At 50.1% G+C, this 140,771-nt stretch overlaps 3 protein-coding genes, 1 long non-coding RNA gene and 4 other non-coding genes across 11 annotated transcripts in view; 5 read left to right on the top strand and 3 right to left on the bottom strand.

The window, feature by feature from the left end:
- Positions 1-11,814, top strand: part of DKC1 (dyskerin pseudouridine synthase 1) — a 15,747-nt gene extending 3,933 nt beyond the window's left edge. Inside the window, exons 5-15 of one of the 2 annotated variants that reach the window (XM_067548546.1) lie at positions 479-663; positions 1,205-1,269; positions 2,089-2,215; positions 2,944-3,074; positions 3,986-4,129; positions 4,554-4,674; positions 6,451-6,569; positions 7,657-7,760; positions 8,395-8,452; positions 9,240-9,401; positions 10,468-11,814. In XM_067548546.1, the coding sequence (XP_067404647.1) occupies positions 479-663; positions 1,205-1,269; positions 2,089-2,215; positions 2,944-3,074; positions 3,986-4,129; positions 4,554-4,674; positions 6,451-6,569; positions 7,657-7,760; positions 8,395-8,452; positions 9,240-9,401; positions 10,468-10,533 (1,282 nt within the window). In that variant the 3' untranslated portion in view covers positions 10,534-11,814. Of the gene's footprint in view, positions 1-478; positions 664-1,204; positions 1,270-2,088; positions 2,216-2,943; positions 3,075-3,985; positions 4,130-4,553; positions 4,675-6,450; positions 6,570-7,656; positions 7,765-8,394; positions 8,453-9,239; positions 9,402-10,467 lie in introns of those variants that run through there. The other variant, XM_067548547.1, reaches the window with a different exon arrangement.
- Positions 3,129-3,266, top strand: LOC137154262 (small nucleolar RNA SNORA36 family). Its single transcript, XR_010920182.1, has one exon. It is a non-coding gene; the product is annotated as a small nucleolar RNA SNORA36 family (small nucleolar RNA).
- Positions 5,514-5,764, top strand: LOC137154265 (small nucleolar RNA SNORD17). Its single transcript, XR_010920185.1, has one exon. It is a non-coding gene; the product is annotated as a small nucleolar RNA SNORD17 (small nucleolar RNA).
- On the top strand, positions 6,986-7,061 carry LOC137154257 (small nucleolar RNA SNORD83). Its single transcript, XR_010920177.1, has one exon. It is a non-coding gene; the product is annotated as a small nucleolar RNA SNORD83 (small nucleolar RNA).
- Positions 8,062-8,194, top strand: LOC137154264 (small nucleolar RNA SNORA56). The gene has a single exon (XR_010920184.1). It is a non-coding gene; the product is annotated as a small nucleolar RNA SNORA56 (small nucleolar RNA).
- A 536-nt stretch (positions 11,815-12,350) lies between the features above and the next one.
- On the bottom strand, positions 12,351-45,202 carry MPP1 (MAGUK p55 scaffold protein 1). Of its 2 annotated transcripts, XM_067548549.1 has the most exons (12): positions 44,849-45,202; positions 31,768-31,911; positions 31,263-31,341; positions 29,589-29,674; positions 28,416-28,484; positions 23,296-23,492; positions 22,713-22,819; positions 20,350-20,430; positions 19,474-19,554; positions 17,705-17,907; positions 16,663-16,737; positions 12,351-13,623 (listed from the first exon to the last, which is right to left on the bottom strand). In XM_067548549.1, exons 1-12 carry the CDS (start codon positions 44,948-44,950, stop codon positions 13,447-13,449), a joined length of 1,401 nt encoding a protein of 466 aa, XP_067404650.1. In that variant the 5' UTR covers positions 44,951-45,202; the 3' UTR covers positions 12,351-13,446. The 2 variants fall into 2 exon arrangements, with proteins under 2 accessions (XP_067404650.1, XP_067404651.1); XM_067548550.1 differs by lacking the exons at positions 12,351-13,623; positions 16,663-16,737; positions 17,705-17,907; positions 19,474-19,554; positions 20,350-20,430 and adding an exon at positions 21,217-22,265.
- A 4,828-nt stretch (positions 45,203-50,030) lies between these two features.
- Positions 50,031-54,329, bottom strand: LOC137153340 (uncharacterized). Its single transcript, XR_010919762.1, has 3 exons — positions 53,868-54,329; positions 51,742-51,871; positions 50,031-50,822 (listed from the first exon to the last, which is right to left on the bottom strand). It is a non-coding gene; the product is annotated as an uncharacterized lncRNA (long non-coding RNA).
- A 7,338-nt stretch (positions 54,330-61,667) lies between these two features.
- Positions 61,668-130,110, bottom strand: F8 (coagulation factor VIII). 2 transcript variants are annotated; one of them, XR_010919761.1, is made up of 27 exons: positions 129,893-130,110; positions 121,270-121,394; positions 113,923-114,045; positions 107,648-107,860; positions 105,417-105,488; positions 103,374-103,469; positions 102,183-102,404; positions 100,939-101,206; positions 98,411-98,585; positions 96,904-96,997; positions 93,501-93,712; positions 90,915-91,065; positions 89,279-89,488; positions 82,005-85,410; positions 80,696-80,861; positions 78,950-79,162; positions 77,489-77,717; positions 77,067-77,249; positions 76,411-76,527; positions 74,440-74,511; positions 73,340-73,425; positions 69,546-69,701; positions 68,878-69,022; positions 68,395-68,543; positions 67,175-67,351; positions 64,875-65,141; positions 61,668-64,174 (listed from the first exon to the last, which is right to left on the bottom strand). XR_010919761.1 is itself a non-coding variant. In XM_067548544.1 (26 exons), exons 1-26 carry the CDS (start codon positions 130,051-130,053, stop codon positions 64,986-64,988), a joined length of 7,377 nt encoding a protein of 2,458 aa, XP_067404645.1. In that variant the 5' UTR covers positions 130,054-130,110; the 3' UTR covers positions 61,668-64,985. The 2 variants fall into 2 exon arrangements, 1 of the variants encoding a protein (XP_067404645.1); XM_067548544.1 differs by having other exon boundaries at positions 61,668-65,141.
- Positions 130,111-140,771: the final 10,661 nt, after the last annotated feature.

The following is a 140,771-nucleotide window of genomic DNA, read 5'->3' as shown; positions in this document are numbered from 1 at the left end:
CTGAAAGCTATATAACTTGCCCTTTCCAGCTTGATTCACATCCTGTCATTATATAGTGGGTTTTGCTAAAGACACACACAGTAAATGTACATCCAATGTGAAGGCTTTAGTGCCAGACTTGGGGGAATTTTCTCTTGTAGTATTTAATGTGGTCAGTCATGACTAGTGATTAACAGTTTGGTGCAGTAAGGCCAAGATTTTCAAAAACAGGAGTTTAAAGGTAGGCTGCTAAATAAAAGTCCTGTTTTTCAAAAGTGCTGAGCACCTAGCAGCTCCTGTTGACCTCCGTTGGTTGCTCAGCACTTTTGAAAATGCTCCATGTAATTGGAAGCTCCTGTTTTTAGAAATCTTGGAGGAAGTTTTTATTGGCTGCAAAACATCTCTCTTTAGAAACCAGATGTCCTTGGTAAAATAATACAACCAGAATATCAGATTACATTGAAGGTTCTAATCATCTGTGTGCCCTGTTCCACTGTAGAACAGGCTTCATTAACCTCGACAAGCCGTCCAACCCTTCTTCCCATGAGGTGGTTGCGTGGATCCGGCGCATTCTCCGGGTTGAAAAGACAGGGCACAGTGGGACGCTCGATCCCAAGGTGACAGGATGTCTGATTGTGTGCATCGAACGAGCAACCCGGCTGGTCAAGTCTCAGCAGAGTGCAGGCATGTCATTTACTGCATTGGGGAAGTTTACTCTCTTTTTTTAGTTGGTCAGGTGAAAGACTGACTGCATTTTAATGATGAGCAGAAGACTCCAGTTCCAGGCCTCTAAAGCCTGCCTATTTCTAACTAAGGTTGCTGTCTATTATGGCAGAATACAGAGTTGGGATGAATTGGAGGCCTAAGATCCTGCTTTGGGCTAGTGCCTGTAAGCAAAATACTGTTTTTCCTGAGCTTTGTGCTGTCACCATTTTTAGCTGATCAGGTCTCAGAACAGCAAATTTTAATGTACACACAAGATGTACACCTTTGCTTTTATTCAGAGTTGTGCTGTGCTGCCGTACAAAATACATCTTTCTCCATAAATAAACCTAGAACTTGGATTTCTTTTGATAGATTAAAGGGGTTAGAACTGTTCGTACTTGAGTCTTTTAGAAAAGGAGGTTAAGCAGACTATAAGTGTTTGAATTGTAATAACACCTACATGGTGGTGAACAGTAAAATGTAAGTGGCCACTCCTGATACTCTTCTGTCGTTCTTTCAGGCAAAGAGTATGTGGGAATCGTTCGGCTGCACAATGCTATTGAAAATGAGATTCAGCTTTCCAGGGTAAGTCTGTGCACGCCTGAGCTCATGTTAGCATCTTGCTGTGTTAGCTCATCAGTGTATGTTGGAGCTATGGGGAGGAGTGCCAGAGAACATTCCTTTAAGAGCCACTGGGAACATTTTGTTAAAGTAGAGGTTATAGAGTAACGAGCCCCTAATAAAATCACAATTGTGCTCCATGACTTCATGTTACTTAATCAGGGGCTTCATTAGCAGTGGTTCTCTGTATATTTGCTGTCAGTGTTTAGTAGGATTGTCCATATCAATTGCAGTTCTCCCTAGAAAATATGGGCCTACATTGAAAAAACATCCTGCTGTTTCACATGGGCTGTGATTGTGCATTTAAAAAAAAAAACACCTTAAGTTACTCCCTAGCAAGCATTCTCTGTGTGATGTGATGATGAATGCCCTCCCTGCAGCCCTCAGAGTCTTGTTCCAGGGTCTCCGTGCTATGTAGCCCCCAGATACCACCCAGCCTTTCAGTATTATACTGGGAGTGGCTGGTGTCTCTGGCCAGCTGTGTGCAGGAGCTAGGCAGAGCTGGAGCCCCTCTCCATGGGGGTTCTGTCTCAGCCAAGACCAGTGATGCTGTCTGATCAGATGCTGCTGCTACTGGTAGCTCGGGTACTAAGAACTATCTAGGGGGTACATAAATGACTCAGATGGGTGTGCTTTAATGGAGTCCGATCAGATGACAACATGGGATATACAATATGGAAGTGATTTTATTGCCTAAATAGCAGCAGGCTCTTGTTAGATGTGCTGATGGGATGGTGTGGGCTGTGTAAAGGTGAAGGCTGTCAGTTCTGCTTCTCCCCCTAGGCAATAGAAACTCTGACGGGTGCCCTGTTTCAGCGACCTCCCCTCATTGCGGCTGTCAAGAGGCAGCTGAGAGTCCGAACCATCTACGAGAGCAAACTGATAGAATACGACCCTGAGAGGAGATTAGGTAAAACACCTCATCAGTTCTCTGGTAGCTCTTCAAAGCATGAAAGTGCTTTTGTATACTCTCTCTCTGAGGCTTTTGTGAACATCCCACTCAAGGGGATTTGCTGATACTCTCTCTGTGAGGCTTTTGTGAACATCCCACTCAAGGGGATTTGCTGATACTCTATCAGGTGGAGTGATGTGCTGACACTTGATGGTCCCATTTTAAAATCCAGGCCTTTACTTGTTAATTGAAACTGGTTTAAAAGGGAGGTCTATGTTCCAGGCTGAATTCCAAAAGGAATGCATAACTACAGCCATCTAAGGAAAGGAAAAGTGCAGAAATGTGACGAATGCCTCATTATGGTGACTTCTGCTGACGAGTGACAGAATCACCAGTTCAGCTACTTCCCTGTGGGATGAGCATCTTCCCTGTCCAGAGAGATGTCCTGAGACTGCCAATCTCCACCCTCAGCAAGGGCTAAAATTTTTTCCCCTATGATAAAAGTTGCTGAGCTCTTGTTCCATGAAGAACCAAGTGAGGAAAAAGAGATGACATTAGATGACATGACTGTGCAAAGATGACTTACATCTATCACCCGATACTGATGGCTCATTGGAGGTGCTGAACATGGATCGTCTCTATATTCCAATCCCAGGGCTTGCTTTAATTCCTACAGGCAAGCGTGTTAAATTATGGAACCCCTGGATAGCTCAAAACTCTTCCCCCTTCCCAATCTTGCATTCCAGGTATCTTCTGGGTGAGTTGTGAAGCTGGCACCTACATCCGGACGCTGTGTGTCCACCTGGGCCTGCTGCTGGGAGTTGGAGGCCAGATGCAAGAGCTCCGGCGAGTGCGCTCGGGGATCATGGGAGAGAAGGTAGGATGGTATGGCTGGCTTTCTTTTTAAAGTCCCTTGCTATAAGTTATCTTTACCCAGAGTGTTGAGTTCAGTTCAGGGCTGCAGTCCCTGTTCTGGTAATTAAACTTTGGGACAGTGAGTGGCTGGGAGACATGTCAAGATGGATGGGAAGCTTTGCTTTCTGCCGCTTCCATCACTCAGCCCACAAAACCTCCATGTACTCTAAGGGCTCAGCTGCTTGCTTGTCAGTCTCTGGCTTTGGGCAGCTGCAGGTATCTAATGTAGGTAACATACTTGGATTAAAATGGGCACCTCTTTGTGAGGTGTTTGGATGCTGCTGTGCCGGGGTGTTGTAAAAGCCCAGGTAGACTTTCCAGCATGGGCACCAAGTTCTTGGAGTTTGGATAAACACTTCATTTCTGGAACAAGTTCTCTGCTGCCTTCATAGCAGGGATCTCTTGATGCAGGCACTTTCCCTAAGAGCCTGTAATTTTAGTCCCTGTTGTACTGCCTCCTGAATACTGAGGTTTCTGAGAGAGTGCTTAACGCCACTGCTAGATAGCTCAGCCTTTCATGTGCTGCTGATTCTCGTCTGGGAAACTAGGTTCCTGTGTGGGTCGGGTCCCAAATGAGTTTTAGTGGTAAACATTACATACAAACTTGGCACAGTTGACAGTCTGGTCAGGAAGGTCCCAGGACCATAGCAGCAGAGGGGTGCTAGCAGAGTTATGTGGCAGCTGTTTGTATAATGCTTATCTGCCTTGTTCATGGCTTTTGCCAATTCTGTCCTCAACCCCTTTTGGGAACCCCAGAATTCATCACTGCTTTTCCTTCAGGATACTTCTCACAATTGTGTTAGCCACATTTTTTCTTCGTTTTGAGTGGATGGCTGGGACAAGGACTAATATAATGGGCATGTCTGTTTGCAGGACTACATGGTGACAATGCATGATGTATTGGATGCTCAGTGGCAGTATGACAACAACAAGGATGAGAATTACCTCAGGAGGGTTATCTTCCCCTTGGAGAAGCTGCTGACTTCACACAAACGGCTGGTTATGAAGGACAGTGCGGTGAGTTCACGGGCCTCAGCCAGAAGAATGACTTTGCAAAATGTCACCAGGTGGTGGTACAGTGGGGTGACACTAATGCATTTCACTTTTAACTTCACCTCTAGCTTGGATAACAACTAAAAAATAACTTGGTGGTGGTGATCCAGATCCTCATAACAACCACCAACATCTCTTTCCAGGAGGCAGTGTGCATGTCTGAATAGCAGAGGATGCTGCAAATCCGCATTGAGGAGCAATGGCCCAAGCCTGGAGTGATGGGCGAGATGCTCTTAAGTCACATATGAAAAAATATCGTTTTATCACTGGGGAAGCACCAATTGATATTTAAGTGGCTGGATAAATTTGCAGAGTCAATGTTATACATTGGTTAAGACCATGTAAGTTTCTCAACCAGATTTTTTAGCCCTCTTCTCCCACCTTTCAGGTTAATGCCATCTGCTATGGTGCCAAGATCATGCTTCCTGGTGTTCTGAGGTATGAAGATGGCATTGAGATTAATCAGGAGATTGTTGTCATCACCACTAAAGGGGAGGCCATCTGCATGGGTAAGGTCAATGTTCTTCCTCCAGCCATCAAGCTAACTGCTTTGCAATAAAACCAGAGGGTAAAACAGCATCTTCAGAAGTTTGTAACAAACATGGGGCATGAGCATTTCGGGGCGAGGGGCTGTCGCCATAGCCGGAATCTTTCAGCCATGTTTCCTGGTGGGAAATGCTGCCACTGAGAGAACTCACTTGCTACCTTTAAATGTGAAAACAATTCAGAAAGCCCAGTGATACCAGCTGAGAAATAATGGCTTAGTTTTAACTCTGGGATCTGTACAGTAACAGATTTTATTGCTCTGTAACGTACAGCAGAAGTATTTATGGTCCCATTATTTTAGAATTGCTTGGTTATTTGAGCTGTATCTAGGCTTGGCAGAATTTAGTGTTTATCTTTTTATAATTTTGACACACTATATTTTTAAGCATTTTTCTGTTTTCACAATTTTCACAGTTGTGGGAAATTGAGAATGCAGACATTTAATGACAATAGATGTTGAGATTAAAACAGTTAAAGCATTCTAACTGTTAAAACATAGTGTCAATATTACATGTCAAAATATACAAAATAAATATCCTTAAAAAAAACTCTTAAGTTCTTAGGCAAAGAAAGAATTAAAAATGTTGCTTATCTGTAAATTTTAGTTATCAATGGAAATATTTTTTCGTCAGTGTGCATATAGTGACATTGACATTTATCATCATTTAGCAGTCAAAATCTAATCCTTCCAAGCCTCGCTATATCCCTCCAGTTAAATAAAACATCTGGGAACATACGAGTGTCTTCACTTGGCTTTCATTCACCCCATTCCCATGTCCTGGGCTCTCGGGCGCAACTGTGTGTGAAGTGATGATGAAGTTTATCCATTCTCTGAGTGCTGCTGCTCTGCCCTCCCTGCAGCACCTAGATTCCTGTGCTAGGGTCTCTGTGCTGGGCAGCCTCCAAAGGTCCTCCAGCCTTTCAGTGTTCTACTGGGGGCTGTTGGCATATGGCTGGCTGGCTGTGTGCAGGAGTAGAGCAGAGCCAGCAGGGCAGGAGCCCCTCTTCATGGGGGCTCTGCCTGAACCAAGACGAGTGATTCTGTCTGATCACATACTGCTGCCTGTGAACCCTCTCTCCTAAAAAATCTAGTAGAAAGAAACGATGTGTCTCAGATGGCTGCTGAATGGGTGTGTACTGTTAATTTTGCATTAATATCTTGTCATTTCCAGATACTTACAGCAAAGCATTGCGTAGGTACTGAGCAGCCATCCTGACTGGACACACACATGGCACTCAGAAGTGCTGTGTGTGTTTCTGTTGTGCTTATACCATGTGTCCAGTACAGGACACCACTAATCAGCGTAACAATTCACTTCTGCTGCCTAGTCTGAACCTGCACCCAGTGTTCTGGTAGAGGCTGTGCCACATAGTGATTTCTGAGCCTGCTACAACCTTTGCTCCAAGATGAGTCTCTTAGCTCTGGCAGGAGATGCTTATGCTTTTAGTTCTAGAGGTTCAAGGTTTGTACTTCCCCAATGATGAACCAGATAAGGAGTGTGTTGCAAGTGGAATCCTGTATGTGGTTTGAGCTGGATGAACCTCTCAGTAATTTCTGTAGGGGTCTGATGAAAATTGCATCCCTTTGGGTGTCGGTTTTGGGAGTATCATCTTTGTAGATCATCTTTCTACACCACTGTAATGTTGAGGCAGAGGAAACTGAATCCAGGAGCTGGCTAGGCTAGTATTGCTCTTTTGTGCCTCAGTGTTCATTAACTTTTCATTATCCACTAATGCAGCCATTGCTTTGATGACCACCGCTGTGATTTCTACCTGTGACCATGGTATAGTGGCAAAGATCAAGAGGGTGATCATGGAAAGAGACACTTATCCCCGCAAATGGGGTCTTGGTCCTAAGGTGAGACAGGGTGGGAGGTTGTGTGGTGTTGGAAATAGTCTCTCTGAGTTGACATTCAGCTATTGAGAAACTGGGTTTGAAGCAGCCTCATGCAAAGCTGCAGGTTTGTCACCTCCATTTCCAAAACGCTTTGTTTTGGAGCCAAGAAGATGGTACTTCCCAGTGCTTCAGCATTTGCTTATGCCAGGTGGGCACTTGGTATTGGTACCTTGAAAAGGCTTGGTCAGCTTTGCTTCTGCTGTGAGATTGTTGGGTTCTTTGGGCTATAGCTACACAACTATAACCATCTCAGAGAACTGGGTTGTCCCTTGCCTGGTTAAAAGCATGGTTCCAGTTGATGGTGTAGACTGGATCTAGACCAGGGGAAGCCAGGATCAGACTGATTTTAGTATGTGCTGTGAACCCTTCCAGGAAGAGCCAAATGATGTAAAGTAGATGGCATTAGCACTATGTGCAAAGATGACTTACATCTATCACCCAAAACTGATGGCTAATGGAAGGATTAGGAGATGCTCCATGCCCCACTCCTGAGAGGCTGAAGTAGTATCTGTAAGAATGCTCCAAGTGCACTAATGAAAGGTGCCATCAAAATTCAAATTAGCAGTAGAAAGACAGTGTATCATGACCATGTTGGCAGAAAGAGGCTCCAGGAGCAGCAGAACTACCATTTCTGTGTCTCTTCCATGAGTCAGCTTCCCCTCTTGCCTTATGCACATAAATGCTAATGATACGTATAGCTGGGTCTGTAACAGTAGAAGACTTACTCCAGTTCGCTTGCAGTTCCACCATATGCAGTGACACCCTTCAAAGCAAAGTGAGAAGGTAAAATAATCTTTTCTGGAATACTGCTACTTTAATTAACCAGTACTGCAAACAAAAGAGTGACATCAGCCAAGGAATAAGCAACAAATATAATTTGCCATGAGCTATTAGAAGCTTCTTGAGGACACATTTGTGTGTCTCTTACCTGGTAAAGGTTTCACCATAACTTGGTTCTCTCCCAGAATGTCTCGTCTCGTGCCAAGTGATTTCTTTAAATTTCTCTGAAGTTGGAATGTGACCTTTTCTCTCTGCGTTTTCACATCAGGCGAGTCAAAAGAAGATGATGATCAAGCAGGGGCTGTTGAACAAGCATGGAAAGCCCAACGAGAGCACACCGGATTCCTGGAAGAAGGAGTATGTGGACTATAGGTAATGCACAGCGCTCCAGAGATGTGTGTAAGGGGCAGGACAGAGGGGTGAAATTGTGTGCATTCAGTCTCTGCTCTGCTATCTTAGGATGCCGCTTTCATGGGGCATGTTGTTGACTTCTATTGGAAGATGTCAGTTTGGGATACAAAAGGTCACTAGGGCTGAATGTAGCATGTTAAAAATACTGTCAGGCACTATAATACCTTTCCAAAGTACCTTAATTGCAATGGGGTTACTTTCCATCCCTAGGGAGCGCTGCCTTGGGGGAACAGCAGGGGGTGCTATTCCAGGTAAACCCAGTGAGCAGACAGTTATCCCTTTCTAGCTTGATATTGTGGCTCTAGAGGGAGTCAGTCTGCTAAATTAAACAGATGGCTTTGCCTTTGTCCAGCACAGTTAGGCACTGATGCAGGCTGCAGGCTTTCCGTACACTACTGAGCGCTCTGAATGTCCTATAACACAATGATCAGAAAAAGGAGCTGTCTTGTGTAGTCTTCACCTGTGTAGCAGCAGGAGGCTGAGGGATGTGGTTTGGTTTGCCACAAGCGTCTAGGAGGAAGGACAATAAATCTGAGCATACGGGATTACAGGCAGTGTACACACATCTGACTCCGAGGTGATTTCCTCCTTTCAGCGTTGCTGTAAAGAAAGAGGCAGAAGCCCCAGCAGCAGTGGCCGAGAGGATACCAAAAGTGAGTAACAGGCTTGTTTCGTATGAGAGCTGTTTTGGACCTCTGTATTGTCAGATGGACATCTTTGCCTTGGTAGATTGATCCTGTGACTTATGCTTCATGCTATGTTACTGCTTTAGGGGAGGGATTTAGGCTCTCAGGCAGAAGTTAGTTGGTGTCTCCTTATATTTGTCTATCAGAGTGGGCTTTTACATATAATCCATATTTGCCTGTGTGGTTAGTGTTACATTGCCAGGGTTTGAATACACTGAAGGACAAGGTCTTCAGGATTCTTGTTCCCTGAGGGCTCAAGACAGTGTCCCAGAATCCATGGGTACCAGCCCCCATGCTGATCTGTGCATTTCATCCCAGTTGAAAAAAGCCCGACGTGTGAGTGACAGACAGACACCAATGGAGGCATCTTATCCCTGGACCTGATTTTTGGGTTCTGTCACTTGCTGTACAGATGACACAGCAGAGATGGGAAGAAAGTGGAGCCCTGAGTTGTAGCTGGGATGATCTCATGGGAAGAACATGAGGGATGGGGTTTGGATTCTCGCAAAGAGCATAGGTGGGTGCCAGAGGATCAACAATCTCCCTCTTTACACAAGCAGTGATGAACTTGACATTACCCACAATAGGGCTTGCCCATACCATGCTGCTGAGGGTGCAGAGGGCTAGGATGGGAAGGCAAATTGAGGACTATGTTGGGTCCATGACGTCTGTACTCTGAGGGAGGTGAGCCTCTTTTTGTCATGGTTTGGGCTCAGCTGGGAGTGAGCTGATCTGATGTCTTACTCTTAAACAGAGGAAGCGAGAGACGGAGAGTGAAAGCGAAGAGGCAGCCATGGCACCGCCCTCCCCAGCCGTGCTGCAGCCAGAGGAGCTGAGCAAGAAGGAGAAGAAAAAGAAGAAGAAAGAGAAGAAGGCCAAAGAAGCTGCCGAGAGTGGAGGGGAGCTAATGGACGCGGTAGGTACCTGGACAGTGTCACTGTGCAGCAGACTGGGGTGGGTGCATGACTTTGTGCAACCATCCTGGTGATACTTACAAAAAACCAAGACACCTATTCAGTTTGTCCAGCTAAGACTCCGCTCTCCCCCTGTCGGTGTACAAGTGTCTTTAATGTAGGCTCCTAGGCTGAGCAGCTTTTGGTGGGCTCTGTAAGATTCTGTCTGTGGGTAAGGCCATGTGTATATGTACAGCAGTGTGGCTGTACTGATGCAGCTGTGCCAACAGGAGAAGTTCTCCCATCGATATAGCGCTGTGCACACCGGCGCGTCTCACTCAGGGGTGGAATAGTCATTCCTGAGCGACATACATTTTGCCAGTGTATGTTGTAGTGTAGACATAGCCTAATTATATGGATAAGGAGGTTAGCCCATGGGGCATGGTGTGGGAAGTGCATTCCAGAGCTGGCTGTTATGTTCACACCGCCCTTGTTTAATGCGTTAGGAATAATCTGCCCTGGGGTAGCTTTCTCTCAATTGTCTGGCAGAGATTTTTACACCTTTCTCTGGCGCCTTTGGAACAGGGCACAGTTGTAGAGAAGACACTGCCCTAAATGCCCATTGCTCTGATGTGGTGTGCAGTTGCTTTTCCAGTCTACGTGCTCCTGGACTCGGGTGCATTGTGTGTTGGTAGCAACCCTGCCATGCAGATTTCGGTTTGGGGAGCCTTGGATGGGGGAAGAGGGCAACACAGTATGTCATATTTCCCTCGTGGAGTGAGGCCTCCTGTGGCTGGGATGGGAAGAAGGAGGTAGTTAAATTGCATCCTTCAATAAATACCTCATTAGTCTCCTTAATTTGTGTCCTGGCTGCAGAGCTGTCCCTAGGGTACAGTGAATCAGGGTGATCGCCCAGACCCCACGCTTTGTGCCACGACCAGCCTGGGGTTGTGCACTGAGACCTGTTGGGAGGCGGGCAGCTTCACAACGGGCCCCACATCCCCCCCAGGGACGGCCCTGCCTGGCTGAAAGGTGTACCACAAATCACCTTCCCAGCCACCCTTCCTGAGATCCCAATTCTCTCCGCAGGCCAGTGACACCAACACCAAGAAGAAAAAGAAGAAACAAAAGGAAGCTGAAGAGAGTTTGGAGTAAGCCGCTAGATCCCTCCCAGCCAGACCAGGCCGCCTGCTCTGGGTGGAAGTTGGAGAGCCTTAACAAAAGAAAAAGCAGCTATTCCCCAGCAGTGCAGAAACACTGGCTGTGCAGCGGAGGAGCGAGCAGGGTGATGAAGCTCCTGATCCACTGCTTACAGAAACAGAAGCATGTCTGCAACAGGGCTCACCGTGAGTCCCTCCTCATCCTGTTCTAAGGGTGGCTGGAGGGCGGGAGTGCAAAACGTACCCACCGTATTGGACTGCTCTGTACAAAGCTGGTTGCCTCAATGCATATAAAACTGTCCTCAGGGAACCAGCAGCTCCTGCTACCAGTGGGCCCTCTTAATCTTCAGTGTTTCCAGTTCTCTCCACAAATGGAGATCATGCCCCCTCCCTCCTGCCTTTCCTTATGTTCATAGGGCTGGGAGCCATTACCTGACAGTTGCAGAATGTTCTACGGTGGCGGTCGGGGTCTGGATGATCACATCAGCTATCTTAAGTGCTTTGGTTTTAAACTTGCAGTGCTTGGCTCGAGTCTTGGCTAGCCAGGTCCCCATGTCCCCCCTTTGGCAACAGGTATTTTAGGTAAATTTTTTCCGTTTATTGTACAGGCTTAGAATTTGCGCTTGTTTCTCCCGTTTTGTTTCAAGGGCAGGCACCTGCCTCCGTCCTGGGTCACTGTTCACTGAACCCCCATTTCCATGTTATGACTGTAGCATCTACCACAGCCTCAGCCCTCCTTCCTACCTAGTTGATCCTGGAGGTGGGAAAGGAGACCCAGAAGAGGTCACTGGGGCAAAAGGTGTCAGCTGGCCATACTCTTATAGGCACCAATTTTTATTTATCTATTTAGGGGATCATGGGGCAAGAGAGGGGGACATGTGACTGGTCATATGTATCACAGTGGACCCATGGATTTGGTGTCTGAAGCTGAATTTGCAAAGGGCAGCTGATGGTCTCTCTTTTGAACAAAACATCCCAGGCTCTCTTCCTGGGATGTCTCACTGGCAGTAGGAAGCGAGTCTGGTGCTAGTGGGTGACAGGACTCAGCCCTGTGCCTGTTTTAATCGCTTGAGGGAGATGTTTGCTGAGTGCAGACTACCATTTAAAGTCAAGGCTTAAAGCTGCCCAACATCCTGTGTTGCTTTTTTACTCCTGTCCATGGCAAGGGAGACGCAGGGAGCGGTGACCACAGCTGGGGCTGTCAGATTTAAGGGTAAAAGAATAAATTGTGATTTTTATTTACTTTTTATAAAAAATAAAATTATTTTTTAAGTGGTGACTGTTGCTTTTCAAGCTGGGAAGGAGGGCAGCCTCCCCTGTGAATTCAAGGGCTCTCCACAGCACAGGGAAGCAGGCAGGACACTCCATCCTGTCCTGTGCCTTTTTTTTGCCTGGAGCTACCCAGAGCCCTGCCCTGCCCCGCCCCACCCAGTGCTAAGGGGAGGGGGGGAAGGGGAAGCTGTCCTAGAATGTACAGGGGGCATTGCCCTCCCTTCCTTCACCGTGAGGCTATGAAGAAACCTGCTCCTGAGTGACTAGGGGGAGCAATTCCTGCTGCTGGTGGGGCCTGTGTGGGTGAGTAACCTGAACAGGGACTCTGTGGCCCTTGGTGGCCAGCCTGCAGGGACTCCCTGTTCTTGAAGAGCAAAGGGGCTTGTGTAGTCCTGACAGGATCATTCCTCCCCCAGCCATTGGGAGTGTCCCAAGGGCTAGGAAAGCCTGGCTGCAGCCTCCTGGCTTTCAATGGGAGGAGCTCACTGGATGGAGTTGGCCATGTCCTGCTGAGCTCAGCACAAACCGTCAAACCACAGCAACATTTCAACACACTTTTATTGCTACGTGGTGTTTCCCTGCAGTGGACTAGAACAACGGTCCCTATTGCACATCAGTTTTTTTTTTTTGGCATCCTTAAAAATTGTACAGGCTTTCAGCCCTGTTCACCCCCTTTCCTGCTCTGCTCCTTGCCTGTAAAACACACAAAGTCCTTTTAGTGAGAGATGGATTAGGGGTTGAACCACTGCTGCATGGGGGCTCCTAGCACTATCATGGGTATGAGACCAGACATAAACTCGGTGTAATATTTTATTGTGGCACCAGAGGGGGGCCCTTGGCCAGCTACCTGCATAAAGACCAAGGCAGCAGATACCCCATGGGGTTTGGGGTGTGTGCATGGAGGGGCTGCGCTGCCTTGGACTTTGCAGAACAGCCCTGGGTCCTCCCTGTACACATTGTTCCTGCTGCATGCAATGGGAGATGAAAAGGGTCCAGCCAGTCTGATTTACTGACTCAATTCCAGCCCTGTGTTGTCCCTGGGGTTATTTTTAACTTGCTGAGTCTCTCAGGTCATTCAGCAACAACATGCAGCTGCCTTCTCAGGGTTTGAGGATGGTAGGAGGTGTAAAGTGACAACTGCATGGGATAAGTCAGGAACTCCAAGCTGCCCCCTCAGCTCAAGGTGACTAGGGCCAGGGTTTCCACATGCTGCATGTTCACAGCTGCTGCTGATAACCAGCTGTGCAGAGGGTCAAATACAGTTCAGAGGTCTTGACCCTAGCTGTGCCTCCATCCTAGCTTATCTTCCCCTCTGGGGTGCAGCACACTGCAAAATCACTACTGCACCAGGCCCCTATTTGCCTTTCTGTGTGCGCAGTAGACACCCTGCTCAGGCGAGGGGTATGCTGTGGCCCGTACTAGGGTGGAGACTCAAACATAAAACAATTCATAACCCCTCCCCCTCTAAGAGTCACCCCCAGGGCAAAGGTGAGGCAGTACAGTAGTACTGATGCAGGGGGACCAGAACATGAAGATCCCTGTGTGTAAGAGGCCCAGTGAGACTGTCCATGGATGGGTAAGAGGAAGGGGGCCTGGTGGAGGGGGTAACAGGAAGCTGCCCCAGCTGACCAAGAGCTCAATAAACCCAGGAGACAGGCACCCACTGGGGTGAGCTGCAGGCCTGCTCGAAGGCTTCCTGCAGCAGCTTGAGGCTCTCTTCCACGCCGTTGTTGACTAGTGCCAGGTCAAAGTAGTGTGCGTAGCGGCTACGGATGCTCTCCGACTCCTTGCGTAGCTGCTGCAAGGCCTCCAACTGCAACAGAAGAGCACACCAATGAGCTGGGACTGGGGGGATGGGTGGGGGGAAGGCAGTGTCTCTGGGCACCCCCACACCTGGGAGGCTGAGGTGCCCTTCTTGGGTTGGGAAGTAGAGAATGCATCCATGCAGGTTGGAGGAGGGCCTATGGCACAGCTGGGCCGTTGCATCCATCTCTCAGCAGTGGCTTGCACAGAGGAGGGGGCCCAATAACAGTGCTCTCTCACACCTACCGTGTTGCCCTAATGGCCCTCGGGCAGGGCTGCTGCATTTTGCCCTAGGTTCCACGACTGTGCAGACAAACCTCATCTCTATCTCCCTCCTTGAGAAATCTAGCTCTGGCCTGTGTTTCTGACCCACCATGGGCTCTGGCTGCCTCCGCATAGTGCACAGAAGCCAGCTCCCTGGGCCAGCCTGCAGCACCCCAATAAAAGGTAGAGCTGGATGCAGAGGGTGAGCACCACTGCTCAGACCCAGGGCACAAAGAACACATGGGCCCCGCCACCCTTGGGGCACTAGAACCAGGGAGGAGGGGAGAGCTACACCCACCCACTTTTTAGCATGAGCGTAGCAGCCGTGAAGCACAGCTCCTGCTAACGGTGACAGCCTCTGCCTCGTGGGGGGTTGAGGTCGGCCTAGCCCCCTCTTCTCCCTGAGGCCCCGCCTCTTCCTACTCTTCCCACCCTCTGCCACCACTAGAAGCTGGAACTGGGCTATGGTACGATGTGGGGAGCCTGGACCCTCCCCTGTCCTGGGAAGTGGGGACATGGGTCAAGGGCTGCTCTCAGGCACCCCTGAAATATCCGAAGGTATTTCAGGCTCCCAGCCACCTGCTCCAGCATCCAATTGACATTGTAAATAGGAACTCGCATACAACTTCCTTCCTGGTTTGAACACACTGGTTCTTCGTCTCTGTCCCTAGGGACACTTGAAATTAATATGGCACTTCTGTTTACCAGCACCATGAGCTCAGGTCCAGCCACCTGAGAATTGCTGCAGCCGGAGCCCCTGGCTTTGCTGCGTGGCGCTCGGCAGCCAGAACGGATTCAGAAAGGAAAAAGACCCCTGCTGTCTGCCAGCAGAGCCACTGGAGTCCAGTTGTGGCTCTGAGTTCTCCCCTCGCGGTACTAAGCGTTACCTGAACTGCAAAAGCAGGCTAAATAGAGCGCATGCCCCTGCAGCAGGAGGCAGTTTGTGGCAGTACTGGCTCAGCAAGCCCCGCGCCATGGAGGCAGCTGGGCCCACCATTTCCGGTGCTCACACTCAATGGACGCAGGTCACAAACAGCGTAATCAGCTCATCACAGGTGCCACTTCATTCAAAGGCTGCATAAACCCTCTGGCTGTTCCAATCTTCTGTTTGCAGCCTCATCTTAGCAAACCCCCACCCACAGGTCGATCGACTGAGCCAGCTCTGTCCCAGAGCAGCAGGCCTGGCCAAGCCTGAGTTCAGGCAGGGCTTGTTTATGCTTCCCCAGTGTTTTCAGTGTCCAGCTGTGTGTAACGTCTCAGCTCTGCCCTGCCAGTCGCAGCATTAGCTTAGCTGTCTGTGCTCGCTCAGCTACTAGGAACCCAGAGGGTTAGAAAGACAGCGCACTGCACTTTCTAAGCAGATAGCGGCATAAACACCACTTTCTTCTTCATTCTTAAAGGGCTAGCAGCTCCGTTAGCTAAACAAGCCAGAGAACATCGGCTGGTCCTGTGTGCTATTTGCATAAGTGAGATATTCAATGGCCAGACAAAGGGACCCATCCAGTGGCACACGCTGGCCAGTCTCTAGTACACCTGTCCTTTCACTGCTTCACGGCCCCAGAGACTGCACCTTTCAACACCCGTGAGGATGGGGAGGGGGAGCTGATCATCTCCGGGTGTTCGGGCTGGCTGCAGTCCTATCAGTGTGACCCTCCCTGACATCAGGAAGGTCACTGCAGCTGGGAACTGCCCCGCCGTGTCAAAGAGGCCTTTGGTGCTGGAAGCCCAGCGAGCCAGGCACGGAGGGCCCTGGGTGGTGCAGAGTAAGAATCCCTGAGTGCGGTGACCCTTGGGGAATCATTTGGTGGATGGTTTGTGTCCTTGCCTATTGGAAAGTCAGCATAAGTGACCAGGGAGAGCCTGTTGGGGAGAAGCTGTACCCAGTGTACAGCTCCGAGACTCCACAGCTCTGCTGGAGGAGGAATGAAGCAGCAGGGGCACGGGAAGCTGCCCCAGCCCGAGCTGAACTGATGTCTGGGGTGTGAAGGTCTTGTTCCTAGAGGGTTGGGGCAGACACGGGCTGGATGGTGTCACTCTCTCCAGTCCACAGGATCCCTCCAGAGCTGTGGAGAAGTGCAGGGGAAGCAGCCCCGGGGGGTGTGGAGGGAGCAGGCTTGGCTAAGGGATTCCTTTGGACAGAAGGCAAGCAGTGCATAGCAGGGAGAGGGGGGCACAGGGCAATGGTGCTGGTGACTGCTGGACTCAGGCTATGGGGGAAGACGCTGTGCCCAAGTCCCTGGTTCAAGTACAGGCAGTGCCAGCCTGAATGGGGAATTAGCACCCAGCGTCCTGCCCCCTCAACTAGCCGCCGTGCCCCCCAGCTTGGAGAGCAAGGGGCAGCGCACGCAGGCTCACAGCTTTGGCATCCCCTGCCCTGCACGCCCTGGTGCTTTGCATTTTATCTCAGGGAGGTTTCATGCTGGGGGATTTCAGATGAACCCCACTCCGCTGGGGACCCCCACAGGGAAGGGGCAAGAGCCTTTCTCTGAGCAGGGCACAGGAGAACAAGGCCCAGGGGGCCCGAAGAACTGAACTTGGGGTGAGATTCCCCAAGGTATTTAGTTGCCTAACTCGCACTGATGTCACCGGGACCAAGGCACCTAGAGAGCTCTGTGAATCCCACCCCCGGGAGGAAAGGTCTCTTCATCCCCCTTGCTGCACCCCCATGGTCGCTGAGGCTTGCAAAGAGGCGAGTGTGTGTGCTGGACGTGAGCAGTGGAGGGCGTCCGGGCCGGACGCAGCTGGCCAGCATCCCGCCTGCCCCCCGCCGCACCTCGCTGCCCACCTGGTTGGCCTGGTCTGTCGGCGCGATGAAGACAATGAATGGGGACAGGTCTGCAGTGTGAACAATCTTCAGGGTCTGCAGATGGGGAGGGGGAGAGAAAGAGAGAAGCCAATTAGCAAACGAAGTGCAACTGCTCGGATGGGCACGGCAAAAGTGCCTGGCCACCCCATTCTGCCTTCCAGAACGCTGCCAGCTGCTGCCGTCTGCTGGGGCCCGGCTGGTTCTGCCCCACGAGCAGCTGCTGTTCTGCTAGCTAGGTAGGCAGGTGCCAATCTGAAATAGTGACACCTTATGACAGGGCAGAGCTGGTGCGAGCTGCCTCTGGAGCCGCCATTATCTTCTGTCATCCCAGGAAAGTTCTCAGGGAACCACAGAACAGCAGCTGTCATCATCAAGGGCTGGGACGGCAGCTCTGACTGTGTCCTCTCTCACCCCCCCTTGCATTAGCTGAAGGCAGTAAGTTACCGAGCTGAGGCATGGACTCTCCTGCCTTTTCCATGGTGCCAATCCTGTGGCCTCTCTGCCATCTGCCTTTATGTTCCCCTTCTAAGGGGCAGGTGCTCCCTGGAATATCAGTGCAGCAGGAAAGGGTGGGGGCCATGGGGGCGGCCGCACCTCAAGGCACCTGCCTAGCCCGGGGACAGTAGGTGCAGCTGACCAGTTGGTTTTATCTCTGGTTATTTTCCTCCCTCCATGCCCTTCCCACCTGGCTCCTGGCAGGTGCTTAACTGACTCCATCCCAGGAGCCTCAGACGGCACCCCACTCTCCTAGCCAAGCAATCTGCTCTTTCACTGCCTGGCCTTTTCCCCCAGCCCCTTCCTGGGGTACGCTTTAAAGGCTACATTTTTCACCCAGCTGCTAATATCAAGCCCACAAGTGCCAGGCACCAGCGTTCTGCCTGCCCGACTGGTGGGGATGGCTGGGAAGAGAGACGGGTCAAATCCTCCTTTGCACCTCCAAATAATTGCACACACAATTAAATGTTGCAGTTCTCTTTCAGACTCTGACCCCTAATAAGCCACCCCCGTCTCCCCCCATTACCTGGGGCTCAATGTCTAGGATGGCGATTTTATCCTGCTGGTGGATTTTGTGCACGGTTTCAAATTTGGTGCCAAACATGTTCCCCTGGTAGCTCCCGAACTCCAGGAATTCATTGGCAGAGATGTCCCTGGTCATCTCCTCAGTGGAGATGAAGTGATAGTCCTTTCCGTTCACCTCGTTCTTCTTCTGGGGGCGCGTGGTGTCTGGAGGGGCAGGAGAGCTGGTGACTGAGCTGTGCCACCCCAAAAGTTCACAGAACCGAACGTTCCCGCCAGTTCGCACCAAGGTGACCATTGAGCAGGAAGGATGGGGAGAGGGGTGGTCGCTGTGCTACTCTGCACCATGGGAAGCTTCTGCTTCGGAGAGCAACCGTGAGTCGTGTGTTCCCAAGCAGATCCCAGGAGGTGGGAGCCAGAGGTGAGCTTGCGGTGAAGAGAAGAGGGGCCTCCACCAGGTTTTACCCTTTGCTGCTTTGAACAAGGCTGGGCAGAGCAGGGATTTGCTGCCTGCAGATGCCTTGACTTTTGCTCAGGTGAGGGGATCTGGAGCACTGGGCAGCCCTGCTTCTCGACCTCCTTGCCTGTGGCATGGCTCCCAGCCCTGCCCTAGCGATTAGACCCACAAAGCTGGGCTTACTCCTTGGCCAGCTGAGGTCACTGCAAGCCCCATCAGTGGGGAACAAGGGCCAGAGCCCGGCGGGGCAGTTCCCTGTTCAGACAGCTAAAGGCCCATCACTCACATAGAAATCAGGCCAGGCATCAGCTGGTGGCCCAGAAGCTAGTTGTGAGGCGTGCTTTGAAACTGACTAGCTTCCATGCCGATGGCATCCCTTTAACGCCCAGGGAAATCACTGGTTTATTAGCTCTGAAGCCAGGCTCCTGGCGCCTCCCCTTCTGTTTCTGCCCTGCTGGCAGGAGGCTCCGAAAAGCCAAGAATAACCCAATAAACACAAGCTCCACCAGCTATCATGTGCAAAGCCAGCCCATTCCCCAGCGTGGCCCAGCTGGACATGCGCCTCTCCAGCTGACCTAGCCACGTTTCCCCTCACTGCACTGCTCAGGGGTTGTGGCAGGAACAAACACAGGGCTAAGCTGAGCCCAACCAGTTTCCACAATGGGAAGGGAAGATGCCACCCTGGCCCGCCCCCAGGGACAGACAAGCTTCCGACTCACTGGAAAGCCCCGGCATGCTGGAGGCGCTGCTAACGGAGTTAGCAAAACAGCGAAACAGAGCAGAAGACTGAGATGGCCAGTGGCAGGGGCTCAGCTCTGATTTCAAAGCCGATTGCTCTGAGACTGTGGTCTCCTGTGTTTAGGAACACATGGGGCTGTGGCATTCTCTGCCGGAGTTTGGAGGGCCCCATTACACACAGGAATCACTCCAACAGAGCACCACTCACCGCACCCCACTGTCTGTCCTGACTGCACGGTGTACGATGCAGAAAATCTATTTTAGAAATGGCTTAGAGCTTCACTTCCTCACCCCCCCCCCCCTTATAGGGACTATTTTTGGTATCCCTCCACCAGTAAAGCCCACTGGCTCAGAGACCAGGAGCCCAAACTGTGCAGGGCTAAGAGGGAGCTGGAGGAATCTCTAAACATTCCCAAAACCAGGTTTTCTGCACCGAAGAACTCCACCTCTAGACAGGCCGCTAGCTCAGGCCCTTGGCAAGCTCTCCTTGCTAGGGGTTTACAATGGCTCGTTCTGGGCATACTAGGGAGGCACTGGGGGAGGGCAGAGCCTGACCCCACCCACGGGTGACTACTTACATGGAGCCGGATACCCAAACTTTTCCGGATTCTTGCTGAGCAGAGCATTCTTAATGTGGCTGCGACCGACCCCGCTTGCACCTGGGCAAGAGGACAAGAGAGGGGCAGGATGTCAGTGCCCGCCGAGAGAGGCATTCCCTGTGCGGGACAGGGCAGAGGGTGAGGAACCCAACATCCATGTGGGAGGAGTAAGAGAAGGACCCAATTCGGAGGGAGGAGCTCTGGGAGAAAGCACATAGGGATGGAATGGGATAACGGCAGCCCAGCTGAGCCCCTTAGCGCCTTTTGGAGCGGACCAGATTCTGCAAAAGGGGAGATCCCGTTATTTTCAATAAGGCAAGCAGGGCAAAGCACTTCCAGTCCCACACCCACCCAGCTGCTTCACTGTGGAATGTGCAACCCACAGCTAGGGGCACTCACGAGTTCGGTGCAGATCCTCCTCAAGGGATTCAGGTGCCTAATGCCCAGTGGAATCAATAGGAGTTAGGCACCTAAATACTTTTCTAGGTCGTGACTGTAGGGCTTTGCTACACAGGGGCACTCAGCAAAATTAATCCAAATTACCTACAGGTAAGAATTTAGAGTGAATTACTTAAACGATGTCAAATACTTGTGTGAACTCTCATTCAGAATTAGAGTGCTCTTAATTAGGTTTTGTTTAAAGTGAATTAAGATAAAGCAAATACTCCCACTCACTGGGGATCTGACCCATGTTAAAGGAGTACATTGCCTTAACCCTCAGCCAGCAGGGCTCCCCATCGGAAACACTCTACCAGCTCCCATTGAAAAGGAATCCCGTTCCGCCCAGGCCACTAGCAGGTGGACAGGGACAATGGCCAGAACAGCCCAGTGAGTAGAGGAGGGGCAGGGCCATACCTATCAGCACCAAGGTCTTCCTCTTGAAGGCTGGCAGCCTCACCACCTCCTCATATGAAATCACATCCAACTGGTCAAAAACTGGTGGGGAGAGAGAGGAAATGGAAACAAGAGCATCACAACCCATGCAGACGCAAGAACAAGCAGGTGCCTGCGCAGAGCCGCGGGACACATGGGCATTGATATACGACAATACCACCACCACCTGACTCTCCTGTTGTGCTTTTCATCAGTAGAGCTCAAACCATGTTACACAGGTCAGTATCATTCGCCCCATTTTAAATGTGGGGAAACTGAGGCACAGAGAGTGACTTGCATTTTGGAGGGCTCCAAAAGTGTTTCCAAATTTGGTGAAGAATCTGGGTGGAAAAAATGGAGATTTTATAAAGTCAAAATGAAATGCTTTGACTTTTCCTTTCAAAAAGGCTGATTTTTTTAAAACAAAAAAAAAGAGAATGAAAAGCAATAAACGCAGAGTGAAGCCTTGTTTTTTCCACAATATCAATAAACCCCAAATGATTTTTTTTTCATTTATGTTTTGGCTAGGAAAAACACATCATTAGGTTTGGTTCAAACCAATCTGATTTTTTTTTTTTTCCAGGTTGGCTCCTTGTACCAAAAACACCCTTTATGAATCCAGCTCTGCCCCTAGGTCAAACTGCCCCCTTTCAAACTCAGAGCAGACAAAAATCAGCAAGTGGCAACTGTTACTTTAGGGATTCATATGGAAAAACTGTTGCAACAAGATGTGAAATATACAGCTGGTCATCTTCCCTCCCCATTCAGTTCTGCCCCAGAGTCTGGGTCCTAGGGCAGCCAGACTGGAAGCTGCAAAACTAACTCTTAGCTGAAGGAATTATAGTGATCTTAGTGTATTCTCCCGAGGGAGCTGTGGGGATCTTTATTTATCCCCTTAATTTACTGCCCCGTTTGTCAATGTCGCCCAGACTACAGGCCTGGCCAGGCGCCAGTGTGTCTGCAGGCTCTGGTTGCTGGGGCATAGCTGGCACTGGCTCATTACAGGTCAGTTTCAGGTCCTGGGGCATTAAAATATCACTAGTACAAGCAGGTCACCATTTAACCAGCAGGGTTTGCTTGGCTGGGCTCTGGATGAAGGGGATGAATAGGGAGGCTTCTCTCTGGCTGAGGGAAGAGATTTTTGATCTGTTACAACGTTTTAAGAACAGAGGAAGGGAAAAGCTTTGACCTGCCAGGACTGAGGTCAGGGGTTTGTTTTTGTCCTGCTGCAGCTGATGGGGAGAGCCATAATTAGCTCACATTTCCAGGGATGCAGCTCCCATGGGGAGGCGCTTCAACACACACTCCAGCACCAAAACAAGGGGCAGGATTTTAAAGGAGCTCAGCACCGGTCAGGCACGCACTCTGCCGATCTCTGGCCCGGGTTGTGGGTGCTGTGCTCTTCTGCAAATTCAAACCACAGAGCTGGTTCCCTCCTGCCTTGCGCTGTCATGTGCGGAAGGGATGTAAAGGATCAGAGGGCACGACGGCAACGCTCAGCTGTCACTGCACAGGTGTAAATGACAACACACGGTGCAGAGGGGAACTGAGTCCATCATTCCTCCTGGGAGAGCAAAATCCCCGGGGTGAGTGAGCAAGGTGGGCAGAGACCAGGTGGGGGAGCCAGCAGGAGGGCCTGGGACAGCTCATTAAAGACAGAGATCTCACTCTTAAAAAGCTGATCGCCTGGCTCCATCTGCCAGCAGAGCCGTTCCTATGTGGCTCTTTCCTGCCAGTCAGGCTGGGCTGGGAACATGCATGTTTAAAACAAGATGACATCCCCTCCCCACCCTGCGCACGCTCCGAGTCAGTGTCTGTTGTAACGCCACAGCAGGGATGCACACAAAGCCAGCAGGTCCAGACTCCTCGCTGGCTGCTTTGCAAGCAGGAAGAGATCCCTCAGGGGAAAATAATGGAGAGTCATTTACCAGGTGACTCAGGGTCACTTGACCGATTTGCACCCGAGGGGGCTCTTCCCGGGAAGCCAATACCAGGTGCTGGGCATGTTGGCTTTCCTCATGCTGCCCTGGGGGAGGTGCAGTAGCTCCAACAAGAAGAAAGCTACTCTGCCATGCTGGGCAGCTTGCACTGTACTGTTCCCAGTAGGGGAGGTTCAGAGACCCCTGAGAAGGCAGTTTGCACGTACCCGGGGGGCCTATTGCAGACGATGTGTGTGGATCACAGGCCCTTCACCAGGCAGGGGTACCCTGCGTATGCTGTCCAACCTGTGTGACAAGCCTGCAGAGCCCACTGTAACCACCAGAGTCCTGAACGCCCAGCCTGCCCGGGTCCTGAGTAGCAGCGGACGGACAGGGGGCTTGTGACAAGGAGTGGGGGCCACTTACTTGAGCTGTGCTTGGCCAGGTATTTGTCTTTGTACTTCTTCTTTTTCCCAAAGGGGCTGCAGCTCTGGGCCTCGCTCTGACTGGGCTGGGTCATACTAGCCACACGCCTGCAAGGGGGAACCACACAGGAGACGGAGCGGGTCAGATCAGGTCAGGTTCTGGTCCAAACCTAGCGACACCAGAAGCATCAGGACTTCCCCCACACACAAGAGCAAGGAAAGGGTAGCCAGGGCTCACGCCAAGGGGGTCAGAGGACACCTCCTTGCCTGACTTAGAGTGTCCTCATCCAGGTGATTGGGGCAGCACTGGGCTAGACCCATAGGTCACATTGCCAAGGCTGAGGGCACCAACGGCCCATCCCAAAAGACACCATTTACCTAGCTCCCTGCACTGAGCAACTGGGCACGGCTTCTTCAAGGCCCCTGCTCTGAAGCATGTTCCACGTGGAGGCGGGCAGGGATTCTGAGCTGCCAACCCCATGGCAGCTCCTGTACTGGAGATACGGCACTTGGGGCTGTGCGGAGCCTGAAGCTGGGAGTCCCCCGGCCCCCCAGCTGCTGTCCCCAGCAGCTCTGGAACGTACCATTCTTGCAATTCAGGGGAGGGGATCAGCCCTGCTGACTCCGTGGAGGACCCTTCTACCCGGCCCTGCCACCAGTTGCTGTCATCTTTGTTGATGACCTGGATGATGTCTCCTGTCTTGAACTTCAGCCCTGCCTCCTTGCAGGGGATCAGGCTGTCCTTCCGGGGATCATAGTCAAACTGGGCCCTCATATACATCTGGAAAGAAGGCCAAAGGTCAGCTGGCCAATGCCTGGTGGTTTCAGCTCTGCGACTCCTGCTCTGTGGCTCCCGTGTCATCCCCCAGCAGCGACTGTACAAGATGGGATAGGAGATGAACCAGCCCAAACTGAGGTGCAAGTGTAGGGCACATCCCCCTCTGTTCTCCCCTGTCCCTGACCCCCTTTCCAGTTCTTATCTGCAGACTGGATGGGCTAGAAGAGATGCCACAGCCTAAATCCTAAGGGGCCCAGGCTGGGTGATTTAGAAATACCAAGACACTAGCTAGTTAGATTACATACACACTCCCCCAAGCTCATTGACCAAGCCAATGGTCAGTCTACGTGGCTTTAATTCTACATGAAGAACTGCCCAAAAACTAACTCCACGCCCTCTCCTGACCATCCCAGCAAACCATGTGTTCCTGCAGCTGGAAACCACCAGGGGAAGAGGAAGGGCATCGTCCTAAGAGTCATCCTAGACTTCGTGTACAGCCCACAAGTGTGAGGCAAGCGCTGTCGGAGGGTAGGGCGCAAGCAGGAAAAGACCCCATCTCCTGTGCGGTGAGCAGGGAGTTAGAGGTGGGATGAGCGGGCCAGAGGGAAGAGAGAGCCTTGAACTGAACATTAACCACTATAGCCACTGCTTCAAAACAGGAGCAAATTCTCCTTCCCATCTCTGTCCAGTTGTCTCAAGTTCTCACCCTGCCCCTGGAAAGTGCAGTAACCCAACAGGTGGCAGACACAGGCCCCAGCAGGAGCAGCAGAACGCCCATCTATCCCAAACATACACAGCTCTCCAGCAGGCACAGGGAGGTAGCAGTTCTGGGCGGTGCGTGACAGCGAGGGCAGGTGGCAGCCCTGATATCATCGCAAAGGAGGCAGGTGCCAGAAGCCACAGCACGCAGAGGGGAATGTCTTTGAGCACAAGGGTCTTTTCATGAGCATCAGTTTGGGGGGCCAGGAGGCTGGGGTGGAGAAGTTTCCAGGGGAGGGAACATCTCGATCCCTTCTGAACAAGCATCTTCTCCTGTCCAGCCTCAAGGCAGCAGAGACTCTGCCCATGGCATCAGCTCTCAGAGGCTGGGTTTTTCTGGTCTACCCCTCCCCAGGAGCAGTGGTTTGCCCAGGCTGTGATTGATCTGATTTACCTTTGCTGAGTAAAGCTCTCCAGCTGCTCCCTACCCACACCTAGGGAACTTGCTGCCTAAGCTTTCCAAGTACATCCCTCAGACCGGCTCTAATGGGCAGGCCAACACAGGGGGTGCAGTTACGGGTGCGGTATGAACCTGTACTGCTGCCCAGACCTGCCCCCTGCATCTCTTCTGTGGCCTGTCTGCAGCGGGTACTGGCAAACATAAGGGTGTTGCTGTGAGCATTGCAGAGCCCAGAGCAACTGCAGAAGAGAAAGCTCATCATCAGCCATGCCATTGGCTAAGCTCCAGCCACGGGGGCTGTTAGAGGAAGCTGAGTGTAGCTGGGATTTTGCAGACGAGGGTCAGCTTTGCAGCGTTGGAGGGATGGTGGTAGCTAAATCCACAGCCCACGGAAGACCTGAGGTGTGCGATCAGCATAGCCCCCAGATCACAGCCTGTGTGTAGAGATGCTCATTGCTAAGCGGCAAAACCACAAGCAGGACAGCTCTACCTTCCAAGGGAGGCCCCTCGTTTGAGACCACATTTACCTTCATTCCACACATAAACATTACTCTGTGTTGGAATGTTGGACTATCTATGAGTTTATACTGTCCAGGTGTCCCCTGATCAGGATAAGACGCGCATTTCTGAGGAACCAAAGCTGGGACTGGGGGTTTGCGGGTGTCACCCTGTATTTATTCATGGATGGCCAGGAGATCATTCATGTAGATATCGGGGAGTGATTTTATATGCTAGTGGCTGTGCATGAGCAGGTCAGGAGTGGCTGTTCTGACAGTAAAGCAGTGTAAAAGGCACCCCAGGCTAGAGAGTTAAAGGGACACAGAAGTTCAGCAGTCCACATTGTACTCTGGGGAATATCACATGGGACTGAAGCTCCCAGCTCTCAGATCCCTGGGTGTCCAGGGGTGGGGGGAAGTCTAGAGATATTTCATTTTGCTTTAGAAATAACCCCCTTTGCAAAGTGGGCCCAAATCAGAACACTGGATCTGAACACCCCAAACATTACCTGGGGCCTAGTTCAAACAGGAATTGTTTCAGAGAAGTTCTCTGGCCTGCACTATGGAGGAGGTCAGAGTAGGTGATTCATGGTCTCTTCTGGCCTTGGGATCGATTAATGGAAATCCAGATTTGAACTGCTCATTGGACTTGTTTTCCTCAAGGGTGTAACCCACATCACTGGCTCCGAGCCCCCCAACCTCTGTGGAGTTTGAAATCTAGCCCTACCCTGCACGTCACAGCTTGCCTCTAGCTCTGATTAGGAGGTTACAACAGGTGGGATGTGTTTGCTCTGATCCTCCCATTCCAATAATTCATGCTGGTTTAGTACAGAATGGAGCCACCCAGGCAATCTCTAAACAGCAATCTGATTGGCGCAAACTAACTGCTCTGTCTGTGATTGGCTGGTTATAAGATGGGGAGGAGGAGCTTGGGCAGAGCCTGGGAAGGGATGGTCTCATCAGACAATGCAGAGGAATTTGCTTCATTCTGTGAAGTGACAGCAACCGTGAGGGACAGAGAGACTGATCATGATGAGCAGTCATTGAAGTCATTAGGCTTCCCAGCACTGAAATGTCACAAGGAAAGGCAGCAAGAGCATCTGTGCACTGCAGTTTATTGGCACAGACAGCTCCATAAGCCCCCCTCCCCCCCAAAAAAAATGATATATGGGAGAAATGAGAGAGACAAGGGAGCAGAGGGAATATCTTTTACTGGACCAACTTCTGTTGGTGAGAGAGACAAGCTTTTAAACTCACACAGAGGGAAGAAAATGACATCCTCTGGGGAACATGTCTCAGTGAAAAGGGTTTGTTGTCCTTGACACCAGCCAACATTTGCAAGATACTGCTATGATGTCCCCTCTCATCAGAAGTGCCTGCACATATCTGTTATTAAGTCAGCGTCACTGCAGCTGGTTTTGACAGCATCAATTAGGGTAAGTCTAAAGCTGGTGAAGGGAAAAGAGGACAGAGTTTAATGAATAAGCAGGGATCAGAACTCATTCTGGCAGGAACAGGGAGGAAGAGGAGGAGATATCCATCTTTCACTTCATTGCTTAGAGACACTGACTCCAATGGGAGATATGTGACAAAGAAAGAATAAAGATGAGACAGAGAAAAGGGGTGGGGGAAGAATGGCCCCAGAGTCACATTAAAAAAATAATCCCACCCAATCATCCTTTTTAAGAAGAATTTCTCTGAGCAGAATATTTGGCTCTGGACAAATGGTGGCAAAGAATCAGATCAGGGTGTTTAATGTTTACTGGGCTAACTTGAGATCAAAGAGAAAGAAAACGTTATATTAACTCCTGCAATTTAAATGTATGGGACATGAAAAAGATCATATCACCGGAGAGACAGTCGCCACCTCGCAAAGCAGTTTTCGCATGGAATAACTCGCACTCTGTTGGGATGAATTTAGTTCAAACTCATTGCATGGAAGGGATGCACTGTTGCCATCTGTAACTAGATTGATAGCATAGCTGGTATCACACATGTCTGACGGGGATCATGCACTAGGGATACTGGGGGGCGATGAGGAAATAAACTAGCTGCTACTAGATTAAGCTACAATAAAAGCTCAAGCAGCTCTAAGTAGTGAGGAAACTCCATCCTCTTGGAATCAGTTGTGATCCATCGGTCCTGGCCAGCCACTCCTCTCTCCTCTGGTCTCGTTCATCTCCAGAAGCTAAATGAGTGAGACGAATGGGCCAGCATTGGCTGCTGAGATACGAGCCTCGAAACAACATGCACTTCTGTTGCTATGGCAATGGCAATGTGGCTGCACAGCCAGGCACTGGGGTGTTTTGCTCTGCTTTCCCGCCACTCCCGTTTCCTTCCACCCCTCTGCTGCTAATGACAACTGTGGCATCAGTGCTCCTGCAGCAGTAGGACAGTCTCAACCCTGCCTGATTGCAGGGTGGCAGCATTTCACCAAGGAGGCTGCAGCAACCCGATCTAGGGTAGAGGTTTGTCACTCTCTCCTCCAGCTCAGGAATCACAATGCAACAGACATCCTAGGAGCCGGCAGGTCCACACTGCAGGCTCAGGACCCCAGGTGTGCAAAGGGTCTTTGCCATCTAACATCACCACCAGCACTGCCGAGGCCAATGGGAATCGCGTGACACGTAACGGAGAGTGGAGCCCAGCCCTCAGCACCCACCACGCCCCCTTTCAAAGCTCCGAACACCGGCAGTAAGTATCGCTGTCCCCTTTTTACAGATAGGGAAACTGAGGCATAGCGAGGCGCCATGCTTGGTAGCATTATACAGGGTCTGTCTACACTGCAAGCAAAGGTTTGATTGTAGCAAGGGTTGGCATAGCTACTGTGGGTAATAATAGGGCTGGGATGGTGGCACGGGATTCAGTACGGGCTAGCAGCCCAGGATGAACCAGGGTCCCCGACAGTCTTGACCTCAGGTTATGGGGCTCAAGCCTGTCACCACATCCACACTGCTATTGTTACCTGCCCTGGCTAGAGTCAAGCTCGCACAGGCACGCCCCAGTGCTACATCACATCTTCACGTGCGGGGCAGACAAACCCTCAAACCGCCTAAATCCTGCTCTCCTTTGCCCCCGTGGAAATATAGAGGGGAAGTAGAGCTGCTCTGCGGGGTTTACACCAGCGTAGCAGGGCAGCCCGGTGAGCCCTCATGACTCCACGCAGCCCTCCAGCCTGTTTGGAACGGGACAGCCCGACACCCCGTGACTTGCCACGAGCTCAAAGGTAAGTGACCCTGAGGGCCGCTGAGAGGACACAGCTGCACCTACCTGGAGCACAGGGAGGCGGCTTTGCTGGTTAGGGATGACTTTTATTGAGACTGTCCCCTTGGCTTCTCTCTATTGGACAAAGGAAGGGGAAGAGAGAAGAGTTGGAGAACGTGGCTTCTAGATCAACCCAGAGACTAGCCCAAGGCCCCAGTGCGTCACTAACCTGAGGGTGCACAGGCATTCCCCGTTGGCTCCGGGAACCCTGCAGAGCGCTAGGAACCCGGAGCCATGGTGGCAATCAGAGAGCTGTGCTATTCACTGAGCGCAGGGCGGATGGAGCTCAGCGGAGTCAGAATCACTGTCGCTAAAGGCTTTTGTGCTAACTCGCCATTGGTCCTAGTGCTGCCCCCGGGGGTCACACAGAGCAGGGTTTTGATCCCAACGTAGCTTTAAGGGCTCCCCAGAATGAGCTAGGAGAGAGAACTAAATTCACCCCATCTCTCCATCCACAGAGAGGGGTTATGGCTCTGGGGCAGTGACTGACCAGCCTGGGGAGAGGAGGGCAATTTCAACAAGCACCAGGAACTAATTCTTCTCCCATTCCTTGAGAACCACCCACCCTTCGCATTGCTCAGGAGAGCCTGGGGTGGAGGGGGGAGGTGAGGGGAGCTCAGCAAGATCAGCGGCTGAGATTGGTTAGAATAATCCACAAACTCCTTCCACTAGCAGGATCAGCGACTCACTGGCACCTCTAACAGGTGTAACAGGCTGGAGTTTTAACCATGGACAAGGGGAGCTCTCAGGGCAAACAGCCTCTGCAGGGTGCCCCGACAAAGGCCCTTCTCTGAAGCTGGGCGGCCCTCTAGTGAATGGTACCAGAGGACCAGCGTGGCCCCAGCAGTGGGAAATCAGAGCCTGACTGAGCTCCCATGGGTGGGGTCTGGTCTGACTGCATGGGGGCAATTGGAAATTGCCCGAGCCCCGATGTGGGCCCTGCACACCCAGCGCTCAGTGAAGAAATGGCCTGCACTGGAGACGTGGTCCAGCCTTCGATGATGCTGACCAGCGTCTGCTCCAGCCAAAAGAACAACAGCCCCTCCTAGCGCAGGAGGTTTTGCAACATCTGCTGTGATTTGCATATTAAGAACAAAACCCATCAAATCAAATCAGGCAACTGGCGTGGTACGTGGCCAAGTGGGTCACTCTTCAGCGGCTGCCCCTCAAAATACCTACCAGCATCTTCTGCAGCTGGTCAACAGAGCGGTTGCTCACACTTTGCCCATTGATGTCTATGATCTCATCACCCACCTGAAGGAAGCCTGCCAGTGATGGAGAAATGAACCCATGAAATGCACATGCAGGCAAAACACAGCCCCAAAGATCCTGGATCGCAACCCCCCAGCCCGTTTGCAGACCTCTAAGAGAACTCCACCCGCATGGCTTCTGCATTCCCAATGCACGGGCATCACTGCTCTGGAGGTTGCAAGCCTCTCTTACCATTTTACATCTGGATTGGCTCACTCAGCATGTTTCTACGTGCGTGTGTCGCACACGCATGCATATAAGCATATGAAATACATACATATGGGGAACACAGCTTCATTCCCTCCACACACACACCTTTTTTTCTATTTGTTTAAATTTATCAAAACCAAAATCCAGACATACCAGCCTTTGATCTTGCATCATTCTGTAGTTTAGCTTGCAGAAAAAGCATTCTCTTTTAGAATCATAGAATCATAGAATATTAGAGTTGGAAGGGACCTCAGGAGGTCATCTAGTCCAACCCCCTGCTCAAAGCAGGACTAACCTCAGCTATATCATCCCAGCCAGGGCTTTGTCAAGCCTCAGCTTAAAAACCTCTAAGGATGGAGATTCCACCACCTCCCTAGGTAACCCATTCCAGTGCTTCACCACCCTCCTAGTGAAAAACTTTTTCCTAATGTCCAACCTAGACCTCCCGCCCTGCAACTTGAGACCATTGCTCCTTGTTCTATCATCTGCCACCACCGAGAACAGCCTAGCCCCATCCTCCCTGGAACCCCCTTTCAGGTAGTTAAAGGCCGCTTTTAGCGGTATTCACAATGCTAAACATTGCAGAGCCAAGGATATAAACATTCTCTACCTTACGTGCTCTCATTTTAGCTGTCCAGGCAGATAACAAAGGCTGGATACTGATCTCAGATACTCTGGTAGAATCAGTGCTCCAATGACATCACTGGAGTTGCTCTTGACTTATTCTCATGTGAGATCAGGATCAACCTCGTTTTCTACGCGGACCAATAAAATGAATGGAAGGGCTTTCCTTCTGTATGTACAGGACACCTATTTTGCATGCAGCCACATGCACCATTTGCAGATGTCAGAATAAAAAACCAAAATGATGCAAGTTCATTTACTTTGGCAACTTCTTTTTGCTTGCAGGACATTGGCACAGAAATCCTGCCTTGTTTTTGCATTTTAGCAATGGGAAAAGAGCTTCCTTCAAAATCTGTGGGATCTGATCCACATGGAGTTATAAAGAACCAATCCACGAGATGAATACAATTGGTTTCTGGTTCTGTTTATAGATGTGAGCTTAGTGACTGTTTCTGCCCCGATCTCCTCTCCCTCTTTGGAGAATGTCCTGAAACCTCCAATACATTAATGCAGCAGCCACATGTAAAGAGCAGAGGGAGGAGATGTAAGAGGCGGAGGAAGGGTCCTGATGACATACGCCAAAGGGAAAATTGACCAGTGCCAGGGAGCTGTTTAATTCCTTTGCACCGAAACAGCCCAACTCCAGAGAGAAACTGACGTGCCACGCCCAGCAAGAGGGTGGAAGGAAAGGGCTAAAGTCTCTGACTACACAGAAGCCGTGTGTGTTTAGGTCAATGATGGCTTCAGATTCCTATCATTTGCTGTTACCTTGCCTATGGATCATGCCTCCGTGGAGAATCCTGGCCACCATGCAGCTCTGCTTCTCATTCAACTTCAGCGTGATTCCCTGGAAAACAGGAAAATTGGTGACTGTATTACACATCTAAGGTGAGACACCCACTTCTACGGGTAAAGTTCTCTCCTGGACAGCATCCCAGATGGTCTGTCTCACTTCTCAGAGTCCTCTTCTGGCTCAGTTCCAGCCTGGTTCATTTCCTCTTGGCAGACTAAATAAACAGCTGACGCCGCTTCCTCATGGTCCCACTACACTCTGTGCTCCCAGTGGGGTAGACAGTGGCCAAAGCAGCATCTTGGTCCCAGTGGAAAAGGCAATGGTCTGGCTGAAGTGTGCACAATTCAAGATCCCCCCTCACCCCATTCACAGACCTGGGAGCCGGACTGGACTGTCCCTCCCATTGGGCATGCGAATGCAACAGTGGGACTCACCCTGGCCCCTGGGGTCTTAAAGGTTAACAAACCCTTGCCAGCTCACCATGGGTTCTTCCGTGACCTTCTCGAACTGGACCAGCCGGATCTTCCGCACCTCCCGGCCATTCATGGGCACCGGGCTGCCCAGCGCGGCTGAGCCATTGGTGTAGATGTCCTTGGTCAGAGCATTCGATGAGTAAGTGACGGCCTGTCAGAGCAAAGCACAGACCAGGATTTAGGAACAGTGCCAGAGGCTCGGTAACATGACCTTCTGTCTGGGAGAGGAGCCCAGCTGGGACTCCCTAGTCCATCCATGACGCATGCTCAGCGCAGCCCTGGTGGCCACTGCCGTGTTCTGCTGAGCCCATCCTCCTCAAGGTGCATGTTCTGCCCATGCTACTGATGCCCATCCTGTGAGCAGAGCTGAGCGTGGAGCTACCACCACGCTGGAGAGCTAGGAGTGGGTGGCCATCTCGCCCCTGGAGAAGGAAAGGTCTAGCAGTGCTGGGAAGGCAGCACACCCATTTGTGGGGGAGGAAGCTGAGGCTTGTGTGACTCCATAGTGATCCCTACTGGCCAGCTCAGGAGTAACACTCGCAGAGCTCGTTCTGGCCCAGATAGCCCGTGGGGCCTGTGTCCGAGAGAAAAGCGAGAGTAAACAGAAAGAAACAGCCCTGGAGGCCTGGCAACATTTGAGAAATGGGAGCCAAAGGGTTCCCTTCCCAGGAGCCATGTCCTGCTGCATTGAGTTCCAAAGCTTAATTAGGTGGCACAGCAGAAGTTTACAAACCTGGAGCCAAATGCTACTTTTCCTCACATGAGAGTCAATCCAGAGTAACTTCACTAAAGTAAATGGAGTTACTCTGGATCCACACAAATGTAACTAGGAGCAGAACTTGGACTCTGGTTTCCACTGGATTGAACCTACTCTCACCTCTGGTCCAAGCAACGCAGCCGTCTGCAGGTTAAGCTCCTCATGGTGCCCCATTCTCCCCAGCACCCCCGAGGTTTTCAGCACTAAATTGGATGGACCATTGACACAAATCATAGCTGTCTCTCCACCCATGTACGCAGCAACTCCAGCTAGGAACCAACAAGCCAAGAGCAAGCCTCCCAAAACTCAGGGCACCAAAAGGTTTCTAAGGAACAAGTGCACCCAGAGCTGTTCACACACGTACGAAGTCCTAGAACTCGCCTGTAACTCCTGCAGTACCCACCTATGACAGCCTGTCCAGCAGGGACGTCTGTACAGCCTCTCATATGGTCACAAGTTAACAGGCCTAGATGGAGGTACTTTTCAGGCAGCACATGCATGGTTAAAGAACGGATCCCTGGGTCACTGGGGAACATGGGAACAGCCTGAACTAATCCCCGCAAGGCCAGCTTTTGTAAACGTACCCACAGCACAAACTGAACATCTCCCCGCCTGCCGCCTGGGTCCTGCTTTGTGAAAGGACCGGGCTTGCCGAAGCTCAAGGCTTTTGGGGTGCTTTTCAGGCTCCCTGCTGGTCTCCAGCAGCTTCAGGGCTCTTGGGCCATCCTGGTCATGACCCACTGACGCCACAGTTGCAGTGCTGAAAGCTCTGAGCAGGACATTGGCTAGGACAGAGACGGATCCGGTCAGGCAGTGCAGCAGAGGGGGTTCAAGCCCCACCACCAGCCAGAAACACTTGAATTCCCCACCAGTGACAAGCATGTTGGCTGTCAGATGGCGAAGAGAAGGGAGCAAGGAGAGGAGGACCCCAGGGGGAAGGAGACAGCTGATAAGAATCTCTCCATCTTTCCAATTTCCTGCTGCAGGCAGGCCCTGCTGTGGGGCGGGAGGAGCAAGCTCAGCACCCATGTGCTCTGCACAGCAGCAGTGAATAATGTGAAACGAGCAGCCCTCTTTTCCCGACTTAAGAAAAGATGCACCACAAGAGCCGCTTGCTCATTGCAGCTCGATTCCAGACAATCCCTCCATTGCTTGGATGCCAAAAGCAAACCCACAATCGGCCTGCCCAGCCAGAGACACCTCCCGACAGCATTCTGCCTCCCCGTGGCCCACCTGGGCCCAGGAGAGTGCAGCTTTCTGCGGGCCGGTAAGCAGATGCAAAGAGGAACTATCACAAAGCCAGGCCGCAGATCACATGCACAAAGCTCTGGAGACTTAGTAATCCTTGGGATGGAGGATGTCACACAAAGCATCAGCAGAAATCGGTTAACAGCGCGCAAAGGGCCAGATTCATCCTGGGACAAAGTAGGCCCCACAACACTGAAGTCAAGGCAATGACACCACTTGGGCCCTTGGCTGGCCTGGCGCGGCACACTGGGAAAGAACCTCGGCGCGCAGGTTTCTCTCAGAGTGCATGCTACAAGCGCCAGCCATTCCTCATTTCAGCCCTGCAGCCTCCTCTACGATTCCAGTCCTGAGCCAAACACCTGAATCCTGACCAGCAGCTGACCTGCAACGTCCCCACAGTCCATAACCCTGCAATGAGCCCTGCCCGTGCAGCTCCCTGCCTGTGCTCAGCCAGCTCCCAGCACCCCCCAGAAGGCAAACACTCCCAGCTGTTCCTCATTAGATATTAGTCCACTGATTTTCCTGCTTCCTTAACAGAGAGCAGCCCTGGCCAGGACCAAGCCCACTAACCTCTTCTGGTGCTGAGGCGGCAAGATGCTTTCATAGTTAATACGTAGGGAACCCTGCCTCTTTGCAGCAGGGGCTAGAGGAAAGGCAGGTGTGAGAAGCCCCCCAGGTCACGTTTCCCCTCCTACAGGAGCTCAGATCAGGAGTGCTGGCCAGCTCACAAAAGGAAATGATCATGGCTCTTGTCAGCTTTACTCCTGCTGCAGTGATTTTGCACATGGTATCATCTCACGTGGCGTGGCCTGCCCCCGCCATGCCTGCAGTCTCTAGCACCCTCACAGGTTCTGCTCTCCCACCAGGCCCTGGGGAGTCGGCACCACTGTCCACTAAACTAATAGCCCAAACCAGCCATCTTGGATCCTTCCCACCTGCTGTGCCCAACTCCTGACTCCCAGGCTGGCATAGCTCCAGCCAGTCCCCCGACGGGACACCCTCTGCAAGAAGCTTTGATGCAGGGATTTTCTCCTTGCCCAGGAAGAGTCCAAGATGGCGGCCAGCTACACAGACCATGCGCCGCACTTTGCTTGTGTCCCAGGATGTGAGATCTCACAGGACCCCCACAAATTACACAGGATTTTTAAAAGAGATGGCACAACATAATCTTTTCAAGAAGCCAGCAGGCTTCTATTAATCACGCAAGTATAACTGACCTTGCTTGGGCTATGAGTAGGATTTGAACTTGAGACCTTCAGTGCTAAAAGCATAAGCCTCTACCACTTGAATTACTAGAATAACTCCCCTAGACTATAGCAGTAGCAGACTCTTTATCTTCCTCTGCGGGTTAGCCACTGGGGAGGACAAAGACACAAACTGTGCTAGTGTGTGATACAGAACCTCTCCAGCTCCAACACATGATCTGGGACAAATCTAGGAGACAGAGATCACCCTGTGCCTTGCTCTTACATCTATTTGTCTTAGGACATTTCTGCTCTGAACTCAAAAGTTCTCTTCCACCAGCTGATTCTTCCACCAACGCCGCTCTGTTCCACACCACCCATGCTCAATCCCAGTTGCAAAACACATTCAGAAACATAGGTTCAGACTCTGGGGCGAAATTGTTTTTCTCTAGTTCCCTTGATATTTGGTTCTTTGTTTTTAAACTGACTTTGGATTCCTCCACAGCTTAATTGACACCTTGCTTGCACCCTTCCCTCATTTCACCTTAGGGGTAAACAATAAGGACATATCTACACTGGGAAAAGTGTGTTGATATAGCATAAATGCAGCTGATACCAGCATCAAAGTGCCATTGCTGGTATCATTTATGGTTTGGTGAATGAAATAAGCAATACCAACAAAAGCATTTTTTTATCCTGTCTACGCGCTAGGGCTTTTGCCAGATAGAAGCATCACAAATCACATTCCAACGAGCATTGCTATATGGACAACAGCTTCTAGTGTGGACCGGGCCTGTTTTGGAACCAGCCTTGCACACAGAGAGTGCAGAGTCAGCTGGGTGTAGCTTCCTTCCTGTCTTCAAGCGTGCATGCGTAGGGGCGTAGCAATGAGCCCCTCACCCACACACACACACTCACTTCACATTCATGTGCACCACAAAACCACACTGCAACTGAGCACGCGCTAGCAGACGCTGCACAAGAAGGACTGGGACTGCAATAGCAAACGGGGCGTGGGGGCAAACTCCAGGACTGAGGTACACACTGGCAGAGCTGTGTGGGGAGCCCAGGGCTCAAACAGGAGCTGTTAGTGGAGCTGTGTTGGGTGCCAGGACTGGAATGGGGCAGAGGAAGAGAATGGCCGTGGGTCAGGTTTGAGGTGCATTGCAACGTTACCAACTCTGTTGGTTTTATCTCAAGTCTGGCCATATTGGATGTCTTGGTCAGAAGCCCCAGCTTCTGGAGTCCCGTGCTTAGAGGAGAATCTGAGCTAGGACTGAGCTGCAGCAGCAGAGACATGCGGAGCCCCGCCTGGAAGCAAGGGGGGCGTTTAGAGGCTTTGCTGGCAGAACTGGGGGCAGAGGCTGGTGCTGGAAATCGGAACTCTGGGGCACTGGCAGAGCTGTGCAGATGCCAGGACTGGATTCCCAGGGGAGCTGTCGGGCATCGGCAGAGAGGGGAGGGCACCAGATCTATTTTTAAAGAAGCTGCCTTTGAAAAGCCCCAAAAATCTTCTCCTAGAAATTAAAAAGAGCCCAGCGGCTTGCTCCTGCCAACTTTGTTAAATACGTTTAGGCCACGGATCCTGCAGCCCAGCCCCAGGTCGCGCGTGGCCGAGCTACAGACCCAGCAAAGCCCTGCTCAGGGTGGAAGGGAGAACAGCCGATGGGGGCTGGGTCTGCAATCCAGGTGGAGGAGGCAGAGAGACAACCAGATGCTCCTGGATTCAGGGAGCAGAGACGACGGGAGATCAGGAAAGACGCCCGGAGAAATTGCCCTGGGTCTGCTGGACACACAGGAGCAGGAAGGGAGGGGGTCTGAGGCGGGGAGCCAACATGCTGCTCCCTGTTTGCATTCTCCAGCAGAGCTGGCGGTGACCTTTGGGAAGCTGGAGGAAGTCTCACTGTGGCCCCAGTCTGAGTTCAAAGTGCCTGCCAGGGCAGCCGAGTCAGCAGGGCTTCCCCTTATCGCTCCTTGGCTTCCATGACGCAGCACGTCAGCAGCCCTCAAACGCCAGGCTCAGCAAAGCAGCACATTCCAGTCAGCAGCGCTCAGGAAACAAAGGAACACAGGGCAAAACGCCCTGGCCAGAAGGTGACGGGTGCTGAACCCCTGCTCAGTGCAAGAGAACCAGCCCCCTCACAGTGCAGTGGGCTCCGCTGACAGTCATGTCACCCAGACAGTCCAGCAAACTGCCCAGGGCACAAGTAAACAATATGCATTTTAATACAGCTCAAAGTAAAGGTCTGCACCTAGGAACAAAGAACGCAGGCCACGCTTACAGGCGGGGGACACAGGCCTGGAAAGCATCGACTCTATCCCCCACGGCCCTGAATCTTTTTTAATCAGCTCCCAATGGGACACTACAACCAAAAGGCCTGATGCTGGCCGGAGAGATAACCAGGGGAATCTCCAGCAGGAGTGGAGAAGTGATTTTACCTCTGTATTTGGCACTGGTGCAACCACTGCTGGAATCCTCGATCCAGTTCCGGTGCCCACAATTCAAGAAGGATGTTGATCAATTGAAGAGGGGTCAGATAAGCACCATGAGACTGAATAAAGGATAAGAAATCAAGCCATACAGTGACTCAGGGAACTCAATCTATTCAGCTTAAAGAGAAGGTGAAGGGGTGACTTGATCCCAGTATGTAAGTACTAACATGGGAAACAAATATTTAATCCTGGGCTCTTCAGTCTAGCAAAGAAAAGTCTAACCAGAAGTTGAGGCTAGACAAATTCAGGCTGGAAATAAAGGATACATTTTTAACAATGAGAGTAATTAACCACTGGAACAATTTACTGCGGGTTGTGGGGGATTCTCCATCACTGGCAATTTTAAAATCAAAACTGGATATTTTTCTAAAAGATCTGCTCTAGAAATTATTTTGAGGAAGTTCTCTGGCCCATACTATACAGGAGGTCAGACTAGATGATCACAGTGATCCCTTCTAACCTTGCAATCTACGAAATGTTATGAACTCTCAAATATACTGGATCACTTCACCTCCCACTGAAATGCAGCCATCTCTGGGGTGGAGCACAGCAGCTGTTTCACAGAGCATAGCAATACCGCACAACAGTTTAGGTCAGGAAGTGAAGAACAACATCAGCGGATTCTACGGGAGGAGCTTTAGTGCAAAAGAAAGTGCACACTTGTATTATGGCCAGGACAAGGGAGCACCCCACTCCTACTCCCAGCTCCCATTGGCCCACTAGTGACAACTGAGACTGAGACCAGGGAGTCAGGAGAGACTGCAGGTCCTGCACAGCTGGTGCACAGAAGCATCGTGGGAGAGTTGGGTCTCATCTCAGAGGGATTAAGCTGCTGCTTGCACATTCCCTGCTGCTGACTGACCCACAGACTGGCCTTGGCAGAGGGGGGTTTAGGCGAGGGTGGAAAAAGAGGGTTTTGGCTGAATCTAAAAGGAGACAGAGAGGTGGTGAGGCAGAGGGACACAGGGAGGCTGAGCTGGACCAAGGGGAGGGCAGAGGAGACAGGCATACTAACTGCTTTACCACTGGCACAATGAGGCTAATACAACCCCAGATACATCCTCTTTGAAGTGCCATCATCAACACTCCAAGGGGCTACCACAGCCAGGACCAGCCAGGCAGGAGTTAAAGAGGAGCTCTAACCCTTGTAGGTCATCTTTTTTCTACCTTATGCACTTGAAATGAAGGAGGTTCCCCAGGGCTGACGTCCAGGCATCAGGAGAGGAGAAAAGCAATTGGAGCTATGGGTTAAGAAAGAGACCTGTCATGCAAAGCAGGCGCTGTGTTGACAAGTCTCATGAGGCTTGCAATATTCGGTGCGTTTCTCAAAGCCCCAGCTGCTGGAGTCTCGTAAGCATGGGAGAAACTCAGCTAAGTACATTGCTAGCCCTGGTGGTCCCTAAGAAAGCTTCGAAAAGGTAACCTCGTAAAGACTTAAAAACCAAGCCAAATATAAAGACCCGAAAGGTGTTATTCGTATTAAATCGCGTTATTGGGAAGCCAATCTCCTCGTTTTTCAAGGCCTGACCCACGTATTGGGGTGCCCTAGGGTGGACTGAAACAAAAGCCCTAAGGGATCGTGTCTAAGGACTGGCTCAGGCTGATGCAACCCTATACAGGGACCGTGCCCCAGTCTGTTCCGTGTAAACCTCCTGCCTAGCACGCACATGCAGCCTTGTTGTTCTGCTGCTTTGGCTTCGTTTGCCCTATGACCTCTCGACCCTTTCAGAGTCAGGACGACGATCTGGCAGAGCCAGCTGCTTACGCTCGGCTCTCAAATCCCTGAGAGGGAGAGGAAACATCTGCAGCAGGGCTCAGAGTTCAGAGAGCACAGCGAGGAGCCAGCTGAAGTGAAAATACAGACTGAACACCAGCTCAGCAGAATCCAGGCAGAGATAACAAGGGTTACTGCAGTATCTCGCTGGAAAATGGGATCCAGGCCAGGTCAGAGCCCAGGTTCACCTTGTGCCACATGGGAGATCCAGGCTCCAGTCCTCTGGGATGACAGAGGTCAGTGGAATAGCCATGTAGTGGGTGGCAGAGGTGGGAGCACCAGGAGTTGCTACTATGTAGAAAGTGGCTTTGATGGTGCTTTGCAGATGGGCCAGGCAGCATCGGGCGTGCCGGTGGAAAAGTGCCCTGCTAGGGCCACTTGGCTGAGGTTCCACGTTCCAAGGGATAGGAGAAGCAATGCATCACTCAGCCACCGAGTGTACCAACCCCGCCCTGGGCATCCCACCGAGAGCAACACAGGCCAACTGGAAGGTCAAACCCCTGGATCTGGACACCAAGCTCCAGAGTGTCTAAGACCCAGATCTGAATTTTGCAGGGGACCCCTATTTCTAAAAGGGGCTGAACCAGACCCCAGGCTGGCTCCTCCAGCCAAATGCCACCATCACCACTGCTGCAGCCTGGCCCAGCTGCAGAAGGCAGGGAACACACGGGCAGGCAATCAGACATCAACTGCACAGGAATTAGATCATTGGAAAAGCCTCGTCCTTGTCCGAAGATCAAGCCTGAGCCGTTTTGCTCCTTGGCCCGCTTTGCTAATCCCCTGCCCCCTGAAAGAGGCTGGGGGCCATCTGCCTCCACTACCTGCTTCACTCTTGGTTGCTTCTTCAGGTCACCTTGCGCTGAAAGACCAGGACTCCTGTAGGAAACCCTGGCTGACAAGGGCAGATATAAAATCACTCGGGGCAATGCTGGCTCAGTGCTGCACAGGGAGCCAAGGGCACAGCTGTGCGGAGACAAACGAGATCAAAGAGGCCTAGGTCTCTCTAGGGTGCCCCTCCAGGCAAGGATCACTGCTCAGCCAGCTGCAGACATGAGCAGGCTACAATGCACAAGCCAAATGCAAACATCCAGCCTGCTCCCCTCATAGCCCCCTCCCCACTGCCTCACTGCCTCAGGCCATGGCCCAGCACGACACCGCAGCTGTCAGCCAAGAGCCCTAGTAGACACATGCAGGGGAAGGGGATGGCTAAATGGACATAGAGCTCTTCGCATTGAGGTCCCCACTTCAAACCCAGGCCAGGCCAGCAGTGACTGGAAGCTCCTGCCTTGGGTGTTTGGTGGATCCCAGCCCAAGACCACCGGACCAAGCAGCCTACAAGCCATCACCACCATTGGCACATGAGAACGGCCATACAGGGTCAGACCAATGGTCCATCCAGCCCAGGGTCCTGTCTTCCGACAGCGGCCGATGCCAGGTGCTTCAGAGGGAATGAACAGAACAGGCCATCAGCGAGTGATCCAGCCCCTCGTCCACACTTGGCTTCTGGCAGGCAGAGGCTAGGGACCCCCAGAGCACAAGCTGCATCTCTGCCCATCCTGGCTAGTAGCCATCGCGCAGCCTCTCCTTTTCACAGGCTCCCCTTCACAGCAGCCCCAGCAGAGGCCAAAGAACAAACAGGCAATGGAGACCGAACTCCCCTGGGGCAGCTCGCCAGAGCCGCCAGCTCAAGGCTGAGGCCGGCTGGCAGGGCAAGCTTTGGCGCCGTGCTTACCCTAGCTCTGCCTCCAGGGGCCTCCATTCGCCTTCTGCCGGATGCAAATACCCTCTTGGGCAGCCACTCAGATCCCGGGACGGAGGGTCCCCCGGGCAGCCAACCTGGCACCTTTCTCCATCGCTGCCCTGCACGCTTCAGCAAGAGACACAGCAACGGCCACACGTCCCAGAACCCTGGCCTCCACCTGGGACAACGCCAACCTCCCATAGTGCCATGGGGCCAGCCAAGCCCGCACGAGCCAAGTGTGTCAAGGGCACAGGCACAAGCACAATAGCACAACCCAGCCAGTCTCCTCTGCCCCTCACCCCCCTCCCCTGGGGACCCACTAACTGAGCACAAAGGCAGCAGAAACCTCCCCCACACCTTCCCCGCCATCTGGCCACTGGGTGGAGGGCAGATAACAAGGGTTTATCTGGAGGCAACAACAGGGACCTTTCCAAAGAGCCAGCCCTTCGCAATCATCTCCTCTGTCTGCACGTGACTGCAGCAGGAGTGGTGTGGTGGACGGGGACAGGGCTCCCTGGTTTAACGGGTCGAGAGGTGGGAAGAGCACTGGGCTGAGAAGAGGCAGCAGCACAAAGCCAACAGAAGCCATGGAAACCAAACCAACATGCCCATGGCAGTAAGTGCAGGTGAAAGGGTTAAGAATCAGGGCAAAAGGGGCCAGGGACCATGTCCCTTCACCGCTCCCACCCAGCACTGGAATCCAGCAAGGGGCCCACGGGGACCGAACTATTATTGACAGCACTTTTAATCCTAAAAGCTAGGTCTTGGTGACAAGACAAAGTTTGATTTGTGGGCTGGGAAATACAAAACCCCCTCCAGGAGCCCCTGCGAAGGCCCGTCCCAGATGTCCTGACACACGTCAGGAGACCTTTAAGAAAAAAACCAAACAGCCCTCTGCCATCCCAGCTCACCATCAGCCCTGCTGTTTATGCCTTTCACCCTCCAGCCCCACAGGGATTTCACAACAATTGCACGTCCCTTGCATCACCCTAGCTCTGGCTCCTAAAGGGACATGCCGATCCAGAACAGGGCATAGAAAGGAGAGTGGGAATAAACGGTCAGAACTCCACTGAGGTCCATGAAGCCACAACAATATACACCCACTGCAGAGCTGGCTGTGGGTTCCCAGTGTGGTGGAAATGTGACAGTTTCTTTGGTTTGACTTAAATACCAAATCCCACCTTCCACACAAGATAATTCAGCTTTCATCCCGATGCCAGATTTCAGCCACCAAAGAGAGAGAGACTCCAGAGTGCAAGGTTGATGTGTCAGCTCAGACTTTGGAGGGGTGGCTGTGTTCCTTTCTATTGGTTTATTGCACAACAGGGTCGGTTAAGGATAAAGTTTCCATCTGGTCTCCAATTTCCTCCCTGCGTCTGTGGGTTTAAAAAGAGAAGCAGCCACTGCTCAACTGTGCAGCTCTGCAGCCTGGAAGCTGTACCCCTCCTTTCTAAAACCCTGACAGTGCTGAGATTTCTGGATGCTTCTGGGGGAAAAGGGCCAGATCCTCAGCTGATGTAAATTGCCATAGCCTCATTGACTGTACGGGAGCTACCCCAATTTACAGCAGCTGATGATATGGTGCTGAAGCTGGGGAGACACTGCAGATGTTTTCTCAACCAATTCCCCTGCCATTCAGCCAGTGCTGTCATGCGTGAAGCCTGCGGCACAACGACACTGTCTCAGGAGCAGGAATTAGGTAAGAGGCACGTGCAAGATTGGCCTGCCCCGGTTTCCCACGGCTAAAACCGATTGCCACATTTAGCCACATCTCCTCCAGCCTGAGGCGGGGACCTGCCTGCCAGAGGTTGCTCCACCGCTGAATCAGCTCATGTGACAGGCAGTTCCAGTTCAGACCAGCTACAACTTTGCAGCAAAAACAAGAGCAAGCCTCAGCCTCTTGTGAGCCTGGAGCTGAAGCTTTACTCCTCCCACCCGGCAGCTACCGGACCCAACCCAGGGTCAAATCATCTTCACAGGCCCCCACCTCCCAGCTCCTAACCACCCTGAGAGGAGAGCCACCCATGAGGTGCTGCAGCCTGATGGCAACAGGGAACCAGAGCAGGCGGTTAGTGAGATTCAGGTACAGCTGTCAGGCCCTCAGCTCCCTGCCAGCCCCAGGCAGAGATCTAAGGACACTGACTATCACCTCCTTCCCAAATTAGGTTTTCCTCACTGTCTCTTTGGCTGTGGGCCCCATAACGGATCAATGCTGCCCCCATGTCAGCCGGGGAGGCAGCTTCAGAGTAACACCGAGTACAGTCCCCGCTGCTCAGGGATCTTCAGCTGCAGCACCCCCAGCTCTAACCCCCCATCCCACTCACACCACCCGTTTCACACAGCTCTAACGCCGCTATCTTCAACAGAGTCACTTCCGATTCACAGCAGAGCAAGCAAGAGTAGGGTTAGGACGGTGGTCTCTGCCAGCCCAGCGGGAGGGGTTGGGATGGGAGGTGAGTGAACTGTTGTTCTAACTGCACGGTGTTATCAAGAGTAGCTGTGAACCCCACCCGCTGCTGAAGCCAGTCTCGCCTTCGGTGACATCACCGAAAAGGTGAAACATGCGGCATAACTCTCCGAGGGCCAGAGAGCTGGAGGGAACAAGAAACGAGAGACTCTGCAATAATACAGCACACCAGGAGAGGGATCGTTATCCCCATTCTGCAGATGGCGCATACAGAGGTTCAGACATGCCAAATTCACGCTGGGAGATCCCGGAAAGACCCCAGGCCTAGCTCCCAGTGCCATGCGCCAGCCATTATTTGCCCCTGCTTTGCCAGCAGTAGGGAGGGAAGTGGAATGTGATTGGTGCTGTACCACAATGTACACCAAACTGCTTGGTCACATCAATTTTACCCCAGCAAAGTTAGTAGCTAGTGCACCTTCCCCACGCCTCATTCAGAGCACGTAGCTAAGGACCGGATGCCCTCTGCTGTGGGGTGATTTGGCCTGGCACTGTAATAAATACATCTGCATTTATTGGAAGCACCAGCTGGGTTAACAAGAACTGACTAAACATGCCCCGCTAGGGAGCTGTTCGCGTCTTTACTTGGTGATGCGTTCTCACCGCAGGGACTGCCTGCCTCTGCTGTCTCCAGGACCTTTGCCGAAGAAGAACGGAAGAGCCCAGAGTGCAAAGCTCAGGAGAGCCCCTGTTCGCAGAGGCTGTGGAAAGTGGAGCTGGTTGCATTTGTTCTGTCACAGCTGTTTGCTTTCCCTCCTGCACTTCTGACTGGTGCTGCCCAGGGCACATGCTCTGCGGTGTGTCTGAAGTGCCTCCACTGCGCATCCGCTGCTGGGACGCAGCTGCCTCCGGCCAGCCGCTTTGGCATCTCAGATGCTGCACTGGTCACTCAGATTGAGTCAGACAGGGTGCGAGGGCTGGCACAAAACCCTCTCTCGAAAAGGCACTGCAGGACCTTCGGCCCATCTCCCCTCCATGTTAAATAACTGCCCTGGCCCTGGCTGCTATGAAATGGGGGAAATGAATGGGGCCATCGTCTGGATGTGCTCAGCCCTTGTCAGGCACCCCCAGAGCAGACCAAGCTTAGATCCAGAACTAGCATTTTCATTGCATCTTTCCCGAACAGGGGTTTGAACCCTGGAGGGCGGGGGATTGTGGCGACTTCTCCTCCACCTTCCCTAAGGTCTTGGGAGAAGGGGCACAGATCCTGTGACAGCCCAGCGCTTTATATGCCGCCCCTCGCCTGCTCTGGGGGAGGGAAGCCCGAGCCCCCCAACGGAAAGCGTCCCGGCCCTGGGCCGGCGGTTTCTCCACCGCCCCCCGGCCCAATCCCACCAGTGTGGTCGGTGCCTGGCTGCTAACGGCCCGCCACAGGCTCTGCAGGCCCGGCCCCCACCCCGCGCCGCCCCGCCCCGCCCGTGCGGTACCTCGGGCTTGGGCCGGTTCTGCAGCAGGTGCTCCAGGTAGAGGTCGGAGAGCGCAGTCCGCATGCTGCTCTCGCGCTCGCCCCGGCTCGACTTGAGGGTCATGCCGGGCTCCGCGCAGCGCCGCACCTCGTTCGCCCCAGCAGCCACTTGGCCGGAGCGGAGAGGAGCTGCCCGGCCCCGCGCGGCTCCCCGCAGCAGCAGTGGCTCCCTCCGGACCTGCGCAGGCCCCTGGGTGCAGCCGCCGCAGCTCAGCGCAGCGTAGCGCTCCCGCCCCTTAGCACCGGCACCGGGGCATGAATTCAGCCGAGCCGGCCGGTGCCTGCAGAGCTGCGGCTGCCGGGCTCGGGCTCGGGCGCGTGCGGAGGGAAAAGGAAGGACCCGAAGCCAGCCGGGCTGCAAGGAGGGAGGCTGGACGGAGCCGGGGGGCGGCACGGAAACGCCCCCGCCCCGCCCCGCCGGAGGAGTGTCCGGGGAGGGCGGGCGGAGAGGCCGAGCCCCGGCCGGGAAGGAAGGAAGGAAGGAAGGAAGGAGGAATCCGGAGGGAGAGCGCCGGGCCGGGCCGGGCCGGGCCAGCTGGCAGGCTCACTCTGCGCTGCGCTGCCCCGCCCCGGAGGGGGGGCGCACCCGCTCGACCCCGGCAAGACTCCCGCCCTTCGTTATCGCACTAGCGGGAAGGGAAACCAACCCGCAGCTGCCCCGCCCCCAGAACATGCCCGCACCCCCAAGTCCCCACCCACGAAACCCACCGCTCCTGCTACTGCCTCCTAAGACCAGACATCCATGCCCCTCTCCCACCCACGTTCCCCCTTCCAACAAAATGCACCGATTCTAGGCTGCATTCTCTGCAGGGATCCCGGCATAGTCCCAATCTGCACCCACAGTCACCAACTCCACCCCCACAAAATCATCACCACCGCTCAGATCTACACCTCCAACACCCAACTTCCCCAAAATATCTATATCTTCACATCCCCAAACACCCCTTCCCCCCAGATCCAGTCATCTGCCCCCACTCCCTGCCTACGGGGAAGGAAGACACAAAGTTGTCCCTAGCCTGCACGTGAGAGGGAGAAAGAGATGGGAGAAAGGGAGAGAGTCAGGCTTCAGGTCAGTGGGTGCTCCAGGGGGAGCTGGGAGGCAGATGTACTGTGTGAAAGGGGATTTGATGGGGGCTTTGAGGGCCGTGGGAAGAGGGAGCAAGAGAACAAGAAGTTACTTAGCTGTGAGCTCCTTGGAGCAGGAATTGCCTCTGTGTTTGTACAGCACCTAACACAGCATGGTCCTGGACTAGGCCCTACCACCTGGCACCATTCCCTGGCAGCGAGCCCTAGGCTGTGCTCTGCCCTTTGGTCACTCATATTTTACAACAGCGTAGTCAATTATTTTTGCCAAGGTCCAAATGTCTTGGTCCAAATTTTCTTTCTATAGTCCAGGTCCAGAGAAAATAATAAAACAACAACAAAATAATGATAATCAGTCAATAAAAATATTTCGGGGCCGTTCAATAGCATCTGGCAATACAGGTTTGGCCTGTGGTCTTTTGACTACTTATTGACTGCCCCGCTTAAGGTCCCTCTTCCTCTTTTAATGGGGAACCTCTGCGTGGGGCCTCTCCCTCCGTTGGACCCATTCTGTCTTGGTGTGTAGCTGGCACATGGGAGTGGTCACGAGGGGAGATCAATCAAAGAACCTGGGAAAGTTGCCCAGAAACATGAGGTCCCTTTCCGCCCCTGTGTGTACACTCAGCCCTCTGCGCCAGCCTTTCAACAAGCAGCAGATATTTGCACTGAAACATGAAGCGCTTTGCAGGAGTGTCTAAGCCCCTTGTCTGTAGCATCTTTCTGATCATCAGCCAGCCCCGAGGCACTCCACCTCAGCCCCATCACCAGTTTAGGTTGAATTAAATGTTTCATTGAATTTTTGAGGCTTTTTAGGTTTTAACCTTTTTAAAAAATAAAATTGAAATCAAATTTGAAATTCCATTTGTTTTGAATGGAAAAAAATCAAAACCTTTTATTCTGAAAATGTCAAAATGAAGCATTTCAGTCCCTTTAGCATTTTTTAAATCAAAACATTTGGCAACTTAGCCACAAATTTGTGGAGTGTTTCTGTTGACCTGAATCTGCATTATTCTTATTATATTTTTTTTTTGGTGAAAAAAAATATTTAGTCTGAAAATTTTTGCCCAGCACTAAAAGAAAAAGCCACAGCCACTGAAACGAGTGCTGCAACAGTGTTAATATTTCAGCCCTTGGGCTAGGAGACCCAAACAAAAGAAGCTCACTGCTCTGTATCTTCCAGGCATGTAATATGGGCATGCACGATGTGACCATAAATCACGATCAACTGTAAAACTGGTACCCAAAGTCTGAGGGGATTGAGATTTTGGTTTGATCCGGCCAGACAGGCCCAGCCATGGGGTCTGGATGCTGATCCCAGCTTTCCTCCAGTCTGGAGGCATTCGGATCTGGTGCTGTGGTTCACGCCCATCTCTAGATGCAAGGTCAGCAAGCGAGTGTTTGCACTGTCTCCCTGCAAGCTGATCGGGCTTTCATGCCTTTTTGCTGCGCACGTGTCATCTTGCCCAGTGCTGAGAGGCATTTGGTCCAACAGAGTGGGAGTGGGATAGAGAGTCAGAAAACCTAGCTTCTATTCTTGGCTCTCCACTGACCTCGTGCAAGTCATTTCCCCTTTGTCTGTTTTGTCTACACAGATAGCAGGAGACAACTGATGCCCTGATGAGCTACAGTTTGTACAGTGTTTAGAACAAGGGGACCTTGATTTTGGCCTGGACCGCTAGTTGCTTCTGAAAGTGCCTTGTGTCAGAGTGCAGCCTGCTTAGGAAGGATGAGCACCAAGACTCAAAATGGCAGCCAGGAGGGTTTTGTCTCATTAAACTGGCATCTTTTAAAAATAAATATTTTAAACAAGAATTGATCAGAGATTTTGTATAGTTTTGTGGGGCTCATGCTCTGTGCCTTTGAGCCGTGTATGGCAAGAAACCCTCCTCTTTATGTAGCAGAGCTATGGCCCGACTGACAGAAGCCAAGTGTCAGTGTGCGTGACACAGATTAAGGATGGTACATGGATACGAGCAGGGTTCAAAGATATATGTACTGCTAACACTTCCACAGGAAGTTGTGCTAACAAACCATTTTGTTCATTTAGAATCAGAGGGCTGGAAGGGACCTCGAGAGGCCATTTAGTCCAGTCCCCCGCATTCATGGCAGGACTAAGTAATATCTAGATCATCCCTGACAGGTGTTTATCTAACCTGCTCTTCAAAATCTCCAATGATGGAAATTCCACAACCACCTTAGGCAATTTATTTCAGCAATTAACGACCCTGACAGTGAGGAAGTTTTTCCTAATGTCCAACCTAAACCTCCCTTGCTGCAGTTTAAGCCCATTGCTTCTTGTCCTGTCCTCAGAGGTTCAGGAGAACAATTTTTCTCCCTCCTCCTTGTAACAACCTTTTATATATTTGAAAGCTGTTGTGTCCCCTTTCAGTCTTCTCTTCTCCAGGCTAAACAAACCCAGTTCTTTCAGCCTTGCCTCACAGGTCATGTTTTCTAGACCTTTAATCATTTTTGTTGCTTTTCTCTGGACTTTCTCCAATTTGTCCACATCTTCCCTGAAATGTGGCACCCAGAACTGGACACAATACTCCCGTTGAGACCTAATGAGTGCGGAATAGAGCGGAAGAATTACTTTTCGTGTCTTACTTACAACACTCCTGCTAATACATCCCAGAATAATGTTTGCTTTTTTTGCAATGGCATTTCACCATTGACTCATATTTAGCTTGTGATCCACTATGACTCCCAGATCCCTTTCCTCAGGACTCTTGCCTAGGCAGTCATTTCCCATTTTGAACATGTGCAACTGATTGTTCCATCCTAAGTGGAGTACTTTGCATTTGTCCTTATTGAATTTCATCCTATTTACCTCAGACCAGTTCTCCAGTTTGTCCAGATCATTCTGAATTATAATCCTATCCTCCAAGCACTTGCAACCCCTCCCAGTTTAGTATTGTCCGCAAACTTAATAAGTGTACTCTCTCTGCCATGCTCTATATCATTGATGAAAATATTGAACGGAACCGGACCCAGAAAGGATTCCTGCGGAACCCCACTTGTTGTGCCCTTCCAGTATGACTGTGACCCACTGATAACTACTCTCTGGGAATGGTTTTCCAACCATTTTTGCACCCACCTCATAGTAGCTCCAACTAGGTTGTATTTCCCTCGTTTGTTTAAGAGAAGGTCATGCAGGACAGTATCAAAAGCCTTACTAAAGTCAAGATATACCACGTCTACCACCTCCCCCTATCCACAAGGCTTGTTACCCAGCCAAAGAAAGCTATCAGGTTGGTTTGACATGATTTGTTCTTGACAAATCCATGCTGACTGTTACTTATTTATTCTTGATGTTTGGAAATTGATTGCTTAATTATTTGCTCCATTATTTTTCTGGGTACAGAACTGAAGCTGACTGGTCTGTAATTCCCCTGGTTGTCCTTATTTTCCTTTTTGTAGATGGGCACTATATTTGCCCTTTTCCAGTCTTCTGGAATCTCTCCTGTCTTCCAAGACTTTTCAAAGATAATTGCTAATGGCTCAGATATCTCCTCAGTCAGCTCCTTGAGTAGGATGCATTTCATCAGGCCCTGTGACTTGAAGACATCTAACTTGTATAAGTAATTTTTAACTTGTTCTTTCCCTATTTTAGCTTCTGGTCTTGCCTCATTTTCACTGACACTCACTATGTTAGACGTCCAATTGCCACCAACCTTCTTGGTGAAAACTGAAGCAAAGAAGTCATTTAGCACCCCAGCCATTTCCACATTTTCTGTTATGGTTTTTCCCCCCCTCATTGAGTAACTGGCGTACTCTGTCCTGGATCTTCCTCTTGCTTCTAATGTATTTGTAGAATGTTTTCTTGTTACCCTTTATGTCTCTAGCCAGTTTAATCTCATTTTGTGCATTGGCCTTTCTAATTTTGTCCCTAAATACTTGTGCTATTTGTTCATATTCATCCTTTGTAATTCAACTAGTTTCCACTTTTTGTAGGACTCTACATTTAATGTGATCCCCATTAATAATCAAGTATCAGAGTGTGAAAACTGAAGATCTGTGGGTTTATCTATACAGGAACCCTCAGGAAAATTAATCTGAATTAACTCAAGGTGTGAATTTAAAGTGGATTAGTTAAACCACATTAAACCCTTTTGTCGATGCTCTTACCCAGAATTAAAACAACCTTAATTCAATTTAGTTTAATTCACTTCAAGTGAATTAATTAACATCAAGTGAATTAAGATAAAGTGACTTTAATTCAGTTTAATTCTGAATAAAAGCATCCACACGGGGCTTTAATGTGATTTAACTAATCCACTTTAAAAAAATTTTCAGGCCTAGTCTGCCCTTACAATTTAGGTCGCCACAGGTATCCAGCCCCCTGACTGACAGAGCTATGCTGACCTAAATCCCAATGTGCATGCAGCTCGAATGCTTCATCTGACACAGCTGCCCTTGTCTGGGGATGAGTGTTCTGACTCTGACTGAAAAAACCCTTCTGTCAGTGTAGGCTGAACACAGTGAGGTTATATCAGCACAGCTATGGTGACATCCCTGTGCCGGGATAGTCTCCATAGCGTAGACAAACCCTCAGAGTAGCTTTTCTGAGTGTTCCCATGTAGACAAGCCCTACAAGTCATTTGGAAATATGAAATTCAATTTGGGTGTTGGGAGAATGTTTTTCATTAAAATAAAACCAGCAATGTGAAAATAAGTGACAGGGAAATAAGTAACAGCTGATTTCCTATCTGTGGAAGATGCATACATAGAACTTCCTGGGCAAGCTTCCGTGAGTGGGCCCACGCACACCTGGGCCCAGCTGGTATCTTGGCACTGGGCTGAGAGGACATAGACACGTCTGGAAGTTCCTCTGGTCTCTTCAATCCAAAAGAACCCTGAGCAACCAAAGAAATTAGAAGAAAGTAAGTCACTGAAGAAAGGAAACAGTGGGAAAAGACGATGAGGAGTCAGGAAGATTGACCTCCTGAGATCCCTTCCAATCTTAATCTTATATGATTCTAAGGGGAAGGAAAATAAGGGTAACAAAAATAAGATTTCAACGTGCTGTAACTACAACCTACTCCTGCTTGAGGGAACAAGGCTTCTGGTTGTGGTATTTAAAAGCCAGAAAGTATTGAGTTGTGGGGGTGGGGACAAGGAAAGAAAGGCTATTCTAGGTGACTAGAACCATAAATCTCTCCAAAGATGGGCCAGGACCCCCAGCAGGGGTCACCAGTCACACCTCCTGAATTGAATAAAGCAAGATTCAAATAAAGAAATAAAGCTCCTGAGGGGACCAAGTGCAGGGCTTCTTCAGAACAAAAGGACACCCCAACCATTGCTGTTCTGTGTAGGTTCTTATACTACACTCGTCGCTGGAGTATCTTAGGCTATGTCTACACTACAGCCTATGCTGGCAAAACTTACGTCGCTCGAGGGGAGGGGGAGGCGAATATTCCACCTCCCTCAGCGACATGAGCACTTCTTGTCGGTGTAACTTGTGTGCACAGCACCGTGTCGATGGGAGAGCTTCTCTCACCTGGAACGTGGGGGGTTCTTTCTCAGCCTCTCCCAGGGGGAGAACTGTGCACAGTGCAGGGTCTAGTCATGATAGGGTGGTTTGGGGTCAGGTGATGTATTTATGTTAGAGAGGCAGGTCAGCCATGTCTTCACCCCAGACTCTAGACAGGAGGAAGCTAGCTGGTCTTTTCTTTCCGGGGAAGGACGACCTGACTTTTTAGACAAACGTAAACCATGCAGAATTGGGGCACAGAGGGAGCTGTGTAAGGTGCACTGCACTACGTGTACACTTACGTCATGCAGCAGAGAAGGAGCATGATCCCCAAGGCAAGGGGGAAGGCATACAGAGCTGCCCGGGGGAAGGACCCACGGATGTGGCTCCAGAGATCATCCATATAGTTTGCCAGCAAGGACCTGCGGACTCCTGCGGAGGTGACACGTTCTGGTCAACGAAAGAAGCAGCATGCTGGTGGGAGGGATTTGGGTAGAATAAAATCTGCTACAAGGATGTCTTTTGTAACAAGTACAGGGAGGCCCTGATCATTTACGTGCATTTCTGTCTGTGCGAGAGCCAATAAAGCACCACATGGACGAGTCCCTGCTGCCTCCCCACGTGCCCAGCCAGTTTACCTCACCCACCTTGTCTCGCCATAACCCGGCCAGCCAGGAATGGATCGCTCTGAGGACTGGTGAGAGAACATGGCACCTGACTGTGCTTCCCGTTAACTCAGTTGACCTCAGTGGGAACAGGACAGGGCCCATGGCATCTTGAACCTGTAGGACCCGTGGCATCTTGTGCCTTACTTTACTTGCCTGCATGTGGACCAGGCTGGTAGTGACCACCTGATGGCTTGTTAGTAGCCTACATTAAACCAGTGGGGCGTTTGGTAACATCAGAAGGTTCTAGCTTGGCACAGTAACTATAGACACATCCTCCTGACATCTGAGAGACAACTGAGATCCAGACCCCGGTGTCTTTTCCCGGCAGACTTATTGGTCCCAGAGCCACATGAGGCTTGGACCCTGAGCTGAACAGAGATGATTGGGAGAAGGTGGGGTCTGTCTCATTAGGGGTCAGAACCTGGAAGGCAGGTTTGAGAAAAGCCTTCGAAAGACTGTAACATCTCGATGGGCTCATCTGCATGGGGCTACTCAGGAAAGTTCATTCAAATTCACTTTTAAAATGAATGAGTTAAGCTTCATTAAAACCCTGTGTAGACACCCTCATTCATAAGTAAAGTGGCCTTAATTTGGTTTTATTTATTTAATTTATTTAATTCTGTGAGTTAAGCAAAACTGAATTCAGATGACTTTAATTCTGAAAGAGAGTGTGTCTACACAGGGGTTTAATACAGTTTAACTCATGCACTTTAAATCCACACCTTTAGTTAATTTGGATTAATTTTACTGAGTGTTCCCATGCAGACAGACCCTAACATTAATTGTTAAATGTTAGATTTTTCTGAGTCATTTGAATAGAGACCCAGAGGACCCATTTTAGTTGACCCTAGGAGTTGTTTGAGTCCCTTAGTGAGGCTTTTCATAAAAGTAGATTTAGAAAAGGACGAATATTCGGACCAATAAATCAGAACTTATTCTGAAGCAGGACTAGGGTAATAATTCAGTTCCTGTTCCATTCTCCCCTGCTGATTCTACTAATTCTATTGTGTTCGTTAGGACTAAGAATAAACTTATCTTTCCACTTTGCCTCACCTTGAGACTCTCTTTTGCAGTTATAAGGAACAGGAGCTCAAGGAAGAGATAAGTCTAGAGTCAATGCCCACGATGCAGATAACTTTTACTTCCACACAGAGCAATCAGAGAGATAACCCTGAACTCTGAGCCCTGTTTACAAGTGAAATAGAGGGTCATATAGGGGCAAGGTAAACAAATTACATTCTGCCCTCTTGGAACATTCCCACACCCTCTTTGGCACAGGAGCCGGCTGGGGGACTAGCTATGACTATTTTGTAACCACATCACACACACCCCTCCCACCAGGCACTAACCTGCCCCCTTGGCAGCAGCCTTAGCAAAGTGACAAAGAACTGAACAGGTCATGGCGCTTGAACCCCTCTCTCACCCCCAAAAGTGGTTCCTCTTAGATCCAAACGAGGTTAGTCACAGCTAGGGCCAATGTTACAGAGGCTCTTATGGATACACTGAGAATTTATAGCTCCAGGGCTGCAAATCCTGCCTCTTTCTGCAGCACTGAACTGACATCAAGGGAACAATACATCGCATATCCATCCTTTACCTCAGCCTGCAGAGCCCAGACATCAAAGGAGGGTGAAAGTATGTCATCTACGCATACTACCAGTGGATCTGGCCATGCCATTCTCCATTTCCAGCTCACAGAGCTGGATGGGCGGGGCCTGTCTCTGCCTAATGTGGCTTTAGTTGCTGATTTTGCTACTTACGTTGGATTTCCTGGCCTGGGTTTCCTCTCTCTCCCACAGCAAAGGGGAAAACTTTCCCCTTCTCCTGCAGAGCCAGCAGTCTCCTTGGACCTGGTTTCTGGGCTCCCCGCTCTCTGAACCTGAAGAGGTGACTGGGTGGCTGGGAGATGACCTCAGGCTTGGAGGTGGACTGATAGCAGGAGACAGAGGCAATCAGACAGACCAGCAGAGGCAACCCAGCCTTGTGCAACAGCCAGGCCATGGCTTCTTTCTGACGGGTGACTTCTCACAGGGCTGGATTCTCTGCACCTGCTTCAGACTGGCCCCTCACACACTTGCTCTTGGTCGTTAGAGATCCTTTGACCACAGGATGACTGAAAAGTTTAAACAGGTTGGGGCTTTGTTATTGTGAGAAGAGATTCATCAGTTGCTAAGGGGAAAATTTTCCAAACCCATTCCCTGTAGGAGACCAACATGCTGGTTGAGTAACTGGCCACATGGGGCCTGATCTAAAGCCCAATGAGATCAGTAGGGACCTTCCCTCTGATTTCAGTGGCCTTTGGAACAGGCCCAAATAATGCACAGCTGTGCCTGTCACGCCTCTTTGGATGTGCTCATGCAGGCTTAAGTGGGTGCAAATTGAAGCTCACATTTGAAAGTAGCCCCTTAATTCCCAGCTAGCTGGTCAGACAGGCTTTTAAGCGTATTTCTTACTTGTAAGAGCATCTCACTAAGAAAGATTCTGAATTTATAAATACAGAGGCAAGGCCTGAGCTATAAAGCTGGGATTCCAACATCCCACCGTTCGAGGATGGCTGGATCCAGGATTTGGATGATCCATGGAATCACACACTGTCATCTGATTGCAGGAGCTGTGCTGAGCGCTTGTTAGAAAGACTCTCGTGTGCATCCCCAAGGGAAGCAGGGCTGCTAGGATTCATGCTTCTTTTGTCCTAATGGTGCACGAGACAGGTTCATAACAATGAAAATGCAGCTGTGGGAACATATAAATGGAGAGAGCAAACTGCAGCCCTGCAGTTAACCATGGCATAAACAGCAGGGAAGAGGAGAATTGCTTTGAAATACGAAGAGACCCATTTAGGATCATAGCCAAGATAGAAAAGAACCTATTGAATCAGCTAGTCCACACTCCTGCCAGAAGCAAATGGAGTCCCCCAACAGAGAATGTATCTGATATTAAATTGACACCGCATCTGGTCATTATAAATATAGCTGGCAGACACAGGTTGCTGGAAAAGAGCAGTGCCCCCTCTTTACCCTGCACCCCCACAAGCTGCAGATGCTGCATGGAGAATATAACAGACGACTTCTCCCCATATCTGAAACTCATGGGGGCATTAAATACATTCAGCCAGTAGAGGGACTGTAGGTGTAAGTAATAGCCCTCCCGGGCAGACCATGAAAGGACAAGGATGATCGTGTAGTTAAAGTACTGGGCTGAGATGCTGGAGCTCTGGCTTCGATTCCTAGCTACGCCATAGAATTTGCTAGGTCAGTCTGTCTCTCTCGGCCCTGGCTCCTCACCTGTAAAGTGGAGGTAATAGCTCTGCCCCACCAGACGGAGGTTTTGGGAGAATAAATACTTGGGAGGTGCTCAGATACTACAGCTGGGGCTGTGTAAGTAGATAGATAAATGTAATAATAATAGCTCTGAGCGTTTCTATAGCGCTCTTCATCTGTACTCTAAAAAGGAGGGCAATGCCATGATCCCCATTTTACAGATGGGGAAACTGAGGCACAGCAGTCACCCAGCAAATCAGTGGTAGGGTAGGAACTGACCCCAGCTCCTAGTTCAGTGCCCTATTCTCTAGGCTACCCTGCCCCCCTCACACCCTGGTGAACTTTACATAGGGTGTCCCATTTTTGGGTCTGGTTCTGTATTTTATAAGAACATAAGAACAACCCTACAGGGTTGATGGTCCATGGTCCAATGGTCTATCTAACCCAGGATCCTGTCTTCAGACAGTGGCCAGAGCCAGGTGCTTCCAGGGGAATGAACAGATCAGAGCAATCATCAAGTGATTGATTTTATGCAGCACATGATTCATTCTGAGACTAACAAATTATTGCTAATTAATGTTAATTTTTCCCTTACATCAGTCTCCCAGCTCTGTTTTTAGTGGCCCCATGCAATATGTGTTGATAACCCAAACTTATAAGAGAGGGTTTGAAATTACCGATATCAAGTGTCTCCCCTGGACACAGTGCTTCCTACTCATGCACAGGGTTGAAAAGACCAACACTCTTTGGGTTGAAAAGTAATTTCCCTTCAGGATGTACCAGGAAGGACTTGGTGATGGGTTTTTGCCTTCCTGGGAGCATTGAGGGTCTATTTGTTAGGGTCTGGGCTTTTATTCCTGTCCCTAGATACATTTTAATTTCCTAAAGCGTTTAAAAAGAAAAAAAAAAATCCCTCACACACTGAAGGGCAACAAAACACAAAATGGGACATCACATGTAGAGTTCTCCAGTGACACATTCAGGGAATCTGGAGAGGACAGACCCTGGGAAACACGTCAGTCAGTGAGCTTAGATGAGCTAACGCTGAGGCATCGGGGAGGAAAGTGGGTCCCTTGCTCTCAAAAAGTGATCCATGGGGTGGAAAAGCTGGTGATCGCCAGGCCTTAAACCCAGTGATTCAGAGGAGACAGGCGATGGCTCCACTGCCCCCTGCTGTTTGGAGATCAGCACGGACTGCGAAGGGAATTTCCTGTTTGGCTGCCAAGGAGTCAGGGGAGAAGGCCGAGGAAAGCAACATGGGGTGCAGGGGTGAGAGTACAAGGCAGAGAGAAGGGGAGAGGATCTCCCACCCTTCTCCCTGGCTCGGTAAAGCTCCCAGCTCCCCTGCTGTCCCCCTGCTCTGCCGGGCCTGGCACTCCCTGGCCCAGCTCTCAGGTTGGCCCTTGGGTGAGGATGGGTCACCTCGCCCACCTCCTACATTGTTCTCCAGATGGCAGCAAGGCTGGGGTGCGGTGCTGAGGTGCAGCCGTCTGTCTGTCCCGTGTAGCGAGTACGTCCCTGGCCAGGGGATGGAAGCAGGCTGGACAAAAGGGAAGTAGCTCCACAGCCCTCTTCCTCAGGCGCTCAGTGCTGCAGGCTGGTGCGGCTCCCACTCTCCTGGGTGGCTAAACGGGGTCTCAGTGAAACCAGAGTCCAGCCCATCTGCTTCCTCAGAGGGCTGAGGCGAGGGGCGCGCGTGCCATGTACAGCACCCCGGTCTGCCTATTCTAGCACCCCACCTGCACAGTGCTGCCTTCCCCCCGGTCCGGGCTCAGCCCCACATCTGACAAGCCTCATAGCTGCTCTGGTGGAGGCTGGCTGGGGCACAGGAGGTCCTTGTCCCCTTGACGGGGGGGGGGGGGGGAGGGGAAGTCCAACTGGTCCACCACATTTCCCCCCAGCTCTCTGTGACAGCCCCCTTTTGTTTTAATCAACTTCAATCATGGGGGGAGGGGGGGTGCTGGGCAAGGACGGGGAGGAGGGGTCTGGTTATATATTTTGTAAGAGCAAAGAAATCCACAAAAAGATCAGGGGTGCCTTGGCAGCAATTGGCGTGGCCTGTGCGTCCAGCAGAGCCAGGGTCCTTCTGTATCACACTAGGGACTCCGTGACCTAGATTCTCAGGCTGTGGCTGTTATAGCTCAAGAAGTGGCTGCAAAGGTGTTTTTTTTGCTCTCCCAATCCTGGGCCAGCTGTGTTGACAAGCCAATCCCCTGAACAGCCTGAAGGCAGTTGTAAACTATAGAGCAGCGGTTCTCAACCTTTTTTTCCCGAGTACCACTCGGGCCAGGTACAGTCAGGTCAAGTACCACTTGACCTGTCTGTACCCGACCCTAGTATCACTCGGGAAAAAAAGGGAGGGGACCTGCGGCGGGGTTTCGCCGCGGCAACGGGAGGGATTTGCGGTGGGGTTTCGCGGCGGCGGGGAGAGACTTGCAGCGGCTTACATGGGGGAAACAATACCCGCCGCCGAAACCCTTCCGCCATTTGCCCATTTTCGGCGGCAAAGTTTCGCAAAGGTGGGTGGGAGGGCACTTCCGGCGGCGGATTCAGCGGCGCGGTACGGCTCGCGTACTACCCAGCCTTCTCGTAAGTACCACCGGTGGTACCTGTACCACCAGTTGAGAACCGCTGCTATAGAGGATGTAGCAAATACCTATGCGCCCCCTGCTGACAGATAGGAGTAGTGGTGATATAGGAGCCAATAGACCAGCTTTACGCCACTGATGAGCCGTATGTGATACTCCTGTAGAGCCAAAATCCATCAGCAGTACAGGACAAAGCAGCAAAGTTGCTGGGTTTGTGCTTGTTTTACTGCTGTTTGGAACCGAGTTACTCACATGGATACCTGAAGTCTAAGCAAGATCAGTCATAAGAAGAAAGGAGAGAGAGAGAAGAGAGGAGGAAGAGGCAGAAAGACAGAGAGAGGTTAAAAAAGAGGGAAATGGATAAACTGGGTTTGTGGGGGAAGGGGATGAAATCAGCAGTGAGATCCATGAGCCTCAGTACATAATATCTCAGAGGAGCTCCAGGGTGATGCATAATCCCTCCAGGCTGTCGTTTCTTGAAAGGGTGACCAGGGTTTGTTTCATAACATTGATTCTCACGCGCTTCCATGGCAGTTTGTCTGACTACGCTGGCTGTAAACTGACCAGGTTTCTGTAATCCTGAGATGCTTTTGCACAAAAGACCCTCTGTCCCCAGATCAGCCTAATTGCACGGTTAGCGCTTGCTATTGGTTTACCCCATGCAGCCGCTTGGGATCTGACCCTCAGCCGGTGTCACCTGCTGGTATTCTCTGAAGGCAACAAAACTATGTCAATTTATGCTAGCTAAGGATCAGGCCCTTTAACTCTGCAGAAGCTTTGAACTCTTGTTGCAAGATGACGTGGGGGCCAGGGCTTTGGGGAACTCTGACTTGTATCACAAGGGGAAACCAGGGCTTGTTTCCATTCCCCGCAAGAGGACACAGTTAAAGAGGCAGTTCTGAAAACGAGTCCTGGAGCCTGTCAGACTTTACAAACCCACCTGCCTCCATCCATCACTCCCCAGCTGTTATGGATTCACCTGACTTCTGCATGTTGCTGGCGTTGCCGCAGCGGGCTTGTGACTTGTCCCAAGGACTGCAGGCTTAGTGGAGTTTCCCTGTTCACATCCTGCTGCCTGTAACTTCAAGGCTGGCTTCACACTTTGGGAACACTCCAGAGTGGACACTTCCTGACTCAACCCTCTCGCCGACTGATTGATTGATTCTTTTAAATCTCTTTATCATGACATTTTAAAGAGGCAGCATCTGGAATGAGGGCAGTGCCTCCTGCTTTGAGCAGGGCGAATCTAAGCTGCGCTTCACTCATCTGGCAAGAGAGCACGACCATCCTTTCAATGCATCTCACTACCCCTGCAGCCCAAGAGCACTGGCCTTACAAAAGAGAGGTAGATACTGGCTCTGAGATGTGCCAGTGGTGGAGGCTGGCAGGATTGAATGGATTGACCCATCCTTCTGAATTAATTCCCCTGATTATACCCCTCCACACACACTTCTTGATTCTGGTCACTTTTCTCCCAGTCACAGGAGCTACCGAGCTGCCAGGCTGGCTGATCAGTCTCTCTGCCAGTGCAGGATGGGTCCCTGCAGGGCATGTCAGATTGCACACAGGGTTTCTTTGGCACTAGCTCATAAGCTGCTGGTTCATATGGGGAGGGTATCGCAGGCCCCTCGGGGCAAACCTCTGTGCAGTGCAATGGCCCTAGCCTGCTGTGTTCTGACTGTGTGTGAGCCGGAGCACGTGCATTCAGTATATATCTTGCAGCTGCTGTGGGCTCCGTAAAGATCACCTTGGAAAGAGGCAACATTTGTTCTGTTCCTAAAATAAAAGATAAGACTGGCTTCTGAGGGACCAAGTGATGGACTGGTCCGAGTCCTGGGAGCCTAAACAAGCCCCAGGCACAGGATACCCGTGGGAGCTATGATTCGATTCCTTCTTAGCTGTCCAGGTCTGAGTTTGAAGTACTCTTTGTTCCCCTCGAGGGCAATGACACTATTAAGATCCAGCCAACAGCAGCCCAGTTCTTTGCCCTGATAAGCACGAGGAGTCCTTCCGCCTGGTGGTTCTGTTCCTGTGAGCAGGCTGGTTACTGTGATGACGCAGTAGGCTGGAGGGTAATTGGATCTCCCGCTCCGGGCAATAATCACTGCACGGGCCAGGGCAAACAAAGAAGGAATCCTTCGGCTGCTCACGTACAGCAATGCAGCACCGGCTGGGGGCACTAGGAGTGGAGTGTTAGGGTACAGAGGATGGATGTCAAATGTGCCCCCACCAGCTGGCAGGCCTAATCTTTATGCCTGGCATCCTTGCACAAGGGTGCCATATTACACAGCAAGGATTGAGACCCTCCTACCATCAGTTCATCAGATTCGTAAAAAGCTCTTGGTACAGAGGAATTGCCAGGTACTCACCGCCAGGGCAGCCCTAGGGCAAGTCAGCCAAGCCCCAGAGGAACACACCAGGTTCCAGCTGATGGCCAAACTGCAGCGTATCAGCCCTGAGGACACGCGTGTATGCATGCACATGGATCTCGGAGTCCCCTGCTCCGAGTTCTAAAGCTGCCATGTGGAACCCTGCTGCTTTTATGACATCAACTCCCCCTCCTTCCCAAGCACCACCCCCCTTGGTTGAAGTTGATTGAAACAAAAGGGGGTTCTCACAGAGAGCTGGGGGGAAATGTGGTGGGCCAGTTGACTCCTCCCCCCAACCTGTCAAGAGGGGACAAGGACCTCCTGTGCCCCAGCCAGCCCCCACCCGAGCAGCTATGAGGCTTGTCAGATGTGGGGCTGAGCCCGGACCAGGGGGGAAGGCAGCGCTGTGCAGGTGGGGTGCTAGAATAGGCAGATCGGGGCGCTGTACATGGCACGCGCACCCCTCGCCTCAGCCCTCTGAGGAAGCAGATGGGCCGGGCTCTTGTTTCGCTGAGACCCCGTTTAGCCACCCAGGAGAGTGGGAGCCGCACCAGCCTGCAGCACTGAGCGCCTGAGGAAGAGGGCTGTGGAGCTACTTCCCTTTTGTCCAGCCTGCTTCCATCCCCTGGCCAGGGACGTGCTCGCTACACGGGACAGACAGACGGCTGCACCTCAGAACCGCACCCCAGCCTTGCTGCCATCTGGAGAACAATGTAGGAGGTGGGCGAGGTGACCCATCCTCACCCAAGGGCCAGCCTGAGAGCTGGGCCAGGGAGTGCCAGGCCCGGCAGAGCAGGGGGCAGCAGGGGAGCTGGGAGCTTTACCGAGCCAGGGAGAAGGGTGGGAGATCCTCTCCCCTTCTCTCTGCCTTGTACTCTCACCCCTGCACCCCATGTTGCTTTCCTCGGCCTTCTCCCCTGACTCCTTGGCAGCCAAACAGGAAATTCCCTTCGCAGTCCGTGCTGATCTCCAAACAGCAGGGGGCAGTGGAGCCATCGCCTGTCTCCTCTGAATCATTGGGTTTGGTTTAAGGCCTGGCGATCACCAGCTTTTCCACCCCATGGATCACTTTTTGAGAGCGAGGGACCCACTTTCCTCCCCGATGCCTCAGCGTTAGCTCATCTAAGCTCACTGACTGACGTGTTTCCCAGGGTCTGTCCTCTGCCAGATTCCCTGAATGTGTCACCCTCTGTGCCACCCAGAAAAGCGGCAGACCCTGGGTATCACAGCTGGATGGTATGTTAGAGGCATGCAGCGTGGAGTGCAGAGGTCCTTTTAGGCTTCTCGGTGAAAGCCATATTTTTGCCAAAACCAAAAATCCACTTTTGTGAAAGATTGTTGGGCTTTTATTGGTGTAAATGACTTGTTTCAGTTTTCATGATTTCTTCTCCCCCCACACAAAGTTTTTAGTTTTTCAACAAAAATCTAAAAAATTGCAAAGAAAAATTTCAACCAGAAAACCCCCTCACACCTCCCGTCAACATTTTTCTCAGGGGGGGGAAGAAGTAATTTTCTGACTATTTCTAGTGCTGAGTGCTGTGAATGCCCATTGGAGCTGAGCAGAAATTTGCACCATCCAACCCCCTGAAGCAACCCTGGAATGAGAAGAAACGGGATCAACTGGGATTAGTGAATCAAGGACCCACAAAGCAAATTCAGAGGCAGCATCCTCATCAGAGAAGCCCTCTGCTTCAATCGTTCCACTCTGAGTAGATGAGTGAGAAAAATACTTTGCTGATGCTAATCTATATGGAGGGGTGAGGGCTTTTATGTGGTCCACATTGCTGGGACTGGCTTCCAGTTCTGGGAGCTTGGCTTAGTTTGAAGCCCTGAAAGCAATCACAGAGCCATCTGGCTGGAGTCTAGCCTTTATTAGCATTGGCTCGGTAAGATCATTTTTATTTTTGTGCGGTTCATCTTAACAACGTCTGCACAGTTTGGGGATTTGGTGGTTGTAACTCTCAGGCAAAAAGTGCCTGGGGATGGAAAGATGGGAAAAGGTCACTGGGAGTGGGCACGCCTCTGAAAACACCAGAACCTAAATCTAATCACCACAGGACTATAACACTGAGCTGTCCATGCATGCTTTTTGCCTGGCTGTGCTTAGAGGTGGGGGTCCATCTGTCTCTGAGCATGTCACAGGCTAGCAGCATTTGACTGAAATACTCTGATGGGAAAGGGTTAAGTTTGTTCTGCTGAGTGGCCAAGGCAGGTGACTCATTACCCCACTTGGATATAAGGGAGGTAGGAGGGGGGGTCCCTTTGGAGACAGAGGACCTGAGGTGTGGGCTGAGCACTCACAAGGGAGGAGCCTTAGAAGCAGCTAAGCCAAGGGAGAGGTCTGAACTGAACTTTATTTTATTGTTACTTCGTTAATAAAACCAAACCTCAGGAGGCAGCGAGTTTGGATTCTACACAGTGTGTGGACAGTGTTTGTAGTGTGGGCTGAGAAAGGCCCTTTGACACGGTTTTGTTCAACATCTTTATTAATGATCTGGAGGATGGGGTAGATTGCACCCTCAGCAAGTTTGCGGACGACACTAAGCTCGGGGGAGTGGTAGATACCCTGCAAGGTAGGGATAGGATACAGAGTGACCTAAACAAACTGGAGGATTGGGCCAAAAGAAATCTAATGAGGTTCAACAAAGAAAAGTGCAGAGTCCTCCACTTAGGAAGAAAGAATCCCATGCACAGCTATAGACTGGGGACCGACGAGCTGGGCAGCAGCTCTGCAGAAAAGGACCTGGGGGTAACAGTGGATAAAAAGCTGGATATGAGTCAGCAGTGTGCCCTGGTTGGCAAGAAGGCCAATGGCATATTGGGCTGCATTAGGAGGGGCATTGCTAGCAGGTCATGGGAAGTGATTATTCCCCTCTATTCGGCATTGGTGAGGCCGCATTTAGAATATTGTGTCCAGTTTTGGGCCCCCCAATACAAAAAGGATGTGGACAAGTTGGAGAGAGTCCAGCGGAGGGCAACAAAAATGATTAGGGGGCTGGAGCACAGGACTTATGAGGAGAGGCTGAGGGAACTGGGCTTGTTTAGTCTGCAAAAGAGAAGAGTGAGGGGGATTTGATAGCGGCCTTTAACTACCTGAAAGGGGGTTCCAGGGAGGATGGGGCTAGGCTGTTCTCGGTGGTGGCAGATGACAGAACAAGGAGCAACGGTCTCAAGTTGCAGGGAGGGAGGTCTAGGTTGGACATTAGGAAAAAGTTTTTTACTAGGAGGGTGGTGAAGCACTGGAATGGGTTACCTAGGGAGGTGGTGGAATCTCCATCCTTAAGGTTTTTAAGCTGCGGCTTGACAAAGCCCTGGTTGGGATGATATAGCAGAGGTTAGTCCTGCTTTGAGCAGGGGGTTGGACTAGATGACCTCCTGAGGTCCCTTCCAACTCTAATATTCTATGATTCTATGATTCTACAGTCTGGCAGTCTAGTCTAATCAGAGAGCTCCAATCACTGTCGTTTCTAATATGCTAGCAGCAGCCACTAGCATACATCACACAGCTTGGATCCAGGCCCAATACCGAAAGCTCGTGAGAAAGCAGCAATTGGGTTCAGCCAAAGCAGAGAAAAAGCATAACAGCCAAAACCAGCTCGCACTCCAAACTCCCCGAACATTCAGGGCGGGGCCGTGTGAAGAAGCCATGTGAGCTAGCTGGCCTTATCGCAAAAAGCCACCAGCAGAATGAAAACCAACCATGGCCTCTGGCTTGACAGTGGATTCTTGGCAACTGGGTGGGGACAGGAACATGTGTGTGTGACAGGGAGTCTCCCCATTCGTGCCATCCTGCCTGGTCTGCACTCTTCTTGGTGTCAGCACACGAGGCCCCATGGCAGGCTACCAGGAGCTGGGAGAGGAAGCACAGTCCCAGGAAGAGGTGGTTTGCTCCAGGAGATGAATGTCAGCCAGAGGGTGACTTGCTGAAGATGGAATGGTAGCATGGGGCCGTGACGGTGAAGCTTCCCCTATTGACACAGCAGGGGAAGGGAAACGAAAGGGCACATGGGGCAAGTACCGCAGCCATGTGTCAGGCACTCTGCCAAGCCAGGACAACCCCAGCCTGGACTCTGGCTGGGTGCACAGGACCCGAGCGGATTGTGAAATGTGGCTGCTGGGCAGGGGGCACCAACGTCCTTATCTCGCCCTCCAGCTCGCACCCGCCATCACTCATGCTTGGACCAGGGCCAGGTCACTGCAAGTTTATGGAAAATAACGAAGCAGAGCTCAGCAGCTAATTAATTATTAGCTGCTATTAATGCTGACTCTGAGCCCCTTGGGAATTTCAAGGCTGGCTGAGCCTGGGGAAGAAGGGTGGGGGTGGGGGTGGCAGATGTTTGCTGGAAAATTACTGTTTAATTATTTAGTGCTATGTTCCAACTATATGGCACTCAGTATATGAGAGATAGAAAAACGGGGGAAGGGCAGGCGACCCATAAACCTTTCCAGGCCTCTTTCTTCCGACCCCTTGGAGTGCTCCGTACCGCACTCCCCCCTAGTGTAAATGCATGAAACACCACTGAAGGTAACGGTGCTGCTCCTGCTAATACCTGCAGCAAATGTGGCCCTTCATAGAGGCATTGGAAGATCTGCCTCTTTGGGTCACTCCAGGTTCAATGTCCAGCCAACGCTCGGTCCTTTCATCCAAAGCCGCCGGCCCATCAGTATGTTTGCTGGGCATCGCAGCCTAAGAACTCCGTCCTCAGGGCAATGTGGTTTTGCCACCGGCGAGGGTGTATCCTGAGGTACTGGGCAAAGAGCGGAGGGTCCAGGGAGTTCACCACAGTGCTGAAGTGATCTTGGTTGCCTTTGAAGATCTGAAAGGAGGAAGTAATAGTTGGCACTGTCTCTGCTCTGCCACGTCAGGGCTGCTCACTCCCTCAATGGGGAAAGATTCAGAGATCCATCCCAGGAACCCACCCCTGGATGTCAGTGGAGTTACGCTAGGGGGGAATCTGGCCACGCAGCAGCTTGGCTGGGGGCAGGACAATGCTAAAGGAGCCGATCCCTGTATCGGAAGGGCATTGGAAGGGAATTATTTTGGGTGGTGCAAGCAGGGAATGTAACCAGGCAGAGTGGGAAGAAGCTAAGCTAAAGAAAACAAGAGATGGGTCCCAAACAGCAGGGCCTATCAGACTGTAGGAGAGATTCCCAAGGGAAGAGACAGAAGCTTCATTACTTAGAACATTTAAAAATAAACAGGACAAAGATCTGGAGAATAAACTAGAGGAATCAGTTCTGCACTGGGTTGGGTGCAGACAGCTAATTGCTCTCATAGGCCTTCTCCATCATCTTGTTACAGCCCAGGTCTAATGTATGGGGAGGCGATGTATGGGGTGTTATTTAACATCTTTGTTAATGACCTGGATGAAGGATACTGATCAAATTTGCAGATGACACAAAGCTAAGAGGAGTTGCAAACACTTTGGAGAATAGATTTAAAATTCAGAGGGATCTTGACAAATTGGAGAACTGGGCTACAGACAACAAAATGAAATTCAACAAAGACAAACATGAGGTGCTACACTTAGGGAAGAAAAACTGAATGCACAAATACAGCATGGGGGATAACTGGCTTGGCAGCGGTACTGCTGAGAAGGATCTGGGAGCTGTGGTTGATCACAATATCATCAGCAGTCAGCAATGCGATGCTGTTGCAAAAAAAGCAAATGCAATTTTAGGTTGCATTAACAGAGGCACAGCATGCAAGTCACGGGTGGTGACAGTACCACAAATAAAATTTGGCTTCAATTTTATTTTGTTTTCAAGTGATGTAGTTATACCGACTTCTACCTCCGGTGCATGTGCTATATCAAGGGGAGAGCTCCTCCTGCTGACATAGCTACCGCCTCTCGCAGAGGAGAAGTTATGAAGCCAACAGGAGAGCTCTCCTCTGTCAGCTGAGAGCGTCTTCACCAAAAATGCTACAGCTGCACTGATGTACATTTGTAATGTAGGCCTGCCCATAGGGAGACATAATTCTGTAGTGTAGACACGCCTTAGCATTTGTTGTCTACATGGCTTAATTGGTCCCCCAAGGATTTTTCACACCCCTGAGCAACATAGCTGGTTCGATCTAATTTTCTAGTGTAGAGCAGCCCTCATGTTGGAATAGGCTGGCTTAGGGGGGCTGTTTTGGGGGGAGCCCCTCACTGTGACTGTGGAAGCTGCTAGTGACTGTGACTAAGGAGTCTTTGCTCCCAAGCCAATAACAAACCTCAGGAAAGCTGCTGGCTGGGCCAAGCGCTCTCTTTCGGGCTCAGTGGAAGATGCAAATAAGTCTTTGTATGTAGCAGAAACGACGGACGGCCTGCCCAAAGTACTTGGCAGCTCAGAGCTAAACCGTGTGGGCTGACTGCGTGCACTGTGCTTCTGAGGAGGCGGGGTCACGCTGGTAGGGGTGGGGTCACACCACCTGGTATTCCGGGAATGAGTGAGTGGCCCTCTACAGCGGGGCAGGCGAGGGAATTTCAGAGCCAGGAAACTGCCTGCTGATGTTTCTTTCTGTGTGTCCAGGGAACCAGGATTCTGTGTGCCTTTTTTGTACATAAATAGGATCCCACCAAGAACAGACCAGACTTCTAGCACCTACTCCTCAGACGGACAGAAACCAGGCTGCAAACACCGGCTAATTGCTCAAGCCAAAAAGACAACATCACAAGTCTAGTAGCACACCACTGCCAAGGGGCCCCTGAGTTGCCCATGACAAAAGCCACATGAGGTGCTGTTGGTTAAATAAAGGTACAGAGGGCTTGCCATCCTCCACCGAGTGTAAGCCCAGGAGTACTGGTGTCTGCGATCCCCAGGGCTTTCCCTGCCCCCCCCATACACCCCTCCCAGCTTAGTTTACCTTCTCTTCACCATCCTGGAGAACAGGAATCCAGCGCGAGCCGTCCTGACTGCTTGAGAGGGCAAACTCCTTCACGAACATGTTACTGAAGATGGCTTTGGCACCCTGGGTCACGATTCCAGTCACCCTCATCATCTTCTCAAAGTTCACCTGCAGCCACTCATTGGGGCTGTTCACCTGGGGAACGAGACACCAGCCTTCACGCCCCCCTCAGAAATACCCTCCGGACACAGCGCAAATGGGCCCCTCAACTTCCCAACATGTCAGAGCTTTTATTTAGCCATGTCCAGTCCCTCCCGCTGCTCTCAGGATGTCCTCAGCTCCAGGGAGTGACAAGCCAAAGCTCTTTCTACGCTGGAACCTGGAAACAGTCAGGTAACCATCTCTGGACATGGGGGTGCTAAAACTTCGGCATATCTTAGCTCACCAAAGATTGCCCTGCTAGACTGGTACATGGCATGCTCTGGGAACCAAGTGAGGACATGTATTTCCTCATGTGGGTAGGACCTCCCGACAGTGTCTGTGTCACAGCCCTCCTTCCCAGTTCTCTTTGCAGTAGGGCATCCCAGGACGCATCGCTTCATGCGCTCTGCTGAAGCACTGCGGGATAGCTGTCTGGATTTTCTCACAGTGCCCTGAGACAAACACGGGAGGGAGGGAGAATGACCGCTGCAGATGTACAAACAATGGACAACACACTTGTGTGTTGGGAAAAGGGCTGCTGTGTGGACACAGCTCAGCATGGCTTGTTGTAAGCAGGGCAGACGAGAGTGGCGCAGTCACAGTTTACTTGTAATGGGGATGGACCCTAAATGTGCAACAAGGAGCTGCTGGATGCAAAGAGACTTTGAACTCAGCTGGCCCAGCAGCCAGGTCCCACTAGAGGCAATGGTGAGTGCTCAACATTCTGAACATCAGGCCAGGTATCACAGCTCATACAAAGTGCACTCACTGTCCCTGTGTGAATCTCTGTAGTGCCTCCTGCTCAGAGAGGCCAGAACTGGAGTGGCTACTATCTACCCCACAGCCAGACCTCCGGCACCCTTCCCTACAGCACCTCCTGCTGGGATGGGAGCAGCTCAGATCTGACCACAGCTGCTGCCCCTCTACCTTTTCTCCACAGTGACTGCTGCCAGGCAAGCCAGTACCTGTCCCTAGCTCAGTGCCCCTGCGGGCTGGGAAAGTACCGTGTAAACGTGGGGCAGGCCCCGTGGGGTTACCTTTGGCTTCCAGGCATTAGTCCTCTCCTGCAGGTTCAGTCGGGCTTGGGAGGGAGCCCAGCTGGAAAACATGTTCTCACTGTAGGAGGAGGCGGAGATCTGCTGGTTGGAGATACTTTTGTTCTCCATTCCTAATGGCATGGAGCAGCCTGGAAGAGAGTTGAAGCAATAAGTGGATGCCCCCATTACCAAGATGCCTTCTGGTTGCCCATTACTCACATTTGGTGGCCCACTGGCATTTGGTGGCATCTGTTATCACACCAAGACCAGCTGCCACAGTCTTGCTGTGAAGGTACCTTCCATGGCTATAGCTCAGCTTCTGCCATCCCCTGCCAGCCCAGCTCAGCCCTGTGCATGGGACACATGCCCAAGGACCAAAGCAGCTCTCAGCAGGGGAGTCCCTTGCCCCCTCTGCTCCAGAGCTGGATATCGGAGGGTGCTGAAGAGAAGCCAGGAGGCGAAGATCTTGTGGTAGGACTTAACTGTTCAGATCACAGCCGATGAGTTCCATGCGCAGAGTGGTGCGGATGCTGTAGTGTGTGGGGTGGAGGCGGATATACCGGGCTACGATTGGGGGGTTGAAATGATTGTCTTTCACCCCTGTTGCATCCACGTTCCCAAAGAACACCTGCAGGAAAGGAGAGATGGGACCCTGTTACTCCAGTTCATGCAGCAGGAAGAGGATGGAGAGCCACAGAATAATAGGGGTGAGAAGAAGGTCGCTCCAGTATGGCACTTATTAGCCTTACCAGCTCATAACACGAAGATAATGGCTCAATGACATTAATATGAAAGACAGCTCAAATGGATATAAAGAAAAATTATACACAACCTGTGGAACTCACTGCCACATGATGTCACTGAAGAGTAAGTTGAAAAATGATTAGACACATATATGCCCTGACATCTGCCATGACAGGAACTAGGATGCAATTACTAGAGCAATGAATCCTCATGCTTCAGGCCTAAGCTTATCACCTGCTGGGCTTAGGAAGATATTTACACCCTGGGATAGCATTGTACATTTATATGGATTGAGCGGGGTTTCCTTTCCTCTGAAGGATGCCTGCCTTCAACATATCCTGACCCTTTGGTCAGTTCTTGAAAGATGCGCCAGCCTTTTCAGATCCTGCCCTCTCTCCTTCACTCACCATCTGGGAACTGGTGGCGTTCCCCTTGTATCTCTTCCACCTCTCCCCATCAAGGCCGTAGAAGATGACAAACTGGGAGATGTAGAGGCTGGAGAGCTTTTGCCGAGCCCCCTGGGTCTTTATGCCGTGAAGGATCATGGGACGTAGCAGATCCACCTAGCGAGGGAATGTAGAGATTCATTTCCCGTAGGATGATTACCGTTTGGCTTTTGCTGCCAACAATAGTGCATCTTGCACACAGGATTTGACTCCTCCCAGGGTTGGGGTGGGAGTGGAGTGTCGTCCCCCCCACTACATTTGCATAGATCTTGGGGGAGGGTGTCACATAACGCTGGCTCATTGAGCGAAGATAATCTGTCAGGACAGGGCTGGGGTATCCCACACAACCGGTGATACCTCAGTCCACCCTCTCATCATCTTCCCCTCTGCTATTCAAACCCATGCAGCCTTCTGCAATGGCACTGACAGCCCCTAGCAAATGTGCGGATCTACCTCTGTCCACTCACCCTGCAAGCCCAGTGGCCCCAGTCTCTCACAACCATTACAGATATTAACCAACATTAGGAAAATAACACCCATCAGTATGAAGGGTTCAAGGCACCACAGATTACTACCCCCTTTGAGGAAAGAGGGGCTTCAAGGGGAGGGGACATGGTCTTGGGGTTTAACAAACCAGGGTAGCTACTCCGGACTCTACCAAACCTGCATGTGCCCATAGGCAAGTCACGTCAAGCCTCCATGCCTCAGTTTCTCCATACATACAGTAAGGATAATGTACAGGGGTGTTGTAAGATGGAATGACTATTTGTGAAGCATTCTGAGGTCCTTGGATGGAGCATGCTATAAGACTATTATTGCTGCGTGTGTATTGTCAGGAGATTATCACAGACGTTGCCCTGGCACATTACTGTTTTATTTGCTTTGTTATAATTATCTTAACTTGACAGTGACTTTTGTGGATTTAAATTCCCCTTCACATTTTGACAGCGTAGTTTTGGACATTCAGTAGAATTAAAACAGGATGAATTTAATGCTGATAAAAGGAAAGGCTGGTTATGTGAACACAATAGAGTATTAACCTTTGGAATTCATTGCCGCAAGATATGACAGCATCCAAGTGTGTAGCAGGACTGATAAAAGGATTTGACGTTTATAGTAATAATAAGAACATCCAAAGTTGTAGAGATATGCTTGTAGAAGACCGATTTAGAGACACCCCCCCAGCATGGGACAGTATTATGTGAATTGTGTGAGATGTGCCCTACAACAGATTTCACATGGCTGCTCCCAGATGCACACCTGGGAATCACTCTGTCCGTAGGCGTGCGCAGCACATTTGATTAGGGTGTGCACCCAGGGAATTGACATTAGGGTATGCACCTTTACATTAGGGTGTGCACCCAGGAAATTGACATTAGGGTATGCACCCAGAATCTTTGTCAGGGGTGTCAATGTCAATTTCACCGGTGGGCCACATTTCAATTTCTTGCCGCGGAATTCTCACAGCATACCACCTGCCGCCGAGAAATCTCCCGAACAACCGGATTTCAGCGGCAGCATTGCGCATCTCCTTCATTTTGGCAGCAGCTTGCTTTCTCTTAGAATCATAGAGTTGGAAGGGACCTCAGGAGGTCATCTAGTCCAACCCCCTGCTCAAAGCAGGACTAACCTCAGTTTAAATAATCCCAGCGAGGGTTTTGTCAAGCCGCAGCTTAAAAACCTCTAAAGATGGAGATTCCACCACCTCCCTAGGTAACCCATTCCAGTGCTTCACCACCCTCCTAGTAAAAAACTTTTTCCTAATGTCCAACCTAGACCTCCCCCCCTGCAACTTGAGACCGTTGCTCCTTGTTCTGTTGTCTGCCACCACTGAGAACAGCCTAGCTCCATCCTCCCTGGAACCCCCGTTCAGGTAGATAAAGGCTGCTATCAAATCCCCCCTCATTCTTCTCTTCTGCAGGCTAAACAAGCCTAGTTCCCTCAGCCTCTCCTCATACGTCTTGTGCTCCAGCCCCCTAATCATTTTTGTTGCCCTCCGCTGGACCCTCTCCAACTTCTCCACATCCTTTTTGTAGTGGGGGGCCCAAGATTGGACACAATACTCCAAATGTGGCTTCACCAATGCCGAATAGAGGGGAATAATCACTTCCCACGATCTGCTGGCAATGCTCCTACTAATGCAGCCCAATATGCTATTAGCCTTCTTGGCAACCAGGGCACACTGCTGACTCATATCCAGCTTTTATCCACTGTTACCCCCAGGTCCTTTTCTGCAGAACTACTGCCTAGCTCGTCGGTCCCCAGTCTGTAGCTGTGCATGAGATTCTTCCTTCCTAAGTGCAGGACTCTGCACTTGTCCTTGTTGAACCTCATCAGATTTCTTTTGGCCCAATCCTCCAGTTTGTTTAGGTCCTTCTGTATCCTATCCCTACCTTCCAGGGTATCTACCACTCCCCCTAGGCGACAAATTGCATGTGCCCGCAGCCTTTCGGCGGTAGCACGACCGGCCCAAATCAGAAAGATTCGCGGGACAGATAAAAAAAGGTTATACTCCCTGGAATTAGGGTGTGACTGGCACACCCGGCACACCCCATGCGCACGCCTATGCTCTTGTCTGTGTTATTAAAGTTCTATTCCTTACTCATTCAACAGTGTGGTCTTCAATGAACCCTCAAGATCGTTACAGTTATATTAGATGGGATAAAAAAGTATAAGGGATAGCAACTCTCATGCTTCAGGGCACAAGCCAGTCCCTTCCTGATAAGGGCCAGAAAGATGCTCCCCTTATGGCTAGGTTAGTCGATAGCTGTCCAATAGGGGATATTGCACCTTCCTCTGAAGCAGCTGGGGCTGGCCACTGTTGGAGACCGGATACTGGACCAGATGGACTGTGGGCCCTATCTGGCACGGTAGTGCCTATGCTCCTGTTTACAAGGGTGGGTTGGCTTGGTGTTTTGGGAAGCAGGGGTGGTCAGTGCTGACTAAAGCCAGGCAGGCCATGCTACGTGTCAAGATTTTAAACTATTAAAGCTGGGGCACTGCTCGCATTCTTGGGGCGGACGTCTCCACAGAATCTGCTTTGAGGATAGCAATGTAATGGTGCATCGCTGACCCCTGTCATGCATGTTACATCAATGCAGGAAAATCCACCTTAAAAAGAAACGTGGCAAGTGGCAGCTCATTTGTTCCGCTCAGTAACGGGGGTATCTGGTATTCATATGAAACATGAAATATCTGTTTTCTCCATCAGAGGGAGCCAGAGACTAGTGACTTCCCCAGAGTGCAGGGGCAGACCCATGGTAAGCCCAGGTGCAGGGAAGGGCAGGCACGCCTTGGGGAGGTTTTCTGCCTGAGCAGCAGAGCCGGGCCTTCTGGGGGCCCTGAGGTTAGCTGGCTCCAGAGGATGCAGAGCATGGGCACCAGACAGTGAGGCCGGGGTGGCAGCACAGAGGCTGGCAGGGGGGGACAAGCGGGGAAGGCAGGAAAAAGTGTGTGGGGGAGGGAGGTTTGAAGGGGCATGTGTGTGTGTGTGTGTGTAGGGGTTCGGAGGGTGTGTGTGTCAGGGATCGGAGGGGCGGGTGACATCCCAGCCCCTGGCAATGGCTGGGACAACTAGAGGGCCCTGTCGATGTGGTGGTGGATATGAGGGGCTTTCCTAGGTGACCAGACTGAATCGTTCTCTGCTGCTTTCTGTAGCCCGTCCACAGGGCAGATGGCTGGTGCCAGCAGCTGTCAGAGGCTATTGTTAGTGGCACTTAGCAACAATGTCTCCTTCCTTCCTAAATGAAACGTACCTGGATCCAGGCGTTGCCGCTGTCGGTGCTCCAAGCATTGACAGACCCGGAATAATCTAAGCGGGCCAGCCTGGGCGCCCAATGACCTGTGGAAGAAGAACATGGGACAGAGAGATGGGGAAGCCACGGGCTACCTGCTCACTCACTGACATGGAAAGCCAGGCATGGTGAGCGCAGCACAGTGGCAGGATCCTGCCCACCCCTGACTGCTCAGACCTGGTTTACTAATCAGATGGAAAGTGCAGGGATCGGAGAGCTCTATGCTGGCAAAATCCGGGCCCAGGTTAAAAAGACGGATCAAGACAATCTGGGTAACTCGCACTCATGCATTTTTTTGTGCCACGGAGCCCTGCTTCCCCAGTTTACTCTCTCTTTAATAGTGGCCACCGTCCTTCTGAGTGACTGGGTCTCCCAGGGCATCATGTGTTGCTTGGATTGTAAGGGGCCATATCTTTATGTGTAGAGAAACAAGCATCTTGGCCACACTTCCACTATAATGATGGCTAATGGATTCCCACTGGACTTCTCTGGTGGCGGGAGGCAATTACTCTTGACTGGCAGAAGAGGGGTTCGCTGGGCACCGGCGGCAGGGATAGCTGAACTTTCACTAGATGGTTGAGATGAAGTAGTGAACTAAACAGCAATGATGTCTTAAGGCACCTGGCTATTAGGTAGCAGGGATTGCAATGGAACCATTCCAGCCATAGAAGGTGAGGGATAAAATCACGAAAGCAAAGCGACACAGCATGTTGAAGGCCTCTAGGAATCAAGAAAGGGTTTGAAACCCAGTTGAAAGCGGGCTAACTCGTGTCCTTCTTGGGCCAGGGCAGAGGGCCTTCTACAGAGCTGGGACCTCACAGTCAACGGGATGGACTTTACCTCTCCCGGTCCCACGCCAGCCCCGGCTGCTTCCGTCACAGCCCCTTAGATGGCCTGAGGTATCTGGCAGGGAGGCAGGAACCACTCCACAAAAAAGGCTTGGTCTCAACTAGGAAAGTGGGTTGAGTGTAGATCAGGGCTTACTAGCATGTGTCGGCTAAGCCTCATATAAATATGACTGTCTTCCTGGTCAAAACAAGACCCCAAAGTCCAGCACTCACCGTACTGCCCCGAAGCAGTAATCTGAGAGTCTGCAATGTTCCCAGAAGCCAGGCCCAGAGGATTCTGACACTCTGCAACCAAGGGGAAGAGAGAAGAAAGAAGTTTGATGGGGCTGTTATTTAATTTGGCCTTTGAAGCGAAGGTCTAGGTCCACAGGTGATCTTCAGTCTTGGCCGCTGTGTTAGGTTCTCACACTGCTTGTCTCGCTCCATGATGCGTGTTTCAAACCATGGATTTGCCAGATGAACATCTTGGAGCCTCCCCTGCTGGGGCTGGTGGCCCCTGTACTCGAGTGACGTCACCAGCCGCGCTGGCCCTAAGGGCGCTCAGTAAGGGCTGGCACAGCCTTTCAGAACAAGCCCAGCTAGCTTGGGCCAGACTCCCTGAAAGATGCACCAAGTTCTGCAGGGCTTTGTGGGAACCTGCACCAAGCGCCAGGCTTTGGGGGTGGGCCCGTTCAAGATTTGGGGAGGAAATCACATGATACCCAGTGGTTTCAACCAGGACCCAGGCCAGCTTGGTTGAGCATCACTGAGCTTCTTCATTCATTGGAATCTGGATTCCAGGAGGTGAGGACCCCTCAAACCAAGGCCAACAAAGGCTTATGCCAATGCTGGGGAATTCAAATGGGCAAGTCTCCCCCCCACCGCAGTTCTGACCAGGTCCCGCTAGCTGTGACCCACCACCCTGTGCACCTGGGTACTGAAAGCATCCCAGGGCAGCAATATCCTTCTAGCCAACGCTGAGCTTCAAGGTTGCTGTGTGACGACGCGATGCTGCAGAGCTATAGCGTTCACGCCAGCTTGTCACACTGCAGATGCCAAGAGGTGCGGCCGTGTGCCATGCCGTGACAAGTCTCTCCTGGAAGTTTTGAAGGGGGCTAAATGAAACACAGCGTAAGAGCACTTAAACATACTTTATAGGGGAGACAAAACCATGAATCCTGCTTTTTGCTAGCACTGCAGGGACTGTTCCTCAATACAGCAAGAGCTGCAGAGCACTGGGATCTGCAGAGCACTGGGCTGTTTATTTCCATAATAACTTAGACCCTTAAAATAAATCACAGTACTTGACATTGTCTTTTCCTGTCAAACTCTTTCTAGTAAAAACTGGATTTTGAATTTTAGGTGGCTTTTTAATTTATCTTAAAATAAAGCTATTCTGGGTCACATTTAATGCTCCTTTGAGAACACAAGAGAGACCTTTACTATGTAAACCCAGCTATTAAGTATAACAAATCAATCATTTTTTTCTTTTGTGAAACTTGGATTTAAAAGGAGGTGGAAACTGATTTACACCCTGGAGCTGACGAAGCCTTTCCTGCAATTCCCAACAGATTTTAAAGTAGATTTTGCATGCTTTCCGTGGTAAATACTGTTGCTGAATATGGCAACCTGTGGCCAGCCTTTGTGACCCTCGACAAATCATGTCCTCAGTTTAGCTATCTACAAATGGGTATTTCCCTAGTCAGTTAGCCAGCTGGATAGGTGCGGGCAGTCCTGGTGCTAAGTGCAGGCACATTTTTGTATATGGCCCATGGCTTCTTAGGGTTTGAAAATCAGGCTGCTGGGGCCAAATTTAAAAAGGCAGTGCAAGCGGGCCTCCAGTTTTGCACCCATAGTCACATGCCCCCTATTGGATGGGGATGAAAGTCACTGCAGGTGTGAATGACAGCAGCTAGCTATCCTGCTCTCTTCTGCAGGTGGTTAGTTCATTGTGCTGTCACTCTTGTTCGCATGCAGCTGACTGAGGGTGAAAAACGGTGCATCCAAATGTCAAGGCCACTGGAGTAACATTTTCAAAAGCATCTAAGTGATCGTAAGAGCCAGAGCCCTGTTCTCCGATCTGCCTTAGGTGGGTATGTAGGCACGTGTGGAAATGTTTCCCCTTGCTGTCTACCATGAAATTCTTGGGAGGTGAAAGGAAGAGTCAGTGAAGGCGACTGGAGGACAAGGAGAAGAGTCACTCACTCGAGTCATACACAAGGAAGAGGGCGCTCATTCCAGCCTGCTGGTGCTCTCCGACCTCGCACTCCACCCGCCAGATCCCTGGGTGGGAGGGGCGCATTTCCACTGTCCCAAAGACACCTGGGTCAGAAGAAGGGGAAGGAGGGCAAAACAAAGGATTATTTCTTTCTAGCCGCTATATGGCCGCTCCTGCTTGTACAGAGGCTTCGCTCATGCTGAGGGCAGATTGTGCTGCCGTGATGCCCATGGCATTGGGACTACTCACGGAGTAAAGCACTGCCCAAGGCGGGCACGGGTGCTCGCCTCCTTCCTGAGCCTTAAAAAGACACTGACACGCTGGGTCAAATTGGTCCCTGGTGTAACTTTATTGAAGCCCAGGTAGGAATGAGTTTGGCCCAAAAAATGCAAGATCAAGACTCTCCAAAGCCAATAAAGAGTCACTAGCTAATGGCTATTTGGATACATGTCTTCCAGGCAGCATTGATTCCAGAGCCCAATTTCTCAGGCTGAGAGGCACTTGTCTATTTAGCTATCCCTTGGTGTCAGTTTGGGGCCACATCCACCCTCCCTCAGCAGATTGCATCAGCTTCTCCTGTGCTTCTCCAGGGGACAGAGGGTCGTGAGGCAGGCGAGCTCCCGGCACCCAGGTCATCTCTTACCAGGATAGAGGTTGTAGACTCCCATTCGATACTCGTGGTTTGTCCGGACGGAGAACAGTTGCCCGTGAAAATAGACCGAGTGGATGTCCTCAGTGCTGCCCACGTTCAGCAGGTGCCACCGTACCCTCTGGTGCTGGGCCATCACCAGCCCGGGCAGCGCGTCCATCACGTAGCCATTGATAGCTGGAGGAGAAGACCACACTTGGGACGGGCTGGGGCAGCAGCGCGGGTCAAGGGCTGGAATGGGCTGAGGGGACAGGAGGGGTCATCTCGCTGTTACCCAAGGGATGGGCAAGGATGGAGATTCTGGAGCCCTTGATTGGAAGCTCTGCTAGTCACACCGCTGGCCCTGCAGAGATTCCCTCCTAGTCCTGGGCTGGCTGAGTAGGGAGGGGAGAGGAGTGGGACTCGGGAGCCCTTACCATGGAAGTAGCTGCTCCTTCTGAAAACAGGATCGTCCTGCTGGATATCGCAGGGGGGCGGGCAGTTCCTCTCTATGTTCTCAGTGAGGTACCAGCTTTTGGTCTCATCGAAGACTGTGAAGAGCAGTGAGAACTCCTGCACAGCCAGCTGCCTCCCGAAGGCAGGGCTCAGGACGCCTGGGCGGCAGATAAGCAGCGGCCCAACCAAGCCAGAGTGCAGGTCCTTCTCCTGGGGCAGGGAAATAGCCAGAGTTTAAGGGGAATGTAGAGCCCACTCCTAACTTCCACCCATCCACGACAGCTGCAGAACAGCTACTCAGAGCACTGTTAGCCAGTGTCAGGCAGGACCCTGGCAGCGTGCGCTTCGTCCCAGGACAGCTCTCTCTGTGCCTGTCAGCCTGCAGCAGCGTGAGCTTCCCCCAGCAGTGCCCTGCGAGTGCCAGCCACGACACCAGCAGCATGTGTGGCCCCAGACTAGACAGGTGAGGGACACTTGGGCTTAGAGCACTCCCCCTTCACAGCTGAAAAGCCAGGGAACAGAGAGGAGATGGATGTGTGCAGAGCCCGGCGCTGGGGGTGGGAGTGAAATGCTGGGTTTCAGCAGGGTCAGAAAACTCCTCCCTCTCTGATCCCAGTCTGACGGGGAGAATCGCTCGGATTTTATTCAGAGTTCTAACTCTGTTCCCTTCCCAGTGCCACTGATGCAGTGCCTGACCTTGGGCAAGTTGCTTAGCCCCACTGTGCCTCAGTTTCCCCACCTGAAACACTTTGGACCATGGTACAGACTGCTGTGAGCATTAGTCAGTCTGTGGCGGAGAAGGGCCTGATTTTTAAGCCGGAGGGCTGCGCTAACTTCCACTGGCTATCCATAGCCTCCAAGGGGCCAGTCACGTCAGGGATTGCAGGAAATAAGGGTGCCCTAGACATGCCCCCTGCATGGCTCTGTGCTGCCTAAGGAATCACCAAGGCAGGGGGAGTTTGTACCTCTGGGTGACCCAGGCAGCCAGAGAGGCTGAGGATCTGGCTTGTGAAACATGTACGCGCGCTGACTGATCCATTAGATATTAGGCAAAACGTTCTGACTCTCAGGGTGGTTAGGCTCTGGCATAGGCCCCCACAGGAGGCTGTGGGATCCCCGGCGCTGGACGTCTTTAAGAACAGTTTGGACTAATGCCTGACGGGGGTGGTCTAGGGGTCCTTGGTCCTGCAGGGGTCTGGGTTTGATGACCCGTCGAGGTCCCGTCCAGCCCTACATATCTATTTCTACACAATTGACCGTTCCTGGATAGCCCCATCCCATCAGTGTGTCACAGAACTATGCTATGCAGTAGCATGCCAGGAACCAACCCTCCTGGGTCTGCATGGGTCTGGGGAGCTGGGATTCGGGCTGAGGGGTAGTTGAGGGTACAGATGGCTGGCGGAGAGTCCACCAGGTTTCTCAGGCCATGGCTCCCCACCTACCAGGTTAACGCTGGAGACGTAAGCCCAAGCCTTGCAGTCGAACTCATTGGCAGTGGGTGCCATCTGGGGCAGCACCTTCCACGAGTACTCGCGGAGCTCCCCGGGCTGTACCGCCTCCTGGCCAGGCATGTTATCTCTCCCTGGACTCCCCTGGTAGGACAGGAGGTTGGAATGGAAGGAGTAGGGCCGGGAAGCGAGGTTCTTGAAGCTGACCTGCACCGTGGGGGGACAGAAGCAAAGAGGAAGGTTACACACCTTGGGGGGAGAATCTCGGAGCTGGAGCACAGCCTACGCCCCTCCCCTGGCTATGCCCCAGACCCTTCCCACTGCTGTTCTGTAGTGAAGTTCAGTGGGCCCGATCCCCGCTGGAGTCACTGGGAAAGGCGCGTGTTCTATGGGCAGGAGGTGTATTTTCTCCATAGTGTCAGTCAAACACAGGCCAGTCCTCACTGTTGCCTTTTTCCCCAGCTCCAGCTTTCTGGCTCCATCCTACCTGGTCTTATTTTCCTCTCCAATTCAGGCCTGTTGAATGCTAAGGATTTCCCTCTTCCTTGGTACACATGATGAGTACAGGTCCCATCCACCCTGGGCTGGGGGCTGTCTTTGGACTCGGCTGCAGCTGGTCAGCAAGAATGGGACCCAGCTTGGGTCCCAGCTGTGCACACTGCCCAGCCAGATGGGCTATCACACAGTCAGCTGGAGCGGCGTTGAATCTGAGGCCTTGTCTGCATGAGAAGTTGCACTGCTTTAGCCTTATGTATGAACTGAAGCCCATCCAGTTTCAAACTCCTTTGTGGAGGTTCTTATTCGTGTTAAACTTGAGTCCAGTGGGGGCTAGTTGAGGCTAAACCAAACAGGTCCCTCTTAAAACCAAAATAAGAGCATCCACACAGGAGTCTGCACTAAACAAACAGATTTAGAAACCTATTAAACCAGATGCAACTTGCCCATGTAGACAAGGCCTGAGTTTATACATGGTTCCTCAGCTTGGTCCCCAGCCCAATGAAGACAGCTCTTTAGTAAGGATGAATTGGTGCCTGACTGCATTTGGTGACCCGTGTGTCTCCCATGGGAGCCATTCTGAATCCCAGAGAGCTTTCTCCCTTTCCCAGCCCCTTACTCCTTTTCAGATGCCTTTTCCCTGAAGTGCCATGTGGTGTTTCTACAGAGACTGCACTTGTGGTCAGGAGACCGTCATACTTGCTGAGTGACCTTGGGAGATCCACTTTCCTGCTCTGTGCCTCGGTTACCCCTCCCATCCTTTGTTTGTCTTGTCTAATTGGATTGTACGCTCTTCGGATCAGGGACTGTCTCACTAGCAGTCTGTACAGCACCAAGCACAAGGAGGCCCTGATCTCAGCTGGCACCACTACAGCCCAGCTCCTCAGATATTTAGGTGCTGACAATGGGAGTTAGGTGCCTAAGCACCTTTGAGTATCTGGGCCTGTGTTAACATAAATAATCATGACCCATAGAATGTTCTTGCATTGTCAACGCAGTGGGAGCCAATGCACTCAAGGAACTGCAGGGGAGTAAAGTGAATGTGACAGTTCTCAGCTACGGCCCTGGGTTGGCAGAGTTTTCTAGCTCCAGCCTATGATGCCAGACAGGCTTTTGGTGCTTACAGGTCGCGACAAAGGAAGTAGCAGGAAGCCCCACCTAGAACTAAAGAGGGGCAGCTTTGCACGGGGAACATCCTAACTCCTTTTTAAGGACACGGGGATTTTCCTTTTCAGTCTGTCTCACCATGATGACGTCATCGACTTCCGCCCGGATGTATGGCCCTAGGATTCCCAAGTGCTCGTCCAGCTCTCCCCGTGCCAACGGCTGGGTGAAAGAGTTGTCCAGGTACCCTCGGAAAACCACTTTCTTGTACCGCTGGAAGGGCTTCCTCCAGCCCCTCGCTGGGCCCCTGCAAGGACAAGAAAAGACCCACACCTGTGGGAAGGCACCAGCCATGCTCATTCAGCAGAAGGGTGGGGCACAGACATTGGAATCTGGGTTCTCAGCCCTCTCTCCAGCCTGTCTCCCATCACAACTCTAGTCCTTCTGGTAGATGCCCAGCCGAGCTCCTCCATTCGCATCCCACTCGCAAGCTATATACGTGGCCAGGCAGAGAGCCTGAATGTAGAACCAAGCCAGGCTCTGACCACCAGGCTCTGACTGGCCTTCAAGAGGCAAAGCATGGGTGGACGGCGACGGACAGATCTGCATAGCTGCCAGGACATATCAGCACATTCTCTCTGGTGCAGCTCTCCTTTGCCTGGTCCCCATTCAGACGCCATGGGGCTGAGGTACAGCCAGCTACTTACAGAAGCTCCAGCCTTCACTGTCTTGGACCCTCTCTAGCTTCTTAGTGTTTAGTGCTCCTTGCCACGTGGGGCAGCACTGAGACAGGGCAGAGTAGGTAGCGGAGAGTCCTCTCGCAGGTGGTTAACCGGCCCTTCCTCTGAGTTGATTGGTGTGGACATGGCTGGGGCAGCTCACCAGCGTCCCAGCAACCAGCGCTCCCCAGAGGATGCTCCTTTTGGAGTCCCTCAACAGTGTGGACAAACTGCCACGTTGGGGACTAATGCTGCTCCTTCCTCTCCTACCTCCCCTACTCTCCCCTCAGCATCGGCAGATCTATAGGAAGCTAAAGCCGAAGTCTGGGGCTCCAACTCTGGCCCCGCACCTGGGTGGGCAAACTGACACTGCGAACCATGGGGTAGGACATAGGAGAGCCAGGATCTTTGGGACCAAGCTAGGATGGGCCTGAACTCATCAACGAAGTGGAAGCAGAGCAGCAGGTAGCAGGGCAGCTGGGCTGCTACATTTGGGAGGAAGATCTAGGACTCAAGGGTAAGGGAAAACAAGGCTCTGTTGGGGTAGAGCGCCATGAGTAGGACAGGCTGGGCTGGAACTCAGCGTCTCTCTCATGGTGGGTCTGTATCCTGGGTGGATCTAGGCCTTGTCTGGCCTTGTTCACCCATGCTGCTCTGTAGAAGGGAAAGCAATCAGCAGAGTGGGAGAGGTGCCTGCGGGGAGGGGAAGGGGCATGTCGGGTGAAACTTACTTCACTTTTAGAAAGTGTTGGGGTCTCTGACTCTCATACTCCCACAGCACCTCGACAGCTGCGATGAAATACTGCTGGACCCTCCCAGTGAAGGTGCGCAGATCTTGGTCATCCTCCCCATAGATGTCAAACTCGTCAGGGTCTGTCTCAGGCTTGCTGTAGTCGTCATAGTCTGATTTTTCCTTCTGAGGCGCTGAGATGTTGGACTTGGGCATGTTGTTTACTAGGCCATTAGGCTCTCCAGGGGTCGGAAAATATTCCTCGGCTCCAGGAACAGCTCTCTTGTTCTTTGCGTTGCTGGTGCTTTCCCTTCTGCCCTGCGTCCCATCTACCCCCTGCCCCTCCTTCCGCACTCGTGTCTGTATTTTACTACCTGAGAGGGGAATGACGTCTTCCTCTTTAAACACTCGATTTTCTTGCTGGCTATGCTTCAGCCTCCAGTGCTCCCCTTTCAGGGTCTGGTTGAGAGTCATGCCATCTTGGGGCAGTGGATCATTTTCTTTGGAGGCCTGTTTTGTCAGGATCTCTGATGACTCTTTGGTTGCTGGAGAATCCTTAGATCTATTTCCTAATACTTGGCCCTTAACTGCATTAGATTTGAGCCCCTGCTGCACTTTATTGAAGATCCACATTTCCTTCAGCTCCAGCTGGTCTGAGGTGCTCATTTCCCCATCTGTCATATTTCCCTTGGGCTGTAAGCTCAAACGTGCCTCCCAGTCAACACCCCTTTTACGCTGCATCGCAGTTACTGCGGGTGTCTCGATTCCACTCATTTGCCCTACAACCTGCACTGAGAGGGGGACTGTACTCATTGTTTGCTCTCCTGCTGATGCAGTGGGCTTTGTGTCTGCCTCAGTTCCTGCTTCCTGTTCCTCTTTGGTAGTTTTCTCACTTGAATAGGCAGAGGTAACACTCGTTTTCTCCTCCGCTGAGTTCAGAAGGAAGTTACCTCCTCTCTGAGCTGAATCCCTTTCACCTCCGTTGTCATAGTGTCCCTCCATTGCTAGTGGCTTATGACTGCTGGTATGGTATGATCGTGCATCCGACTGGCTTGATGGAAGAGAAGCTGACACACCCCTGACGTATCCTGTGGGGTTATCAATGCCAGTTGCTCCATGATCTCTTGCTGTTGTGTCTACCAAGGGTGGCCTAGCAGCAGGACGGTTTGCTCTGCCATTGTAGCTTATCTTTGTAGCGTCTCTGAGCATAGCTCCAATTCCTTGTGTACGTTTGCCAGAGCTCTGCCTTCCCTTCAATGCTCTGGCTTTATCCTTCAGCCCTTGTGGTACCTCCATGTCTTCCAGCAAAGTTCCAGGTGATTCCAGAGACCTTTTTTTTACATGAGTGCTGCATCCATGAGAGTTTTGATCACAGGACTTGAAAGCTGTCCTATGCACTAGCTTTTCAGGTGTCCAGCTGTCTGAGTCCTGCTCCATTCTCTTACCTTTGGGGAGTGTTCCTTCTTTGTCTGATGAATTGGCCTCCAGGAGATCTGTACCATCTGTCAAATCCGCTAGCTCTGCTGGAGGCACTTTCTCTTTGAGATAAGCTTTCTTGTTATCTGGTAAGCTGTTATCTTCATTTGTTGGCCCATCTAAACTTAGCGCAGGGACCCTCTGTTTCAGAAATGCCTTCTTGCTGCTTAGTAAAGGGGCCTTTGGGAGCTCCATGTCGTTGGCCATAACATTTAATTTGGGTACGCCAACATTCCCCGTGTCAGACATTTCCTCAATTTCTGTAGCATCTTGAAGCTTTGTCCCCAGTATTAATTCATCCGTTTCTTGTGTAGTAGCATAGCTGGGGGCAAAAACGTCATTGCGGCCCAGAAATATTGTTTCTAGCAGGCTTGTACCATTGGTAAGTTCATCTGGTTCTAGCCTCATGCTACTTTGTGCAGACAAGGAGTGTTTTACATTTGAAAGACCTGGATCATCAGCAGATTTATCCAGTCCTACAGGTGTAACACTCCTTTTCTCATGGTCCAATGAACCATTTTCCAGAAGCCTCAGATCTGCTGTATCATAGGTATCTAATGGCGCAACATTCACCCTACCAAGGAAAAGATCTTCCTGATGTGGTGCAGGGGTCTTTTGACTTCCTGTATCATTTGAGGACTTTACAGTCTTTTCAAAGACTACTTCTCCATTTGTAGCTGATGTGTTCTCTCGAAGCATGGTGCCATGTGCTGGGCTATTTAATTTTGGTAATGTAACGTTCCCTTCTTGAGAAGTTTCATAAAGACCCAGTGAAGCCTCTTCTTGAAGCCTGGTGTCATTTTCTAACATAGTATCTTGTATCGATGCACCATTGCTTTTAAGAAATGCTTTCCCACTGTGAACATAGGTGACGACACGAATACTCGGGTCATCTGCTGACTTATCTGATGGTGCTGAAGTACTATTCCCTTTAAGGAAAGTGTTGTCATCAGTTGATGAAGTCATTTCTGTAGTTACAGTACCGTTCAGTGATATGTGTGGCTTTGAAGATGTAATATTCAATTCTAGCGGCATTTCTTCATCTAATGGAATCCTTTCTTGGATCTTTGAATCATGTTTTGAGTCATTTAGTTGTAGTGATCTATCATTCCCTTGAAGGCCAGTTTCTTCAGCATTAAAGGAAATGGGTTCCTGATGGCTCATCACACGTGCTGACTCTTTTAATTGTGCCAAAGTAACATTCCCTTTAAGAAATTCTTCCAAGCTATCTAATGGAGTGGTTGGTCGGAACATCACATTCTCTACTGACTTGTGCAGCTCTAAGTCCTCTTTAACTATCTCTACTGCTTGAATTGGTCTATGCTTTCCAAAGAAAAGAGTATCTTCTTCTAGATATGAACCAGCTGCTGCTGCTGAGCTTCTGTTCTGATGGGCCACTTCACCTAAGCTTGTTGAGTTTCCTTCGGGAGAAGGGTGTCCAAATCCTTGATCAGGGCTGATCATTTCTGACAATCCTTCCTCTTCTGAGAAGGAATCATAAGATACTGGCTCAAAGCTAGTCTCTGTTTGAGAAGATAGGGGAAGGCCATGTAGATCAGAAAGCACTGATGTGCCACTGGAAGAGAGACCTGTGGAATTCTTCCTGCTGTTTTGAAGGCTGTTGTTGAGTTTGAGGGGCAGGCTGGGTTTTGTCAAGCAGCGTGTTTGCTGGGGGTTGAGCTTCTCTGTTTCATTGTCGGAAGAGGTGACGTTATGATGCCTCCTCAGACACGGCCTGTGCCATCTCTTATTCTTGGGGAAGCCTCTGGGTTGAAGGCCATTGCCCTCATTTGTCAAGTAATCCGCTATCAAATCATAATCTTCCCCATAGGAATACAGTTCTGGATCAGTGTTGCATTTAGCGACTGTGAACTTTGCCCGCATTCCTCTGTCTCTGAAGTCAGGATTCAGGCATGCTAGCATCCATACGCCTATCTCAGGAAAGGACAAAAGAACAGAATTAGTTCAATACACCAGGAAATCTCAAGGGTTCTCACCCATCAGCTGCTCCCTCATTAGCAAGTTTTCCCCACTTGCTATCTGGTCTCTCTATCTGCACACCCTGATCTTTCCGGTCCCAGTCACCATTTCTCTCCTGCTCAAGGTAAAAAAAATCCAAGCCTCTCCATCACATTCTCTCTTCCCACCCCCCTGCTCTCACCAGCTCATTCCTGCCTGGCCAACTCTGAACAGCCAAGGTTGGATATAATACCAATAATCTAGATTTCATGATTGCCTTCCACTAAAGGTTCGACATGCTTTGCAAAGGGAAGCACTACTGTCCCTTCTTACGGCTGTAGGAATGGAGACAGAGAGGTGAAGTGATTTGCCCATGGTCATATAATGAGATAGTGGCAGAGCTGGGAACAGAACAAAGGTTTCTTGACCCTCTGCAGCTGCATAGTCCCCTTGCACTGCTCAAGCTGTATCTATAGAAAGAGGCCTTCAGTCCCCAGGGCTTCCTGTGCAGCTGGAGGGGGTGATTTTCTGTGATGTTGAGGCAGAGGCGACGCGTGGCAGGGGCATGCAGCCAAAGCCAACTGCCCTGACTCGTCCCCCCATTCCTCCACTATCGGCAGGCCTGAGTGTCCCTGCTGTGAGGCCTTTTCCAGTCCCTTGTCCATTCACATATGTGGTCAGCGTCTCTCTGAGTAGTGCCCACTGACTCCTCAGACTCCTTCTCAGAGCAGAAGGCACTCTCTGGGATTCTCTGCTTGCAAGACCCTGGCACCTCACCTGCCTCCCATTTGTCTGTCTGTCCAGTTTATTCTCCTGGTGACCTGTTGATCTCTGGGTTCCCTCGCCCCTCTTTCACTAGAGAGGCCATGGCCTTCTGTTGCTTTGGGGGGCTGTGCCCACCAGTCCTGGTCACCAAATAGGCTGGTGCTTTTCACCTGTTCTAAATTCACTGAAAAATACAGTTATGCCACCTTCTTATTTCCCCAGGGTGGGCAAATGGCCCAGGGTTAAAGCCACAAGCAAACTGAGTGGCCAGTGCCCAGATCAGAAGCGTGGAAAAGTTCAAGGGCAGCTGGCACTGATTGCACAGCACACTGGCATTATCACAGGCCTGACCCTGCTTCCATGGAAGTCGGCAGTCAGACACCCATTGCCGCTGGGAGTGTCGGATGCAGTGAGTGCAACAGGCCGGCTAGGGAGGAGGAAGAAGACAGGCCAGCGGGTGAGCACTGAGATTAAATGACTGAGTTAAATACGTGGGCTGAGATTTGGATATTCGCCTAGGGGATGTGGACACTGGCTTGGCATTCATTCCAGTGGAATCTGGACACGCACACCTTGTCGTGGCTTTGGCAATCTCAGCCCTGATCTGGGATGGGGATTACAGTGCTACATTCGAGCTGCTCAGGGACTTGTTTTAACCACTCAGCAGACACTACTGACATGTGAAATGGACATGGAGGAAACTGGGCTGCTATGCTGAGATGCCCCAGGTGCTAAGGGGTACCAGATGGGATGATTTAGCTAAGGTTAGTCCTGCTTTGAGCAGGGGGTTGGACTAGATGACCTCTTGAGGAACCTTCCAACTCTAATATTCTATGATTCTATTAGCCTTACTCCTCCAAACTCTCCCCAGCAGTGTTCCTCTCCCCCACCGCAAGGGATTTTCCTGACATCAACAACAAGCCACAGGCCCAGCACGTTGGGATTCGCTATCATCTGGGAACCCATCTGGGAGGCCACAGCAAACTTGACAGTGGTGTATGGAAGGATTTGCAAGCATTACAATAGCACAAAGAGCAAAACAATTTAAAATAATCTCAACTAGACACTCATAGTCTGTTCTCCAAGCACACGTACTATCAGTAAGATTTATTCTGAGTTTTTAAAAGGCTGCAAGAGTGTTGGGTGCTATTTAAAATTTAAGTCTGAGTATATGTGCTGAGCTGGGCTCATCTCACTGCAGTGACACTGCATGACAGCCTGGCCATGACACACATCAGTAAAAAACGTGTTGGTACTCTACCCAGGCTCCGCCCACAACCCAGGCTCCACCTACAACTACAGAAAACTTGAAATTCTGCTGAAATGATCAGCAGTGAACTAGTTAATGATGCTGTCCTTGCAAAACCAGAGGAAACCATAGCGGACTTTAAAACAAACAAAACCTTTCAAGGCCTTCCCTATAGGTGTTAAGGAAAAAAAAAGGCATGAGCCTAATTTTAAAAATAATAATTTGCAGATCACTTTGACAAGAAACAAACAACAAATTATTGAATCGAAACAGCACCCCCGAATGGTGGAACCTTGTCTACCATTATTCAGCCCAGATGTACTTTTTAAATCACTTTTTTAAAATACAGTTTTAAGTAAACCCTGGTTGGGATGATTTAGTGGGGGTTGGTCCTGCTTTGAGCAGGGGGTGGGACTAGATGACCTCCTGAGGTCCTTTCCAACCCTAATCTTCTATGACTGTATGATTCTAGGTTTGATGGGGGTGAAAGGTGTCAGATTGAGAACCCCGGGATCGAAGGCCTGTATTTATTATAGACAAGACACATCATAGATAGAGGCAGTGTGTACTTTTTCCATACTGTCCTTCTCATTGTATCCCAGCGAGGCACAGCCCTAACAGGGAAAAGGGTGTTCATTCCCGCGGCTCATTTAGTCTCTGATCTTGCCAGATGATCCATGTGGGCAGATTCTTACACCCTTGCAGTGTCCCATGGAATCAATGAGGCTGTACATAGACACAGAGGTTCTCCCCCACAGATCAAGGCCTAAGTCATTTGCCTCTGTGTTCAGAAGGCCAACAAGGAGGCCAGTGCTGAGGGTAGCTTTTTACTGCCACTAGGACTCAAGCTATCCAGGTGTTTCACATAGGATACCAGATTGCCATTAGATGGTAGCAGCATTTATCTGGTCAAACCAGTCCTGTTGAGGCAGAGGGCTCCACGTCCCATCACCCATCCCAAATGGGATTCTGTAGGAATGGACCAGTCTATTTTTGCAGCTCAAGGAGTAGTGTGGGTAAGTTAAGGGTGTTTTTGCATTCAGTAAGTTTTTGCATTCAGCCGAAAGAGTGGTTGCGGCTTTTCTAAAGTCTTTTGGGAATGACCAAATCAGCTTCTGCCCCTGGCACCTGAATAAAGCACTCTGGGAATTTTTGTCAATGTTCCCTGCTCAAAAAAGTTTAAAAGTTTAACTATTTTTTAAAATTTTGACCTTTCATAGGAGTCACTTCACAATGACATGAAATCTCCCAGCCGCATCTTTCTTTGTGGCCAAAACAGGCACAAAATATGACTGTCTGTTGTATTTCTCAGCTCTGCTCTGTTGTTTCTCTGGTACACGTGACACCCAAGAAAGGTTTCAGAGACTAGAAATGAGGTCCTTCTCTGAAGCTATAATCTTCAGGCTTTGACCGTGTGTAGCAGACACAATACCAAGTATGATTTTTCCTCATCTATACTGGCCACCAGGTCATGATCAGCATTAGGCCAGCAAGCCTGATTCTTCACAACCGTGTTCAAACATGGCAAACTTCTGGAAGGTAGACATACCCTAAGAGTTTGTTTGTGCTGATGATATAACTTGATAGCTGGGTGGGGAGCGGAACCAGACAGACTTGGAATTACCAGTTATTTGCTCATGCAATTTCAGTTGAGCTTGGATTAATTAATCTTTTATTCTCTTAATAAAGCTGGTTATTTTCCTAGCTGATCCATACACAGTACATGCACCTAAAATGCTGCTAATGGACATGCTTACCTGTCTCTGTTACCATATACTGCACAGCAGGAGGATCCATTCATTTATTAAACAGCTAAAGTTACTAACCTGGCTTTTCCATGCTCATGTAGACGGTTTCTCCAGAAAATGGGAAGAGGGTGAGTGTGTCCTCAAAGACCATATTGTGTTTGAAGGTGTTTCCAGAGAAGAAAACAGACAGGAAATCTGTCTGGGCACCTACACTTAAGACATACCAATATACCACTTGATGCAGGCAGAGTTTCAGGTGCAGGTTGTCAAAGACGTACCCATTAATACCTGGAAGAGGCGTGGGGTGTGAGAAGTTTTATCAGTGCTTTGGTCTCATCTGGTGGCTAAACTTTTATATTTCAGCTGAGTGTGACACTGCAGTTAAGACTTCAGTTCATTCCCTGACAACAAGCAGGGGTTGATCACATTCCCCCTCCAGAAGGAGCCCAGAACCAGACAGTCCTTGCCAACTTACACTCAAGAAAGAGGCCCAGATCTGGTCATTCGTTGCTAGCTAATAACAGGTGACACCTAGATCTGCCATGACTATGCTGAGCCAATACGTAAGATAGGTCTGTCACACGGGTTAGACTTGGGGGGGGGGGAGGTGGGGGGCATTTGTCATATTGGTTAACATCAGTGTATCAAAATCATAATTCATGTGAGATATGTCATGTCAGGTACTGTTAGAATGGCTATAAAGTGCTAAGTAAGATGGTGATGTTTATATTCATGTGTTATGTGTGTAGTAGAAGTTTATGAATATATTTGATATATCTGTGTTTCAAATCGTGTTGGCTGGGACACACCCCAGACAGAGAGGCGGCAGGACAATAGCCAGCTTAATGGCCCATTAAGACATTCACAGATACAAAGAGCCCAGGAAGAAAGTAAAGGCATACCTGAAGAGTTATCAGGATTGGCCCATGTGATTCTGGACTACATTTTAGTTCCTGTAAGTTTCCACAGGCCGCCTGGCCACAGACAGAGGGTATATAAAATCAAACCACAGAAACCATTTGGTCTTTGTTCCTGTCCAGCTGCAGACACACACTTACCTCTGGATCTATTCATTTTGCAACTGAACCGAAGGATTTAGACCCATCCAGGTAGTGGATGTATAGCAGAGGAATTGTACAAGCCTGCAACTCCACAATTCTCCTAGAAACCTGATGTATATGGACTTTGAATCATTTGTATGTATGTGATTTGCCTTGACCCTTTAACATTTCTCTTATGGGTTATTTCTTTCTTTCTTTTCACAATAAACCTTTAGTTTTAGTTACTAAAGGATTGGCTGGCAGTGTGATATTTTAGGTAAGATCCAAACTTGTACTGAACTGGTACTGTGGCTGACCCTTTGGGGTAAGAGGGAACCTATTTAGTAAAGAGCATAGAGTTTAAATAACTGGTCTCTTTACTGGACCCAGTGCTGATTTGGGAGCCAGAAGCTGAATTCATTAAAAGGGCTGTGTGTATTTGTGTACTGGCTTCTTTGGGGATTCAGAAGTGCAGTTTGTGGCTGATTGGGAAGTCTGGCTTCCATGCCACCCACCAGTGTTGGGAGAATCTGCTCTCCTTTTGCAGCTTGCCCTGACCTTGGCATTCTCAGGTGGCTACCCTGGGCACGGAACGGGTCACAAGGTCTTTGTGTATGGACAATCCTGATTTTTCCTTCAGTCTTCGACTTGCAGCTCCCACCTGGGATACTCACTGGGAATAACATTTGCGGCATAGAATTCAGGATCCTGGGGGTTCACGGTGGCTGGGTCGCTGAAGAGCCGCTGTATGTTCTCCGCCAGGTACCAGCTTTGGTTTTCGTCAAAGACCGAAAACAACACAAACCTCGTCTCATCTGACATCATCTGGGAATCACAGAGGATGGGGGTTACTCGTGGTCTGGGTTGGCTCTGGCCAGGAGGCAAGTGACGCTGTCGGAGGTCATAGCGTGTCTGACGACTACCAGCCGGGGCCTGGGCAGGACGCTGGCACTGAACCAAGCCCTCCAGGGGGCATCGGTAGCTGCTGTGCCTCGCCTGACCCTGCCTCATTGCCTCACCTAACCTTGCCCCCCCCCACCCAGTTATGCAGCCCCTTGGCGTGGATCTTCCATCTCCTGACCCTGAGAGAACTCAGACCATTGCTAGGGACCCCTCGGACGCAGACTGACCTGCCGGCTACCCATTCGCCTGCACACACACTTGACTGCTGCTCGGGCCTGCCCCCTCGCTGCCTCCGCCAGTGGGCAGTACCGCGCTCTCAACCAGCTGGCGGGGTCGTGTGGCTGCACACCCTGCGTGTGCACATACCCGGCATGCAGCTGCTGCCAGGCCCCATCCAAGAGACTCGCGGCACGTAGGCAGCAGCTGTATCGGTGAGTTCAGAGGGAGCCTGCTGGGCTGAGACAGCAGATTCCACAGTGAGCCCGTCTGAATGCGAAGTTGTTCCGTGTGCCCCTTACAATCAGGGTTGGGAGAAGCATTTTGCAGAAGGCCCAACGCATGCCTAAGCCAAAAGCCAAGCACAGGACATGCTGCATGAAAGCTTGTGCTTGCCCGGCTCCCTGGCCTGGCTGTGGATGCTCTGCCATCCCATACTTTGGATGCTCAGCCAAACCCAACGTCTGAAGCTCTGGGGCCAAATTCTGCCTTCACTGACACCGGCACACCTGCTAGTAGCCATAAGCTCACTCACTGAGCAGCCGTGTTGGGGATTTAAGAAAACGTCAATAGATTTCATTATCAGAGCTCATTCATTTAATCTCCCGCTGTCTCCAGGGGACGTTGATGAGGTCAGCACTCTGTAGGACTGGGGCCTTGCTCAGGGCACAGAGACAGGATCCGAACAAGAACAAATACTGTGTCATGTAACCAGGGTGGGTGGCCCCTGTAAGGGGAGCTGGGGCCAAACCTGCCTGTGCCATAAGTAATTAGCTGCTTCCCAGCCTGTGGGGGCAGGACTAAGGGGCCAGGTGATAGTTTAATGGACACCTGGGCCTCATCAAAGACTTGGACTTGGGAGCTCTGTCTGGAGTGTGCAACCATGGGGAGTGGGACGGCCCCGAGTCATGTTTGCAGAAGGCCTGATACCACAGGGCACAAGCCTGTGGGCTGAGTGCTCTGTACCAGAGCAGGGAAAGACTCCAAGGTAGCCCAGAAAGGGGCTGAGAACAGGCCACAAAAGATGGGCTAACAAGATGCCCATGGAGGGCGGAAGAGCCTTGGTGTTTGGTGGGAATTTCAGCTGGATTATTGTTACCCCAGAAGGGGTCATGTTCATTGTGACATGGCTGGAGACCAAACTGTATCTCCAGCACTGAGCTGTGTGTGGAGAGCTGAGGAGATCCACCCACAGGGAAGGAAGCTGAGGTAGGGGTGCTGGCAGTGCCACGTTTGAGTGAAAGGGAGTGCTATGGCGTGGCCATGCCTGATAACACTCCCTCTCCCTTAATGTTGCTGCTGTTACTATGCACCTGTGCCCATGGACATGTTAGCGACCTATGCACTTATGAGGGTGTTCTTCTCTCAGGCAGTGCAGCCTAGTGGATCGAGCGCTAGACTGTGCTTCTGGAGACCAGCGCTCTGATCCTAGCTCTGCTGATGACCTTGGATAAGTCACTTCCCTGCCCTGTGCCTCAGTTTCCCCCTTTGTAAAATGGGGATAATGACACTGGCCTCCTTTGTAAAGTGCTTTGAGTTATACTGATGAAAAGAGCTAAGGATTATTATTCCAGAATCACGGAGATCCTTCAGTGGCAGGAGGGCAGCGGCATGGGTGACAATTTGTATCATTCCATATAACAGCTGCTGTATTTCTGTAACCTCAGCTCTGATTTTGATCGCAAATTTAAGGGCACGGCTTAGTAATTTAAGTTACCTATCAAATGGATAGATGACCATGCATCTGACTGCAGAACCAGCTGTCCAGAGAGGGACATCATGTGTCTGCACTGAAATTCAGGGAACAGATATGGCTTTTGTCAGTCCTGATTGATATTGGTGTCGTGGAAAGTAAAGACCAAATTCGGCAGCCCTTTAGCCAATCAAACTTCCCATCTGAGTCAATGGGAGATTTACTGTGTAAGGGCTTCAGAATCTGTCCCTAAGGATGCAAAATTCACAAGCAACAATGCAACGTCCCAATAGGAAAATTCAAATGTTGTGAAGCTGCAGTGCAGTGTTGCTATGTCGCACCACAGTTACTCTGTCCTACAGCTCACAATGGAAAGGAACAAGGCCCCACCACACTTAAACCACACCTCCGCAATGGCCAGGGGTTACACTGAAAGGAAAGAGCTCACCTGATTCCCTCTCTGATCCATCGATTCTTTAGAGCAGAGCAAGAGGGGACCGATCAGCCCCGAAGCCGTGTCTCGGACTGGGTTGATGGAGCTATAGTAGAAACGGGTCAGGCAGCGAGGATCCGAGCCGGCCGGCCCATCCTCCGTCATCACTTGCCAGCTGTACTTGAATGACTGGCCGGACTCAATAGGTATATCCTTCACATCTTTAACTGTTAACAGACAACCCCCAAGAGCAATTCATTAGGTTTGGGCACTTGCTGGAGAGCAGATCCCAGTTATAAGGTGGGCTGGAGGAAGGAAGGCAGATTCAAGATCATACAGGCACCCTGTAGAAGCAGCAGAAGGTCCAGAACAAGCATCCAGGACCAGAAGCAGCAGTGCTTAGATTCCATGATTAGCCTGTCTCTTGCAGGGGCTGCTGGCCAAACCCAAATCAGAGCTCCTGAAATCTCATGGGAAAGCCTGATCCCAGGACACCTCCAGCCCAGCCCATGATCCTAGAATAAGTCCTGTTCAGGAAGTGTGCGGGGCCTTAAATACATGTTCAGTCCATGCTTAGGGGCTTTCCTGAATCAGGGCCCACATTTGCAAACCCAAGTGGCTTGTACAGTATGTAGAGAAGGTTTGGAGATGCCTTGGAAGGTGCTAGTGCTTACCTAAGTCAAACAGAGCCAGCCATGGAAGGGAAGGTGTGTACCTCATTTTGAAACTCCTTATGGATATCAGGGACGGACAGTTTGATCTGATTTATCAGAGTTGGCTGGGCTGAGGGGGGATGGCAAGGGCATAGACAGGGTGAAGAATGATGCAGACAATGATGCAGACAATACAGACAATCTATGAGAAAAGAAGTGTCGACGGTTGGATGGAAGAGAGAAAATGCTAACATCAAATAAGCACAGTGATGATACCTGCACTCGGCAATTGCTGATGCCAGATATGTTTCTGAAGGGGACTCATCTATCTCGAATGCAGAGCCCAGGTTGCTAGAAAAACTTAGGTTTAACGGATCACCCTTAAATTATGGCACAGCAATGGTTAGCCAGAGATCCCACAAAGATGGGTGAGTGTTCTACCCAATTTATAGCTGGAGAAACTGAGTTACCAAGCACGGACATGACTTGTCCAGAGTCACGCAGTGAGTCAGTGGCTGAGTCGTGAACAGAACCTAGCTGTCCTGGAGGAAAGCACTGGCTTAAATTAAATCATAGGGGGCAAAAAAAGAGGGAAAAAAAAGGGGGGGAGGGGGGTTTGCAAATCTGAGCTAGTTTTAGGAACCTGGCCACCCACTGGTTCCTCTGAGGTTGCCCCATCCCAGCCAGAAGCAGCAGGAGCAGAGGAGCTTGTTCAGGCCCTTGATAGTTTTAGCCCTTAAGAAGGAGAGGAGGGAGACAGAAGCTGCATGATGCACAACCAGGAATCAGGATGGTTTCTTAGTGACAATGTCTCCCAAAGATTCCCACCAGGCGGCAGCAGCAGCTGTGAGAGAGCCAGATGATCACCTAGCAACTGCTCAAAGAAAAACAAGCAGCAGTACCAGGAAGAGAAGCTGAATGAGGAGGGAAACTCCAAACTAAATCAGAGCAGGAGCACGCTCGCGTGTCACCAATCCTGGTAGCGCCAGAAGGGAAGGGAGAGTTTCTGTCCATGGGGTATTTCACTGGTGCCACGTAGGGCCCGATTCTGCCACCTTTGCACCAACTGACCCTGATTTGAAACTGACACTAGTATTACACCAGAGTTACTCCGCGGACTTCAATGCAATCACTCCTGGTTTACACCGGTGTAAATGAGAGAAGATTCCAGTCCACTGAGTCACACTTTACTGGGAAGCAGTCCTATCCATGTCAGTATTGCCCACTGGGAGGGGGCTTGCCTGGCCCACAATGGTTGTTTGAAGTAAAATGGAAGGAGGAGGATTAATGATGATCATTGTCCCCAGTCAAGTGGGGCACTAGCCTAGGATTTAGGAGACCTGGGTTCAATTCTGCCACAGATTTCCTCTGTGACCTGGGGCAAGTTGCTCAGTGCCTCAGTTTCCCCTGTGTACAATGGGGATAATAGCATGCCCCTGCATTACATGGCTGTGTGAGGCTAAAGCCATTAAAGACTGTGAAGTGCTTTGAGATCTACTACTGAAAAGAGAGTTAGGTATTGATTATATAATAAAAATAGAGAGAGTGCTGTGGCACCTTAAAGACTAACAAATTTATTTGGGCATAAGCTTTCGTGGGCAGAAACCCCATATTTCATGCATCCAACGAAGTGGGTTTCTGCCCACGAAAGCTTATGCCCAAATAAATTTGTTAGTCTTTAAAGTGCCACAGGACTCTCGCTGTTTTGCTAAGAACAGACTAACATGGCTACCCCTCTGGAACGCATCAACATGCAAGATAATAAAAATAGTGCATTATCCTACAGCAATGGCCCAAAGCACTGCAGCTGACAGCCGTGTCACTGCCATACTGTCCCGCTGCTATAGAATAAAATGGTGTTTTCATGTTAAGGAATTTCATGACAAATGCCAATTGATCATTTAAAAAACTTTTAGAGCCATGCAAGTTTAGCTAGTTGACTTTGCTTTCAGCTACCGTTTAACAACCATTTCAGAGCTGTGTGTTTCCAGGAAGGGTCAGTCAGCGTGAAATGCCCAGGGAATAAGGGAAAAGTGAAACGTACAAGGCATAGGCTGATTACTGCATGAGATGGGAAGGAATTCCCGCCATGCACGTGCTCTTGGCAAGGTGCACTGTGGCAGTGGGTGTTTCCTTCCTGCAGAGCATTGCTGGCCATAGTCAGAGGAGGATACTGACTTGAATAATATGCTAAGGAAATCCTGTGTAAGGACAAGGATGCCTGAGGCTTGGTTATTCCTCCATTACTGATGAAGAACAGCAGCAGACTGATCAGTTCCTGTTGGCAGAAGGGAAGCATCACGAAGGACCATGCGACCATAGTGTGACCCTACATTGTACAGCCTCCTCTGAATTCTGCCATTGTGGGGCAGGATTGGCTCCTCAGTGGAAACAGCGGGAGATCTGGATTGCAGAACATGCAGATATTCTCACAGCTTGCGGGACGCAAGAGGCCAGAGCCATCTGCATGAGAGAGGTCTCCACACCACCTCCAGGAACCCTTTGACGGTCCCTTAGTTCCCTGATTGACAAGACCTCTCCTGTCAGCCCCATCCCCAAAACCTCCCTCAAAGAGAGGGTTCCACAGTGCAGAGGAGACTCTCCCCGAGAGATAATACAGCCTTGGGGGACGTCAGTGCCCAAGTACTTTGAACAGGTAAAACAATCCATCTACTGGGTGATTCACAAAGCTCCCTTGTTCTGAGCTATGCGGTATTCACCAACAGCTCTGCTAAATTCCAGTGACCTTCCTCCACCAATCTCACCTTCAGAAGACTTCAGTGGGTGATAGGAACTTATGCTGGTGAGCCCATGAGGGTAGATGTTGTATGGCCGGCTTGCTAGATTCTTGAATACAATCTGAAATGACAAACAATGACACTTAGCCCTCGATAGTCCTTTTTATCTCCAGAGCTTTCCTTGTGGCCATTCATTGTCACATGCCCCATGGCTGTTCATCTGCCCAGCCAGCGAGAGCACCCACCCTCGCAAAATCCGGCTCTTTTGAGGTGTTGCGAGGTGAGCCCCCAAAATTGAGGCACCTACCTGAGGCAGGCAGCATCACACAGCAGAAGGAGTGGTAGCAGACTTGGGCAGACGCTTCCCCTACTAGTCAGCACTGTCTCCATCTTACCTGGGTGAGTCTCAGACCCACTTTTCCTTGGTATTGCAGGGGCCTCGGGCACTGGTGCACCTCAATCCCTCCTGTTCTCTGCTGGAGGCACATCACAGTCTAGTCTCCTGTGAGCTGCAATACTTTGGTCTCATTTCAGTTGGCAGGTTTTGTGGGGAGATTCTGGGGGTGCTGGCAGCCTGTGATGTACAGGAAGTCAGACTAGATGAGCTAGTGGGTCTCTTCTAGTCTTAAACTCTATGACCCTGACTTTCTTTGAGGTCCCAGTCTCAGTCAGGCCATGAAAGAGCACAGAAATGGCAGAATTATTAGAGGGTAGGTCAATATTATTTAGACCCATTTCACAGATGGGAAAAGTGAGGCCCAAAGCGGCTGAGACCAATTTTTTAAAACATAGGTGCCCATAATTGGGCACTGAATCTATAAGAGACCTGAGTAAGTGGCCTGATTAACCAAGGAGCTGAGCAGACAACTGCCATCGGCCTCAAACACAATTGCAAGTGCTTAGTGTTTCTGAAAATCCACCCACTCCAATAAATATGGAGGTAAGTGCCACCTCAGTTTCAAGTCTTTGGCCTCATTTCCTTGCTGTCAGCTACTCAGCAAATCAAAGAGACTGGAACTAGAATCTGCTGAATCATAACCTGTTCTCATACCAGGAACCCATTGTGCCTCTTGGCAACACTAAACAAATCAAGCAGCCAGTTAATAAGGGAGTATGGTGAGATAGGCTGTGCATAGAGGGCAGCCTCCCCCAGGTACTGTACATCAAGAGGCCTGTGCAATCAGCACATAGTTGGAGAAGATTCAAGGAAGGAAGTGGATGTATCTGTCTCAGAAGAATGCACTGGAAGTCACGTACCACATATGGGTTAGTGACTGCATTAAAGACAAGTGAAGAGTATTTGGCCAAATCCATCCCAAGTGTATTTCCACTGAAGTCATTGAGGCTTTTATCTCTAGATTTCAGTAGCAGCTGAAAGACGGTCCTCCTCTCTGCTGGACACTAGCCACTACCAGGGACACAGTACAGAATCTGTGTCAAACCATAGACATGAATAAGGAAACAGTAAGAAGAACAGCAATGAAGCTTCCGAGTTTACCCTTCCTGTCCCTCTTACCAGAAATCTCTCTCTTACCGTAAACTGATCTCCAACTTCTCCTTTAAGGACTGGTCCCAGAATTCCTGTGTCACGTTGATCTGATACCTTGCGCTTCTTAAAGGTCCCATCCTCATATTCCACAAACATCACCTTCTTATACTTTGAACCAATTCGATGAGAACCAGTTTCCAGAAACTGACTTGTGTAACTTCTACAGGCGGAAGAGGGAGAGGAGAACTGACTGAGCCCAGGCAGAATTGCCAGGGGCAGGCGCAAGAGCTGATTTATTCCTATTAGCTCCATCGTTATCATTCAGAATAATTGTCTAATAATACATTTGGTGTTGTGGCAGTGTGTACGGGCCCCAAACATGGATCAGGGCCCCATTGTGCAAGGCACTGTACAGACATAGAATGAAAAGAAGGGCCCTACCCTGAAAATAAATGCAAAAACTTTTCCACAACCATATGATTGGATTCAAATGCAGACTATTACTTCCATAAGAGAGGGAACCTACACCAGATGGAGTTTTAAAACAGTGTTGACCAATATATACTGGTCTAATATATATATATATATCATATTTTCAATACGTATTATTCACACCACATACATTAATATGAATTAAGTATACAATATCAATATAACATTATATATTGTGTGTATATATATAACAGTTACATGGCCTAAATTGGACTAGGTCTTTCTATAATCCTGTTCATTTATGCTCAGTATCCCATAACAGTTTGCAAATCTGAAGTCAGATTTGGAGTTAGAAAATAGCAAACTTGTCAAAGGCAAAATCCATTAATGTTCTGCCTCAGTACAAATATCTTCTCAGACCAGTATCTGGAATGCTAGTATCCACAACAAAGATATGGACGGTACAGAACAAGTTAAGGAACTGGGACAAACTGATAGTTGGATTTTGGTGAAGTGTAAAGGGTTTTCCTGTAAAATCATCCTATAAATACCAATGCTGAAATGGGCAGCTTTGGGAGCTGCGTAAAATGAATTTAACACCGCACAAGATGGCGTCTCAGAAATTGATATTGTATTGAACCATTTTTTCCTGTATTGTACTATTATTGGCTTTTCGCAATTAACCTAAACAATATTGTTTTTTGGGCTCGAGTCTATTTCATAATGAGCTCAAGTGTGTGGCCATGCCATTGACTTCACGATGCAATTTACCAACAAGAGGTTTGTTATGGGTGTCCCACCGGATATTGTCCTGGCAGGAATTGGTTGCTGTAGCAGAGCGGTGAGCCTGGGACTTGCGCACATGTGCTGGGATCACTGCCAGATGTGGCCAAGTCACATGGCCAAGCAGACTCCTCTCACTGCCCTGACAGCAAGCCTGGACCCTGATCTGGAAGGACCCCCTTTAGCAGTCCATTCAGCCCTTGGCTTCCCTGCTGACCAGGGGCCCAGTCAGTACTGATCGGTACTGAGAGTTCTTGTCCTTTGGGGGCTCCATGGGAAAGCAGAACCCTGTGACCCCGCCACTGGGTCAGCCCCCAAATATTTCTGCTTCAGGCCTGTGAGAGTAGAGTGACTGGGATGACTGGTGACAACTGTCACTGCCAGGCAGTGCTGACTAAGAAGCTGCTGTGATATAATTCTCAGATTACTGCCATGCAAAAGGAAGTGGTGAATCACTAGGGGCTAATCTTGTCTTGTATCTGGTACAGATCCATCCTCTCGGGACAACGCAATCACATCTCTCAGTGGCAAAAATACAGGGCCCCAATGGATCCCTGGTGTATCTCCCAGAAATCAGCAGAGCAGCGGCACAGGGGAACGTGGCCCATAGTGTTAACCTGGGAGGGTGCCAAAGGTAAGAGGACAAGCTGGGTTGGGTAGTTCAAAACCAACTACAGACCCCTCTGTTCAGAGATGGGCTAGTACCACAGAGCTCCCTTCAGATCCCTACCTGTGCAACTGGTTAGTGACTAGTGGAAAGGTCAATGACTACTGGGACAGTAGATCAAACAATTCCCTTTCTCCCAGGAGCTGACTGTCATTTCCACACCCTTCCCCAGCCTCTGCCAAGGGGCCGAGTGGAGCCTCACACTCTGGTACTGCGCATACTGCCTCAGCCTGTACTAGACGGCCCACCCCACCTGTGTTCTGGGGGTAGTCCTTTTTGCCACAATGCTGATGGTATGGTCTAATACATACTCAAATAGGATTCTTAATGACAACAGTTCCCTTTAGATCAGGTTATGTGGGCAGAAAGGAAACCGTGGTATGACTTGCATTGCTCAGACTACCTTCTGCCAGCAGCAAGGAAGGTCTGGATTAAATATATGGGCCAAACTCAGCTCTCGCTCCCACGAGGTTGTGTGGGTGTGCCTGAAAGAAGAATTTAGCCCACTGTCTATTCCTGCACCTAGCACCTCAATGGAACGAGGAAGAAATAAGCTGCTAATGGGAAGGGTTTGGCTGGGGCTTTGTGCTGATTTGAAGAAGAGAAGGAAAACTCCAAGGGGGAATGGGAACAGCTGGCTGTCCTGTCTCCAGGCCCCACCCATGCCCTAGCCACGTGAACATGCTCTCACCTGTCCAGATAAGTGGGCGTCATTGGGGCATAGTCCCAATCCACCTCCTCAGCTGCAATGTAATGGATCCAGGTCACAGGCTCCTGCTTGGCGAAGGAGCGCAAGCCGATGGAGGGAGAAGAGTCATTCTCATCAAATGTGATCACCCTGCTCTCCGTATCATAGCTGTCATCATAATAATCTTCATCTGGCACGTCTATGGCCAGCCTCATCTTCATCTTGGGCTCTTCCGGGCAGACTTCCACACTGATGTATGCTTCCATGCCAGCTGGATTCAAATGAGCCAGACAGAAACATCAGTGTCTGTCTGACTCACAGCTCTCTGGATATTCTTTCACTAGCATTCTCAGTGTACCTGTCTCGATAGCAGCTGGACGTACAGCTATCTAGCCATATTGCATCTGCCTTGGTAAATAGGTTGATGTGGAGAGGCAGATGAGGATAGTGATTAAGAGAGGAATGAGATGGGGGAGTAGAGGAAGGCAGTGATTTATATGTATGTATCCATAAATGACTTAAGACAAATATACAGACAGCAGACGCCAGTGCAGCCAGGTGGGAGAGGCGTGTCCAGCTACTACCTCTGCAAATACAGGATTCATTATACCAATGATCATTTAAGAAGCTCTATAACACGAACTCTACATTGAGGCCTGGTTAGCTTCCAATTAATTGCTACATCCTTCTGGAGGCAGGTGATTGTGTTGTGCTTTTTGCCTCTTGAAATAACACAAGAAAACAAATCTGGGACAGATTCTCAACCAAATTCAGAGATGAATCTAAATAATTCTAAAGGGGCCTCAATAATTCTCCTCCCACTTACGCCTGCACTGTCCTGGTGTAATACTGCTGGCTAGCATGGAGTTACTCCGGCTTTATCCAGCGTCAGGGAGAAGAGACTCAAATCCACTTTAATCTCACAGCCCGTTAGACTTTTTCAGATGTGCTTATTCCCGCCTCGCACATCTGCTCATCAATGTGTAGCCAAAAGCAGAAGTTCCAAGTTCCCCCCAGTCCTAAGGCAGCCAAGATGGCAAATTCCACGAGTTGAAAGGGCTGTAAAAGAGGAGTAGCAGCAAGAAAAGCAGTCGGGTGGGGTCAGAAGGTGTAAATTAAAGAGCCCCACCCCCACTTTCAGCTCCTCGATGTGCCAGTGTGAATGGGTCCCAGGGAGTCTAACTGAGTGTGAGGGAGCTGTGAGTCCCTTCTGGAGCCCTCCCAGCCCCAAGGCTGGTGGACATTACCTTGCTGGTGGGCTGGGATTTCACAGAACATCAGGAATCTACCGCTGGTGGTGGGCATGGTCTGAGCCGTGAGGAAAGTGGCTGGCGAGATGTCTAAGGTTGCATGCCGGTGGCTCCTCACCAAGAACGTGTGGCCCTCGAAGAAAACGGAGTGCACTTCCGGGGCGGTGCCCAGCCCAATGACGTGCCAATGGACTGGTTTCTTCTGGCACAGCCTGAGATCTGCCAGGGAGAGAAGGAAAACACACCAATGGGAGAACAGCTCATAGAATCACACAGTGATAGCCTCCAGTCCTCACTCAGTCAGGACAGCCAGAGAGGCTCGTGGGCATCCCCTGAAAGGTGCCAAGCTCTGGGAACCTGACTGGCCAGGATCTTTGGCTTCCCTTGGGATGCTCAACACCTCTCAGGATCTGGCCCAGCAGAAGCCATGCCGGAGAAAGGACTGAGCAAAAAAAGAGGGGCTGATCCTGAAGCGAATGGGAGTTTTACCATTGGCTTTAATGGGAGCCAGGGTCAGGCCCAGATTAGGGATGTCAAGTTCTGCCCATAGGCGTTAGGGGTGGAAAGTCCTCTCCCTCTGACAACTTGCTGTTCCTCGCCACTTCTGCCCCCATGCTTTCCTCAGGAAGACTTTTGGATACAATTTTTGACCCCGCAACGGTAAAGACACATGGGAGCTTTGCTGCTGCTTTCCCAGGGAGCATGATGGGGCCCTTCGTTTGCATGAAATATGGAGTCCAGATAAAATAGAGCTATTTTGTCTGCTCTGTCCTGGCCAGTGCTGGATTGTCCCCTGCCGTGTTCCTCAACACTAGAGTGTAGGGAGTGTGAAGGCTCCCTGGCACTGGACCCATCCATCAGTGTGGTTCGGAAAGGCTAAAAGCAGGGCCCACTTGTGTTACACCCTGTACAAACATCCAGCAGGAGACAGTCCCTGCCCTGGATAAACCAGGCAGACAAAGGTGGGGGAAGGGTATGGCAATCCCTCTGCACAGCAGGCTAACAGATCTCACCCTCAGCAAGTTTTTCCTGGCTTCCAGTTCCAAGATCCTTTCTCTTCCGGTTACCCAATTAACCCTCTTGTGAGTGCCGCTCTAGGCGCCCTGCCTCCCATCACTGGTCACAGCCTCACCCTTCTCCCTCCTCCTCCTCCCGCTCACAGGGTCTGGTGGAAGGGCTGACACTTACCAGGCAGAGAGCCATTGACGTAGCCGTTGATCGCGTGCAGCTGAGCCAAGGGCCGGGGAGTTCCTGTGCGGTTGGGCTCACGGTACCAGCTCTTCCCTGGGCAGAGAGATGAAGTTTAGCTGGGAGAATTTTTAGCCTGCAGATGTTGCCAGATGCAATTCTTGGTGCATGATCTGCTATGTAAGCTGATGCTCAGTGTCTGGAGCCCGCGATCCTGGAGCGCTCTCAGGTGAGACCCCCTCACACTGGAACTCGGTCCCATCCTCCTGAACTGGGGGCACCCAGGCCATGCTGCCAGGCCTCCCAGTTGGACTGATTTATGCAGTTTGGTTGGCTATCCTGGGCCTGGCGTGTTTCTATGAAGAACGCAGCTCCTTCCTAGCTCTGCGTTCAGTGTCTTTGCAGCGACTGCAGCATGGCACTGACGCACTCTTGTTCTGGGTGCTAAGCAGGGAAGCCGCGATCCAGCAAAGGAACTCACGGGTAGGCTTGACTGTAAACCGGTGAGGTCAGCGGGACACGTCAAAATGAAACTTGTACTCGAGCGCCCTGCCGGGTCAGGGCCACAGCACTTAGATACTATGCCGATGTGTGTTATACACTTCCCTGAGATAGCTAGCCAGCTTAGATAGAGGGATTACATGGAGATAGCTATCTCCATGCACCCGTCATCTATCTAACCAGCTACCTAGACAGAGAGGTGCCTAGAGATAGGTAGGTAGATAGAGAGGGTATGTGGGGATAGATAGATAGCTTAGATAGAGGAATGCATGGAGATAGCTAGCTTAGATCATAGAATCATAGAAGATGAGGGTTGGAAGAACCTCAGGAGGTATCTAGTCCAACCCCCTGCTCAAAGCAGGAGCAACCCCAACTAAATCATCCCAGCCAGGGCTTTGTCAAGCTGCACTTTAAAAACCTCTAAGGATGGAGATTCCCCACCTCCCTAGGTAACCCATTCCAATGCTTCACCATCCTCCAAGTGAAAAAGTTATTCCTAATATCCAACTTAGACCTCCCCCACTGCAACTTGAGACCATTGCTCCTTGTTCTGTCATCTACTACCACTGAGAACAGCCTAGCTCCATCCTCCCTGGAACCCCCTTTCAGGTAGTTAAAGGCTGCTATCAAATCCCCCCTCACTCTTCTCTTCTGCAGACTAAACAAGCCCAGTTCCCTAAGCCTCACCTCCTAAGTCATGTGCTCCAACCTCCTAATCATTTTCATTGCCCTCCGCTGGACTCTCTTCAATTTGTCCACATCCTTCCTGCAGTGGGAGGCTCAAAACTGGACACAATACTCCAGATGTGGTCTCACCCATGCCGAATTGAGGGGAATAATCACTTCCCCCCCTCATCTGCTGGCATTATTCCTACCAATGCAGCCCAATATGCCATTAGCCTTCTTGGCAGTAATGGCACACTGCTGACTCATATCCAGCTTCTTGTCCACTGTAACCCCCAGGTCCTTCTCTGCAGAACTGCTGCCTAGCCCGTCGGTCCCCAGTCTGTAGCAGTGCATGGGATTCTTCCGTCCTAAGTGTAGGACTTTGCACTTGTCCTTGTTGAACTTCATCAGATTTTTTTTGGCCCAATTCTCTAATTTCTCTAAATCACTCGGTATCCTATCACAGCCCTTTATCTACCACTCCCCCCATCTTAATGTCATCGGCAAATTTGCTGAGGGTGCCATCTACTCCATCCTCCAGACCATTAATGAAGATGTTGAACAAAACTGGCCTCAGTACCAACCCCTTGGGCACTCCACTTGTTACCGGTTGCCAACTAGACATCGAGCCATTGATCACTACCCATTGAGCCTGATGATCTATGCAGCTTTCTATCCATCTTATAGCTATAGCTTGTGAGGTGCATGGAGATAGCTAGCTAGCTTAGATAGAGGGGGTGTACGGGGATAGATAGAGTGGTGTATGGAGCTAGCTGCTTAGAAAGGCTGTATAGGACGGATCCTGAGAGGTGCTCAGCACGCACTGCCCTCCCAACCAGCGGACAGGATCTGGCCACCCCAATGCTGTGTACTTACCTTCATCAAACACTGAGAAGAGCAGCACGAATTCTTGCAACGTGTCCTGGGTGCCGTCTTTGGCCAGAGCTCCTACGACCAAGAGGAGAGAGAGCTGTGATGCTGCTGTTAAAGAAACAGCCAGGGTGGTGGCATATCTCACTCCTTCACCAGGAGACCCTTTTTTTCCCCCCCAACCTCTTGGAGGCAGCGAAGCCATCGCCAGGACTTGCGTGGGTTTGTGCTGCCGGGGCAGAAAGGAGCAGCACTCACGAGGGAGCCTGATTCTTGTCTATCACTGCTCCTGGTCTTTGTCCAGTTCCTGGAGTGTGAAGAGAGTCCCCTCCTCTGGAAAGCCAGTGCTCTACCCTGGTGATCCTAAGGAGAAAGGCTTCTAGGAGGAACCGAAGGCTGCCACAAAGCTTCTCTGAACTAGGTACTGAAGGGATCATTCAAAATGTTCTGTCCTGGCTCTCTCCTGTGACATCCAGGATTTTATTTAATCACCTGAAGCAGGCCATCTTATCTAAGTCTGTGCCATGTTGGTGTCACTTTTTGCTCCTTTGCACTTCAGGTACAATTGGGAACCAAGTTGCAGTCAATCTCTCTACCAGCAAAAGGACTGAGCATAGAATAGGCAAGAACATCCTAAATTTGGCCTGGTTCTTGCATATCCTGCATCATCTAGGCATGATCTTTAAACCCTTGCCGGCCTGGCTCCTGTGACACTGTCTGAATTGGGGTGACCATTTCTAATATTATTGGTATCAATATGGTAAAATTACAGTGAATCTTACAAAATATGTGAGGTCAGCTACCATTGGAATGGTTATCATTTGCGAAGAATAATAATATTGTTTGTGTGTCTGTATCAGTTTTGTATGATGAGTTCTGAATACGTCTGGTATATTTGTATTTGAGATTTGAGCTAACACCCCAGACAGGAGGGCAGCAACACTAAGCCTGCTTAATGGTCCATCAAGGGAACTCAATTGTACAATGAATCCTCTGAAAAGAACCCAGGGGCTGCACCTTTTGAGTACCAGGGCATAGAAGAACATGCCTATGGACAGGGGACACAGGCTTTTCCCATGCCTTGTGCTGGGTGGCAGGTATTTCGGACAAGTCACATGGCAAAGGGACATAAAAGGCAGCTGCACCATTCCCATCTTGCCTTCTTCCTACCTCTGGATCAACTCATCTCCAACTGAAGCTGTGAAACAAAGGACTGAGACCCATCCAGATACTGGATGTTCACCAGAGGAACTATGGAAGCCTTTAAACTCCACAGTTCTATTGAGAATCGGATATATATATATGGATGGACTTTAGTCATTTGTATGTATCTGATTGCTTTGACCATTTAACAGCTCTCATCTCATTTGTAATACTCATTTGTAATACTTTATAATAAACCTTTAGTTTTAGTTACTAAAGGATTGGCTGGCAGCATGATATTTTGGGTAAAATCTAAATTTATATTGATCTGGCAATGTGGCTGAACCTTTGGGGTCAAGAGAACATTTTTGGGAAAGGGAATAGAATTTTAATCAATTAGCAACTATGTCCAGTAAAGAGATAAGTTGAGGCCAGACACTGAAATGCAATAAAGGGGGCTGTGTATTTCTTTTTTGGGGTTTCTTGATAACCAATGTGGGGAATCAGAAGCACTTGTTGGGGAATCTAACTGCAGTGTTAGCCACCAGTTTGAGAGAATCTGCTCTCCTTTTGCAGCCTGCCCTGGCCTTGGCATTTTCAGGTGAGCTACCCTAGGCACGGACAGGTCACAGCCCCATCTTTATTTGGTCTTACAAAATCAACTTACATGTGTGGAATAGGTCCTAGACTTTCACCTATGCCATGATCGCTCAGTGTAAGCATCTAAAAAGGTGGACAAAGATTCACACCCTGATACTGTTGCCTCAGTAATAGTAACCGCTTTGGAATCTCCTGGAAATACTATAAATTCTTTGAGGGAAACCGATGACCAAGTTATTTCCAGTACGGCACTTGAAAGAGTGTTAGCTCTCTGGACTGGGATAGACGAAGGGAGCCTTTGGAAAATCTGTCAATCACAAAATTTGTCAATCCACAACAGATGCCACTCCTCCCATGGTCCTGCCTTTGCTTTATGTTCAGCTTAAGGAAGACTCCAGTTTTCTTTGATTTTCACCTTTTCAGTCATGAGCAAACAAAAAACAGTTGATTGGATTAAACCACCCACTTACTTTTTTGGTTCCCAGGTCCCTTACCTGGCCTGCAGACCAGCAGGGCTCCGATCAAGCCAGAGTTGATGTCCTTCACGCTGTCAGTATAAGAGAAGTAGGAGTAGGTCAGACATGACGAGTCAGACTCTGTTGGTCCTTTGTCTTCTAGGATTTCCCAGACATATGTGTGGATCTTACCAGGATCCACCTCATCGTCTTCTTTTTCTGCCTGACTGGTCTCGTCATTATATCCTGCCCCTAAAGCCAAAAGAGCAGCCCAGTCGTCAATGATGACCTCATCTCCCCTGCACCAATGACCTGTCACCACAAAACATCCCTGTGTTTTATTATCATCATCCTTAAAACCAAGCTGGACAACCCCATCTCATCGCCTTCTCTGTGTCTCGCTCCAGATTCAGCTGGTTACCATCTCGACACTTTTGCCTGATGGATAGTTTTAGCGCAAACAGAAGATCAGTGTTAAATAGACAAGTAATTGGTTAGTTCATTATCTGGATACTAATTTCATTTAAACCAACTTGTTCTTTGATTAACTGGATAATAATTTTCTGACTGACCTTTGCTGATTTCAAACTGGTGCACTAGATATCCTGTTACAATTTCTCTTAACCATCCATTCACCTATCCACCTACCTATGACTCAGACTCTAAGGTCAGAAGGGACCAATATGATCATCTAGTCTGACCTCCTGCACAATGCAGGCCACAGAACCTCGCCCGCCCACTCCTGTAATAGATCTCTAACCCATGACTAAGCCCTCAAATCATGATTTAAAGACTTCAAGGTACAGAGAATCCACCAGCAAGTGAGCTGTGCCCCATACTGCAGAGGAAGGTGAAAAAGCCCCCAGAGCCTTTGCCAATCTGCCCTGGGGGAAAATTCCTTCCTGACCTCAAATATAGTGATCATTTAAACCCTGAGCATGTGGGCAAGACTCACCAGCCAGACACTCGGGAAAGAATTCTCTGTAATAACTCAGAACCCATCCATCTAATACCCCTTTACAGGTCATTGGCATATCTGTAGTAGTCAAAGACCAGTCAATTGCTAAACTAGGCTGTCCCATCATACCATCTCCTCCATAAATTTATCAAGCTCAGTTTTGAAGCCAGCTAGGTTTCTTGCCCCCACTGCTCCCCTTGGAAGGCTGTTCCAGAACTTCACTCCTCTGATGGTTAGAAACCTGCGTCTAATTTCAAGTCTAAACTTCCTGATGGCCAGTTTATATCCATTAGTTCTTGTGTCCACATTGGCGCTGAACTTAAATAACTCCTCTCCCTCCCTGGTATTTATCCCTCGGATGTATTTATAGACAGCAATCGTATCTCTCCTCAGCCTTCTTTTGGTTAGGCTAAACAAATTAAGTTCTTTGAATCTCCTTTCATAAGGCAGGTTTTCCATTCCGCGGATCATCCTAGTAACCCTTCTCTGCACCTGTTCCAGTTTGAATTCATCTTTCTTAAACGTGGGGAACCAGAACTGCACGCATTATTCCAGATGAGGTCTCACCAGTGCCTTGTATAATGGTATTAACATCACATTGGCGGTTCAAAGTCATCCTGTGATCAACCAATATGCCCAGGTCCTTCTCCTTCTCTCTCTTCCAACTGATGTGTCCCTAGCTTATAGCAAAAATTCTTGTTATTAGTCCCTAAGTGCATGACCTTGTACTTTCCACTATTACATTTCATTCTATTTCAATCACTCCAGTGTACAAGGTCATCCAGATCTTTCTTTATAATATCCCGATCCTTCTCTGTATTGGCAATACCTCCCAACTTTGTGTTATCCGCAAACTTTATTAGCACAGTCCCACTTTTTGTACCAAATAAATTACCAAGTAATAAAAAGGTTAAGTAAGATTGGCCCCAAGACCGATCCTTGAGGAACTCCACTAGTAACCTCCCTCCAGCCTGACAGTTCACCTTTCAGTATGACTCGTAGTCTCCCCTTTAACCAGTTCCTTATCCACCTTTCAATTTTCATATTTATCCCCATCTTTCCAATTTCACTAATTACTCCCCATGTGGAACCGTATCAAATGCCTCACTGAAATCTAGGTAAATTAGATCCCTTTGTCTAAAAAATCTGTTATCTTCTCAAAAAAGGAGATCAGGTTGGTCTGGCACAATCTACTGTTTGTAAAGCTATGTTGTATTTTATCTCAATTACCGTTAACTTCGATGTCCTTAACTACTTTCTCTTTCAAATTTTTTTCCAAGACCTTGCATACTATTGAGGTCAAACAGGCCTGTAGTTACCCAGATCACTGTTTTTCCCTTCCTTAAAAATAGGAACTATGTTAGCAATTCTCCAGTCATATGGTACAGCCCCTGAGTTTACAGATTCATTAAAAATCCTTGCTAATGGGCTTGCAATTTTAGGTGCTAGTTTCTTTAATATTCTTGGATGGAGATTATCCAGCCCCCTCTGATTTAGTCCCAGTAAATTGTTCGAGTTTGGCTTCTACCTTCGATGTGGTAATTTCTACCTCTATATCCTCATTCCCGTTAGCTATCCTACCACTATCCCCAAGATCATCATTAACCTTATTAAAAACAGAGGTAAAGTATTTGTTTAGATATTCAGGCATGCCTAGATTATCCTTAACCTCCTCAGTGCTTAGCGGTCCCACGTCTTCTTTCTTGTTTTTTTTCCTATTTTTATGGCTATTGAACCTTTTATTATTGGTTTTAATTCCCTTTGCAAGGTCCAACTCTACTTGGCTTTTGGGGTATAGCAACCCCTCTTGGTCTCACCTATTGGCAGCAGTCTCCTTTGGCAGTGGGGCCTGTGGTAACCCTGCCCCCACCTGGTCAAGTCTTTTGTCTCTTCCCCTCAGCACCTCGCACATGGAGCATTTGGTGCAGGCCTTATTTCAGGCCTGTGGAATGTCCTTCAACCCACAGAGGACGGGCAGGTGGTCCTAATCCATGTATATGACCCAGGATGGTACCTTGCCATGGCTCCTTCTCAGGGCTGTAGAGGTGATGGTAAAGCCCTGGAGGATTGCAGAAACACCAGTCCTTCCTGCAGGCTGGGCCCAGGGTCTTTCCTTCTCTGTTTCTCCAGCTGCAGAGAAGCACTGTCTCCTAGTCCAGCGGAGTCTCTCCTGCAGCTGCCAAAACCTGCTGGCAGCTCCTTTCTCTCCTTCTTTGTGTTCCCCCTGCCCTTTAGGGAAGGCAGGGTTTAAGTACACCTGGAGTAGCCCTTAATTGGGTCCTGGTGTCTCTAATTGACCTATAGTAACCTCTCCTCTGGCTGCAGGGAAAAGGGCCTTTAGCATTCTAGGGCTCACATACCAGCCCTGGTATACCCATTTGTAGCCATCTGGCCTGACTTTACCACATCTTTCTCACTTTATCTCTATATGTTCTGATTTCCAAGAGATAGCCTACAAGGAATGGAAGATGGAAGGTATCAGCAAGGAAAGCTATCTGCTTTCTCTTAATCACCGGTCTGAGATGCTTACTCATCCAGCTTGTTCTATAACCCTTGCCTATGAATTTTTTCCACTTCCTTGGGATGCAGGCTTCAGATATTTCAAGTCAATGTCGCAGGAACTAATTCCAAGCCTCCTCCACCATTAGATCCATGAGTTCTTTAGTCCAGTCCACTTCCCCAATTAATTCCCTTAAGTTTTTGAAGTTAGCCCTTTTGAAGTCAAAGACCCTAGTCACAGATCTATTTTTGTTTATCCTTCCATTTAGTTTCAACTGATTTAGCTCATTGTCGCTTGAACCAAGGTTGCCCCCTACAACTAGTTCTTCTATAAGGTCCTCTCTACTCACCAATACCAAATCTAAAATGGCATCCCCTCTTGTTGGTTCAGTAACTATTTGGTGAAGGAATCTGTCAGCTATCACATCCAGGAAAATCTGGGCCCTATTATTACCACTAGCACTTGTCCTCCAATCTTTATCTGGGAAGTTAAAGTCTCCCATAATCACACAGTTCCCAGTAGTATTTAGTTCATTAAAAGCCTTAAGGAGGTCTCTATCCAGGTCCAAATCAGATCCCGGTGGTCTGTAACATACCCCAAGCACTATCCCAGGTGAAACTCCAGAAGTTTTCTTCCTGAATGTGATTTTTACCCAAACAGACTCTGTCTTATCAATTCCATCACTTTTAATTTCTTTACAGTCTACCTCATTGAGATACAACGCTACTCCATCACCAAACAGCACATACCCTTCAATACTTATACACCAGTCATGGCTACTATTCCACCATGTGTCTGTTATCCCTTTAATATCTGGTTTCACTTCCTTTACCAGTAGCTCTAGTTCCTCCATTTTGTTACCCAGGCTCCTTGTATTGGTATACAAACATCTTAATTTTTGCTGTTTGGCAAAATTTACCTGATTTGGCACAGTCATTCTACTGCCAATATCGCCTATTAGACTAATATCTACACTATCCTTCCTCCTAATGTCCATTCTGCTCCCCACTGCTGTGTCCTTTCTTACTTCATTTTCCAGCCTCTCAATGCTAAAATCAGGCGTGGAGATTACCCGGCAAGTTCATCTCCCAACCATCTCCCTAGTTTAAAGCTCTTTTAATCAGTTGTGCCGGCCTCCATCCTAGAACTGCATTTCCCTCCCTACTCAGATGGAGTCCATCCCAAGAGAACAGTCCTCTGTCCATGAATGCCTCCCAGTGACCGTACATCCCAAAACCCTCCTTAAAGCACCACTGCTTGAGCCATCCGTTGATCATCCAAAGCTTGTCACACCTTTGTTGTCCTCCTCTAGGACAGGCAGAATCTCACTGAAGATCACCTGAGCCTCAATTTCCTAAGAGTCTTCCACAGACTGGCATAGTCTCCTTGATACGTTCTAGTGAGAATCTAGCTACATCATTTGTACCCACATGAAGGACAATCAGTGGATTCTTTCCCTCTCCCATTAGGATTCTCTTCAGCCTCAGGTCCACATCCCATATCTTAGCACCCGGCAGACAGCACACCCTTCTGCTTTCTGGATCAGCTCTGGTTACAGGTATGTCTGTTCTTCTCAACAGGGAGTCCCCAATCACGCAGTCCTGCCTTTTCCTGGTAACGGTGCGATTCTCCGACCTATCCCCTGTTCTTTCTGGCTGCAAGTCATCCCGTCTACTATTCTCTTTTGCAATTCTCTGCAACCCTTCCTGTATCCTCCTGGGGCTCTTAGTTGGTGGCATCTCCATTGGCTCATCCACTCTTTGTATAGGACTAGCTGCTCCTCTTCTTCCTTGCCCTCCCACCTTCAGCAACCACCTGCTGTGCCCCTTCCTCATTTTCCAACTCCATAAACCTGTTTCTGAGCTTTATTTCTCTTTCATGAGCCTGTCTTTTCCTCTGCCGGGTTCTTGCAGTCACATGCTTCCACTGGCCACTTTCCTCACCCAGAATTCTCCTTTCAGAGTTTGTTGGTCCTGCTTCCATCTGCAGGTATGGGGTTTTCCCTTCAGCCTCCTCATTCCTTTGTTCCATCATCATCTGCTCGAACCCCCTTCTAAACTCAACCAGAGTTTCCACCTGTATCTCCAACCCTCAAACCTTCTCTTCCATCAGCTCTATGAGGCGGCACTTCATACAAACAAAGCTCTTTTGAGGTACCCCCTTCCAGGATCATGTACATCCCACAGCTTCCATATCCAGTCATCTTCATTGTGTCTTCCACTGCCTGAGTGACTACCACTACCACCTCTGTATCTGTCATAGCCTTTCCCTACTTCCTGTCAGTGACACAAAAACAACCCACCAAAACAACCCCCAATGAGCACCCCAACAACATCAGAACACCACACATTCCCACTCAAACTCCCATATTTTCAGCTCTGTTTGCTGGCCTCTGTGCCACTGCCTGATTGAGTGGATGCCTTTATAGGTCCCCTAATTAGGGAAGCCCCGCCCCGTAATTAGGGTCAGCTGATCTCAGTACACCACCCAGCTCCTGCAAACTAAAGGAGACAAATAAAAACCAAACCAAACCAAAAACAAAGAAACACAACTCCACAAAACTCACCCCTGCCCGTAAGGCCATCATGGTCTCTGAATTCACACCACGAGTTAAAATGCTTTCTCCCTCTTCCCTGCCACCAGGATGCTGGCTGCAAGGTAGGGTGGGGTTTTGTTGTTGTTTGTTTTTAATGCATCCATGAGAATGAGGTTTAGGATGGGAAAACCTGGGCAAAGAGGTTGCTTTTTCATTTAGCTCAGAAAGCAGCAGGATTTTCTATAGCTCCCTACTACCACATCTCTGCCTTCTCCACTGTGGGAACCCTAGCAGCGCCAGAGGTAAGAGGCCAGACTTACCCTCTGATGCCTTCCTGTAGGTCACACCCACAGCATGGAGGCTGAAAGGGCGGGTAGCCAGATTCTTAAAGGTAACAACCACCATGTCATAGACTTCAGCTCGGATGGTGGGGCCCAGGAGACCTGAAAGAGAGAGGACACTGCAGGGCAAGTGCTGTACACACAACTCCGCTGAACTAAAAACAGAGACACAAGGAGTGTAAGCCGGTAGCACCGTCCGGCCGGAGCGCCACAACCCTTCCTCGGGCTCAGGCTCCGGGGAAGGCCACAGCGTCTCCCTTTAGGGGGAATAATCAGTGCCTGTTCACAAGTCTTTAGCCCCAGCTCCCAGCGGGGCGGGCTGACAAGTGGTCTGGTGCCCTCGGCCTTCAGGCAGGGCAGGGCAGGCAAGCAGTTTGCAGTCCTTAGTCCACAAGCTGGGCAGGGCTGATTGGTAGACAGCAGCCCCTGGCCTTCCCACAGGTGGGGCTTGTACAATAGTCTGGGGCCCCCAGCCTTGCAGGCAGGCAGGGCCAGTAGAGCTCAGGATCCTCTGTCTGCAACCGCAGAGGATAGCACTCCCTCCCAGGGTGGTTAGGGAAAGGGGGAGGGGGATGCAGGCCCACCCATCTCCACTGCATCCCAGCCCAGGGCCCCAGCAGTGGCAAAGCAGTTTGCCACTGAATCAGCAGGGCTCCAGCCGCAACACACTGATGGGGGTTAGCCCCTGACTCAGCCGCTTGCTAGCCGGCTGTCCCTAGGCCACTTCCTTCCCCGGGTACCTGTATGCCTCAGTTTCCTTCTGGGTCGCTGGGGTACACTGCGAGCGGCAGGCCCACAAGTCCCTCCCCATCGACCAGTGGCAGGTCCAGGAACTCCTCTGCGTCATCAGCAGAGGGCAGCTCCTCCAGGTCACAGAGTCCCAGGGGTTCCTCCGGTACACCTGGTTCACTCAGCTCCTGAGGATCCCCAGCATCAGGCAGCTCCTCCAAGTCAGGGCCGGCCTCAGGGGTATTTCCCAACCAGGAGTCTCGGGTGGCTCGTTCCAGCTACCAGGGCCCGGTGGCCCAGTCCAATCACTAGGGCCTGGTGGCCCGGTCCAATCACTAGGGCCCAACAATCTGGGATGATCTGCTCGGTGGGGCGGTTGCACCAAACAGCTGCATGGTTGGGGTCAGGCCTAGGCCGCAACCTCCAGGAAGACATGTCTACCTCCGGCAGCAGCTTCCTCCCTACTGAGCTGCTGGGCTGGCCTTTTGTACTTCCCCTTTCTGCTTTGGCTCTGCCCCTCTTTTGCCGGGCCATTTGGCCTGTAGAGCCCTGTTCTGCCACAGCGCCTTCCTACACACCCACCTCTCAAGTCCAGCTCCCGGTCTCTGGGGCTGGCCTGCTCCACACTCTCCAATGTGGGACAAGGCATCAGCGTTGGCGTCGTCCCTACCTGCACGGTGCTTGATGTTAAAAGCGACGGGCTGCAGGGCGAGGTACCAATGCATCACCCGGGCGTTGGTGTTTTTCATTTGCTGGAGCCAGCGGAGGGGGCGTGGTCTTGAATCACAGTGAAGGGGCTGCCAAGGACGTAGTATCTTAGGGCCTCGAGCGCCCACTTCACAGCCAATGCCTCCTTCTCAATGGTCATGTACCGTTCTTCTCGGGGAAACAGCTTGTGACTGATGTATATGATGGGATGTTCTTCCCCGTCAAAGTTCTGGGTGAGCACAGCCCCCAGGCCAACGGCTGAGGTGTTGGACTGCACCATGAAGGGGCGGTTAAAATCAGGGCTGTACAGAACCGGCTCACAGCATAGCGCATCTTTCAGCGCGATAAATGCCCTGTCACTATTCGGGGTCCACCGGATGCAGAGCGGCTGATCCTTTCACAGGAGGTTCGTGAGTGGCACAGCAAGGGTGGCAAAGTTGGAGACGAATCGTCGGTAGTAGCCAGCCAAGCCCAGAAACTGCCGCACCTGCTTTTTGGTGGTCAGTCGGGGTACTCTTGCAGGGCTTGCACCTTTCCAATCAGGGGCCGCAGGGTTCCCCGACCTAAGGTGTATCCCAGGTAGGTAGTTTCCTGCCACCCTATGCAGCATTTCCGGGGGTTGGTGGTTAACCCCACGTCCCATAGTGCCCTCAGCACCGCGGCCACTTGGTTCAGGTGCTCACTCAAGTCTCGACTGTACACCACGATATCGTCCAAGTAGGCTGCAGCGTAATTTAGGTGTAGCCTTAGGAGCTGGTCCATCAGTCTCTGGAATGTCACCAGTGCTCCGTGGAGTCCGAAGGGCATCCAGACAAACTGGTATAGTCCACTGGGGGTCACAAATGCTGTCTTTTCCCTTTGCCAATACCCCTTGGTAAGATCCAGGATGGAAAAATAGCAAGCTTTCTCGAGTCGGTCCAGCAACTCATCGATGCGTGGCATGGGGTAGGCATCGAAATCGGAGATAAGATTGACCTGCCAAAAGTCTATGCAAAAGCGGCGCAACCCATCGGGCTTTGGCACTAACACAATGGGGCTGTGCCACTCGCTAGTAGAGGGCTCTATCACCCCCAGCCGCAACATGGCTTGGACTTCTTCCTCCACCGCCACCTGCAGATGGCGGGGTGGTGATCTTGTGCCAGTACGCACCACCTCACCAGGGCGGGTCTCGATTGCATGGTATACCCGGGTGGTCCTCCCAGGGGTCACGGTGAAGGTCGTAGTGAAGGTTTCCACCAAGTGCATCGCCTGTCGCCTCTGGACCTCCGTTAAGCCACTACCAAGCTGACGTTCTCCGGGATCCTCCTTCTCAGGGATTTGTGGGCCTAGGTCCGGATCCAGGGTGTGAGGGTTGATGAGTAAACCCTCCCGCTCACACCAAGGCTTCAACAGGTTCAGATGCTATATCTGCTTTTTCTTCCGCTGGTCTGGTTGACAGACCACATAATTCACTGGGCTGACTTGTCTAATGATGTTATAGGGCCCCTGCCATTGGGCTAGTAGCTTGGACTCAGCCGAGGGTAATAAAACGAGGACCTGGTCGCCTGACTCAAAGGAGCGGGTCCGTGCTCCCTGGTTATACGTCTGGGTCTGTGTGGTCTGTGCAGTCTGCATCCTTTCTTGGGTGAGCGTCCTGGCCTGTTGAAGGTGTTCCTGGAGGTCCAGGACATACTGAAAGTCCCTTCTCTGGCAACGGGGCCTGCTCCCACTGTTCCCGCATGAGGTCCAGGATCCCCCTTGGCTGGCAGCCATATAGCAGTTCGAAGGGGGAGAACTGAATGGAAGCTTGGGGGACTTTTTGGATGACGAGGAGCAAGGGTCTGACCACCACAGATCCTCCGGAGGGAACTTCCAGAGCATATGCTTCAGTGTCCGATTAAATTACTCCACTAACCCATCGGTCTGGGGGGTGATATATCGAGGTCCGGAGCAGGGTAGACAGCAGCCCCCAACCTCTCCACAGGCGGGGCTTGTACAATAGTCTGGGGCCCCCGGCCTTGCAGGCAGGTAGGGCCAGTAGAGCTCGGGATCCTCTGTCTGCAACCGCAGAGGATAGCACTCCCTTCCGGTGTGGTTAGGGAAGGGGGGAGGGGGACTCAGGCTCACCCGTCTCCACTTTGTCCCAGCCCAGGGCCCCAGCAGTGGCAAAGCAGTTTGCTACTGAATCAGCGGGGCTTCAGTTGCAACACACTGATGGGGGTTAGCCCCTGACTCAGCTGCTTTCCAGCCAGCTGTCCCTGGGCCACTTCCTCCCTCTGGTCCCCGGGTACCTGTATGCCTCAGTTTCCCTCTGGGTTGCTGGGGTACACTGTGAGCGGCAGGTCCACAAGTACGTCCCCGTCAACCAGCAGCAGGTCCAGGAACTCCTCTGCGTCGTCAGCAGAGGGCAGCTCCTCCATGTCACAGGGTCCCAGGGGTTCCTCCGGTCCACAGGGTTCACTCAGCTCCCGGGGTCCCCCGGTGTCAGGCAGCTCCTCCAAGTCAGGGCTGGCCTCAGGGGGTATTTCCCACCCAGAAGTCTCAGGTGGCTCGTTCCAGCTACCAGGGCTTGGTGGCCCAGTCCAATCACTAGGGCCCGGTGGCCCAATCCAGTCACTAGGGCCTGGCAATCCAGGCAGGTTTTGGATGCTACGCTCAGTGGGCCGGTTGCTCCAAACAGCTGCTCGGTCAGTGTCAGGCGTAGGCCACAGCCTCCGGGAAGACACATCTCCCGCAGCTTCCTCCCTACTGAGCTGCTAGGCTGGCATTTTATAATGCCCTTCCCTGCTTTGGCTCCACCCCTCTGTTGTCGGGCAGTTTGGCCTGTAGGGCCCTGTTCTGCCCAGCAGGGGCATCGCGACCCTTCCTTGGGCCCAGGCTCCGAGGAAGGCCACAGTGCCTTTCTACAGGGAGTAAATCATATCCTGGAAGGGAACAAGAGAGGCCCAGGTGTGTGGGGGCTTTGTAACCGGAGAAGCTGTCAGAGGCATGTGGGCTGGGGGACATTCCTGTCACAGCCACTCAGAGGCTTCCTACCATTGTGGTTGCTGTTGCGATCACCATCTACAGGCGTCATATTGGGTGAGTCTAAGGGAGGCGAAGGAACATACGACTGGAGAAGTGACCTCTTGGATCACTGAGTGCAGTCCCCTGCTATGGCAGGCAACCCGTCACAATCTTAGCCCAGAGGCTTCGTGGAGTCCTCAGAGCTCTCCAGGCAGAAGTGAACAGCGTACAATCCAGGGCACCGAGAGAGCCCCCTGGGTTGTGAAGTGTTTGGATGGACACTGCCTTAGGTGTGCGGGTGGCTGGGTGGTGAGGGTGGCCTGCACTAGACAGGAGGTCAGTTTAGATCAGTGGTTCCCAGCCTTTTTGGCTCAAGGGCCACAAATATCATTTTTGCAACCCCGCTCCCCTCCCTCCGGCTCCAGCAGAGACCCCAGCACCTAGGGACCCAGGCAGAGTGCTTTGCTGTGCTCCATGCTACAGCCAGGGGAAGGGAAGCGCTGATCTGCCATCCCGTTGGCGGCAGCAAGGAGCCTGCACTGGTCTTGTAGCCCCACGGCAACACGCTCCACATGGGTCCTTAGGCAGCGACTCCCTTCTGCAGCCAGCAGGAGGGGAGCCGTGGGCCATTTTGAAAGACCCCACAGGCCACTTTTGGCCCCTGGGCCACAGGTTCAGAACCACTGGACTAGATGATCCCTTCTGGCCTTGAACGTTATGATTCTATGACAGCGGTGTAACCTGTTGTTGAAGCAAAGCCATGCATCCCATCTGGTACTCGTAAGTCTATGAGTGCAAATGTCATGAGCAGAATGTGAGTTACTCCGCAGGTCCCATGCCAAGAGGTCCATACAGGCAGGGGTCAGCTAGGATGAGGTGGTATAAATCCTTCCTGTGGGGGGTCAAAGAATCCAGGTTACAAAGGCAGTGGGAGGGGGAGGACGCTGGCCTACCCTGCAGGATGCCAAGTGCAGCCTTCCACGGCCAGAGTAAGCGTCCCAGCATGGAGGTGTTTATGGGAAAGCAAGCTGAGGGTGAGTCTTGTGGTTCTGACAGGGAACTGATGGGGATGTTCCCTTAAAAAGCATGGAGGGGATGTGAAGCTCAGACATAGGGTGACATTTTCAAAAGCACCTGATGTAGGAGCCAACACCCTCTAGACTTGCAATCACACGTGTTGTACGTCTGCACCACAAGTGGCTGCAGCATGTGGACATGTGCAATCTAGCTAGCTCGGGTGCCCCTAGCAGTGACAATGACGCAGTGCCGGCTGGATGCCTGCGTGTGTACCTGGTGTTGTAGGATGGCTTGTACAGCCCGCGCTGCTGGGGCTCCCCTGCCTGGGTGCCTGGGCTAGCAAGACCAAAGCCAGCATGGGTACACCTACCCATGCTGCAGTCACACTTCTCATGGCAGTGGAGACAGGCCCTTCCACTCATCCGTGCTTAACTGACTTCTGAAAATGGTACTTGGACTCCTAAGACACACAGAAGCTTTCTGAAGAGCGTAACTGTGGATAATAACCCCCGCGTCCAAAGGAAACAAGATCCCATTTGTCCCCTGGAGCTAGAAAAAAATTATCTGACAATAAATATTGAGTGGTTTTCTTTAAAGAAAAAACAACCTTTAAAATAACAGTAATATTAGCACGGCTGCAAAGAGAATATAATTTAGCAATGTGCTTGGAGAGGCTTCAATTTATTGAGCACTTTTAATAACTTTAGAGGCTACATGTCACTGGCTTCAACCTATATTGTGTCAACAAAGACCTCCAGAGACCCCAGCAAGATAGGAGAGAGACAAGGTGGGGTGACCAACACGGCTACAGTAACGTTGCACCCAGTGAGAAATGGCATTTGAATAGATTTCTTGCCAATCTTGTCCATCATGCTAAGGATGAGCAAAAACCAGATCAGCTGGCGAGGAAGAAATGTATTTTTTTCCACTAAGAAATAAACATCTTAAGGTTTAAAAGAATTGTCTTTCTTTTTAAGCAACTGAAAGTTGTGAAAGTTCAGAAATTTTACTGTGCAGGAATAAGGCGGTGGAAATGTTGGCCTGGACCAAGGAAAATTGAGTTGAGAAGATGCTGCTCCATCTCCTTCTTTGTGTTTTTCACATGACAGCTTGGTTCTCTGGGTAATTTCTTCCCCACTGTCCCATCATGCTAAACTTGCTGGTATGTTGCAAAAACTAATGCTGCAGTGAATTGCAAGTCATTACTATGTTTTCTAGCAGAGATGGCTGCATTTTAATGGTGGGTGAAGTGATCGCTATGTATAATTTGTGCGGGGCTTTGGGATTCCTCGAGATGAAAGATGATTTATTTCAGTGTTTCTCAACCAGGGGTACGCGTACCCCTACGGGTACACAAAGGTCTTCCAGGAGGTACATCAACTCATCTAGATCTTTGTCTAGTTTTACAATAGGATATATAAAAACCACTCGTGAGGTCAGTACAAACTAAAATTTTATGGACAATGATTTGTTTATACTGCTTTATATGTTATACAGGAAATGTAAGTACAATATTTATATTCCAATTGATTTATTTTATAATTATATTGTAAAAATGAAAAAGTAAGCAATTTTTCAGTAACATTGTGCTGTGACACTTTTGTATTTTTATATCTGATTTTGTAAGCAAATAATTTTTAAGTGAGGTGAAAGTTGGAGTGCACAAGACAAATCAGACTCCTGAAAGGGGTACAATAGTCTGGAAAGGTTGAGAACCACTGATCTATCTATCTATCTATCGATCTATCCTCATCATTGTATATGTGATAATATCCAGTCTAGGTTCCTGTACTGCTCTCCTCACATACGATCTAGTACAAATTAAGACTATTGGATGTATATAAAGATATAACCCATTAGATTATAGATAACAATCATTCTCATTACCCATCCAGGCTGGCTTGGGCTTGGTTTGCGTGAACGAGGAATCAGTATATTCCACAAACACCACCTTCTTGTACCGAGTGGAGATGCCAGGCATAGATGACTTTTGGCCTTGGTCCCCTGAAGCTCTGCATTAAAGAAGGAAAAACTAGCATTGGTTGTACAGATCCATCTATAAAGTATTTGCAAATAGCCCTTTCCTCCCTCTTCCCCAAAATGTCACACCCTTGTGTCAGTTCTAGTCAATACTTGCCTTACGACACCTTGTAGACCTCATAATATCCGTTGCATGAGTTTTTAAACTGTTATTACTAGGTTATCTGTGATAACATAACGTGATGAGTCATTCTGGATTAAGATGCATCATAATGAGACTTCTTACCACTTTATACGATACACACATGCTGACTAGATCCTCCAGTGATGAGTATGATTGATTGATTAATTGATGGATTGTGAACATGTGAAGCTATCTATCTGATATCTATCTATTTTAGCTTACTAAGAAACATAATCTTTATGTAATCTATTACACTGCATAATAAAAGGGTTCATGGTTGCCAGATTTCCTCAAACATTTATGTTTGCCTCTTTTCAACTTTAGGCACAACAGATACACCCTACCAGCTCAGAGCACCTAGCCCATTTAATCTAGCATCCTTCTTTCAATAGAAACCAGTCTCCCGTGCTTTAAAGGAAAGGAAAGCTCAAAATGCACCTACTCAGCTGTGGAATGCTGTTCATAAGAACCCTATCCATTCAAAGAGAAGTAACCTCGGGGTGACGGACATGTGGATTCAAATCATGGATTTCCTTCATACACTAGATTATAGGGTCTTCGGGGCAGAGTCCTTGTCTTCCTATGTTTGTACAATGCCAGGCACAACGGGGCCCTTAATCTGATTGGGAATTTACACTGGGTTATAATTAGGTTTGGAAGGATTCGATTTTTATCAGTAAATGTCAGTAAATGTCAACTTCAATGTACTCACCCAAACCGACGCAAAATATATTTCCATCGATAATCATCAAAATGTACAGATAGGCAGAGTAAGAAAAATGCTGCCTGATAACTTATTGTAGTTTAATTTAAGGATATTTAGTTTGTATATTTTGACATGTGATGTTGACAATTTGTGTTCTAATGTTTATAAAGCTTTACTTTTTTTTAATCTCAATGTCTATTGTCATTAAATAATTATTGTCAGACTGCCCCAGAATGTTCTGTGAAAATTTAAATTTATAAAAATAGACAAATGCTTAAAACCTATCATTCACAATTTAAAAAATTTAAATAGATAAAAATAGAAAAAAATGCATAAAAATAAACTGATATTATTTGTTGAAATTCTTTCAAGCCTGGTTATAATGCAGCCCATGAAAAACCCACGTGCTAAGCCATGGAGCTGGTTTCTGCCCTCTACTGGTTAGAAAGTGTCACACCTTCTCATGTGGAGGTGAACTTTGGTGAGCTTGCTCAGGAGTGGGAGGTTAGATGCTGAACACTTAGATGCCGAAGTCTGTTAATGATGCACATTACTGCGGACCTACAGCACCCTGATAATGCAGTCTTAGACACCCCATACAGCCCTGCCCTGGCTTACAGTGCCTTGGCAGGACAATATTCCAGATTGGATACCCTCTAGCAGAGAGGCCATGATAGCTTTTTGAATTCTGCTTAGAGATTAGAGTGAACTCCTGAAATTCATTTACTCTATACCCTAATTAGGATTTTCACCCTGATCTCTTAGCGATGAGATGCTATTGCATTGTGAGATGTAAGGCAGCTTTAATGCATTTAGCATGCACTGACTGCAACACCTAGACCTACTATTATTTTTTTTTAAATTGCTTGACTAACTCATTATCCAGAAGAAATCCAGCAAGTTCATCAGGACAAGAAAACTATTGATTTCTCCAGGGATTGTAGAGGCTGCCTTATCAGCTTCAGCCCAAGGACCATTTCCAGTAATGAATGCTGTCACTGATTGCTGCAGTGTGTTTTCTTTGGAGCACAAGCCAGTTGCTATTTTTTCCCCTGAAGAAATGGAAAAGATTTCTGTTCCCTCATGACTAATCCTTCATTCACAATAACATTTTCTAGTTTAATTTTTCCTAAAAGGAAAATGGAAGGGGACTGAGTGACACAGAAAATTGGGAAGGGGCTACGGACACATTCAATGAGCTATACGTAGGGAAAATGTCACTGAGCTCTACTGATGAGTGATTGTCTTCTGTGTCCACAGAACAAGACAGCAGCAGTGTAAGAATCTCCATACTGCAGCCTGGTCTGGATGGGTTGGCGAATGGGAGATGAATTTAGTCTCCATGGTTTAGTCACTCTTTGTCCTCTTTACTGAGCTGCCCAGTTAGTTCCAGTTAGAGTTGTGGTTTCTGTTGTTCCTTGCTCACTGGCAACTGAGACCCCACCAAACTCATCTCACGTTAGCCACTGTACTGTCATTAGAGTGTACCATTTTGCGCTCCCTAGGTGATGTGTCCCAGACTTGAGCTGGTTCCCCAGAGTTGAAAGGCTCTGGGTGTTCCACTAAAATGAGTCAGACTGTCTGAATCTTTATGCCAGGAAAATCTGGTTTTGATGGTAACTGAAAAAGCATTCAGAGCTGTAGGGCCTGATTCAGATCTCATGTACGGCACTGCAAGTCAGCAGTCACTCCACTAGGCCAAAGGAATGGCACCAGCATGAAACTAGCATAAATTAGGGGAGAATTGGGTCCTTACCCACTGGGAGCAGGGGGAGTCAGTTATGTCCAGAGATACCGGTGCTGCACAAATGCCATTGCTTCTTTTGCATTCCCTACAAGCATCATTAACAGTACAGAATCCAGAAATTCAAAGGAGAGTCAGGTTGGCTCTGGCTCAGATGTGAAGTAAGAGTGCAGATATCCAAGCATTTTTGGCAGGACATCTTATCAGATCAGATCACAGTGGAATTCTTACCCAAAGAGCAGACTAAGCGAAGGCAGATAGTGCCTGGAACATTTCATCAGTATTGTTAGGCTTCCTTATCTATTAATTTCTTCAGAGCTCTGAGGCAGCCAAAGTAAACACTGCACGGTTGTCATGCCAAAGACCCAAATTACCATCCAGAATGCCTCGGCCAAAAGGCTCGGAAGCTAAGAAGAGATTCTCAGTGCTTTGACAGGACACACAGAAACCTTGTTCTCCACTCCATCCACCCCCATGAAGGGGCACACCTGTCACGGCTCAGGAGTCGCCAGTTAGATCTGGTCTCTTGGAACACAAGGAAGGAATTAGAAACAAAGGAAATCGGTAACAGACAGGAAGTTCTGAGTGTCTCCATTAGATGAAGTTAGTTTAGATAGCAGCAGGCTCATGTATCTTAGCCATCAAAGTCCTTCAGACACGTAGCAGGGAGAAGACATGGCACAGGAATCTTCAGAATATGGCCCTCCAACATTTCCCCATTGTGACAGATGAAAGGAAACACGACAAAGTCGGTCAATCAATGGTGTTTGGCAGACCTTGTCTCAGTGGCTCCAGGCCCACTCGCCAGACGGAGGTTGGAGCACATTCTGCTTCCTGGCTCGCCTACAGGCCTCAACCTGGCCTCTCTGATGGCTTTCTGTGATGACCACACCCGCCTGGACCCTTGGCCCGGCTTCTCCAGGCTGAGTAGTTGCGGGCAGGGCTCTTCCATTTGTCAGTGGCAATGCTGAATTTCTTGAGACCCTGCTTGACTTTGTCGCTGTAAAGGAGCTTTGGCCTTCCTCTGAATCGCAGATGGTTCCTGAGATGGCCTTTGGCAGACAATATTGAGACACCACTCCCCATGTCCCAGCCAGCAAAGCCTGTGAGCATCCAGCGTAGTCTGCATAGACTTCAGGCCGGTTCTCTCAAGGATCTCGTTGTTAGAGATCCGTTGGTCCCAAGTGACTCCAAGGATTTTTCTGACAGCAAAGGTGGAAGCTGTTCAATCTCTGCTCCTGCTTGGAGTACGTGACCTGCTTTCACAGCCGTACAGGAGAACACTGAGGACACAAGCCTGACAAAGGGACACCTGTGTGTTCAGAAATCTTCTGGCACCTACACAAAATACCCAAACAGCCCATGAAAGCCACCACTGATTGGAGTCCTCCAGGCATCCCGCCTTCAGAAGGCATAACTTCATTAGTTGCCAATCAGCCCTCTCAGAAGCTGTGACATCATTTCCAGAAGGGCCTCTGGCCTTTGCCAGGATAACCCTACCAAATGTCAGTGCCCCTTGGGGACAGAGGCAAAACATAGGATACCCATGCCTAGGACCTAATCAAGAGCCTACACCTACATGGCACCTTTGCTTCTACCAGTCTTATTTGACTCACTTCTAATGCCACCCTTATTCTGAGCCTGAATATTTTGCTGCTTCCCTTCCAAGTGACAGGGAACCAAGGGGGTATGAAAGCGGGGTGAGTGGGGACATGGTGGAGCAGTCAGAGGGAAGATGATTTTAGCAGTGGTTTTTGGATGGGCTGGGCAGAGGCCAATGAGAGGAAGTGATTGTAGTCCAGGCAAAAGAGAAGCTAGGGTTTGGGCAGTGGGAAGAGAGATCTGAGCAGACTATAGAGATGCTACAGAGGGGGAAGGGGCAGGCTTTGGTTAGAGCCTGGATGTGAGGAGAGGATAGAAAACATTCACAGATGACATTCAAGTTGAGACAGTGGGAGAATGGAGAAGGAAAGAAGGGGGACTATAAAACAGTGCAGGAGGCTAAAACCTCTTTTCCAAATACAAATACACGGCGCTTCCAAAAACCTTCCTTGATTTTGAAGTCACTATGGCAGAGGAGATGGGTTTCCCCTTGAAAAGTGGGGAATGAATCCCATATCATCACTGGAGCATCATTGAACAAACGTGATAAGAGTTAGAAGGCCATAGACTGCTCTCTGGCTCCACTATAAATGCAGAGGAATACCATGGAAGTCAGTTGTGTTATTCTGGATTTAACTGTGACCAGAACCTGCCCACACATTTAAAATCCCAGCAATCTGGCCTGGCTGTCACTGAATTCAATCTATAGTACATCCAGCAAACTCTGCTGAAAGAACATTTAGTTGCAAAGTCAAGCCCTCAAAAGTGAGGAAAGGCCAAACTTGAGGTTTCCTGTGCACCTTTAATTTGGCTCCTTTGCGTCATGATACAATCTTTAATTACACGATCACATACCATTTCCATAGGGTTCCTGCCTCATTTGGTGAATGAGTAGATATTCAATATTTCTTTTTATCTTCCTCATTCAGTGTATGGCCCCAGGCCTTATTATTAATTTCCTCCTGGGAGTCTCCAAGGGGGGTCTCACTATAGTATCCAATTGCTTCACAAATATGAATGAAATTATCTTCACAATACCCCTGTTGGATTGGTGGTATTATCCCCATTTTACAGAAGAGGAACTGAGACACAGAGAAATTGAGGCCAATATTGTCAGACGTATCCACTAATTCTGAGTGTGTAACCTGATTTTTCTGAGTACTTAGCATTTTTATAGCACTTTATATGTTCAAAGCCCAGCTCCCAGTGACTTCAGTTGCTGCTGTGAGTGATCAGCACTTCTGCAAATCAGTCCCCAGGTCTCAAGTCAGGCATCCAGAAAATGAGGAACACACAATTAGTGACCACCTGTGAAAACTTTGGGTTAAGTGACTTGCCCAGTATCACATAGGAATTCTATGGCAGAGGCAGGGATAGCAGCATTTAGCTGCCTTAACCATGAGACCCTCCTTTCTCCTCCTGCTATTTTCTGCCTCATTCATCACAAACCTTCTGCAACAAATGAAGCAGGGATCCTAAAGACAACAGCCTCCTTCTCTACCTAACCCCTGAGTCATCCTCAGAGCAGGTCCAGCTTCACTGAATGAGTCCCGGGTGCTTGGAAAAAAGGTAATGATCATGTGTGATCATGTGATCAAAGACGGTACCAGGCACAAAGAGGCAGAATTAAGGATTACACTAAGCAATAAAAAGAGCTAAGAAAAGAAACTGTGCAAACAGCATAAAAGCACATTGACCTCCTGCTTGGGTCAGCCTCGGGGGTTGGACCTTGGCTCCCCAGCATCAACCTCTGCTACTTGGAGCTAGCAGAGTACCTGATCGTAATAGCAGGCTGAGTATGTGGCCCAGGCACCAGAGGGGGACGAAAAACACTCTGCCGGTGGGTTTTACAGACATTGGCCTCTTTCCCATATACCCCAGCCACCTCTCCTCCCATCCAACCTCACCCCCCTGTGCCATTCTCCACCTCCTCCCACTCCTGTCTCCCTCTGCTTCTCCCCACCCTCTGGCTCCTGTAATCCCCCCTCCCTATGTCCCCATTCTTCCCCCCAATTCTTCAGGCCTGTGCATTCAGGCTGCTCCCTCCCCCATGCTGCCGGGGGAACACTGAGCACACAGCTCTGGCACCTGGTGCGAGGGCAGCCTGGCACAGCAATTGCAGGAAGAGTCCTGCAGCCCCTAGATGGATCATGCTCAGTCGCTTGGGAGGTGGGGGCCACATATGCAGTCCAGTCACACATAGGATCCGTGAGGGACTGGAGCATGCTCAGTGCAGATGGCATCTTTGGAGAATTTAGCTGTCAGAGTCCAACAAATCACTACAGAACACATGCGATTTTTTCAAAGGGTCAAAGACAACCAAATTTGACAGATTTTCACAGGGAAAGCAAAAGGCACATCCCTGAGTCCAGGGCAACCTCCCTGCCAAACTTCCTGTTCCTGTTCCACAGCACCTGAGTGCTAGAGCTTCTCAAAGCAATGCTTACAACCAATTCATTCACATGGGCAAAACAATTTATTTTCCCCAATCTCATTCTTGTAAATGGACAAACCTCTTCTGCTGAAAGGTTTAAAAATACCCAGCATGAAAAACTTCAGCCCAAACCGTTAGAGTTTGGCAAAATTATAAACAACTGAAAACAGCATTAATAGGAAGCGTTGGGCTACCTTAACTAAGGACGTCACTGCTGCACCACTTATAATCTATGGGAAAGGGAAAGCACAGTCCACAGCCTATTAACTCATCAAAAAGCAAATCAGAACACTACTTAGATAGCAGGGTGGGGGAAGGGAGCACTCAGCCAGTAACAGCTGGAGAAGCACTTTTTATCTTGAACACTAACCCAGGAACCTATCCCTGCAACAAACCCCATTGCCAGTTCTGCCTGCACATCAACTCTAGTGACACCATCACAGGTCCTAACCACATCAGCCACACCATAAGGAGCTCATTCACCTGCACATCTACTAATGTAATATATGCCACCATGTGCCAGCAATGCCCCTCTGCCATGTACATTGGCCAAACCGGACTGCCACTACACAAAAGAATAAATGGACACAAATCAGACATAAAAAATGGTAACATCCATAAACCAGTCGGAGAGCACTTCCATCTCCCAGGACACTCTGTAGCTGACTTGAAAGTTGCCATACTTCTACAAAAAAACTTCAAAAACAGACTTCAGCAAGAAACTGCAGAGCAGGAACTCATATGCAAACTTGACACAATCAGACTGGGTCTGAATAGGGACTTGGAATGGTTCACTCATTACAAGAAGTAATTGTCACTGTTCACACATTCTCACCTTCTAATCAACGGTTGTGAATAGGCCTCATCTAGGCTAACTGAATTGACTTTGCTAGCACTTGCCTTCCCCATTGTTGTTTCTTACCCTTGGATGTATATATATACCCCCTAGCTGATTTCTATTCCTTACATCTGACAAAGTGGGTTGCAGCCCACGAAAGCTTATGCCTGCAGAAATTAAATTTGTTAGTCTTTAAAGTGTTACAGGACTCTCGTTGTTTTTACTTCTTATCTTGTCGTACAAAGCCTCAGAAACAAACAAATGAAATAGATTTGGGATGGAAAAATGCATTGGACAAGTCATAGTTAATAATAATTACCCTACATGATCACAGCCTACAACTCCAAAATTAAAGCAGATGATCTCGCTGGCTACAAGCGCAAATCCAGAATTAACCCAGGTGTCTATTATACCGGGTTCTGTGTGTGCCTGGATGACTGTATGTGTATGTCTGAGTGTGTGTGAGAGTGAGTTTGGGGGACTGGTTCTCCCTCTCTTGAACCCTGTGCAGTTGTTTACGTCTGTGCAAATAGCGTGCAAAGCAGGTGTGAAATTCTACTAAATCAGAATTCTCCACTCCCCTGCATAGCTGGGAGCTTTGTACGTCCACTTTGCACAGACATCCATGACAACGTAAGGTGCAAGGCATTGTGAGAAGCGGATTGTGTGTGTCCACACGCACACGCAATCAGACACACACACATGAAAATGCCCTCGCACACAGGCAAACACTCAGATTAACTCCTACATGCACAGAGACACTTGTGCACATTCAAGCAGATATACTCCCACAAACAGGTGGCCATTCACTCATGTACATACAGCAGCATTTACACATGTGTACCTCTGTGTGCCTCTGTCTGTGATTGCATGTCTATATTTTGTTTAAAGTTGCCATCTTTCCCTTGTTGCCACCACCACCACCACTCTAATCCAGGGTGCCACCTTCCTCAAAGCCAAGACGAGAGCTGTCTAGGGACATCACATCACAGATAGAACAGTTAGAGCACAAAAGGCTTTACCCAGCTGGTGCCTGCAGCACAGAGAGAAGGCTGCTCTGCACATAGTCCCATTCCGTCTCCATGGCACCAATGTAGTATCTTCTGGTGATTCCAACGCTCTCCTGAAAGAGACAACCCAGCAGAAAGCAGCACAGGACTCCTCCCGGCACGCTGCCCTTCATGCTGGGGAGGCAGAAGAGTTTGCGAATAAAAAAAGAAATTTCGGACAAGAAAAAGATTTATCTTCCCATCCAGCAGCTTTAATCCACAGGAAAAAAGGAGACGCCGGCACTCCCAGGCTCGGTCAAACCTTGGGAAAGTTGTGACGGGATCAATGCGGAGGGGAACATGCGTAAGCCACGGGATCTCTCTTCTGGGTTGTAGTAACAGGATAAGAGGAAAAAACAAAGGGAAAAGTGAGGCCAAGCAAAGCTTTAACCTTTCCTGTTCTGCGGAACACCAGGGTCAGGGTGTTTATTTGTATTCTGAGGCATCCACTGAGTCAAAATCTTGGAGTGAGTTGTGGAAGTGAAGGACTGATGGCAAGGGGAATTTAGGTGTGGTCTCTGCCTACTCCCACCTTCTCTCTCAGCTGCAAAGGAAAAAGAGCAAGGCTTGGGTCAAGTCCAGCCTTCCACAGTCCATGGAGAGCAAGTAGCAGCCATTCACAGCTGAGGCGCAAAGAGTGGCCTGAGCTGCAAAATTCAGATTCCATCTAGATCTGAAAATCGCTCCGATCCAGGGTTTGGGTTCAGCCCATTATAGAGACAGGGGCCAAGAATGAAATTTGGACTCAAAGCCAAGTTCTGGTCCTGCAAGGTCAGAAAGTGCAGATTCAGAGGAGAGGGTGTTCCCGACATCACCCTTCGTAGTATTGATACACATGGCTTATTGCAGATAGGCAAGGCTGTGTAGCTCTAGTAACCAACATAGCCTCACATGCTGAGATCGTTCAGTGCAACACACTAAAGATGGACCAAGTGAAGCCCCAGGTCCAAACACCCCCCAGCTAGTCATTGCCACCAGGTGACTGTTGACAGGCTTACATACAACAGTTGCAGGACTCTCATTCCAACAGGGAAGCCAAACAAACAAACAAACAAACGGGCTGTGCAGACCAACCCCATTGCTTATGGGACAAACCCACAAGCAATCCATCGCCATCTGGACTGGGAAACTCGAGAAGTGTGCGGCTTGCCTGGAGCTAAAATTCAGGATGTGACAGAGAGTCTGCTGAGACTCATCAAGCCCTTGGACCGCTACCCCTTCCTACTTCTCCACGTGAGCACCAATGACACTGCCAAGAACGACCTTGAGCAGATCACTGCAGATGATGTGGCTCTGGGAAGAAGGATAAAGAAATTTGAGGCACAAGAGCTGTTCTAATCCATCCTCCCTGGTGAAGGAAAAGGCCCAGGTAGGGACCGTCACATTGCGGAAGTAAATGCGTGGTTACGCAGGTGGTGTCAGAGAGAGGACTTTGGATTCTTCGACCAAGTTGTTCCAGGAACAAGGATTGCTAGGAAGAGACGGGATCCATCTAACAAAAAGAGGGAAGAGCATCTTCGCAGGCAGGCCAGCTAACCCAGCTAGGAGGGCTTTAAATGAGGTTCCCTAGGTGATGGGGACCTAAGCCTGGAGGTAAGTGGGGAAGTGAGATACCGGGAGGAAGCATAAGGAAGAGGGTGCAACAGGGGAGGCCTCCTGATTCAGACTGAGAAAGTTGGGCAATCGGCCAGTTATCTTAGGTGTCTGTACACGAACACAAGAAGCCTGGGAAACAAGCAGGAACAACTGAAAGTCCTGGCACAGTCCAGGAACTATGATGTGATTGGAATACCAGAGACTAGGTGGGGTAACTCACGTGACTGGAGCACTGTCATGGATTGGTATAAACTGTTCAGGAAGGACAGGCTGGGGCGAAAAGGTGGCGAAGTTGCTCTGTATGTAAGAGAGCACTATGACTGCTCAGAGCTTCAGTATGAAACTGGAGAAAAGCCTGTTGAGAGTCTCTGGGTTAAGTTTAGAGGCGAGAGCAACAAGGGTGATGTTGTGGTGGGTATCTGTTATAGACCACCAGACCAGGAGGATGAGGTAGATGTGGCTTTCCTCAGACAACTAACGGAAATTTTCAGATCACGGGTCCTAGTTCTCATGGGGGATTTCAATCACCCTGACATCTGCTGGGAGAGCAATACAGCAGAGCACAGACAATCCAGGAAGGTTTTGGAGAGTGTTGGGGACAATTTCTGGGTGCAAGTGCTGGAGCAACCAACTAGGGGCCGTGATCCTCTTGACCTGCTGCTCACAAACAGGGAAGATTTGGTAGGGGAAGTAGAAGTAGGTGGTAACCTGGGCAGCAGTGACCATAAGATGGTCGAGTTCTGGATGCTGACAAAAGGAAGAAAGGAGAACAGCAGGATATGGACCCTGGGCTTCAGGAAAGCAGACTTTGACTCCCTCAGGGACCTGATGGGCAGGATCCCCTGGGAGACTAATATGAGGGGGAAAGAAATCCAGGAGACCTGGCTGTATTTTAAAGAAACCTTATTGAGGGTTCAGGAACAAACCATCCTGATGTGCAGAAAGAACAGCAAATATGGCAGGTGACCAGTTTGGCTTAACAGAGAAATCTTCAGTGAACTTAAACACAAAAAGGAAGCTTAGAAGAAGTGGAACCTTGGACAGATGACTAGGGCAGTGGCATACTGTGGGTCTCTGGCACCTGGGGCCAAGCCTACATTTGCATCCCGCCTCACGTGGTCCCCCCATGCAGGGCAGGAGGGGTCCCAGTGCTGCCCCCTCCAGCTGCCCTAGGGAGGGAGGGTCTGTACCTCCGGGGGGCCATGAGGCCTGGGGGGTGCAAATGCAGGCTTGGCTCCGCTGCCCCCTCCTCTCCACACTCACCCGCTGCACGGCGCCTACCTCTCCCACTCCAGCTCTGCAGCCCAGTGCAGTGGCACCAGCTCGGACAGGGGCGGCCTCATCTCCTGGCCTTCAGGGAGCTGGGCCGGGCTGGCTCTTCATGATGCATGGGGCGGAGGGCACAGGAGAAACCACCCCTCAGCCTCCTGTGCCCCCCGCCCACTGTGAAGGGCCGGCTCGGCACCCCGCACCTAATTGCTGCTCCAGCACTACAGCCCAGTGCTGGCTCGGACAGGGCGGCCATACCCCCCAGCCTGGGAAGGGGTGCCAGACCGGCCCTTCACAACATGCAGTGGGCGGGGGGCGCTGGAGGGTCCGGCAGCCCCTGCCCCCTGTGCATCATGAAGGGCCAGCCCAGCGCTCCCTTGCAGGGTGGTGCCCGGAGCCCTGGCCCATCCCTCCCTCGGTACACCACTGCATTAGGGATGAGATGACTATGACTAGGGAGACAGATGACTAGCTTGAGCATGCAGGGGTGAAATCAGGAAAGACAAAGCACAATTGGAGTTGCAGCTAGCAAGGGACATGAAGGGTAACAAGAAGGGTTTCTACAGGTATGTTAGCAACAAGAAGGTGGTTAGGGAAAATGTGGGCCCCTTACTGAATGGGGGAGGCAACCTAATAACAGATGATGTGGGAAAAGCTAAAGTACTCTATGCCTTTTTGCCTCCGCCTTCACAGACAAGGTCAGCTCCCAGACTACTGCACTGGGCGGCATAGTATGGGGCAGAGGTGAGCAGCCCTCAGTGCTGGAAGAACAGGTTCAGGACTATTTAGAAAGGCTGGACATACCCAAATCCATGGGGCTGGATGCAATGCATCCAAGGGTGCTGAGGGAGTTGGCTAATGTGATTGCAGAGCCATTGGCCATTGTCTTTGAAAACTCATGGCGATTGGGGGAGGTACCATACGATTGGAAAAAGGCAAATATGGTGCCCGTCTTTTAAAAAAGGAACAAGGAGCATTTGGGGAGCTAAGGCCAGTCAGCCTCACCTTAATCTCTTGAAAAAAAAAGGTATGGGTGGGATGAATGGACTATAAGGTGGAAAGAGAGCTGGCTGGATCATTGGGCTCAACAGGCAGCGATTAATGGCTCAGTGCCTAGATGGCAGATGGTAACAAGCAGAGTGCCCCAAGGGGTTTGTCCTGGGTTGGTTTTGTTCAACATTTTCATTAATGACCTGGAGGATGGGGTAGATTGCACCATCCGCAAGTTTGCAGTTGACATTAAGCTGGGGGGAGTGGTAGATACCCTGGAAGGTAGGGATAGGACACTGAGTGATGTAGACCAATTGGAGGACTGGGCCAAAAGAAATCTGATGAGGTTCAACAAGGATAAGTGCAGAATCCTGCACTTAGGACAGAAGAATCCCATGCACTGCTACAGACTGGGAACCGACTGGCTAGGCAGCAGTTCTGCAGAAAAGGACCTGGGGGTTACAGTGAACAAGAAGCTGGATATGAGTCAACAGTGTGCCCATGTTGCCAAGAAAGCTAATGGTATATTGGGTTGCATTAGTAGGAGCATTGCCAGCAGATCGAGGGAAGTGATTATTCCCCTCTATTCGGCACCGGTGAGGCCACATTTGGAGCATTGTGTCCAGTTTTGAGCCCCCCACTACAGGAAGGATGTGGACAAATTGGAGAGAATCAAGCAGAGGGCAATAAAAATGATTAGGGGGCTGGAGCACAAGACTTATGAGGAGAGGCTGAGGAAACTGGGCTTATTTAGTATACAGAAGAGTAGAATGAGGGGGGATTTGATAGCAGCCTTCAACTACCTGAAGGGGGTTCCAGGGAGGCTGGAGCTAGGCTGTCTCAGTGATGGCACATGACAGAACGAGGAGCAATAGTCTCAAGTTGCAGGGGGGGAGGTCTAGGTTGGATATTAGGAAAACCTTTTTCACTAGGAACGTGGTGAAGCACTGGAAGGGGTTACCTGGGGAGGTGGGGGAATCTCCATCCTTAGAGGTTTTTAAGGCCCTGTTTGACAAAGCCCTGGCTGGGATGATTAGTTGGGGTTGGTCCTGCTTTGAGCAGGGGGTTGGACTAGATGCCCTCCTGAAGTCCCTTCCAACCCTCATCTTCTATGACTATGAAAACCTTTGTTCATGGTGACAGCTGCCACTCATGTGTGTGGGAGTGGGTTGGATATGGGGGATCTAAAATCCAAGACCACCTGTGCTTTCTGATGACTGAAGTTTATGGATTCTCAGCAATCCCATACCAGTTTGATCCAATGCCAACTAGAGGTTTAATCTTGATACCTCCTGATGCCAGTGGGTGTGTGCCTGTGTTCACGTGCTGAGATCTGGGTATTGACTCAAGTCACAAAAACTCACTTCCCAATACAATTTGCTTTGTTTAGGTCTGATAATAGTGAGCCCAGTCCTGAAGACAACAGGAGTTTTGGTTTTTGTGGGGGCAGGACCGGGCCCAACATGGAGGATTATACATACTAATACAAGGCTAATCAAACTTCATGTTTCAGGGCATTAGTGAATCACCATAAAGGGTCAGGAAGGACATTTCTGCCCTTGGAATAAGATTGCACTATTAAGTAAATACACTCTGAATTTATTTCATCTTCCTCTGGAGCATTAGCCAGGAATGGAGGTTGGATGCTGATCTACATGGTCTTTACTGCTATGGTCTATCCTACGTATCAATGTGGGCAAAAATCATGGTGGCTTAGCCTCATATCACCTCCACCCCTAGATATGCTTTGGGTACAGGCTCAAGGGAACATCCCTTTCTGGATGCTTCAGAGGGCCATGAAACGCTACACGAATGTCTTCTATGTGTTTGCCACACAGTCATCTACCCCTCTTTAAACACTTTCATTCCCTCACTGACCACTAATCTAACACACTTTCTTTAAAATCACCCCTGATGGGGAATCCACTGCGAACGAATGCACCCACCCGGCCGGGGGCAGGAGGGGCAGAAACCAGGCAACAGGATGGAAGAGAGGTGGCAACACCCCATGCCAGAATGCCGAGTGACCTTCTGCATGGCAAAAGCCAAGGACTGCTCTCTGGGTCTAGGAGAGCAGCTCAGAAATGATTCACCAAAATGTTTTATGCAAATCTTTCTCTATTTTTAAGTTCCATTTTTTTTTCATTGTTTTTAATGACCACAAAATCCCCCCCCCAGGTGCTGATTTCATTGATTTTGCTCTGTCTGTAAACAAATACTAGAAAGGCAGGAAGATGACTCTGAGGAGTGAGGGTCCTGCCTGGCTTTGTCCTCTGCTGTGCAAATGAGGCGGTGCAGGAAATGCCCCATGAGTCATTCCCCTGACTCCTCTTCGGTAATGCATGTGTGAGGTGACCAGCTGCTTGCCTGCTCCCTGAGGCACCTAAGGGGTGGGGGGCTGCAGGGGAGAGGCCAATACACCTTGACTACTCAGCTGAACCCCAGTTCGGTTTAAGAGAGGCCACCTGGGCCCTAGAGGGAAGGCACAGGGATGAGTCAGAGCCTGAGGAGGCAGGAGGTGGAGAAGAAGGTATCTGAGACTCAGAGAAAGATGGGATGCAGCAAGGAAGAGCTAGCTGGCAGCAGTGGCTTGGGAGAGTGGCATAGGAGACCCCATGAGAGCTGGAACAGGAGGGTTGGTGAGAACTGGCCACAGCTGGGGGCCCCAACGAGCAGAAAGCTCAGGGAGCAGCCCCCAGGAAAAGGGGAAGATCCTACTTGGTCAGGGGAAGCCAAGCCTGGAAGCAAGTTGATGGCTGCTGGAGGGTGGATCCCCTGAGCCAAGACAGGAGATACAGACAGGGAGGTCTGGGGAAAGGAACTCTGTGGGGACCCCTCTTACAGGAGACCTGGCTTGGGGGCTGTGGGGCAAAGGAATTGAGGGACTGGTCCCTCAGGTAGGGAAGCCTAGAGAGTGCAGCCCTGGACGAGGAGCAAAGGGAACTGGGAACAGAGAGCTGCTAGTGTTTCTTGGGTGTGATTGCCCTGGAGAGGGGAACGGAAATACCTGCTGTACCCTGGTATGTTTACTATGGGAATTGGAGAATGATTTTACTCCAAGGGCTGGGGAAGCACTGCTCTGTTGTAGCTGAATAAATTATGCCCAGAGGCGGGCTTTGTGTCAGACTGAGAGGCAGTGGTCCTTTCGTGGGTGGAAGAAAGGGGAAAACGAGACTGGCACATCTCTTGTGCTGCAGCCTGATACTGGAGGGCACCCTGCATGGGGCCACCCTGCCACGGGAGGGGGGAGGGGGGTGTTGGGTTCAGAAAGGCACAATCTGAAGAGGTTTAATTGGGACAGATCTCTGCTTTCTTCTACCCTCTAGAAAGACATCTTGTTGTTCTGTAGTGATCGCCGGTGCTCCGGGCTCCGTTCTGATACACAGGAAGCCGGGGGGAGTTGACCTCCTATACTGTTCCTCTGGGGGTCACTGAGCTTGTCCTCCTTGACAGAAGCATGGGAGAGGGTCTTTCGGGGCCTAGGATTGGGGTCCAGTTGTTGGGTTCCCTGGCTCACACTTATACACTCCATATCCTGGCAATGGCTTGAGGCACACACAATATCCCGCTGGAGTCATTGAACACTCAGAGCTCACTTACCCGCCCCTGCCCCAGCATAAATTAGAGCAGCCCCAAGAGATACCTTTGTTCCCCAGTCCTGTGTCAATCACAGCTTGGCTGGCCCGGAAGACTGGGGACCCTGGGAGCCAGGAACAGCATTTATTCCAAGGTCCGTGTTCAGTGTGGGCATTATACCCAGTCACCACCCAGATTTATTCCTCAAGGCCCTGCCCATGGGTAGTGAGTCAACATAAGCCACTGGATGGGGCTCCTCCCTGGAGCTGAGCCCCTTTGTGGCACTCCGAGAGCCCTGAGCCCCAGCTCCATGAGTGGAGGGAACAGGATTCGAGACCCAGCCCTTGTCCCTGAATGGAAAACAGTTTCTTCCTCTTTCTTTCCTTTTTTCCATTTTCTGCTCCCCTTGATGTCATCCTTTGAATCTCCTTGGTACTGAAGCAAACTCTAAAGTGAAATGACAGGGCATAAAAGACTAAAAGAAGGGAAGAAAGAGAGCGAGAGAGAGAAATCCAAGGAGAGATCAGGGAGGAGGAAATGAACTTGAGTTTCCGACCACACCTGAGAATTCACCTCTCGGGGCTCTAGGAACAGGAACGAATTCTGCCTCGCAGCCCCTCCAAGAGGCCGGGCAGCATTATCCCCCTTCATAGCCGGGGAAACTGAGACACCGAGCGGGGAAGTGACTTTCCCAAGGCCACACAGGGATGAAGCAGCATGGCCGACGTCAAAGCCCAGGATGCAGACTATTCCCCAAGGATGAGAAGCCTTTGGAACTGCTGGGTAGAGCTCAATCTTGCTTTACCATCTCCCTCATCCGGCTGATCCTGTCCTCTGCAACACAGAGCAGTTTGACATCATTTGGCTCCCTTCCCTGCTCCCTGTGTGCTCCTAGCATTACGTACTCTGGGCCAGATCCTCAGCTGGGCCCCATCCGTAGTCAATGGAGTGATGTCAGTTTACCCCAGCTGCTCAGACCCTCTGTGGCTTTGCTCCCCTGTTGACACTGTGGGAGTGAAGAAGCCACCCTAGGCATCTTCACGTGGGGGAACCCCCTTCTCTTCCCAGCACAACTCCCTCCCGTTGTGAGTACACTGGCCACCTTAGGGGAAAACCTTCCAAGCAACAATACTATCTATCAGGGCTCCTGCCAGGGATGTAAAATTTTCTGGGGACTCTCCCCTTTAACAAGAGAAAAAACCCAGCCCTCTAGGGGACTGCCCACTCCTTCCTTCTTGTTATCTAAGGGGATGGCTGACACAGCAGCTAGCTCAGAAAACACTCTCCCCCCAGCTCGAAGCAGAGAAAATAAAAAATAGCAATTCCTCAAGTTCAAGTAAAAGCTGCAGTGCTTTTCGCCTTGCCTCCCAAGGTTTGCTTTCTTAAAAAAAAACATGTTTTGCAGCAAACATCTGACTAGGACAAAAGCATCCCTAGACATCCTGTCAACTCTGCGTCTTTCTTAGTGAGGCATATTCTCCAAGGCAAGGAGAATTCTATATCTGTGTTATATATCTTGTAAAGCGTCTAACAACTAACAAGAATAACACCCAGCTCTCTAGCACTTTTCATTCATAGATCTCACAGCACTTTACACAGGAGGCCAGAATCATTATCCCCATTTCACAGGTGGGGAAACTCAGGCACAGAGAGGGAAAGTGACTTTACCATTGGCCTGCTGGGTGATGTTGGGTGAGCCAGGGATAGAACCAAATGGAAAAACCAGGAAAAATATTTGTTTTGGGTCAACCCAACACAGAATGTTTTCATTTTTCTTGACACAATGAAAAAATGAAAAAAATTGACCAAAACATTTTGCCCCTTTTTAAAATTTAATTTAATTTATTTTTCTGTTTGTTCTTTTTAAATAAATCTAGCTAAATTTCAAAACAGATCATAGAATCGTAGAAACAGAAGATTAGGGTTGGAAAGGACCTCAGGAGGTCATCTAGTCCAACCCCCTGCTCAAAGCAGGACCAACTCCAACTAAACCATCCCAGCCAGGGCTTTGTCAAGGTGGGCCTTAAAAACTTCTAAGGATGGAGATTTCACCACCTACGTAGATAACCCATTCCAGTGCTTCACCACCCTCCTAGTGACAAAGTTTTTCCTAATAACCAACCTAGACCTGCCCCACTGCAAACTGAGACCATTGCTCCTTGTTCTGTCATCTACTACCATTGAGAACAGCCTAGCTCCATCTTCCCTGGATGTAGTTGAAGGCTGCTATCAAATCCCCCCTCACTCTTCTCTTCTGCAGACTAAACAAGCCTAGTTCCCTCAGCCTCTCCTCATAAGTCATTTGCCCCAGATCCCTAATTATTTCCGTTCCCTTCTGCTGGACTCTCTCCAACTTCTCCATATCCTTTCTGTAGTGAGGGGCCCAAAACTGGACACAATACTCCAGATGTAGCCTCACCAATGCCGAATAGAGGGGAATAATCACTTCCCTCGATCTGCTGGCAATGGTCCTACTAATGCAGCCCAATATGCCGTTAGCCTTCTTGGCAACAAGGGCACACTGCTGACTCACATCTAGTTCCTTGTCCACTGTAACCCCCAGGTCCTTTTCTGCAGAACTGCTGCCTAGCCATTTGGTCCCCAGTCTGTAGCAGTGCATGGGATTCTTCCATCCTAAGTGAAAGATTCTGCACCTGTCCTTGTTGAACCTCATCAGATTTCTTTTGGCCCAATCCTCCAATTTGCCTCGGTCACTCTGTATCCTATCCATACCCTCCAGCATATCTACCACTCCCCCAGCTCAGTGTCATCTTCGAACTTGCAATCCACCCCATCCTCCAGATTATTAATGAAGATGTTGAACAAAACCGGCCCCAGGACCGACCCCTGGGGCACTCCACTTGTTACCAGCTGCCAGCTAGACATCGAGCTGTTAATAACTACTCGTTGAGCCCGATAATCTAGACAGCTCTCTATCCATTTTATAGTCCATTCATCCAACCCATACTTCTTTAACTTGCTGGCAAGAATATTGTGGAAGACTGTATCAAAAGCTTTGCTAAAGTCATGGAATATCACATCCACCACTTTCTCCACATCCACAGAGCCAGTTATCACATCATAGAAGGCAATCAGGTTGGTCAGGTGTGACTTGCCCTTGGTGAATCCATGCTGACTGTTCCTGATCGCCTTCCTCTCTTCCAAGTGCTTCAAAATTGATTCCTTGATGACCTGCTCCATGATTTTTCTGGGAACTCAGATGAAGCTGCCTGGTCTGTAGTTCCTTTTTTGAAGATGGGCACTATATTTGCCTTTTCCTGGGACCTTCCCCAATTCCCACGAGTTTTCAAAGATAATGGCCAATGGCTCTGTAATCACATCAGCCAGTTCCCGCAGCACTCTTGGATGCATTGCATCAGGCCCCATGGACTTGTGCATGTCCATCTTTTCTAAATAGTCC

This window comes from Emydura macquarii, unplaced genomic scaffold (assembly GCF_026122565.2).
Source record: "Emydura macquarii macquarii isolate MOO-44397 ecotype Brisbane River unplaced genomic scaffold, CSIRO-AGI_Emac_v2 contig_1253, whole genome shotgun sequence".
NCBI lineage: Eukaryota > Metazoa > Chordata > Testudines > Chelidae > Emydura > Emydura macquarii.
The sequence above is the reverse complement of the archived record's forward strand: the minus strand, read 5'-3'. Positions and strand labels throughout refer to the sequence as shown.

Bases quoted from the DNA above. Each gene is read 5' to 3' on its own strand.
- MPP1 (XM_067548549.1), bottom strand. From the start codon at position 44,950: ATGACCCTCAAGTCGAGCCGGGGCGAGCGCGAGAGCAGCATGCGGACT. The intron at 29,675-31,262 runs GTAACAGCAAAT...CATCACTGGCAG, and splicing joins AGGCATGATCCATAGGCAAG to GCTTCCTTCAGGTGGGTGAT. The intron at 16,738-17,704 runs GTAATGGGGGGA...CCCCATCTGCAG, and splicing joins TCCTAGACATTGAGCCCCAG to ACCCTGAAGATTGTTCACAC.
- F8 (XM_067548544.1), bottom strand. From the start codon at position 130,053: ATGAAGGGCAGCGTGCCGGGAGGAGTCCTGTGCTGCTTTCTGCTGGGT. The intron at 102,405-103,373 runs GTAAGTGTCAGC...TCTCCCTGGCAG, and splicing joins CGTCAATGGCTCTCTGCCTG to ATCTCAGGCTGTGCCAGAAG. The intron at 69,023-69,545 runs GTGAGTGAAGGA...CCTTTCCTGCAG, and splicing joins ACGCCACCAGTTCCCAGATG to GTGTTCTTTGGGAACGTGGA.